The sequence below is a fragment of the Misgurnus anguillicaudatus genome, chromosome 2 (assembly GCF_027580225.2).
Source record: "Misgurnus anguillicaudatus chromosome 2, ASM2758022v2, whole genome shotgun sequence".
Classification (NCBI taxonomy): Eukaryota; Metazoa; Chordata; class Actinopteri; order Cypriniformes; family Cobitidae; genus Misgurnus; species Misgurnus anguillicaudatus.
Genome location: NC_073338.2, coordinates 13,308,280 through 13,452,458, shown reverse-complemented (window position 1 = coordinate 13,452,458; position 144,179 = coordinate 13,308,280). Strand labels below are relative to the sequence as shown.

General features: G+C 38.9%; 3 protein-coding genes and 3 long non-coding RNA genes across 12 annotated transcripts; 4 read left to right on the top strand and 2 right to left on the bottom strand.

Moving 5' to 3' along the window:
* Positions 1-5,491: 5,491 nt before the first annotated feature.
* LOC129441771 (protein FAM43A-like) lies at positions 5,492-6,877 on the top strand. The gene has a single exon (XM_055201450.2). The coding sequence runs from the start codon at positions 5,605-5,607 to the stop codon at positions 6,607-6,609; it is 1,005 nt and encodes a 334-aa protein (XP_055057425.2). The 5' UTR covers positions 5,492-5,604; the 3' UTR covers positions 6,610-6,877.
* Positions 6,878-19,243: 12,366 nt separating this feature from the next.
* mul3 (mitochondrial E3 ubiquitin protein ligase 3) lies at positions 19,244-24,056 on the top strand. 2 transcript variants are annotated; one of them, XM_073872923.1, is made up of 6 exons: positions 19,244-19,362; positions 19,491-19,576; positions 20,128-20,246; positions 22,901-22,988; positions 23,076-23,196; positions 23,307-24,056. In XM_073872923.1, exons 3-6 carry the CDS (start codon positions 20,130-20,132, stop codon positions 23,788-23,790), a joined length of 810 nt encoding a protein of 269 aa, XP_073729024.1. In that variant the 5' UTR covers positions 19,244-19,362; positions 19,491-19,576; positions 20,128-20,129; the 3' UTR covers positions 23,791-24,056. The 2 variants fall into 2 exon arrangements, with proteins under 2 accessions (XP_073729024.1, XP_055057457.2); XM_055201482.2 differs by having other exon boundaries at positions 20,123-20,246.
* A 1,183-nt stretch (positions 24,057-25,239) lies between these two features.
* On the bottom strand, positions 25,240-34,408 carry LOC129441788 (translation initiation factor eIF2B subunit epsilon). Its single transcript, XM_073872914.1, has 16 exons — positions 34,162-34,408; positions 33,595-33,719; positions 33,330-33,515; positions 33,076-33,253; positions 32,863-32,943; positions 32,699-32,776; positions 32,297-32,609; positions 31,917-32,062; positions 29,624-29,766; positions 29,398-29,501; positions 28,552-28,656; positions 28,362-28,452; positions 26,638-26,761; positions 26,429-26,554; positions 26,193-26,303; positions 25,240-25,489 (listed from the first exon to the last, which is right to left on the bottom strand). The coding sequence occupies exons 1-16, from the start codon at positions 34,300-34,302 to the stop codon at positions 25,430-25,432; spliced, it is 2,112 nt and encodes a 703-aa protein (XP_073729015.1). The 5' UTR covers positions 34,303-34,408; the 3' UTR covers positions 25,240-25,429.
* Positions 34,409-38,279: 3,871 nt separating this feature from the next.
* Positions 38,280-46,945, bottom strand: LOC141368772 (uncharacterized). Of its 2 annotated transcripts, XR_012372027.1 has the most exons (5): positions 45,934-46,945; positions 45,434-45,470; positions 45,306-45,345; positions 45,140-45,204; positions 38,280-39,376 (listed from the first exon to the last, which is right to left on the bottom strand). It is a non-coding gene; the product is annotated as an uncharacterized lncRNA (long non-coding RNA). The 2 variants fall into 2 exon arrangements; XR_012372026.1 differs by lacking the exon at positions 45,934-46,945 and having other exon boundaries at positions 45,434-45,910.
* Positions 46,946-49,970: 3,025 nt separating this feature from the next.
* Positions 49,971-134,901, top strand: LOC141349269 (uncharacterized). 2 transcript variants are annotated; one of them, XR_012371070.1, is made up of 5 exons: positions 49,971-50,075; positions 50,223-50,297; positions 133,259-133,326; positions 133,443-133,637; positions 134,774-134,901. It is a non-coding gene; the product is annotated as an uncharacterized lncRNA (long non-coding RNA). The 2 variants fall into 2 exon arrangements; XR_012371073.1 differs by lacking the exons at positions 49,971-50,075; positions 50,223-50,297 and adding an exon at positions 129,026-129,530.
* Positions 60,393-76,932, top strand: LOC141366082 (uncharacterized). 4 transcript variants are annotated; one of them, XR_012371067.1, is made up of 5 exons: positions 60,394-61,196; positions 74,949-75,148; positions 75,303-75,386; positions 76,114-76,352; positions 76,719-76,931. It is a non-coding gene; the product is annotated as an uncharacterized lncRNA (long non-coding RNA). The 4 variants fall into 4 exon arrangements; XR_012371065.1 differs by having other exon boundaries at positions 60,393-61,196; positions 74,949-75,386; positions 76,719-76,932; XR_012371068.1 differs by lacking the exon at positions 76,114-76,352 and having other exon boundaries at positions 60,396-61,196; positions 76,719-76,930.
* Positions 134,902-144,179: the final 9,278 nt, after the last annotated feature.

Genomic DNA, 144,179 nt, shown 5'->3' with positions numbered 1-144,179 from the left:
CAGTGTATTGGATCCGGACTTTGGTCTTAAAGGGGAAGTTACCTAATTTTGCTCCTGTCTGTCACTCGTGTTAATCAAACAGCATTGATAGAAAATCTCTCACTGCTCCTGATTAAATCACTTTTCTACCTTAAATAAAAATATATATATAAGCCTACACATATATGCATAATTATTTATTATCATTCTTATTTCATTGACTGTTTATCTTCAGAGAGCTTAAGTTTTGTTTGTTTTTATCTTCTTTTTATGCTTGTATATGTTTTTGTGAGAATTATGAACATTTCTATGGTATTAAAGATTTAACCTTATTAAAACATAAAAAAACTCTACCGTGATACATATCGTTATCATGATATAAAATTAATCCTATCGTGATAGAAGATTTTGGTCATATCGCCCACCCCTAATCCAATCAAATGATATCTTTTAAACAGGTAAAACCTCTGTCTTTAGTTCACTTGTCCTAAATGTATCCATGACTCCCATGATGCATAGGAGTTTTTAACATTATTAGGGCCCGAGCACCGAGGAGCAGGCCAGAATGGCCTGCACCGAAAGGTGCGAAGCCCTATTGTTTTTGCTCGAATTTATTATTTTTTTTTTTTTTATTTTTTTCAACACTTGTGCTAATTTGGGAGCCTTAACATACTCGAAAAGTCTTGAAATTTGGCACACACGTCAGAGTCGCGTGCCACTAGGCTCATGCAAAGGCTGGAATACGGGCGTGGCAAGGGAGCTCTGTAGCGCCCCCTGTAATTCAAAAACAAACATTGGGGCACAGATTGGTCAAAAATGTACGCACATGTACGAGAGTTGGTACACATATAGATCTCATCGACCCGAACAACTTTCGCCCTCTAACATTTAAGCTCCGCCCAACAGGAAGTCGGCTATTTCGGATTGTTTAAAAAATGCATGCGGTGAACTTTTGAATACTCCTTCTAGGGGATTCATGGGATTGACACCAAACGTGGTGATCATGATGTCGAGACATTGTTCTTGCTAAATTGCGAAGGGATTTTTGATATCTCGAACGGTTCTGCCATGGCGAAGCGACAAAGTCATGGCGAAATCAGAGAAACAGGAAGTGTCTAATATCTAAGGCAAAAAAGGTCTTATTGTGATGACACGCGGGGCGTTTGTTCGTCTGAAGTTTCCGATCGCATTGATGTGCCTATTGTGAGTCTCGGGTATAGCGCCACCACCAGGCGCCAGGAAGTGTGTCAGTCACAAAGGTGGATTTTTTTGACAGTTCCATCCGATGTTCTTTTAAATACTCCTTCTAGGATATTCATTCGATTGACACCAAAAGTGGTCAACATGATGCTGAGACATTGTAGATGATAAATTGCGAAGGGATTTTTGATATCTCGAATGCTGTTCCCATGGCAATGTGTCAAACTTTACTTTCATTTTAAAGGCATATTGAAGCCTTTCAGTTCCATGCAGTGAACTTTTAAATACTCCTTCTAGAATATTCATTCGATTGACACCAAAAGTGGTCAACATGATGCTGAGACATTGTAGATGATAAATTGCGAAGGGATTTTTGATATCTCGAACGCTGTTCCCATGGCAACGCGTCAAACTTTACTTTTATTTAAGACTTTTTTAAGGCTCTTGGCGTGTTTGGATTAACTTTAAATTTGGCACACACATCAGAGTTGTTGGCAGTTAAGTGTTGACAAAAAGGTCAGATAAAGGCGTGTCTATTTAGTGGCTGACTAGACCCCCCCCTCCCCCCCGTTTGTCTAAAATGTGGGGTTTCTTTTACCTACAGTCCCCAAATGGGTCAGTAACAACATTAAATAGCCCACTGATATTTACCCACTTGAGGCCCTTGCCCACCGTGCATCGTTTTCTCGGACGCACCGTGTAGCGGAAAAATAACGTGCGAGGGCCCGCCATCGCTGCTTGCAGCTATATTTTCAATGGTTTCTATCTGCTCTCTTGCTATCTGGCGTCAGACTGGTTTGTAATAAGTGAAGGGGTTTGTATAAGTGAGTTTTTTTTTTATTTCTGCTCTGGTGATTTCTTGAGAGTTTTAATCTGTTTATCTGTTTGCAGTTGATTTCAGGCTTTGTGGTTGTTTTCTAAGAGAGCAAACATGAAGTTGATGCAACATCATATTATCAATTTACATTCCATTATTGTTGATTTTTTTATTGAAATTTCAAAAAATGTTCAACATTAATTGCGTGCACAAAATTTAGACATAGCCTATGGGGAGTCTTTTATGCATACTTTTCACCTGTCCAACAAATCTTAATGTTGTTTAGATGTTGCAAGTTGACATTCAACAAGTTTGTGCTGCGAGGGAATCTTAGTTGTCTCTCAGTCAACCCTGTTAGTAATTATCAATGCCATCAACTTCACACTAGATGAATAAACGAAAATAATATAGCATGCTTTCAGGTGTTAGACAGAGTTAAGTTATGAAGTGGATAAATTCATTCTCATAAAAGCCAAGTCCTTTGTCTACAAATACAGTCATTTTTAAAAACTAGCATCTTCAACATGTTTCGTCCCTTATCTAAAGAAACAGAGAATAATATGTGAGATTCCTAAATTATCCACTTGATGGCACCTTATCACTGAGAACAGTACACTGTGAGTAATCTAACTTGCAAATGTTTTCTGAAACAAACCTAAGGGGTGGGTTGCACCAACAGGGATTGGGCTTAAATTTGGTTTCGATGCTTATTTAATAATTCTGTTGCAGCTAAGTTTAAATTGTGTTTAAAAATAATCATGGTTACATTTCAGCTCATTTTGATCCAGGTTAAAATTTTATCTTTAATCTTGTTGCTCCATTACTTTACACTCTGATTTAAATCTCAGTTAGGGATTAAACTTGCAAGGGTAGTGATTTATAAAACAAAATTATGTTACCTTTGACCGTATAAACTGTTTATTTCCTTTTTAAATGACAATGTCAACATTGTTGGCTGTTTAATTACACTGACAAAATCATCATGGCGGACAAATTAAATTGCAGATAATGATTTCAATACAGGTTAAAGGTTTAATATAAGATTTGTTCATCAGTGTTTACATTTAAGTGGTGCAACCCAGGGGCAGTTTCCCAGACAGGGTTTAGATTCATCCAGGACTATGTTTTAGTTATATTAGGACATTTAAGTAGTTTTTACAAACAAAAACATTACGGATGCACCTTGAGACAAACAATATGTTAAGATATGTACTGATATATGTTAAGATACATCAGTGCAAGTTGTTTTTAAATTAAAACTGGCATTTTAGTCTTGGGACTAGGATAAGCCCTGTCCAGCAAACCGTCCTATAATCAACTAACTTCAACAGCTGTATACAGAATCAAATGAGCCCTGAACATTCAGAAAATTCATGAGCTGAAACAAAGAGCAGAGAGTCAAACTGTCCGACTAAATGAAACATTGATCACCACAATAGTGACTAAACATTTTTAGTCATCAGCATCTAAACCTCTTTTAAAGGGCACCTATGGTCCGATTCACACTTTTACATTTCCTTTGGGGTTTGTACCTTTTGCATATTATTTAACATGTACTAATACGCACCTACACACCAAAGTTAACAATTACACGAGTTATCATCTCCAACGTAAATCTCTTTTCTTGGACTACAACAAACACACAGATTGTAGGCAACAGTTTACTTCCTGGGATTGGTGATGTAGACAAGACCGACATTATCATAATTCCTCCAGCTTCAGACTCACAGCCTGTATAGCCCTTTTCACACACAAATTGCATAAGATACACGGGACAGGAATCCAGGAATTTTCCGGGACCGTTTGATATTTTATTCGTTCACACTGACATGATTACCGGGTCCCGGAAAGACACATGACCTGTTGAAAGTCCCGCCCTCTCTATTCTATTCTGGTGAATGATCTCAGCTTCAGAGTGGATATTTTGACGAGCTCCCTGATTTCTGCTTTGATACAGTTTTCAGACATTTCTCATCGTGATTGTTTATATGCATTTAAAACCCGCATTTTGATGAGCTGAATGATATATCTTGTTGGGATGACGTGTGGGTATTTTCGTTTATTATAACTTAAATGAGCACGTGACGCGAAATTCTTTTATGCAGCTGAATGATCTCTGTTTCAACGCAGTAAGTAACGAGCTAATTTACCTTATATCTGCTTCAGTCCAGTTTGCTGCCATTTCTCGTAGTGAATGTTGTAAATCCCTCATTTTAAAGAGTTGAACCAACTTTATGTTGCCATGACACGCGCGTCCTTACTACAGCATGTGCGTCATTGTTTATGCGTCTCATATATCATTTCCTGATAACTGCTTCAATCTAGTTTGCAACATTTCTCGTGGTGAATGTTTATATGCATGTTATCTCTCGTTGTAAGTAGCTGAACCATAACTTGTGTTGTGATGATGGCGCGCGTCCTCACTTCGACACGCCCATTACGGCATTCTTGCGGCTTCTTGTTCACACAGAGGGTTACCCGCGTATCTTACTAGGTCCTCTTTCCGGCAACGATCCCAGAAGATTAACGGAACGAGTTTTTGTTCACACAGACGCTTGTCTGACAATTTTACGGGTATTTTCTGGGACCAGAGGTCTGTGTGAATGGGGTTTAAGTTAACTCCTGTTAGCAACCAAATCTTTCAAACATGGTAAGGAGCGTCACATTTCCAGCTGACGCCAGAGGTATTCAGGCCAACCACAACATACAGATTAGCTGGCCAATCAGGGACACAGAGCTTTTCAAATCCGTTGCGTTTCAGGAAAAGAGGGAAATCTAGAGCTACAAAAATTTACGGTATGTGGAAAATAATTATAATAAACCACTCAATCACATTCTTCTATTATACCTAAAAGACAAAATAACGTTGTTGTTAGCAATGAAATAGGTGCACATTCTCAAAAAGTAGACAAATGACAGAAATAAAATTAGTCTGGTTTGTAATAAGAGAGATTAGGTGGTTTCCCAGACCAGGCTTAAGTAAGTAGCTTGCTCTTACGTTAACATATATCAGTGCCATTGTTTTGTCTCAAGATGTTTTTTAAAGGGAAGTTTGTAAAAACTACTAGCTAATCTAAACCCTGACTTTTCAGTTTTTCTAAGCCATTGGTTGGAAGTCAGTTGTTGTTTATCTTTCCTATATATTCTGCTCATTATCATCAGGTGTCTTCAAAAATCAAATAATCATCACTCAGTTAATCTCTTAAATATCCAATGAACTGTAACACCGCTTGTGTTACTTTTAACACCCTGTTGGTGCTTATCATATATGAACACCGAGCGCTGTAAACTTTAATGTGGCATTAAAAAAAGTAGGATTTTAACTGCCAGATAAACCATCTTAACCAGCTGGAATTATATCAATAAACAACAATAATGTGATCCAACATCAAAACCAATGACAGTTTGGTCTTTTCTATATGTTGACACATGGATCAACCCATAACCTGTAATGGTTCAGTCCACACCCAGCACATAAAAGCGACTGCAGCGCTGTGCTCAGTATCAGAGTGTCTGCAGCTCAACACTGAACAAGAGTTGAGGAAGTTTAACAAGAAAAACTCTCACAATCTTCAAGATTCAACTCAGTGCAGCATTTTGCTGTCACAATGTTGCAGCTAAAGGCGAATGAAGATGAGCTCATCATGGACAAAGACAAATATTCAAAGTTTTCTCTTGCTTCAGCTCTGTCTTCATTTACTAAATCATACCCGGATAGCGCTCTGAACCGGATCTTTAAATCCAGAAAGAAAAAGTTTAACATCACCTCAGACGATCCCACCTACACGGTATTGTATTTGGGAAATTCCACCACCATTCAGTCGAAAGGAGAGGGGTGTACGGACGTGGCCATCGGGAAGATTTGGAATAAAAGTGAGATGGGCAAAAACGGCACCAAAATGCGCCTGACCATCAGCGCCGAGGGAATACGCATGGTCCACTCCGACGAAAAGTCCAAAAAACCCGGCCATATGTATTTACTTCACCGAATCACGTACTGCGTGGCCGACCCGATGCTTCCCAAAATCTTTGCGTGGATTTACAGACACGAGATCAAGCACAAAGCGGTGATGTTGAGATGTCACGCGGTCCTCGTCTCCAAACCTGAGAAGGCGAAAGCGATGGCACTTCTGCTGTATCAGACCTCGAGCGCAGCTCTGAGCGAGTTTCAGAGACTCAAACGACGAGAAGACGCCAAACATCAGCAACAGATCCTCATAGGAGAGCAAACGGTTCCTCTCGTGCCCAAGAGGAAGATGACGACGAGCGCGTACAAACCTCCGGTGGAGCGCAGCAGAAGCGCTCCCAAACTTCACTCCATCACTGAAGATCTGATCGGAGAGAAAGAAGAGGAGAGAGCCACGATGTATGATGAGTTTCTAGATGATGACTGTTTCAGCAAAGAGGAGTTATGTGTCATGATCAATGAACTTGGAGAGCTGTGTATTGGAAATGATGTGAAGTCTTTGAAGTCTGACATGCAGGTGACTCGTCTGTTGTGTGGTGAGAGCACAGGCAGTGAATCGTCTATAGACAGTAATATAGAGTTGAGCTCTGGAACCGATTCTGATGAGTTCACGGATGATAAACATGCAGAAACGACATACAGCTGATTAAACGTCACACATTTCCTTTAAACTAAACATTCACACTGTGTGTAAAATGTTAAACGGCTTGTGCTTAAACCTTGAACTGTAAAAGTGACCTCTTTTGAAGCATTGGACTGATCTTAATGTTTTAAATGCACTGTAAAATATATCTTTGCTATGCAAACGTTTAAAATCCTTAAATATTTTCTTTCAATGTATAGATGCTGTATTATACAGTAGCTTCGTGTTAAATGTAAAGGTGTGATTTGTCAATAAACACAAAGCAAGGTGGCATACTTTTGTATGTTTCTTTCTTTCTTGTTAGAGGGTAATCATTTTTTCCATTCTTATGGCAAACTATTGGGTAAAATATGCATATATTAATATATATATGGTGTCCTTATTTAATAAGCAGTTGTATCAAGCAAAATGCAGCTTTGAGTTACAGTAAAATAACAACACATTTTTACAGGTTCACACTATATAGTTTGACTGCAAAGAAATGAACATTTTCAGAATGATAGAAAAAATCTTCTTATCTTGTGCAAGTGATGCAGTAAATACTGCAATCCTTAATGCACTGCTATATTTAGGACACTGATCTTGTCTCTAAATGTTGTACGCAGATGTGTTTACTAGTAAGGAAATGCCAAGAGCACAGTCAATATCCTGAGCTAAAGGACTGAGACTTCATGTATTTAGAGACTTGTGCTATTCACACTTTACTCTGTTGTGATTTTGATCCATTGTTCTTAATAGATTTGTGCCTGTTGTTGGTGTTATTGAAATATTTCATACTCTACAACATTCAAACATGTTGGTAGTGATCAGCTACAGTGTTTATTTGAACTTGTGGCTTGTGGGACTAGTTTTTGAGACGATGTCCATGGTTTGTATATGCCCTTGCTGACCTACTCTTTATCATTTTCTTCTCACATATCACATCAAAAAGGCATTTATTTTCAATAAATAAAGTGAAAATAATAAGTGTTAGAATGAAAGTGTTAATTGGGTAGGGGTCAGTCTAGAGCTTTTATTCTCCCAATATTCCAGCATCCGTTTTATAATTTTAATAAATATAATAATCATTTACACCTGGGGTCTCCAACCTTTTTGTGAGCAAGCTAACACCTGGAAACTCTTTAGTTTTACTTCTTGATTTTATTTTATTTGTTGATATGTTTTACCATTGTTTAAAATGTTAACATATATAAAACAAGCAGAGCTAATATAAAAATAAAATATTAAATAAATATATATTAAAATTGAGGCTATTAATAGAATGTTCTTTGGCGGGTAACTCACCGTTTTGTCCTGCTAATCTACAAAAATACTGAGGTGCATATATGCATCTATACAAATATTGCAAACGTGATCATTTTATTTATTAAATAAAACTTACTTTCACCCACTGTATAGCATATCACTAAAAAAATACTGTCATTAAGAGAAAGTATCTCTATATTTTTACTTTGTGTTAAAAAGAAGGCAGCGGCTATTTACACTAACACATTTTCTCACAGGATGCAAAGTAAAATGTACAGAAACCACAAAGTCTGTGATGTTAAGCTGTAAACACTTAAGCACCACACATTTTATCAAATGTGCATTTATTGCTTTTGATTCTATTTGCTTTCTCATTCTGACCCAAAATACTTAAGGCAGAATATGACCACCAGACCACCGCACTCTTTAAAGGGGACATGTCACAATAATTTTTTAAAGGGGTCATAGCGTTAAAATTCGATTTTTTTCATGTTTAAGTGCTATAATTGGGTCCCCAGTGCTTCTTTTAACCTAGAAAATGTGATAAAGATCAACCCAGTAACTTAGCTTGAGTAAGCCATTTTCTGCAAGCATGTGAAAAATTAGGTTGTTCAGATTTCGCCTGTTTTGTGAGGTAGGTAGCAAGGCGAATTACAATAATACCGCCCACTCTATCTGGACTGACCAACCACTGCGCTGGGATTTAGTGCAGAGAGAAAGAGGGAGAAAAGAAGGACTTGACAGCACAATTGAGTTTCAATTACAACAAACCACCATCATTGTGATCAGTGCTTGCATTTTATCAGCTCATTTGCATTTTAAAGGACACACCCAAAAACGGCACACTTTTGCTCAGGCCTACAAATTTGCGATTTTATCATGCTATAATAAATTATCTATATGGTATTTTGAGCTAAAACTTCACATACACACTCTGCGGACAGCATTTATTTTATTTACATCTTAAAAATATCTTATAATATGACCCCTTAAAGATGTCAATAAATCTTTGGTGTCCCCAGAGCACATATGTTCAAAATACCATATAGATAATTACAGTGCATGAAAAATGTATGTCTTATGTTTTTAACCGAATGGCGCGGTCAACAAATACGACTTCCGGAAGGCGCACCAAAATCCTGGCCAGGACTCATATGGCGCTTTTCCATTGCATAGTACCCCACGGTTTAGTTTAGTTTGGGTCGGGTCGGCTCACCTCACTTTGGCGTGGTTAGCTTTTCCATTGAGTTTAGTATCACTTCGCAGTGGGAGGAATTATAGGCGTGTCGTTATATTTGCGCTGCATACGGCTGTGACATCATACAAGAGAGAGAGCGTCCTTGTACATTCCCATACATTTATTTATTTATCAGTCCGCCACAAAATTAAAATTGGCCACCACAAATAGATGTTTACTTTGCACATCGCGTTTATAACTACCCATGTCTCACATGACAGTTTCTGTTCAAACACCCGTGGCGTCAGTCGACGGCTCCGCTGAGCCTCAATGAAGTTGCATTAAAGCATAAATAATACTGACGTGCACGTCGCGAATGTGCCGCCACAAAATTAAAATTGGCCACCACAAATAGATGTTTACTTTGCACATCGCGTTTATAACTACCTCTGTCTCACATAACAGTTTCAGTTCAAACACCCGTGGCGTCTGTCGACGGCGCTCCGCTGAGCCTCAATGAAGTTGCATTAAAGCATAAATAATACTGACGTGCACGTCGCGAATGTGCCGCCACAAACTGCAAGTCTGAAAAAAACGTTTATGTGTTCCTGATTCACAACCTGTGGATGTTTTTAATCGCTAAAAGGGTGTTTGGAAACTTAAAACAGAGCACAGATGACAACATGTTTGCTTGAGACAGCGCAAGCTAGCAGCAAGCTTAAGCTAATATTTTACATAATAGGATGACGGCGCCGATGACGATTCTCTCAGACCAATCAGTTAACTACAGTGTTTACGCATCACGTTTGGTATCAGCTCGGGTCGCTTGGAACCCCAACCGAGGTGGTACGAAAAAAAGTATCGGGTACTACGAAGTGATCCCAATGGAAAAGCTCCCAAAAGTAAGCTGACCCGACCCAAACTAAACCAAACCGTGGGGTACTATGCAATGGAAAAGCGCCATTAGGAAGAATGGCACGTATGGTCCCCCTAATCATGCTAGCTTCATGTTTTTTTTGTTTTTTTTTTGTTTTTATGCTAGCTTCATGTTAGCCTAATGTTAAATCATGCTAGCTTCATGCTAAATCCTGCTAACATCATGTTAGCTTCATGCTAAATCATGTTACCATCATGTTAAACCATGCTAACATCATGTTAAATCATGCTAGCTTCATATTACATCATGTTAACTTTAAATCATGCTAGCTTCAAACTAAAACATGTTAACAAAACTAACTTTCTTTTACATTTCTGTCAATCAATTTTTATTAAACTTTTTTGGCATTTTCATGCACTGGTAAATCCTTGGGAATTGCATATCTGGTTTATTATAACATGTTAAAATTGACACTTTGTAAGTGTGATGGAAAATGTGCCGTTTTGGGTGTGTCCTTTAAAATGCAAATGAGCGGATGAAGTGCAAACACTGATCACAATAATGGTGGTTTGATGCAATTCAAACTCAATTGTGCTGTCAATTATTTTCTCTCTTTCTCTCTGCACTAAATGGCAGTGCCGTGGTTGGATAGTGCAGATTAAGGGGCGGTATTATTATTATAAGATCCCCTTATGGCATCATAAGGAGAGCCAAATTTCAATGACCTATTTTTTCACGTGCTTGCAGAGAATGGTTTACCAAAACTAAGTTACTGGGTTGATCTTTTTTACATTTTCTAGGTTGATAGAAGCACTGGGAACCCAATTACTTAAACATGAAAAGTCAGATTTTCTTGATATGTCCCCTTTAATCACTAGCAGGTCACTTCAGTCCATTTAGGCTATGCAGATTAATTGTAGTGTTTCTGAAAAGTTAAACAGTCTATTAAACCGACTGTGTGAGTTGTGTAAAACATCTTCCAGAGCAGCAGATGACAGGGAAGGAATTTTGTTTTTCTGATGTGTGGACATCATTTCCTGTCTGTCTGGGGCTTTGTTTCAACTTCCTCATGACAAGTGCAGCTGTGTTATTCAGTCATCAAACACACTCGCAGACATGCAAACATGTTGTCCATCTCTATTCCTGTGTGGATCTGCACACGCATATAGTGCACAAAATATATCAACCAACCCTGAAACAGGAGTTATTAAACATCGGCCTGTTTGAAGCCTCAACCGTCTTTATCTATTAAATTACATCCATAATCAATATTACACCAAAACATCATCTACGGTTTAATGAGTACATGCTGTTTTGGCACATCACATTGTGTACCATAGACATGACGTGAGACGCGCTTTTACAAAAGGAAATTCATGTTCCTTTTATATCAGTACGGTAAGATGGGAACAATATTGATTGATTGTCATGAGGAATGCACACGTTTTATAAACGTGCTAGCTGACCATTGATCTCTTCATTACGTCTGATCTGTGCTTTGTGAAGCCGATTGATCGTAAACCGCTGAGAAACAAGAATGAGTGTCTGTCATTACGGGCAGTGACACAGGTGTAAACCTGTGAGTAAATGAGCCAATAAACAATTTGTAAAAATAGATTTGCTGCACATGTAGCCATAAAAAAGTCACTGACGCAGATAAACAGAGATAGACAACATGTTCAGAGGCTTAACTGTTAAATGTTTAGTTTTCTATTCTTGATGAAATGCATTTTGCTTCAGCTGTATTTCTACTGACAGTGCAGGCACAAATCAACAGATCAATGGGTATTAGCAAAACAACATTACTTACCTATACGCTCTAAAGAAATAATGCATTTCCTAGCGACAGTTGTCACTTTTCTATTTTTCTTAAGCTCAAGTGAACTTTATATTAACTTTATATTGCTTGTGATTTTGTTATTTCTCACCTTTCTAGTCTCAGGTTCACAGAGGTGTTGGTGTGTGTTTACATGCATAAGTACTTCACGTGTCTCTCTTACTGCATCCTCACGCATCTTACATCACCACACCTTCTGTTTCCATTGACTCCCTGTAAGAACACGAGATGTGTGGCACGACCAAGCAATGAGCTTATATAAGAGCTTATGCGGATGGATGATCATGTTGCCAAAATGTCCCAAATTAAAGATGAGAGTTGTTATCCAAGGGACACTAGGCTCTTGGACTCGATGATAGTTTGATAATGTATACGGTTTCTACATATGCAGTTGTAGGCTATGCAATAGATCTTTTTTTCTCAAAAGGATCAAAGTGTGAGATGGAGATTAAAGACATGGGTTAGTGATATAAAGTAAAATCTGATTATTATTATTATTGTTTTTTTTTTCGGGTGGATTAGTTTTGCCTATTGCATTAGCAACAGAGAACACCACAAGATAAAGAGGCTTAATTATTGTACAACAGGAGTTTTCAAACTGTGGGTTGGGACTGGTTGAAGTTGTTTAACATAATTGTTTAAGTTAAAATAGCATAAAAACACATGTTGATAAGAATTGTATTATTAATTTTACATTGCCAGAACAAATGTGTTTTATAAACATAGAGTTAAAACAACCAGAGAAAAGCTAGCAAGCAAAAAGTCAAGGGTCAAGACTCCAACTAAAACAAACACTGATCACAATAATGGTTACTTAAAATGAAACAAAACATCAACAACTAAACTTAATACGTAAATTGTGTTTTCTACAGCAATATTTTTTACTGAACAAAAATAAATAATGTTTTATAACAGTTTTAAAAAAATAAAGTGCAATGTTTCTCTATATCATTTACATAACAAGCAAACAAGTCAAAATAAAAAACAGTTGTTGATTTTAACCATAAACATTTGAAAATGGTAGAATGTAACATTCCTCTAACGTTCAGACAACACAGAAATGTTCTTAAAAAGTTTCCAGTTTTCTTGACGTTCTATGTTGGCGGAACGTTTTTGGGAATTTGGGAACTTTCGGGGAGCGTTCTTGGAGCTTTTTTCTGTAAGCTGGGTCGTGCAAAGTTGCTTTGCTGTTGTGGTGAATGACACAAAAACTATTTAGTCCAATTTATAACTAGCAATGAAAATTATTTTATTGTAACATACCATAAACCTTTTGATATATCTATAAAAACCTGCATTTCAATAAAAACAAAATTATAAAAGAGATTAAATGTGTATTTTTCTTAGTTTCCATTTAAAAATATGTCTGTGGGTCCCAGGATAGATTATACTTACATTTTTATATATTTTTATGAAATCTTCACAACATTTCAGTAAAATGTGTATTCATGCTGGTCATGTGCAGTTTATGCTGATTCTGTGTTTTTGTAAATGTATTACCGTAAACGTATACTTCACTTGTCACTTTCTTGTTCAGGGAAATGTTGAGTAAATTATTGCTTAAGCTTATGGCACTTCTCGTGAACTGTTTATGAAACAAAGTCTAACACTCTAAAAATGTCTAATGTATACTAAGTCTTTTTTATTTTGCGACCAAATAAAAGTTGGATCTACTTAAAAAAGTTACCTAAATTAAAAATGTTAAATTTTATCAACTTAAGATATTCTCATTTTCTATGAAAAACGTAAAAAATGACTTAAATTGGTAACATGTAAAACATTTAATGCTTTATCAACTTAAATTATTCCCTTAAAGTGTTTAGGTGTTACCAACTGAATTAATTTTTAGGTTTATCCAACTTTCACTTTTTACAGTAAACTAACTGGATTTTCAGTGTTTATTATTTGTTTTATGAATTAAATAGCCTACATGATAACCATGTTTGTGTTTGTATGTGAACAAAGGACTTCCTTATGGCAGCTCTTCTGTAGTACATGCCCGACCAAATGCGTCATAGATTGTAATTTGATTGAATGTAATTAAATAAATGAGCTTTTGGGAAACTGGTTAATACACCGTGGTCATGCGTGTGTTGGGGAAGACATATACGTCACATCCATCAACTTCCAGAGAGGTGATGACAAAATGATTACAATGGGGCATTTGTCTGCTCAGTCACCTGGATAAAATAACCTTATGGGTTCACCAGACATTGGAGTATCATCAGATTGAGAATTGTTTGTCGTTTTCATGAGTATATTGCTCATAGGTTAGGGGCTTCAACAGACCCCCATGTCTACGTATTAAACTGTGAAGTTACCTGTCTAACATTGTGTCACTGACCAGTCAAACTGTCTGGCTGTTTCAGAAGAGGTTTGCTATCACTTTCTAATTGATCAGATATTCAGCTGACAGATAATGAAATGGGCAAAAAATATATTTGGACACTGTAGCTCTGTTTTTGTAAAACTGGGAACATATCATGAAAATCTGACTTTTCCATGTTTAGTGCTATAATTGTGTCCCCAGTGCTTCTGTCAACCTAGAAAATGTGAAAAAGATCAACCCAGTAACTTATGTGAAAATATACGTAATTGTAATTTGCCTCCTATTGTGATGTCAGAATAGGACAATACAGCCCCTTTTATCTGCACTATCCAACCACGGCACAGCCATTTAGTACAGAGAGAAAGAGAAAATAATTCACAGCACAATTGAGTTTCAATTGCAACAAACCACCATCATAGTGATCAGTGTTTGCACTTCATCGGCTCATTTGCATTTTACCCAAAACACCCCAAAACAGCACACTTTTGCTCAGGCCTACAAAGTGGCAATTTAATCATGCTGTTATTAATTATCTGTGTGGTATTTTGGGCTAGAACTTCTGGGGACACCAAAGATTTATTTTACATCTTAAAAAAATCTCATAATGTGTCCCCTTTAAGTCACTAATGAGTTTTTCATTGACTGAGCACTTGTAACAGGTGGATGAGCAAAGAGGAAACAGGTCACGTTTGTTGCTCATACTTATTGCTTTGTGTCCCAAGGGAATATCAGATCTTTCCAAGAACCCTGAGCTTTCAGCGCGTTGGGTTTTATTTTGTCTATCCGGCTCTGCTATTTGATTGTGTTGACTTGACATGTGACCCTTGACCACAAAACCAGTCTTAAGTCACAGGTATATTTGTAGCCAACAATACATTGTATGGGTCAAAATTATTGATTTTTTTATGCAAAAAATCATTAAGATATTAAGTAAAGATCAGTTTCATGAAGATATTTTGTAAATTTTATACCGTAAATATATAAAAAAATTATTTATGATTAGTAATGTGTGTCGCTAAGGACTTTATTTGGACAACTTTAAAGTTGATTTTCTCAATATTTTTACTTATTTTTTCCAGATTTTATCTTGGCCAAATGTTGTCCTATGATACAAACCTTACATCAACGGAAAGCTAATTTATCCAGCTTTTTTAATCTTAACTTATCAGTACATATTTACCCTGGGAATCAAACCCATAGTGGTGTTGCTAGCACCTGCAGTTGAGCTGGAGGTACACTGTGTACTGTAGCTCACCCAGTCGAAAGACACTTCTGTCACTCTTTACTGAATTTCCTGTTTATGACGGAAACAAGTCAAGGCCAGCAGAAATTATTTCAGGCCACCTGGAGTGCTTGCTACAAGAACTGCTTTTAACAAATGGAAACGGTTTACACTTACAGCATTGTTTGTTACCCAAACAAATAAACTAATATAGTGGTTAGTTCCTAGAAAGAAGTTACTAGAAGCATTATTATCTGCATGTCATGGGGGGGTCAAAAAACTTTCATAATGGTGTTAAAGATGACCTTTGTACTTTTAACCTTATCTTCACAAGGACAAGATATCCAAGATGCTCTTCTTAGAAAACCTATATAAAAACGGAAAACTTCTAAGAACTATAGTCCGAAAATAGATTTTATATGTGCAGTTTCCCGGACCGGGTTTAGATAAATCCAGGACTATGCCTTATAGTTATATTAAGACATTTAAATAGTTTTTACAAACAAACCTTATAAAAACAATACTGGTGTGCATCTTGAGACAAAGCAATGTACTGATATATTTTAAGATATATCATACAATGTGTTTCTAAATTAAGGCAGCTCAAACATGCATTTTAGTCGGGGACTGGGATAAGCCCTGTCCGAAAACCACCTCAAAAACAGTCAAAATATGCATAATGCATTCATACAGTCCATGCTGCAAATGTTTGTGTCAAATCTTACTTTCTGTAAAACTTACTTTAGATTTAACTCGAAAATTCCCTAAAAATCAAGTGGAAATGTGAAGCAGTGATCTCCAACATGGTGCCCGTGGTGCTCACAGAGTCTGTTAGGTGCCCGCCAAAGCACATTCTATCAATAGTCTCAGTTGTAATATTTATTGCATATTTTTAAATTAGCTTGGCTTCTTTTATGTATGTAAACATTTTAAACAATGATAAAACATATGAACAAGTAAAATAAAATAGACTTAACAAGTAAAATATCAAAAAGTAGCCCTCCAGATTGTTTTATCCATTGTGGTAGCCCTTGCTCACAAAAGATTGGAGCCCACTGATCTAAAGTTATTCTGAGAAGTTGTGATGGAGGAAAAAAACTGTTTTATGATAAAAATAGTGCTTCAGGTAAACATTTAAGATTTATATTACTGCCAGTCATTTTAAGAGTTTCTTTTTTCTTGTAAGACCACACCTTCTGTCTGAACTTAGAAAGAATTTACAAGCGCCTCTTCTCAGAAGATGTTTGTAAAAATCTTATGAGTTTGTCAGATTCTATGAATCATTAATTTTTTCTTTGAATCCTGTTCTGCTTAAGAATGTAAAACATTCCTGTCTTTACATATTCCCTCACTGAAAAAAATGATTTATTCAATTTACTCAATTTTTTAAGGTAAGTGGTTGCAATCAATTTATTTAAGCTACATTTAAACAAAAGTTTTTTATTTTTCTTTACTAATCTTTTTTGTTTAATGTAGCTTAAATGAAATGATTGCAACCACTTACCTTAAAAAAATTAGTAAATTGAATGAATCATTTTTTTTAATGCTGATAAGGAACATTCATTGAAATGACTCTGAGGGTGCAAAGTTCAGTTCAAAGTCTAGAAGGAACTGGTCAATACCAGTCAAATTTCGTTCTTCATAAAAGAATGTCATGCATGTCTCTTTTTATCTCTGATCTGACACGTTGCTTGTGGTTGCGAATATATCATAATCCTAATGAGAGTACATGACGGTAAAAAAGGTCTGTGACCATATCTTTGATGATTGTGCAACATATATTTTACAGCCCTGTTGTCATGACCATTACAATAAAAGTAAAAAGAATGACCCAGATTAAATAAATAAATAAACAACAGCATGCGCACATAAATCTATTTGTTTTGTAAAGTCACGTTGTATTTTGATCCCAAATAAACTCAAGGGGAACATTTTAAAATTGATAACATTTCTGTAGCTTGCATTTAGTCTAGAGGCCAGCGAGTACATTTGAGAAACATGGGGGTAAATAAATGCATTGTTTTGTTGGGAGCCAGATAGGCAAAGAATAGCTCATGGCATCCTGTTGTGGACGAACAGAGACCTTCAGGATGTGACCTCACCATAAGAGGAGTTTCCTGTGAGAGCTCTTATGTAAAGACTCAATGAACATGCCATAGAGACAGGCAGGAATACACATAGACCTGGCAACCAAATAAGGCAGAGTTGTAGACTGTGCCTACTGTCTGTAAATAAAGACAGACATGTACTTTTTGACATCATGCCCTAATTACAATTCAATTCAAATTGATTTCTATAGTGCTTTCACGGTAAATACATATTAGTACATGCATAGGCTTATGATTTACAGTATATAAAATGCATGTTACTATAACAAAATACATGTATGAGGGTCGTTCAAGTCAAACTGAAACTGGAAAAAAATAGATTTCTTCAAACTTCATAACGTTTTTTAGATTTAAATATTCAATGGTGTAAAAGATAAATATATAATAAAAAAATTAATCATTCGAAAAATAACTCCCACACTTGCTGGGTCAAAGTCAATCGTTTTCGAAAATGTATTTTTTGTAACCATGATTTTTTTGGTGTATTGATATCATTGGCAAAAACATGGTTTTACTACAGTAACTAGTAGCAAACCCATGGTTTATTTTCGTAAGGGAAGTACTGTAAGTGAACTCGGCTGCAAGTTTGCCAAACTCAAAGCACAGCTAGTGGGCCAGAGCCACCAGCCAGTCTATAAACTTTATATGTAATTCTGATTAAACAAATACTTGTTTACTTAGCATCGCTTTGTGTGTGGAAACATAATGAACTCTTTAGTCTTATGTCATCTCCTTTGGCAAAACAATCAAACCAAGTGTCATCAGCAAACAAAAGATGTTTTTCCACACTTAACTTTGTCTATGTCTGAAAGCTTTGGCAGCTGACTTGCTGCCTCGATTCCTCATGAGGCAATGACTTTGAAGGCATGAAAGCAGCTCAGAGAAACGCATTTGGACACACTTCATAGGCAGCGTAATGGAATACTGTTAAAAAAATAAAATAAACAGAGAGTGCCTTTCTGGTAACTATTCCTATATTTGAAAACACCAATACTAATTTCTCGCTAGAAATGCAATTTAAAGGTGCAAAAAGTTAAAATATAACTTTATTTACAAAAAATTTGTGCTCCGGGTCTGCACATTTTTTTTTAACTCGACCGACTCGACCAGTCACATAAGATAAAGGTATCGCAGGAAGAAGAAATTCAGACGTGCCTTGCCCTTGATGCTTGGAATGCTGCCTCAGATGGCACCGTTATAGAGCTTTAGGTTTTGCAACCTTTAGGCCTTTCTCAATCCGCATTTGTAGGCTACAACCTTCGGAGGTCGCATTTGTAAGCTGCATACGTCATCAAGACCGTCTTATTTCAGAATATTAACAATTATAAAGTTGACTATTATTCTTAGTTAATGGTAAATTGTTGTAATATGTTTATGACTTGCAATTGTATTGCTCAGTTAACTTGAATAAACCAGGCTTAAAGACAGCCTGCATATGCGACCTCCGGAGGCTGCAGCCTTCGAATTGAGGAACGGCCTTAATCAGCTGGGCGCCGCTAGGGGGGTTAGGACGATTCTAAACGTCCCCACGACCTGAGATCATTTTTATTAGTAATAACAGTACTGTAAAGAAATTATAAATGTATCTACCAAAAAGTTATAAATAAAACAAAGTTACGGTTTGTTTCTACGTTTCCAGCAGCCCCCACCCCTTTTCAATGCATGGTTTCGTCCTGTCTTATGTATCATACATGTGTGTGTACTATATATCATTTCCACTTAACATTCGATTTTTCGCCTATATTTTGTGTGCTTTTGTATTCCTTCTTTAAAAAGTGACTTTTATTTACAATTTTTATTAACATATTTTACATAATGTACAGTGTACACTGTATACTCAATGGAAGTTTCACGTGCATCTTTTCTTTATCAACAGCGCCCTCTGGCGGACATCAATTTAAACTGCCATACAAATGATGGCGGACTGAATAACAAAACAAAACAAACGAATATCGCGACAGGTGAGAATTAAACTAAAGTACTAAAGTGTTCAAATTTGCACTAAGCCCGTGTTGAAATCATGTAGTCTGCACATTATATGTAATAGGATCACACTATTGATAATAGTCTTCTGTTTATAATAATGCAGTATTGGGTTTCCTGATCCTGATCGAAACTCAAGCTGTTTTACTTTCGCTAAGTCCTACACGCTGCCCTTACCTGTCGTCTTACCTGGTAAGTTAACATTATTCATGTATCTTTTGTAAAGACATTAAGCCATTAGATACATCGTGGTTTTTAAGATGCTTTTGTTGCAAAAGCAATCACGTTGTTCAAAGCTGATATCTGTTCACGTGAATGAAAACGAAACAAGGTTGAACAGACTTTAACCAGCATTTACTTCCTTGTTTATATATAATATATATATAATATATATATATATATATATATATATATATATATATATATATATATATATATATATATATATATATATATATATATATATTAATAGTTTGTATGATATTATTTGTAGTTAAACTTTATACTAGTAATCAATCCACCAAACCATATATAGGCTACTTTTATTAAAACCATGGTTCATTGTCATGCGATGGGTTTGCTTGCCTTATATGTCCACTTTTTGAATTAATTAAAACCTAATGAATGAATTCTAGATAGTTCAAAGATTGTGATTAATACTGATCAGCCAAATATCATTAACTCCTATTGCTTGTTATTGATCAAGTTAAACAAAACCTGTTTGTTTCTTTACTCCAGAACAGATATGAGTGATATATTCCTCAGCCCGTTGACCGTCATATGTGCCGGATCCAGCTTTGCCTTCTCTGCACTGTTTTATAAGCTTTACTCAGAGAAAAAACAAGAAATACAGAGGTTGAAGGTACACAAAAACACCCAAATAAATAAATGTTGGTATTAGCCAGTAGTTACAGATCTGGTATCTGAAAGATTTTAGGATTAAGCCCATAAGGGTTAATTCACAAATTATGACCACTGGGCCTTTAAGAAACTTAAAGGTATTGCGGAGGACCTTCTGTTTCCGGGTGGATCATCAAGACTATTGATCCTCCTAGTTGTCAATCATTAGTGTTGTGCAATTGCATTTTTTAAAAAAGTGGATAAGGCGGTTCTTTTCTGAAATTCGAGAAAATCCTCCGCTATACCTTTAACCTCAAGTTATTTAAGGAAGACTAAACTTGACTAAAGCTATGGCTGCGTCCGAAACCGCCTACTTCCATACTTTATAGTATGCGAAAAGCAGTAGGCGAGGCGAGTAGTATGTCCAAATACATAGTATTCAAAAAACAGTATGCGAAAAGTACCCGGATGACCTGCTACTTTCGGTTAGATTTTGCAGTGTGCATACATGTACACTTCACTATCCCATGATGCCCGCGAGAGGAGTTATCCAACGAAAAAGAAGAGGCATGCGGCTGTTGGCGCACATACGCATTCTTTTAAAAATCGATAATGACAATAAATCAAGACAACAAAAGCATTGATCAGTTTTGTTTAGACGGACAATGAGGTAGGTTTATTACCACTAGGTGGCTCTGGACTATAAAGCTCTAAAATTGTGTAAACTTTATTGGAGAAGCATTAAAGGGGTCATAGTGAAAATCGGACTTTTTTCATGTTTAAGTGCTATAATTGGGTCCCCAGTGCTTCTATCAATATAGAAAATGTAAAAAAGATCAACACAGTAACTTAGTTTTGGTAAACCATTCTTTGAAAGCATGTGAAAAATTAGGTCGTGAAAAATTTAGCCTGTTTTGTGATGTAGGTAGCAAGGCCAATTACAATAAGACCACCTTTAATCTGCAATATCCCACCACGACACTGCCATTTAGTGCAGAAAGAAAGATAAAGAGAAAAAATAATCGACAGCACAATTGAGTTTCAATTGCAACAAACCACCTTCATTGTGATCAGTGTTTGAATTTCATCTGCTCATTTGCATGTTAAAGGACACACCCAAAAGCGGCAAATTTTTGCTCACTCCTACAAAGTGGCAATTTTAACGTACTATAATAAATGATCTGTGGTGTATTTTAAAACTTTACATATACACTCTGGTGACACCAAAGATTTATTTTACACTTTAAAAAATCTCATAATATGACCCCTTTAATAACAAACACAGTCCTATAGACCGCCATAGTTGTTTTGGTTATACTCGCGCATGTCTATAGACTGAATTAACGAACCCAGTCTCACGGAGTTGCGTATAAATAGCACGAAGTGTAAAAATCGTGCAATACATACACCAAATTCCACTTTGGCGTGCATATGATACGCCCGTCATTCCCATTCACTTAAACGGCACATCTTTTTTTGTTGTTTTATTTATTGGTTTCTCAATTTTTTTGCTATTTTTTACCATTTTCGCTTGGGTTTAGGGTTAGAACTACTTTTTGTTATATAAAAATGACATCCTTACCCAAACCCCAACTCCAAGCGACCATGGCTTAAATATGGACAAAAACATGGAGAAACCTGTATATTAAATAACCTGCTTAAGCAAATCTGAAATCTAACCCTAAACCCAAGAGAAAATGGTTTAGAAAAACAGAAAAAATTGAGAAACCAATAAATAAAATGTCAAAAAAAGATGCGCCGTTTGGGTGGATGGGAAGGACTGGCGTGTCGTGTGCACGCTAGAGTGGAACTTGGCTTATGTATTGCACGATTTTTGCGCTTCGTGCTATTTGTACGCATCTACATGAGACTGGCTTGGAACCAACACAGTGCATGACATCATCGTTATTACAGGTTTTCATTTACATACACTTCAAAAAATGACTTTCTTACCTAGTATTTTTGTCTTGTTTTCAGTAAAAATATAAAAAGATTCATAAATTAAGATGTATTTTCTTGATGAGCAAAGTGACCTAAGAAAATAATCTAGTTTTATACAAAAAAAAAAAAATATATATATATATATATATAAAATATATATATATATATATATATATATATATATATATATATATATATATATATTAATTAATTATATTAATTTAAATTGTATATATATATATATATATATATATATACAATTTAAATTAATTGTGCTTAAAACAAGCAACAACAAAAAAATTCTGCCAATAAGGTAAGAAATTTCGTTCTTGAATTAAGTGTTTAAAAAAGCAATTTTCATTATTTTTTTATTGCTTGTTTTAAGCACAAATGACAAAAAACTGGACTTATTTTTTAGGTTATTTTGCAAGAAAATACATCTTGATTTAAGAATTTTTTATATTTGTACTGAAAACAAGACAAAAATACTAAGTAAGAAAGTCATTTTTTGCAGTGCAGTCTACAGAGAGACAACAAGGCGTCATTATCCAAAACTTCCACTTTAAAACCCATCATCAAAAGTTTGCATTTTTAGCACCCAAATCTGTCATCCTGTAAACCAACAGCCAAACTGCAAAAATATGTTTGTTTATGGTTGAAATCGATGTTGTGTAAATGAGCCCTAAGTTTATCAAAAGTCACTTTGTGTCTGTTTTCTATAATACATTTTTCTAGGAGATTCCAAAGTTTCAGCCGGATCATCACTTGCTCCAAATTCTGAACGCATCCCCTCAGAAAAGACTTCATTATGTTGCTGTAGATGGTGTGTCAATCGCAGTGAGTTTCGAAATATCTCCATTAACATTAAAGCATCATAATTTAAACATCTTCATTTTTACTTGTGATGCAGGTTTGGTGCAGGCTGATAGAGAGCCCATTTCCAGCCAATATGTCCCACGGTGTCATGGTGTTATACAAAAGATTACTGTGCAAGAGCATTGGAAGTACTGGAACTCAGCGCTGAAGTCATGGTAAAAGTCTATATTGATAATAATTTAGCTTGTTTATATATAAATGTTATGCACAAGTTTTGAGTCTTCAGATTATAGTGTAAAACTGATCTGCCACAATCCTTGAACAGGGTCTCCAAACAGGTGAACAAGAAGGAGACAACCAACACGGTGCCTTTCAGCCTGGTCCAACCTGGATCATACATCAGTGAGATCTCTGTCCATGTGGACTCTCCTCTGGAGGCGTCCGGCGATTACCTGGAGCGGGTTCACAAACGCCTCAGGCAGGCTAAAGAAGGCCTGATAGACACTGTTATCCAGGAGTTCAGCGGGGAGAAGCCCATCGCTTTAGAGGAGTGTGAGGAGCTTCTGCGGGTTGGGGCGTCCATCACGGCGTTTGGAGAGATCGTGCTGGAGCATGACAAAGTCATGAAGTTACGACCACCCAGAGACGGCCGCAGCTACATCCTGATCGCTAGCGATTACAAGAGCTTCATTCAGCGACGCGAAAACAGCGCCAGCATGTGGAAAGGGCTGACGGTGCTGTTCGGCTTCACGGGGGTCTCGCTGGTAGCTGGTTTCATTCATAGTGGTCTTAAAGACAAGAAGAACTAGTTGATCGAGTCGTGTGCTACCTCCAATGACAGATTCAATCAAAGTGGTATATGTGGTTTTTAACATGTCATGGCTCTCCATGCGAGTTTGTTTGTTTACTTAATTTAAATTTCGTAAAACTGTGATTTCAACGCAATGATGATTAAGGATCATGAAATGTATTCAGCATTCACAAAACTGTGATTTCTTTTCTAAGGATTCTTCAGTGGTTTAAGAATTATGAAACACATGCAACTTCAGCAGAATAAAACATTATGGGGCTCAGATTTTTCATTTAATTCCAACCTTTTTATTTGTATCCTTAATTTTTGTGAATCTAAAATTATTTCTGTGCCTCCTCTGTAATGCATACAGTACGTTTCAAACGCCTTCATACAAAAGCCCATTTTGCTTGTGTGACACATTCAATGAAAAAGAGATCAAGGATGGGATATATCTGAATTAAAAACAGACCTTTATGAGTCTCTTGTAGATTTAAGGATTGCTGCCCTCCTAAAATACTGGAGGAGATGGAACAGGATTAAGACAATGCACAGGGTTCCCACACCTTAGTTAACTTCAAATTCAAGGACCTTTCAAGGACTTTCCAGATCCAATTCCCTCAAATTCAAGGACTAAATGTGGGGACTTATTTCAAGTGAGAGCAAGGTTACATAGTGTTTAAGATCAATTGTTACAGTTCCCTTTAAATGGAACTCGCGCTGCATCACTGCGGTGACACTTTGGGAAAGCTTCCAGGTGTAAGTGTGTTTGAATGTGTATATCAAATTCAACCAATGGTGAGGCTTAATGACAAGACAGGGTGACATGAGAGCCAGGAAATATATTGCTATGTGAAATATTGCCAAAGATGGTTTTACAGGGATGCAGGAAGTAAGGCAAGGGAGACGCAGCGTCTAGTTCCCTTCTCAGGGAACAACAGTTACATACGTAACCCGAGACGTTTTCATTTGTCAAACACAACTTTGCAAAAAAGCATTTTGGTATGAATCAACATTCGCATAAAAAAGATACAAGCATTTAAAGCGAACAGTTTAGCATGTGTGATATTTTTGATGATATTCTCCTACAAGACACAGGGAATAATATGGATTATTTCCATAAAACTTCTTGTATAAAATGATTCAAGCACTTTCAATGACCTGTATCTATGCATGTAATACTTTTTTAAAAACTTCCCAGGGCCTTGAATTTTTTCCCCAGATTTACAAACTTTCAAGGATCTCAAGGACTCGTGGGAACCCTGAATGCATTGTTTTTTTGGAAAAGCATGCACTTATTAATTGTGCACAAGAAAATCACAAAAGTGTATTTTTAGTATACTTTAAACACTTCAATTCTACTGAAAGGTTTTCATTATTCAATTTTCAGTTGTTCCCAAAATTGAAGAAATTCAAGAACATAAATCCCATTTCAAAATAAATCTTCTATTCAGGGATAACGACGTAATCTGTTTATAAATTCATAATTTATTTGAGTCTATGCCATTACAATGTTTTTAAATAAGAATGACCACTTGTCTGCAGTTTCTGTGAATTTGTGGTCATTTTTAAGGGCAATCATCCTAAAAAGAAGTGTTGATGTATGTTGTTTAGGTTTGTAAGGTGTCTAAATGACCATCAGATATAAGGTTGGACGTTCATTCATCTCCCTCTGAAGACTCTTCAGCCTCCTCCAGCCACTGAATGAACTTCAGGAGCTAAATAAAGACATAAGTAAGAAGATATAAGAAGCCAAATTTTACACTACAATAATGCTATTAAAACATGAGCTGATCATTTAAATTAGTTCATGTAAATTTACTTCATTTGCGATCACTCATATATCACTCGCATTCAAATCTGGTATGAATGTGTGTAATGAGATTTGAGAGCTTTGGTCAATTTCACACACAGCTTTTTCACACAATTTTTAAAGACAACGTGAAAAGTGATATGATTGTTAACTTAAGTATGTAACGCGTACTCGAAATGTGACCTCTGCATTTAACCTATCCCAGTGAGTAAACCCAGAGCAGTGGCAGATATCCAGCACCATTGACTTCCATATTAGGAAAACAAATAATATGAAAGTATTGTGATAAATAGGGGCGTAACAATACATCAATATGGATCGGTACAACATAAGTGATGAAGAAGATATTTTGATAAATGATGGTACGCACTTAGCACACAGTTGATGGTAGCCATTGAATTCCACCGTATTTTTTTTCTACTATGGAAGTCAATGGTTACTATCGGCTGTGTGCTTACCATAATTTCTCAAAATATCTTCTTTTGTGTTCATCAGAAAAAATAAATTCATACAGATTTAGAACAACATGAGGATGAGAAAATGATGAAAGAATTTTAATTTTTGGGTGAACTATCTCTTTAAATGATGTCACATCCTGTGATACTCACTCCTTGATTCTTGCGGAGTTGTAGGCTCTTGTCCGTGGTGGCGGCCTGAGAGAACCAGCGCATGATGGCGTCCTCCTCCAAGATCTCCAGCTGGTACATGTTCATCAGAACCTCAAATGTGAAAATACATTACGTGACATAAAATCAGTCTGCACTCGACACATACATTAACTTTTTAAAATTGATAACATTGGATGTACAACCAAACTGCAAAAAGTCAACTATCAAAATTTTACTTTGACCAAAGCTGCCCAATGAGTGTCCCGCTCCAGAAAGACTTCCTCCACGGAGGCCAAACAGTCCATGTGGTCTTGAGCTCTCTTCACGTAGTTCTTAAAAACCGGTGCCCACTTCTTCATCAACTGCAGAGAAACATTACGCTCATCATTATCTTACTATAAACATTTAAATGTACACATGCAGGCATTAACAGACAGTCACTCACGGGCAGCAGATGTGAGGAGTATTGTGCTGTGGTTATATGAGCTCCCTGCTGATGAAACGGAAACTCAAGCACCACTCTGGTCAAGATCTGCATGACTTCCTTTAGAGTAATGTTATAGGCATACCTGAAAGAAGCAAATATATATCCCAATTTACATTTATGCATTTGACAGATAATTTTATCCAAAGCGATTTACATGGTATACTTTTTTTATCAGTATGGGTGTTCTCTGGGTTCAATTGAGATTTGAAAGAGAGCTTCTTACTGTGCGTTCACACCGGATGCGGAAGAGGCGAGTAATTTACATGTTAAGTCAATGCAAAGACACGAATAGGCATCCTGCGGTTGAAAAATCGGAACTTCGGTGGATATTCGCACCGCATTAATCAGGAGCTTGCTCTAGTAGTGACGTGATTACAGGAAGCGAGCGGAGTCACAGAAGCCCCTCCCATGACGCAAATTTCCATGTGAATGTTTCGAATGACTAGGGGCCCTATTTTAACGATCTAAGCGCATTGTCTAATGCTGCGTTTACACCAGCCGCGGTAGAGGCGTCAAGCGCGAGTGATATCAATTTTAAATTGACGCATTGGGGCTGGAGGTCTCGCGGCGTGGTAGACGCAATTCCGCCTCGTTCACGCGAATTGCGCAAATTGAGCATCTGGCGCGGTACGCGCTAATGGGGTTTTTTGTGCATTTTGCGTATGACGCAAATTTGCGGCTGACGCCCGAGTTGAAAATTTTTTAACTTTGGTGAATTTTCATGCCGCGTTAACCAATCAGGAGCCTGCTTGCTGCTGTGGCGGCAGCCCGGCTCGGAGTCACTCATTCAACATGAAGGAACGCTTGATATTGTCCCTGAGCAGTCACCCTGAGCTATAGACTGTTTCAGCAGTAACAACATAAACAAGCGGCTGTCGTGGTCGCACGTAACTTCCGGTAAACTCCGCTAAGAATACATAACAACGAAGTTCTTTAAACTTTGTGTTGTTTTTTTGCTTGTTATATAAATAAACTGAGATTACCTAGGAAACCAAAACATTTGTTATTTTCGATGAGGCATTTGTTCAAGAGATCAGTTTAGCAACTACTCAGACCATTAAAAAAACAAAACCAGAAGTAAAGTTCGGATCCAGACGTGTATCGCGTCAGCGCATGTGCGTCCGATGAAACCGTCTATACGACACAAGTTCTTATTTCTATAGAGACAGGAATAAAAATGACATTGGGCAACCTGGTAAGTTGTAAATACACATTTCACTTTTGAGTCACGTGACGTTTATCGACCCGCACCGTTTATTTTCCCCCTATATTAAGGTTACCGAATACAAACTGTTAACTCTCTCGATAAATGCACAATCAACATCAGCCATCTAGCAAACAGACAACCGCATAGCACTTGCCCCTCCCACAAGAAGCGAATTTTGTCTCTGACGCGCGGCAAGTTGCGTCGTGCGACGAATTGCCTAGTGCGCAAATGTACAGACAGTTGAACTCAAAGCCATCAATGGCTTTTCGCGTATTTTGAAGTGACAAATCGTAGCAGCGTAGTTTGGTGTCTAATTGCGTATCTGTTACGCAAAATGGGTAAAGGTTGGCAGGTCTGTATATTGTATGTTATGTTATATTTGATTTACTGCCTGGCAACTTTTTTACAAAAAATGCTGGGCGGGGAAAGAGTTAACGGTGCTTTAAGGAAAGTTAATAGTACATGCTTCACTTACTTGAGCGAGTTAATCTCAAGAACCAAATTATCACAGCCGATGTTTTCATCCAGCCCTCTCTGTAACGTACCATGAACCTCATTCTGAAACACTTTAAGTGAAGAAAATAATAATTGTAATCAAATTTTAACTTTTTGCAGAAGCTTGGAGAGGTAAACAAAAGAAAAAGTGATGATGTAATATTCTTCACCTTTAACATCATCTGGTTCTGGTGATGCCGAGTAAAGCATGTCATCTGCCCCATCACTGACCTCGCTCTCGCTGTCACTCTCAGGGTCAGGATTCAACACCAGACCTGTTCAAATGCAAATATTACAAGTTTCCTCTGCATCATTCTTAAGAGGGTCGAACACAGGACGCGCAGCTCAGCGCCGTGCCGTTTTAAAAAAATTTGAACACATTGCTTTCTATGAGTATACTCACACACCGGCGCAGACAGGTGGCGCCGCCCAGCTACAACTCAGGAAGTTGCTCAAATCCCTGTCGCGCCACAGAGCGCCACTCACACCTAGTTTAACATTAAATAACATCATATTTGTCCCAAATCAATAACAATTAACATTGGCTGCTAATGTATATTTTGCATTTTGAAGTAGACGCTATCTGACGAAGCTTGCGCTATTTAATACCTCAGAGTTGTATTAGACGCGACTCGATGTGGCGTGGCGCTGAGCTGCGCGGCCGGTATGCGATCCCCTTCAGGGTATTAAGGGTTGCCCAAGTTATTAAAATTACGCCAATATCGCAGATGTGCATAACTCAATAATTTAATAATTCCAAAGGTCGTGTATACTTTGCTAAAGTTTTAGCATAGAGACTTGCATATAATTATGATAATGGTAGTGATGGCTTGTGTGTTCTGACGTGTGGAAGAGGATCAATGAGGAAGAATGTGAAGCGTATATTTATTATTTTTAAATATCTGAATAAAGTTCAACTTAATTGTACAACCTTTAAGCAAGTTATTGCATATCACATTTTCCTTCAATACCGTGCAGCCCTTGTGGTATTATTAAAAAGTGACTAGAAGTCTCACCCCAAATGCATTCAACGAGTTCATCTTCCTCCATGTCTTCGACACTGCTGGTTTTCCATCTGTATCCTCTACCCTCTGAGCCCACCTCTGCTGGGTTAAACACTGACAACACATGCGCAGCAGAGGACATGACGCTCAAGTGGATCACACATCATAAACAAAACATTTATTAAACTTAAATGCAAAATGTGATTGACGTTTAAGGGAATAAAAGGAAATAAACACTTTCTGTTTGATTTTGTCTTTATTGGAGCCAACATCGTTGTCATCGCTCATGAACTCATCATCATCCTCTTCATCTTCCTCGTCTGGATGATGCATGGAGAGAACTGTTCCACCTGGAAGCGTGATGTCTGGACCCACTACCACCTGCAAAAAAACAAGAGTGACCAGCTAATCGTTTTGATCTCATGGCGGACATTTACAACAAAATAATCAAGGATCGAGGTCTTATTACAGAAAACACGCGCTATTCATCTCAAAAGCATCTTCGCCCAGGTTGAAAATATTGAACTCGAGCAAAAAATTTGCATGACACTAGGGCTGTCAAATTTTAATTCGAATTTCGAATATTCGTCGAATGTAAAAAAAATATGCATATTCGAACGTAAAACTTTGCATTCGAATTTTACCTGTGTCAGGAATCTCACGCAACGTTATGATGACGTAACTGACGCGGATTGTTATACAGAGCGTTAGCGGCTCAGCCAACTATGCGGAGCAAGCCAGCGTTATTCATTTGAAAAATAGCAAGAAAAGACAGTGGGGATTACGAGTCGGACAGAATACGTATTAAAAGGGCTGTGTGATGCTTCTTTGGTTTTTGGAGCATCAACTGGAATTCAACCGCAAAGTGAAACTAGCTGAGATGACAGAATTAGTGTCGTCTGGTTCTAAATGCAGTTTTAAAGTTTAAAATAACTGATCAACACGAAAGTGCCATAATACAGCTGCTTGTTTAGCAACATTAAAACCATATGTGCATCTACAGAGTCCACAACGCATATGAGAGAGTTGCAATGTAGCGCCACGGTGGCTTTATTTTTATGACTGACTGGAAACTTGACTTTCACCTGGACATTTGATATGCAAGTTTTTCATCAACATTATCTGCGTGAAATATAAACATGATGATCATCTGCCAACTCGACTGTTTCAGTACGTTTCTATTAATTACGGAGAGTTTGCTTTATTAACGGCTTCGCTCTGCACGTAAGTTAAACATTTCTGTTCTGTACTTTATTACTCGCTTATATTTCTACATATTTTCAACCAAGGAACACACAAAATATAATATAAGTTGTTGTGAATCGCGTTTAAGCTTGACAAAATTTAAATGACTAATAATCTTTCCCACTTATTTTGGCTTAAATAAAGATTCATTCGTTTTCATACTTTATTAGAAACACGTACATTTATCTACTTATATATTATATAAAATGCCCTATATTAATATGCATTGTCTATGTATGGCATTCGTTTTGTACATTTACAGGTGCACAAATATACTGGTTAATTTTGATTTCATTAAGACACTGTTGTGTTCTGTATTAACTGAGGCTCTGTAAATTTTTTTTTTAATTTAATTAATGTACGGTACATAAAATAATTTGTAAATGTATACATGGATAGTTTCTTGACTATGTTTGTGTTAATATCCTACACACGCTGGCTGTTGAGGCATTTTGCACTTCCAGATATCTATGTGCACTTTTGTTCCTTTGCATATGAATTTAAGAAATTATCTTTAATTTATTAGTGTTTATAACATTCGTTTAAACCAAAAATATGCTGTGCATGATTTGTTTATATTATTGGGGCTTTGTGCTGCGCCCTCTTGTGGGCTTTTAGGAGTATTTTCTCCAAGATAAAGTAGCTCTTTATAATTCGAATATAATTCGAATTTTATTATTTTTCAAGGACGAATTTCGAATGTACTTGTTCAGCCATTTTGACAGCCCTACATGACACGAAGTTAAATCCCGCAAGTGATCTAGAGCGAGTAACGCGATGCCCCGCGTTTGGTGTGTACGTAGCATTAGGTCAAAGCAAAGACGCGATAAGGCATCCTGTTGCGCGGATGGCACGTGAATTGAGCATTGCTGCGGGAAACATGCGAGTTGAAAATCGGAACTTCGGCGGATTTCCGTGACGTGTTAACCAATAAGGACCTTGCTGTAGTAGTGACGTGATTACAGGAAGTGAGCGGAGTCTCAGTGGAGTCACAGAAGCCCCTCCCATGACACAAATTTCCACGTGAATGTCTCAAAAGACTAGAATTTCATGGGTAGCTTTCACGCACGAATGAAACAAGGAAACTCAAATGTTTGCGCGTCCAACTACGCACGAATAGCGCGTTTTTTGCCGCCTCTACCGCGGCTGGTGTGAATGCACCATTAGTCTCCCAATAATATTCATAGACCGACTTAATCTTTACATTTATGTCTTAAATTTATACATTTAAACTCAAATAAAAGAGTTTAGGTACTGTTCATTTAAATTATGTCATATTTTCTTACGTTGTATGCGAGCACACACTGTTCATTGAGAGTGACTCCATGCTTCACATCCACACCATCACAGATAACTGACTGCTGGACCTTTACATCCTTTGCAATATGGACTCTGTTCCATATATAAGCTCTGTCCAGAACCACATTGTCCCCTAAGTAGACAGAGCAGACGTGTCAAACAAATACGTGTCACAATCACATTTGTTATATATTTATACTTTTTATATATACTATATGAAAATAGTATACACTATATATTTATATATAATATTTTCTCAACTAATTGAGTTAAATTAGCATAATACATTTGCTTAGCATTGCAAATAAAATCACTGCCACATCATAATATCAAAACACAGAGTAAACGAATTAAGTTAAGACCGTACCGATGACACAATTTGCACCAATCACAGTATTTGATATGGTGCAGTTTGCTCCGATCACTGTATTTCGGCCGATGAGCACGTTCTCCTCCATCTGGCTGCCGTGACCCAGACTGACTCCCGGCTCTCTGTAAACGTTATGTCTGGAGTGAGTACAGCTCTGGCCTTCCTGGTCCTCAAAGTTGGCGTCGGGTGTGATGGGGTAGATCCAGCGCCGGATCATGTCAGAGGAGACAGAGTCATACATGAGAAGATTTGACACCCGGGCCCCGTATCCATCTTTAGTGACGTGCATGTGAATCTGGTTTCCTAAGATCTATAAGAGAAAGAAAGCTTTTATTAAATAAGACAGATGTGTATGAAGTCTTTATAAAGCATTATGAAGTCACTTCTTGTGTTCTTGACCTCCTCATTGACTAAAATCCCACGAACAAAGTCGTTTCTCGTCTGGTAGTCGAAGTTGTCTGTGAAAAGTTCAGCAACCTAAGACACATAATCTTCACTTAACATCTGGGTTCAAGATCTAGCAATATATGTATTATGTAACATAAATGTAAATACACACTGACCTGTGGAGAGCAAATGCTGATATGACAATCCAAAAGATCATACCGAATTTCAAACTCATCACTCCCGCTATGGAAAATGTTCTGTAGGAAAGACAAGGAACGAAATCATTTAGTGTCATTTATAAAAAATACCAAAAAAATCAAGTGTTTTGATGGGGTGAACTATGACCCTGTCTTAAAACGTATTGTAAGATTCATCATTAAATATCACACCATAGGGAACTGAAGTTTCTTTAAGCTTTGAGCTCTCTGATAATGAAGAACCCGCTTGCTCTTGCTGTCCATGGCTACTATGATGTCATCTTCCTCACAGCGAGTCTTGTGGCCGGGCGAGGACTCTTTGAAGATCATGGTCATCACAGAAATATTCTTCTCCATTTTGCGCCGCACCCTGTGATACAAAACACCACATACTGGTATAAATATCAACATCAAGTTTACTGACAGGACTCGACCATGACACTTACCTGTGCTCTTGTAACGCCTGCGAAACATCAATGTTGGACACCACGTCCCCATACACCAGCAGAAAGTCTGAGCGGACCAGCGCCTTGGCGTCCACGTCCCTCAAAACATCCCCGAGGGACCGGTACAGGTCAGAGGTGATGATGTGCACTGTGTTTGGAGATGTGGGGCGACACCATTTCGACTTCCTTTAAAATAAGATACAAGACATTAAGCCATAAGGATCGCGATCGATTATCATACAATAACAAAGTCAAAGTGTCTCACTGTAAATGTTCTTTGATTTTGTTGGACATCCAGCAGCAAAAGACAAATGTCTCTTGGACTCCAGTAGAGGTCAGAAACTCCAATGTGTAGTCAATCATGGAGACATTAGCCAGCGGCAGAAGGGCCTGACGTGAAAAAGCAAGTGAGAAATAAAAAATCTGAATCGAAGTAATGCTAACTCTTAAAACAATAACTTACCTTACATTAACAGACATGCCATTGTACCTTGATATATACTGTGGGTCCGATTGAATGATCACCATATTTAAATACTATGGTATTAATTTTATACATAATATTAGCATAAACCAGTGTTCAAAATACCATAGTATGCTAACTTACATGTCCAAAACAACAGTGCACTACCTAAGCATTTGATCTTATGATTATGCATTTAGACACATGTAGTACTGAATGATTAACATTTTGTATGCCGTGGTACAAAACAGATTTGGCATTGTAGTCCCAAAGTGATATGACAAAGAATAGTATGATACTAGGATGATCAGTATGGTGTATGGATCCAGACAGCAGCATGTGCTCGCAGTGTGGTTAGTTGACTCTCACCCGCGGCTGGTCTTTGGTGATGGGAAAGAATCGGCGGTTAAAACTGTCCGCGATGAGAACAGCCTGCAGCGGATGCTCCTCTTCATCCTGATCCGCTCCTGTCTTCCGAGTGCGGTTCTGCTTCCCTGCTTTGGCTGCCATGTTTGTCACTCATAAAGTGTAACGCAAAAAAGTAAATACTCGAGGAGAATCGCAATGAGCATGACACTGTGGTTACGAGAAGGGCGGGGTTTATCTGCACGGAAGTCGCTACCTCGGTTACATCGGCTAGAGGGGATACAGCTACTGACAAATCTCGCGAGATGTTGGGTTTAGGGTTAGGTTTGTGGTAGGATTCGGATAACAACAGTGTTCGAGATTTCACGTAGCTGTATCCCTTATAGCACCAATCAATGAAATAATTTTCCTGTTTTTAAACTCTTCGTTATTTTTATTTGACCAGAGTCATTTTAGTTGTGAAGACAGTGAAGTTTTGTCCACACCGCTGTTCAATCACATTTACATTAAATGGCTCATTCACTAACCAATTGTTACAGTCAACCACCATTTATTCTTGACACATCTTATATTTCGACATGCAGTTTCAATATGCTATTTACAGGGTAGAGAGACAATTACGAACATAAATATGCTCACACAAAGACGGGGCGTACCAAAAAGGGGGGGGGGCATAACTTTAAGCAAGAGGCGTAACTTGTCGTCCAAATCACACAGCGAGATGTCAAAACGAGATGTTGTTCACAATCCGCTCGCATATGCCGAGTTCAGACTGCACGATTTTAGCCCTGATTTTGACTCGCCGACAGGTTTTGAGAAATCGCCGACAAATGGCCGAAATCACAGGCAAATCGATGCTCGTGCACGCGAGTGACAATCACACAGTGTGAATTATAAAAGACGCGTTCTGAGAGGATCGCCGACGAGTCGCCGACACCCGCGAGATATTTGGCATGCTAAATATCTGGACCGGTCGGCGATTCAAAATCATGCCGTGTGAAATGTGTTTTGACTGACAATAACATCGGCGATGACCTACATCCAATGAGAGAGCAACATACAGGACAGCTGGAAGTTCGGGGAGGAGTCTCTCCAAACATTTCCTCATTCATAATTTTTATTTCTTCTTCTTTCTGTTGCAAATGAGCGCACATGCAATTTGTATGGTAAACTTCTTGCGGGTGACCATTATTAATAATAATCCCAGTCTCACGTGAGAACTCCGGTCTTGCACGCGTGACCTCGCGCTGTTTCCTTCGCGTCACTTCTCGCGTGCATTTGGTTGTGAGACGTAGTTTGCAGCCCGGGAAAAAGTTATCGGCGATTCTTCTTACGGTAAAGTCATGCAGTATGAAAATCCCTGTCGCCAATCCATCATGCAGTCTGAAACAGCAGCGACTGAACGCTTCCCCAGATAATCACGCAGTGTGAAACCACAGGTGACCCGACTAGTTTGAAAATCATACAGTCTGAACTCGGCAATACGCACAACCGGCGCAACGTCATAGAATAGGTGCGTTCCATTCGACAGGGTCCCTGAGGTGTGTTCACTGCTCCCTACTCCCTGAGCACGGTATCAGTTGAAGTGGACTTCACGGACAATAACCGCTCATTTGGAACGGCCTGCAAACGTCAAAAAAAGTCAACGACGGGGTCGCGCAGATTGATATATAACATCAATTTATATAGGACTACATTCATATTTTAATTTATATTTACCATCACATTTAAAAAATGTACAATATACAATAAAAAAAAACATTGAGTACTACGTAATGAAAAACGTATGTTTGTTATACACTTTAATTGACTATAGACGGTTTCAGCAGTAACAACATAAACAAGCGGCTGTCGCGATCCGCACGTAACTTCCGGTAAACTCCGCTAAGAATAAATAACAGCAAAGTACTTTAAACGTAGTTTATTTATATAACAAGCACAAAAAACAACACATAGATTACCTAGAAAAAAACATTTGTTATTTTCGACGAGGCATTTGTTCAAGAGATCAGTTTAGCAACTAGTCAGACCATTAAAAAAAGGAAACCGGAAGTAAGGTTCGGATCCAGACGTGTATCACGTGTGTCCGATGAAACCGTCTATGGCCTTGTCCCAAATGGCACACTCCGGACTTGTGGTCCTCCTCAGAGTCCACACTTTGATGACATCACGTAGTCCAGACTTTAGGGACCCTTGATGCGAGTTCACGTGGGTGCACCGGAGTCGTATTTTGGGACAGACTCGAGCATCACACCGGAAATAGGTAGAGAAGTTTTTTTTTTTTTTAATAGGTAGAGAAGTTGCCCGTCAGTGTGAACTCCTCCCTTCCGTCGTCTGATTGGTCTGATTGCCCTTTCGCAAGGACTTCTGGGTTGGTAAAGTGCGCAAAGCCTGGGCTGCATTCAGCCACGACAAAATGTTGCACAACGTTTATTAAACTGAAACGGTGATGCATTGAACACCCTGTTGTGATGACGCAAGAGTTGCAACTACGGTAACTGAGAGGCCATTCTTTGTGTTCTTTTTTAAATGTTTCTGAAGCCTGATGAAATAGTTATAAATGTGTGTTTAATACTGTAAAATACCCTCGATGTTACAGTCACTGACCTTGTCGTCCAGAATGAAAGACAACATTCCAACTTGAACCCATTGAGCGAGCTGTCTCTTTACTATCGCATGGTTTTACACATCTTGCCACTGATTGGGCTGACATTTCTGACACACCCACCAAACAAGAGAAAACGCTTCTAAAACCTGTTGCATTCCGTTGCACACCGTTTCAAGGAAACATGTCGTTCAACCCGGAAACCGTAGCAAAACGTTGCGCAACGGTGTGAGATTGAACGTGCCCCTGCTGCAGTGCGGGCTTCGCTGAAGACCGCATCAAGGGGGCAAAAGGAGGCGCTGATGAGCACACTTCAAAGCGTAAAAATGACAGATGGGACACCCCACGGACTCGTAGACTAAGCGAGAACGCGCAATTTAAGGCCACGAGACCGAAAGTCCACATGAAGTGCGCCATTTGGGACAGGGCCTATAGACAAGTTTCCCGGGCACTTCCTGTTTACTTCCTGATTCTGCCAAGAACTTCCTGCGCAGGCTGAGTAGTGGTGTAAAAATGGCTTTTAAATGGCAACATTCGACCGAAAATCTTGTTAAAAATTGTGTTTTGACCATTCTGCATCCAAGTAAGATCATGGGCTGACAACATCCAAGATCTTTTCTTATTTTATTGATTCCATGGCGGTGGATGGGAATGCAATTAATAACATGAAAAGCTCAGAGGCGTTTCAGTCCCTCCATTCCGACAAAGTGGGCTGTGTACTTTTACACAATATGGGCAGTTTAATTTAGCCAATCTTTTGCTTGTATTAAGATGTTTGTATGTATCCGTGTGTTAATCCGTGTGCAAAGTTTCTTAAACTTCTTAATGCCAAACTGGTGTGAAAGCGCTGGATCTCATTTACATTATCGACAGAAAATAAACTTTTGATTAGTAAATTAATTAGGTGATGATCTTTACAATTAAACCAACCACCACAGAATTACACTATTAACTTTACCTGTTCATAACAAATGTGGTGTATTAACACAAAGTTAACACAACCAGGGAAAAAACTAGCAAACAAAAAGTCAAGGGTCAAGAGTCCAACTAAAACAAACACCAATCACAATAATGGTGACTTAAAATGAAACAAAACATCAACATCTAAACCTAATAAGTGAATTGTGTTTTCTACAGCAATATATTTACTGAACATTAAGATAATGTTTTATAACAGTTTTAAAATAATAAAATGCAATGTTTCTCTATCATTTACATAACAATTAAACAAGTCAATATAATAAACAGTTGTTGTTTTAAACATTGTGTGAACATTAAAACATGACATTGACATAACGTTTAAAAATGGTAAAATGTAACATTCCTCAAACATTCAGACAACCCAGAAACGTTCTTAGAACGTTAAGAAAACTAGACACTTGTAACACCATCCATAGTTTACTTTTTCTGCACGCTAACCAAAGACAGTAAAAGATGCTAACTCGCTAACCGGAAGTGCTTGGCAGACACAACAGGAAGTCGTTGGCAGAGTGAAAGGCTAATGGCAGCCCACCTATCCCAGATAGCAGACAAACAGTGAATCAACATTGAAATGATGTTAATCCATCAACCAAATTATCATTGAATCAACATTGAAATTTTACATTGATTTTTCATCAGGTTTGCACCCTGGAATAATGTTATTTCAATGATGCAAAATCAATCTAAATGGTTACAAAACCAATCTTAATTCAACATAAATTCAATCACTTAAGGTAGCAGACCAACAGTGAATCAACATAGAATTGATGTTGATGCTATTAACCAAATTATCATTGAAACAACGTTGCCATTTTTCATTGATTTTTTCATCAGGTTTGCAGCCTAGAATAATGTTATTTCAATGATGGAAAATCAATCAAGATGGATATAAGATCAATGTTTATTGAACATCATTTCAATAGTGTAATTAACAATATAGCAACATTGAAGCAATATAAAAAAACAAGCTTTATGTACTGCAGGATTCAATGTTACTAAATCAAGTCTGTTTTGACTAGTTTTTAAATCAGAGACCATGTAGGGCTACAATTAACATACTTTAAACCAAAAAGTCACTAACTTGCAATACACCCACACAGTTTACACAGGATACATCACACTCAAGAAATTAAATACCACGAGCAAATAAACGTATATATATATATATCGTAAAATACAATTGTATGAATCAAATTTTTTTGCCATAAAATACAAAAGTAAAAATTAAAATTATAAATATTATTGCCACTAGAGGACTCTGGAAAATTAAGACAACATCATAAACATACATCAGCAAAATGAATTTGGAAAAGCAATTTAATTTCAATTCAATTCAATTTTTAATGACTAGATACAGGTACCATACAAAACTCAAAGACACAACTGTACTTCTTGAAACATTTAGAAATTGAAACATTACCACAGTTCATTGTTTAGGACTATTCAGTAACTGAAGCTCCTCCTCTGATGCAAATGTGATGGATTTACTTCACATTAAACAGAGACACTGTTGAACACTGCAGGCCCTTTTATACACCAATCCGTTCACGGGCATAACATAGCTGTTTTTGCACAGTCACAGCAAGGACATACTCTGAGGTCTCCTAAATTTCATTGGTTCTTGTGAGACATCTAAAGAATTAAAAACAAGCAGGAAGTTAGAACTGCATACTGTGGCTACATGGGGAAAATATTTCCTAGACAACATAGTATTGTGTATGGAAGAGTGTGGTTCAAAATGAGATATATCACAGTATATATGTGTTTCAGCTTTATGTTTATATTGTTTTTGGAATATACAAATTTGCCACTTACTAATTAGATTTTAACTAAATGCTCACCACAGTTTTAAAAATATAAGTTAAAGTTAGTGTTAAAGGGAAAATGCAAACAATAAATAAAAGATAAGTCTTAATAGACAGAATCTTGTTTTTGAATCAGTTATTTTTTGTAGGCTATTAAAGATATACTAAGCATTGGAGATGCACCAAAAGTAAAATTCTTGTCCAAAGCTGACAATTTAAAAAAAACATATTTTTCTAATTATTTTGCCAATTTTCTCAACATGATTGCACAATTAAAATTTTCAAAATGTCCTTTTTTACTATATTTAGTTTACATTATTTAAAACATTTTTTTACATTACAGCAGTCATTAAATGTCCTTTTTACACCTGGTCACTTCTCTGATCAGATTCATTTGGTCACATAAATGAGTTAATGTTAAAGAGTTAATCCGATCTACTATTCTGCACAAATGGTAAATAACATTTTCACTTAGGAAACATTGTACTGTATGTTGAGCAGCGAACGCCGCTTGAGCGATGTAGTTTGACGATCCATTTGCTAACAGGACAACAACTTTTATCAGAATGACAAAAAAAGAGACTGAACAAAGAAAGTAAAAAGCGACAAGATCACTTCGAAACAGACTCCATGATCATTACCTCATAGCACCTTCATATTTATAATCTCCATATTTAAAGATCTCATATACAGGTATTTTCCTTGTCTGGTTTGTGCATATTCATACTTGTTTGTATGCCTATTTCTAATGTTATGTATGCATAAATATAAAATACAATGCATACTATATCTTCAATAGCCTAGAAAATAAATAACTGATTTTAAAACAAGATTCTGTCTATCAACCCTTAATTTTTTGTTATCTTTAGTGCATTTTCACGTTAACACTACCTTGAACTTAATACATTTGAAAAACTGTGATGGGCATTTAATTTAAAGCTAATTAGTGAGGGGCAAATTTGTATATTCCAAAAACAATATAAACATAAATCTTAAACATATATACCGCTACCATGAAATAAAATGACAAATTGTGTGGGATGGATTTTGTCATACCGCCCGCATTCACGGCATTTCTGCAACTTAAATCAGGCTCGGCAGAGTGTGTCGACTGCCACGGGTGTTTGTACAAAAACTATTATGCGAGATAGAGGTAGTGATATAGGGCTGGACAATAACGCCCCATTCAGACAGACAGCAACCAGCAGTTGCAGAGCGACGCGATCTCATTCATTTCAATGGAAACCTGCCGACTTCCGGCGGCACGAGCGAAAGCGACCGTTGGCGACCGTATCGGCATGTTCAGCGATGCAAGAAAGTTAATAAAAGTTTAACTTTATGCAAATGTTGAGCGAATTTCGAGAGAGGCTACCAATGAGAACGAAGCAGTGGAGTTCACGTCATCCTTCTCTCGGCAGTTACTGGAGTGGATGGTACTCATTTGTTTATGATAACCAGATTTAAACACGCCTCATTGAAAGAGACGGGCGACACACAGCGATAACGTCGCTGGCTGTCTGAATGAAGGGTAATTAAATATCGATATATGTTGCGGTATAATTTTTTTCAATGATATGGCTTCTAAACACATTTCCGATATTTCGATATACATTACTGCATCCCGTTGCCGTTCCCATGTCACTTCCCACGTTCAGACAGCCAGCGACGTTATCGCTGTGTGTCACTTCCCACGTTCAGACAGCCAGCGACGTTATCGCTGTGTGTCGCTCGTCTCTTTCAATGAGGCATGTTTAAATCTGGTAGTCATAAACAAATGAGTACTATCCACTCCAATAACTGACAAAAGAAGGATGATGTGAACTTCGCTGCTTCATTCTCATTGGTAGTCGCTCCCAAAATTCTCTCAACATTTGCATAAAGTTTAAATTTTCTTAACTTTCTCGCTACGCTGGACACGCCCAAACAGTCGCCAACGGTTACTTTCGCTCGCGTCGGCGGAAGTCGTCAGATTTCCATTGAAATTAATGAGATTTACTGCTGGTCGCTGGCTGTCTTAATGGGGTGTAAAAACAATTATTAAATGCCGGTCAATGCGCTTCTTTCTTTAGAGCATGTGGCGTCTTTTGCAGCTAAGCAACCATGAGCCGTGCATTCCGGAAAACAATGCCTGATAGAATTTAAACTCTCATCTGTGCCTTGCTTCCAAAGTCACAGCTTCCAATGGTGACACCAGGGAGGGAGAACAGGAGATGTAATGCAACAAAAACTGAACTACGAATGAGAAAAATCAGGTTCACATGTTAAAAAGGGGGAAAGAAACGTGCAATAGATAAAAGTATGTAGGCAGCTATTCTTCTCGTTATGAGTATATGTATAGACGGTTTCATCGGACGCACGTGATACACGTCTGGATCCGAACCTTACTTCCGGTTTCCTTTTTTTGATGGTCTGACTTGTTGCTAAACTGATCTCTTGAACAAATGCCTCGTCGAAAATAACAAATGTTTTTGTTTCCTAGGTAATCTATGTGTTGTTTTTTGTGCTTGTTATATAAATAAACTACGTTTAAAGAACTTTGTTGTTATTTATTCTTAGCGGAGTTTACCGGAAGTTACGTGCGGATCGCAACGGCCGCTTGTTTATGTTATTACTGCTGAAACAGTCTATATGAAGTAGTATGCTAGTGTCCAATATATTATGTAGCTTGCTATGCAATTACAAATAGAGCTTTGATATAAATGTTTCTGTCCAACTATCTTATGTATCATTAAATAGCCTACTACCATTCAAAACAGGGTTCTTGCAGGTTTCAGCAAGTTAAATTTAAGACCTTTTTAAGACCTTTTAAGACCATTATGAGTAAAATTTAAGACCAACACGACACATTACTAGAAGCATTCAAATGATCTCAGAAATTCTTAAAACGTTCTATTTTTATTGATTCAGTTATAGAAAAATATAAAATGAACGCAGTTTTAAAACAGATAATCAAAATACATGGAAATACATTATGCTTAACTCTATTAGACCGCGATTGTTGGCGCCGACAAATTTTACCCATAGCCCTTTAGGAAGAGACTTCTGACAATGGAAGCCCAAAAATGGCTAGTGAGACATTGAAATACATTGAGTTAGAGGCAAAGAGCTGTGATTTTTCTTAATTAATAGTCAAGAAATGCATTGATTTACAATATTTATACATCACACTAATATGTGTAAGTAGTATTTTTATAAAATTCTATCAACAATGTTTTTTGACAAATAAAATTCACTAATATTAGATCAGTTAGTATGGTCAGCTGCTGGTTTGTGCCTAGTTTTACACTGCCTCATACAACTTTAAAGCTTTAAAATGCATCACACTCTGTAGTACGTAAGCTTATAGGGGAGGTTTCCCAGACATGGATAAGAGCTTTCCAAACTTGAAAACAATTTGCACTGACATATCTTAAAATACATCAAAATGCACACAAGTAATGGTTTTAGTAAGGCATGTTTATTAAAACTCATAATTAAACAAAATGTCATAATTAAACTAAGGCCTAGTCCTGGTTTAAGCTAATCCCTGCCCGGGAAACCACCCCATAATGTTTAATGTACAACTGGCTGTGTGCTGTGTATATATCTTGTGCCTGTTTATAAATATACAAAGAACAAAAGATCACTTTCAATTATTATTAATCCCTAAAAGCATTAATATATGCATTTTATTAATACAAGTTTTTAATAAATTAATGTATTGCATTTAATTGAATACAGAATCACAGAGCCAAAAAAACACTCCACCCATTATGTAGGTATGTGACAAAAAATATAAATACTAGAAAATTCATATATAATTATAACCATATGATAGATAATAAAAAGAACTTTAACATGGTTTTTAAATTATTAAAATCGGATAATTATTGAGAAAGTTATGGAATTTTTTAACTCGAAAATTAGGGGGCATTTTTGTACCCAATTAAAACGATAAAACTATCAAAAACTGTGACCTCTTCCGCTTGACCAAACACTTTAAAATATCATAACTTTCTCATTTATTGGTCTATTTGCATAATTCAAACACCACATTGTAGGTAATTTAAAGCCCAACAAGATTAAGATGACATCTTTTTAAAAGATATATAAATAAATGTTATTATTTTTGATTAACCACTAATTAATGAAACCGAGAGCATCAATCCACGCATATCTTTCCATATGAAATCAAAGCCCTCTCAAATAAAAGCTATATTTTTATATATTAAATAAACATTTCATTGTTTCTTTAATATTTCTTAATTGACTAATAATGCTGGCGAGCAATTTAAATGGTCAGATATTATTAATACATTAATTGATGATTATGTTATTTATCATTAATAAATCAATAAATGCATGCATGTTGCATGCATGTATTTATTTATATGTTTGACAAAATTATGCCAATAATGTAATCTAGAGATTTTAATCCTTCGTTCTGTATGATTACTTTGAAAAATAATGCACGGATTGATGAAAACGGAGAAGTTTTGGAAGCCAATGATTGAATGGGCGATTCTGCTTTTGACAACAGCGTCACTCGCGGATCTTAAAAAAGCACATGCGAATGTAACAATCAATCCCAAACTTCACCTAATTCAAGTTAAATGTATATTCTATCAAAAGTATTTGGTTTGAAACAAAAAAATACTCGCCTTCATAGAGGATTTCAATGCCAAACACGAGAGAAATTTTGCTTCGCTTATAACTTTCTTCTTACGACAGCTATCTTGGAAATTCGAACGTGAGAATCAACGTGAGGAAGTAATTTATGTCACTAGTATATGGGCTTTAGAGGTATTCACAAAGCAAAGATATGACAGATTTCCTAAGTCACCAACGCGTCTGGCGCTGAATACCTGCTGGGAACACAGCCGTGGGAACAAAGCGCTCGTGCGTATTACGTCATTTTGTCACATACCTACATTATGCATAAATATGCACTATATACTGCCATCAGGTTTAATAGCCTCTCTAATTACACAATAACGGATGAATCTGCATTAAGAAAATGAAATTTACCATTAAAAGGCTGTTTGATATGTTTTGCTAACGTTATCCACTAAGACCGTTTCTCAATCCGAAGGCTGTAGCCTCCGAAGGGTCGCATTTCTTATTTCAGAAATGGTCTTATTTCAGAATATTAACTTTGCAATTAACTTTAAAATATTGATTATTATTCTTAGTTAATCGTTAATTGTTGTAATATGCTTATGACTTGCGAATGTAATGCTCAGTAAACTTAAATAAACCAGGCGATGCCGTATGCAGCAGCCTGCCTATGCGAAAGGGCTCTGATCTACCGCTGTTCATTTAACCGTAACTCGTGAAGCATTTGCGCAATCAAAAAGTTTGAATTGTTCCTAAAAGACAATTGCACTTTTTTGAAATATATGGCTAATTACGGTACTTTCTTGCTTTCCGTCTGCCAATCGCTGATGTTTGTGCAGAGCTGAAGGGAAAGCACGTTAGGTTCAAGTGCATCGCAGCAAAGAGCAATATTAAGGTCTAAAATATAAAACTGTGTAACACTAAAGTTGACACGCTGTTGGTGGCTCGTGACTCGACGGCCCGACACAACATAAAAACTTAAGATTTACATTACCATAACATCTTCTCTCTGAAGAATCACTCTGAAGATACACTCAGCTTCTTCTAACTTTGGCAAGTCTTTTAGAAAGAGTGATAGAGGTAATATGATAGAGATTAGTAGCTAGCAAATACACTTCAGTTTATACATTTTGTACATTACTTAATTAATTGCCATTTACCTTTCATTATGTACTGTGACTGGATAATCCATTCGCTGACCTTTAATAAAAAAAATACAAAGATAAACTAAGTAATAATTAACAACACCTGTCACATCATCTATCAACTGGCAGAAAGGCACTCTTACCATGTGGGAGAGAACGCAGGAAATCACTCTAATGGGCCTACAAAAAGAGAAATAATGAAAGGGAAAAACACTCCCATTAGGCAAGTTTTGAGCCAAACATTGGTTGTAATTTTGGTGAAGTATTGACTTCAGCCACGTCAAGCTATAAGGAATGTCAAAATACATTAGAACTTTTAAAATATATACTCTTCTTTAAGCAGGCTAAATAAACAATTCATATTATTACTGTTCCTAAAACAACAACAGGCTTTATAAGGTTAGCTATAATAATATAAATAAACTGAACAGTTCTGTGCAATTACATTAAATTAAGACATATTTACAAAAACACTCACGAAAAATTAAGCATTAACAAACCATTGTAAACCGCAAGGTCCTGCTACCACACCATTACTACGACATAAACTTGCAAGCCTCCCCTAACAGTAATTACTAACTAAGCTGTAACAAACAAGACAGCAAGTAACTTATGCAAAACTTAATAAATATTTTAAACTTACCTCTAAAACCCCGCTGGCACTGTCGTTGTCCTTTCGCGCCAAAACTTAACGTTCTAATCTTCTGCGCTTCTAAACTGAGTGGCGGTTGGCAACTGAAGGGTCATTACTGCCACCTACTGGACTGGGTGTAGCGCATTTAATAGTCAGTGGGGGGATTTTTTTATTATATACTGTGTTCTTTGGGCTATTAAATATTAACTGAGCAATAAATGAAAATTAAAGTTAATTTAAATTTCACACGCTTTTTTTCTATAACACTTAACATAATTATATGCAAATTTGCTAGACAAACACTATAAGAGATATAAGAGCAACAAAACTAATGTTAGGTTATTTATTTCATAACTTTACCAATTCCTGCAAAAATAAAATTAAATAATAAAATAAAATAAAAATTATAATGTCATTGATTTGTGATTATTAATAATATGTTTTGACTTATGATTGTTGTTTGTTAATATACACTTAGTTGGCAGTTTTCTGACGATGGTAAACTAAGGCATTTCTGTCTAAGGCATTTAGGTCATTTTTGTTAAACGTATTTAAAATAGCTGTTGATTCCCCAAAATGATCATACATTTGAAATCTTCTTGAACACTCACATATTTAGAGATGATCTGACCAGATAATTTTTACTTGCTGTATAAAAGCAAAAAACTTGTCTGATGGTGGTCCTGGGGGGGAAAGGTCTTTAGGTCATAAAATGAACAGGACTTTATAGGATCGTAAATATTTTCACTTAATTATACAGAAATTCACCCAATTTGATTTGTGTTAAAGTGTGCAGATGAAGCTGACCAAAAATCAACATTGAGTCTATGTTTGGCTTTTCAACATTGAAAAATAAATTTATTATAAACATTGATTCAATGTTTGGATTTTCAACATTGAGAAAGCAATACATTAGCAACATTGATTCAATATTATTTAACATTGAAATTTCAACCTTGACCATAATGATGATTCTGATGGAATTTCAACATTTAATCAATGTCACCTTGCTATCTGGGATTTCACCCAGGAAACTTGTCTATAGGGAATGTGGAGTTGACGTCACGCGGTGTTGCATTATGGGTAATCCGCCATATTTGCAGGATCGCGTCCTGTCCCGCTGTATTAGTGCTGCGTCCGAAAACTCAAGGCAGTGACTCGTTGCCTCGCTGCCTCATAAGGAAATGACTTCGGAGGCATGAAGGTAGCTCAGAGAAAGACTTTCGGACACACTTCTAAGGCAGCGTGTTTGAAATTTTAACAGAGAGCGCCTTTGTGATAACTAATCACATATTTGAAAACTACAATACTAATTTCTCGCTAGAAATGCAATTAAAAGGTGTAAAAAGTGAAAATATACCTTTATTTACACTAAATTGGTGGTCCAGTCGCGTCCTTGGCCGCCATTTTATTTTTTCGAACTCGACCGGACTCGACCAATCACATTCATAATGTACGTCCGCGCATAGGTATCTCAGGAGACAGGAAGTAAACCAAACAATGAATTCGGACATGCCTTGCTGCCTTGGAAAGCTGCCTCAGAAGGCAGCAATTAAGAGTTTTCGGACGCAGCCTAGATTTCATGTGTTGGAGGTTGTTTTTGTATTTTCTGTCGAGATTTTAATAAACTTCGATATGTTTGGTCAGTACTGCCCCAGCGGGAACCTTGACGTCAATTTGACATCAACAAATAGATTTTGACCACCATGTATGACGTGCATGAATATGCATATTTTCATTATATTTTGTAATTATTTCCTTGTGGTTGTAAAGAGGCCCAACAAAGGTATCAAACTGACATGTTTTTTGTGGTCCCTATATCTCAGGTCAATATCATTGACATTAAATTGATGTTGATTTGATGTCAGGAAATAAGATGTCAAATTGATGTTAAATTTATGTCAAAACAATGTCTGAAAAAGTATATTTATCATTCATTGTAAATCAATGCGACTCATTTTTAACATCTTGAAAGTTGTAATGGGGAGAGTTAAAAATGTAATAAACACGTGCAAATAAACTATAATTGTTTTTTATTATTATTATATTTTCATCACAGTGTCTAAAATATAACATTTTAAATATAAATTTGAAGAATACCATTAATAATAAAATAACATCAAGACGTTAATATGTTTCATTCATACAAGTCTGTTTGGAATGTTTGATCCTGACAAAAAAGAAGCGAGGTAATCTCGCGAGATTACACGATACTGGAGAGTTTAACGGCTGTCTGCGTGATCATCGAGAAGTGCATAGAGGTAAGGAAATATCAAGTCAATAAGTCAATGTTTAAAACGCGTAACATAATTTTATTCACACATAAAATGTTGTATGACAAAAAGCACGATGCCAATTAATTGTGTTTTTCTGTAAGTTGTGAACGTATCCGTTATAATGGTTGATTCGCTATTCCACGGGATGTTCCCGCCGAAATTGGACTACGGTTACATTAATAAGATTGTAATATGAATATTAATCAATTAATGTTATATCGGGTGTTATCAACTTAACCACATTGTTGTTTATTGCTTCAGAAAAGCACGTCATAAATGTAAGGGCTTTTTGGACAACTGTTCGGTAGAAAAGCGTTGATATCGTAATTCAGTCAGTTTATCCGAGAGGTCTTACAGGCGCCACTGACACCTCTGTCAGAGTCATTTGTAAAGAGGAGCAGCACGGCAGCTGGATGAGTGCGGTCAGTTAATTAATGCTGCTTGCTTAATTTCGTGTTACTGATTAAGTGTTTATACTTAAAGTTAGATGATATGTTGGTGTTTTATGGCTCGCGGATTTGCAATAACTGCATTTATCAGGCAATCACACGTTACGTCACACGCTTACCCTACAGTCACATTAGCTACAAAAGTGAACACCGAGCGACACGCACCCGCTTGATGGGCGTTCCTTGGCTAGTTTCTAAAAGCGGTATCAAACGTCACTTTAGAGGTATTGTTAAGTTACAAGAAAGATGTTTTTGGATTTAAAAGTATTTATTTCTCGATAAAAGTAACAAAATATTTGAGATAAAATGCCAAACTTATCAGATATATACATAAATGCGCATTTTCCGCCATCTTGAATTATTTTCTCAGACTCGACCACACGTATGCTGCGTCCGAAAACTCAAGGCAGTGACTCGTTGCCTCGCTGCCTCATGAGGAAATGACTTCGGAGGCATGAAGGTAGCTCAGAGAAAGACTTTCGGACACACTTCTAAGGCAGCTTGTTTGAAATTTAAACAGAGAGCGCCTTTGTGATAACTAATCACATATTTGAAAACTACAATACTAATTTCTCGCTAGAAATGCAATTAAAAGGTGTAAAAAGTGAAAATATACCTTTATTTACACTAAATTGGTGGTCCAGTCGCGTCCTTGGCCGCCATTTTATTTTTTCGAACTCAACCGGACTAGACCAATCACATTCTTAATGTACGTCCACGCATAGGTATCTCAGGAGACAGGAAGTAAACCAAACATTGAATTCGGACATGCCTTGATGCCTTGCTGCCTTGGAAAGCTGCCTCAGAAGGCAGCAATTTAGAGTTTTCGGACGCAGCCGTAGATATCTATGCGACCACAGACCTACGTCACGTTGCTCCTTCACTCCGATTGGCAGTCGCTTTGTCGCATCGCTCAGTATTTGCATAAAATAGCCTGCTTGTCTATTTTGGCCCCGCCTTGCTCGCGCAGCGCCGAGCTCGTCGCTTGTCGCTGGCAAACGGCCACTTCCATTGAAAATGAATGGTAGCCTGTCGCTCTGTCTCTGTCGCTTGTAGCTAATGTGACTGGGGGGTTATGCTTGTACCTGCGGTCGCTCGCGCTATATCCATGATTTAAAGCAGAAAATAGACTCTTAACTCCTTTGTAAGAAAAAGTCAAGCAGTCTAAGTTTTTGGCATGTGCTATTTGAATTGAAATGAAGTTTAATGGTGTTATTTTGCTTACTTCTCTTGATGAATAATTAGCACGTTTAATGGATCTTGAAAATATTAGTTATATATAAATGTGCTCTTGTTTTCAGTGTATTTTTATAAATCTTTTGTAATGTCTTTGTTATCAGAGCCCTTCAAATTAAACATAGTGATGGTGATCTTGTCAATGCTGAGATTTTAATGCATCAACAGCCATTACATCTGTCTGGATCAGGTAATGTTGTGACATGTTAACCCTGATATTTTACAGTATATACTTAAATGCATTATGCAAGTGTATGCATTACATTCTGATAAAGGTCATCATTTATAGAATTATCTTTTACTATTGCACTAATTTTACTTTTTTATATGTTGTCAGGATTGAACAAGAAACGGACAGCAAGAGTTGTCAGGTCAGAAACGTGATGACACACAAACATAAGAAACTTCACAGGTGAGCTTTTTAAAAACACCTGGGTCCGTGTACGTTTTATTCATTTGATATCCTATCTGAAATCATGCAAAGAGAAATGGGAAATCGGTTCGTTTTGTCGTTTTTCCGTTTATTTCATAAAATGGAAAATTAGAATACGGCTCGATTTTTCATTTTTCATTTGTGGATTACAAATCAGTAAATAGGTTCTATATTTCATTTACGCCTCTGGTCGGCGCTGAAACGCCCCCTTCATCTGATTGGCCAAACCGCGGCCCGGCTTCCTTGTGTCAGGCAGAATAAGAGTCCTTCAAGTTCGCGATGGAAAGCAGGGGTCACTGATAACTCCGCATGATATTTAATGCAGAAATATATTTCTAAATACATTATTAATGCTGCTGTGAAGCTTTGCCTCTAATGTACAAAACTTGAGAGATCGCAAGCGGCCAGCGGCTCGCCGGAGTTTTGCCCATCGTTTTTCCAGCGGACCACCAGCGGCAGCCGCAGAGGTCCGCGCTGGTTTATACCCATAGATGTGTACATATCTATGGTTTATACCAGTAATGTTTGCTAGCTGCCCACATCGGTGGTTCATAATCATTTAATCACGCTAACCAAATGTCTTTCAACACAATAATAAACTATTTACATCAGCAACTGCAAATTTATTATTGTCAGTAAACAGAATAAATATCCAAAATGCATATAAATTATTTATCAGATGCATTAAAACCAACGTGACTTACAAATAAAAACAACCAGTTTACACTTTTCTGTACCCATGCAAAGTTATCCATGATTTTACATTTGTAGTAAAACATGGTAAATATAAAATCAACCATGGTTTTACAACAATAACAAAGAATAAACATTCTCTTACAACAGCATAGGTTAGAATTACATTTTAGTAACCACAAACTTTACCATGATTTAAAAATGTATGGTTACCATGGTTTCACTCCAGCATTACTACAATACTACTATACTGCCCTACAAAGCCAAAGCACAGTAACTATGCATTTGGTATCAGCATTCATAAACAGGGTATCAGCATTCATAAACACTTTTGTGAGGATATCTTCATTCTTAAAACAAGCTTATTTGCATGCATTTTTGTAAAATTGAAATCAAGTGTTTGCACATCATTTTCTATTGCATTGACTGACCTATATGCATTTGTCTGCTCCTATGCATCTGTTATTTAATTGTTCCGCAGTAATTAAAGGAATACAATTTCATGAAAATGGACTACATAAAAACAACTGTGAACATTCCAATAAAAACACAATTTATTTAATATTTTTAATGTGTTAATACAGATTTTAAAGACACTCTCTCTTTTAAATCCGGCACTGTACAAAATGATTCAGTGGATTTGTAAATATCACTAAAATAAATGATTTAATTATCTTACAATGTCACTTAGGTGTTTTTTTTTTAGTTGGACAAACCAAAATAAATGATTTCAATTTTTTGTGTTTAAAATGTACATACCAAAAAAGTGTATACATCAAATAAAAGAAGTATTTAAATATTTAAACATATTATTTTTAATGAATAACATATCCTTAATATTTCTTGTACATCTTAATCAATATATTTGTAAATGTCACACTTATATAAGATTTTAAAACTGTAGCCTATTGCTAATTTCAAATTAATTAGGGCCCGAGCACCGAGGAGCAGGCCAGAATGGCCTGCACCGAAAGGTGCGAAGCCCTATTGTTTTTGCTCGGATTATTATTTTTATTATTATTATTATTATTATTATTTTTTTTTTTATTTTTTTTTTACGTTTTGGGGCAATTTGGGGGCCTTAACATACTCAAAAACTCTTGAAATTTTGCACAGACATCAGAGTCGTCGGCCATCAGGTCCGGGCAAAGGCCGGACCACGGGCGTGGCAAGGGAGCTCTGTAGCGCCCCCTGTAATTAAAAAACAAACATTGGGGCACAGATCGGGCAAAAATGTACGCACATGTACGAGAGTTGGTACACATATAGAACTCATCGACCCGAACAACTTTCGCCCTTAAACCTATTAGCTCCGCCCAACAGGAAGTCGGCCATTTTTGATTGTTTCAAAAATGCATGTGATGAACTTTTAAATACTCCTCCTAGGGGATTTATGCGATTGACACCAAACCCGGTGAACATGATGTCGAGACATTGTACTTGCTAAATTGCGAAGGGATTTTTGATATCTCGAACGGTTCTGCCATGGCGAAGCGACAAAGTCATGGCGAAATCAGAGAAACAGGAAGTGTCTAATATCTAAGGCAAAAAATGTCTTATTTTAATGATACGCAGGACGTTTGTTCGTCTGAAGATTCCGAACGCATCGATGTGCCTATTGTGAGTCTCGGGTATAGCGCCACCACCAGGTGCCAGGAAGTGTGTCAGTCACAAAGGTGGATTTTTTTGACTTTTCCATCCAATGTTCTTTTAAATACTCCTTCTAGGATTTTCATGCGATTGACACCAAAAGTGGTCAACATGATGCCGAGGCATAGTAGATGATAAATTGCGAAGGGATTTTTGATATCTCCAACGCTGTTCCCATGGCAAGGCGTCAAATTTTACTTTAATTTTAGGCATATTTAAGGCTCTTGGCGTGCTTATATTAACCTAAAACTTGGCACACACATCAGAGTTGTCGACTGTTAAGTGTGCACAAAAAGGTCAGACATAGGCGTGTCTCTTAAGTGGCTCACCAGCGCCCCCGTTTGTCTAAAATGTGGGGTTTCTTTTACCTACAGTCCCCAAATGGGTCAATAACAACATGAAAAAGCCCACTGATATTTACCCACTTGATGCACTTGCTCACCGTGCATCGCTTTCTCGGAGGCATCGTATAGCGGTAAAATAACGTGCAAGCGGCCCGCCATCGCTGCTTGCAGCTATATTTTTTATTATTATTAGGGCCCGAGCACCGAGGAGCAGGCCAGAATGGCCTGCACCGAAAGGTGCGAAGCCCTATTGTTTTTGCTCGGATTTATTATTTTTATTATTATTTTTTTTTAACATTTTTGGGCATTTTGGGTGCCTAAACATACTCGAAAACTCTTGAAATTTGGCACAGACGTCAGAGTCGTCGGCCATTAGGACTGGGCAAAGGCTGGAACACGGGCGTGGCAAGGGAGCTCTGTAGCGCCCCCTGTAATGCAAAAACAAACATTGGGGCACAGATTCTGCAAAAATGTACGCACATGTACGAGAGTTGATACGCATATAGATCTCATCGACCCGAACAACTTTCGCCCTCTAAAATTTAAGCTCCGCCCAACAGGAAGTCAGCCATTTTGGATTGTTTAAAAAATGCATGCGGTGAACTTTTAAATACTCCTCCTAGTGGATTAATGGGATTGACACCAAACGTGGTGATCATGATGTCAAGACATTGGACTTGCTAAATTGCGAAGGGATTTTTGATATCTCGAACGGTGTTGCCATGGCAATGTGGCAAAGTCATGGCGAAATCAGAGAAACAGGAAGTGTCTAATATCCAGAGGTGTCAAGTAACGAAGTACAAATACTTCGTTACAATACTTAAGTAGATATTTTGGGTATCTATACTTTACTTGAGTAATTATTTTTCAGACGACTTTTTACTTCTACTCCTTACATTTTCACGCAATTATCTGTACTTTCTACTCCTTACATTTTAAAAATTGCCTCGTTACTTCTTTTAATTTCGGCTTGTTTTCTTTTTTTACATTCCGGCTTGTCATCGTTAAAAAAACCCAAAACCTATCTTGATAAATTGCATCATCCGGATGAATGCGAATGTGGTTGGATGAGAAGTATAAACATACACCATTCCGACACCCTATTGGTTTGTACGCAATCCCCGCCGTACGCAATCCCCGCCCCCCCAGCTGACTGCAGATGATCAGAAGTTTGTTCGATAGCGCTGCAAAGATAAACTTAAAAGAACCGCGAGAGCGATTAGAAAGCATGCGAAGCAGTTGGAGCAGTTTGCTCTCGCGATGCTTTGATATCATCCGCCATCCGTTTGTACAGTAACATAACGCGGCATTCTGCCTTCAAATGGAAAAGGACGAAATAAAACTCGCGGATCAATTTCAGGTCAGATCACATTCACAAGCCTGTGTAAATATATAGCTGGCTGCTGACACCAACGCATCTGTGTGATTTAAATAGTATAACAATGTACCAATTTATATCATGTAACTTCAGTTGTTCAACTTAAATGACATTGTGCTGCGTTGCGTTTTGAAGCATGGCAAAGATATGCTAAAGACATCTGTTGTTTTGTAATAACTGCCCTAAATTTTATTTGCATTAACAAAACCTACTTAGCTAAATGCTTGAGTGTTAAATCAATCAAACACATAACCATACATACCAACTTTTGCTTTTGTTAATAGACATCAGCTGTTTCCTTAAACCTGACTTTTAATTTACTTACAAGAAAGACAGTCTTCAAAATTACTTGGATTTACATTGACATGTAAGATCAGCTTTGTCACATTAGATTAAGCTGAAGTCCATTAGCTACACTGGTACAGATGCAGAAATATAGGCTTTAATATATAATTGCATATGTGTGTAATTGTAGATTGTGTTGCTGTCAAAATACAATTATAAATGATAACAATAGCATATTTCTATGCTCACACATACTATAGTTTGTTGTTTTTTAACTAGAGAGGGCACCACTGTAAAAGTTTGGCCAGCAGCGGCCCTGCTCTGAATTTTGACTTTTTGCACCATTATAATATTTGAATATTTATATATAATGCTCAGTAGTACACATATAAGGTTCTTTAATGCAGTGGTTATGAAACCATTTTTTTTGCGGCCTCCCTTGTGTACAGTGGATTCCTTCACAGCCCCCCCCCAAAAAATTTATGACATAAATCATTCTAAAACATAAATTTTGAATTAAACAAAACATGTTAAATTATACAAATGTATTGCTTTTGTTTAGTATCCTTATTGTTCTGAGGTTTAATCACACAGAATTTATAATAAAGTAATGTATTTCATGAAATATTATAAAACTGGGGCCCCTGGCACCATCTCGCGGCCCCTAGTTTGAGAACCACTGCTTTAATGTACTTGTTTGCATTGTACTAAAATGCGTTCATTTTTAATGGGCATATACCGTATGCAGTTGTGCAGGGGTAGGCAACATGGAGTTCCGATGTCCTGCAGAGTTTAGCTCCAGGTCTAATCAAAAGCCCCTGAAAAAGTCACCTGAAACTACAGGTAGCCAAGGTTTTGTAAGGGTTGGAGCTAAAATTTGCAGGACATCGGCACTCCAGGACTGACATTGCATACCCCTGGCCCTAGTGCATCCCACATTTTTTTAACATTAACATTTTTATTATGACACTATACTGCCCTACAAAGCCAATTGCGCAGTAACTACGCATTTGGTCAAAATTGAGTTAGGGGTTGAAATGGGCGTTGTGAGATCTGTTGTTCAATTTAGTTCAATTTTGTCCCATTTCAGAAAAAACCTGTGTGCCAAAATTGCAGTAACATGTTTGACTGGCTGGTGTAAAAAACTTTAAAGCCATTTTTCTCAGTTTCAGTGTTTGCGTAGATACTGCACTTAGCCTTTGGAGGGCAGTATAGTTATTATGGCCTTAAGAAACATTTTTTAGAGGAGATAGGGTAGTGCACAATAGGCCCCTGTGGTGCGGCCTAGGCTTTTTTCCGTAATGATATTTTTTTCCTTACATTACTTTTACTTTTATACTTTAAGTAGTTTTGAAACCAGTACTTTTTCACTTTTACTTGAGTAAAAAGCTTGAGTTGATACTTCAACTTCTACAAAAGTCTTTTTAAACTCTAGTATCTATACTTTTACTTGAGTAATGAATATGAATACTTTTGACACCACTGCTAATATCTATGGCAAAAAATATCTTATTTTGATGCCATGCGGAGTGTTTGTTCGTCTGAAGATTCCGATCGCATCGATGTGCCTATTGTGAGTCTCGGGTATAGCGCCACCACCAGGCGCCAGGAAGTGTGTCAGTCACAAAGGTGGATTTTTTTGACAGTTCCATCTGATGTTCTTTTAAATACTCCCTCTAGGATTTTCATGTGATTGACACCAAAAGTGGTCACCATGATGCCAAGGCATAGTAGATGATAAATTGCGAAGGGATTTTTGATATCTCGAACGCTGTTCCCATGGCAATGCCCCAACCCTTACTTTTATTTCAGGCATATTTAGGGCTCTTGGCGTGCTTAGATTAACCTAAAAGTTGGCACACACATCAGAGTTGTCGGCTGTTAAGTGTGCACAAAAAGGTCCGACATAGGCGTGTCTCTTAAGTGGCTCACTAGCGCCCCCGTTTGTCTAAAATGTGTGGGTTTTTTTACCTACAGTCCCCAAAAGGGTCAGTACCAAAATATAATAGTCCACCGATATTTGCCCACTTGATGCACTTGCCCACCGTGCATCGTTTTCTCGAAGGCACCGTGTCGCGGTAAAAAAAACGTGCGAGGGCCCGCCATTGCTGCTTGCAGCTATATTTATTTTTTTATTTATTTTTTTCAACACTTTTGGACTTTTTGAGTGCCTTAACATACTCGAAAACTCTTGAAATTTGGCACAGACGTCAGAGTCGTCCGTCATCGCAGAAATCCAAAGGCTGGAACACGGGCGTGGCAAGGGGGCTCTGTAGCGCCCCCTGTAATTCAAAAACAAACATTGGGGCACAGATCGGGCAAAAATGTACGCACATGTACGAGAGTTGGTACGCATATAGATCTCATCGACCCGAACAACTTTCGCCCTCTAACATTTAAGCTCCGCCCAACAGGAAGTCAGTTATTTTGGATTGTTTAAAAAATGCATGCGGTGAACTTTTGAATACTCCTTCTAGGGGATTCATGGGATTGACACCAAACGTGGTGATCATGATGTCGAGACATTGTACTTGCTAAATTGCGAAGGGATTTTTGATATCTCGAACGGTTCTGCCATGGCGAAGCGACAAAGTCATGGCGAAATCAGAGAAACAGGAAGTGTCTAATATCTAAGGCAAAAAATGTCTTATTGTGATGACATGCGGGGTGTTTGTTCGTCTGAAGATTCTGATCGCATCGATGTGCCTATTGTGAGTCTCGGGTATAGCGCCACCACCAGGCGCCAGGAAGTGTGTCAGTCACGAAGCTGGATTTTTTTGACAGTTCCATGCAATGTTCTTTTAAATACTCCTTCTAGGATTTTCATGCGATTGACACGAGAAGTGGTCAACATGATGCAGAGGCATAGTAGATGATAAATTGCGAAGGGATTTTTGATATCTCGAACGCTGTTCCCATGGCAACGCGTCAAACTTTACCTTCATTTTAAAGGCATATTTAAGCCTTACAGTTGCATGCAGTGAACTTTTAAATACTCCTTCTAGAATATTCATGCGATTGACTCCAGAAGTGGTCAACATAATGCTGAGACATTGTAGATGATAAATTGCGAAGGGATTTTTGATATCTCGAACGCTGTTCCCATGGCAATGCTGCAAACTTTACTTTTATTTCAGGCATATTTAGGGCTCTTGGCATGCTTAGATTAACCTAAAAGTTGGCACACACATCAGAGTTGTCGGCTGTTAAGTGTGCACAAAAAGGTCAGATATAGGCGTGTCTTATGAGTGGCTCACTAGTGCCCCGTTTGTCTAAAATGTGGGGTTTCTTTTACCTAAAGTCCCCAAATGGCTCAGTAACAACATCAAATATCCCACTGATATTTACCCACTTGATGCCCTTGCCCACCGTGCATCGTTTTCTCGGACGCACCGTGTAGCGGTAAAAAAACGTGCGAGGGCCCGCCATTGCTGCTTGCAGCTATATTTAAAATATTATTACTGCTGTAAAATAGTTTATTTTGATTATGGTGCCACGATCGCTGAATAATTAGGGCCCGAGCACCGAGGAGCAGGCCAGAATGGCCTGCACCGTAAGGTGCGAAGCCCTATTGGTTTTGCTCGGATTATTAGGGCCCGAGCACCGAGGAGCAGGCCAGAATGGCCTGCACCGAAAGGTGCGAAGCCCTATTGTTTTTGCTCGGATTATTATTTTTATTATTATTTTTTTTATTTTTTTCAACACTTTTGGGCATTTTGGGGGCCTTAACATACTCGAAAACTCTTGAAATTTGGCACAGACGTCAGAGTCGTCCGTCATCGCCGAAAGCCAAAGGCTGGAACACGGGCGTGGCACGGGGGCTCTGTAGCGCCCCCTGTAATTCAAAAACAAACAGTAGTGCACAGATTGGGCAAAAATGTACGCACATGTATGAAAGTTGGTAAACATATAGATCTCATCAACCCGAACAACTTTCGCACTCTAACCTATTAGCTCCGCCCAACAGGAAGTCGGCCATTTTGGATTGTTTAAAAAATGCATGCGGTGAACTTTTGAATACTCCTCCGAGGGGATACATGGGACTGACTCCAAATGTGGTGATCATGATGTCGAGACATTGTACTTGCTAAATTGCGAAGGGATTTTTGATATCTCGAACGGTTCTGCCATGGCGAGCCGACAAAGTTGTGGCGATATCAGAGAAACAGGAAGTGTCTAATATCTAAGGCAAAAAATGTCTTATTGTGATGACACGCGGGGTGTTTGTTCGTCTAAAGATTCCGATCGCATCGATATGCCTATTGTGACTCCCGGTTATAGCGCCACCACCAGGCGCCAGGAAGTGTTGCAGTCACAAAGGTTGATTTTTTTGACAGTTCCATGTGATGTTCTTTTAAATACTCCTCCTAGAATGTTTATGCGATTGACACCAAAAGTGGTCAACATGATGCAAAGACATAGTAGATGATAAATTGCGAAGGGATTTTTGATATTTCGAACGTTGTTCCCATGACAACGAGTCAAACTTTACTTTCATTTTAAAGGCATATTTAAGCCCTTCAGTTGCATGCAGTGAACTTTTCAATACTCCTTCTAGGATATTCATGAGATTGACACCAAACGTGGTCAACATGATGCTGAGACATTGGAGATGATAAAATGCGAAGGGATTTTTGACATCTCGAACGCTGTTGCCATGGCAACGCATCAAAGTTTACTATTATTTCAGGAATATTTAAGCCTCTTGGCATGCTTAGATTTACTTGAAATTTGGCACACACATCAGAGTTGTCAACTGTTAAGTGTTGACAAACAGGTCAGACATAGGTGTGCCTCTTAAGTCGCTCACTAGCGCCCCTGTTTGTCCAAAATGTGGGGTTTCTTTTACCTACAGTCCCCAATTGGGTCAGTAACAACATAAATAGTCCACTGATATTTACCCACTTGACGCACTTGCCCACCGTGCATTGTTTTCTCGGAGGCACCGTGTAGCGGTAAAAAAACGTGCGAGGGCCCGCCATCGCTGCTTGCAGCTATATTTTTATTTGTATTTATCTTAAACTTACAAAAAATGAGTAAGTTTCACGCCTAACTTTAACTATAATTTACTTAACATTTTGGTGAAACATTTTTAAATTACATTTTACATTACATTGAGTAAATGTAGACTTTAGATCAAACATTTAGTAATTTAAAAAACACAGAGCCAACGGGTTTTAATCAGCAGCAGAGGAAACTGCGCCTCTTGCATGATTACACCTCAGAAGTGTTGAATTTATAAATATTTACAGTTATGTCACAACGGACAGCCGCCGTCAGTTGCCATCGGTGTGTGTACATTCATAGAAAATAATGTTTGATTTTTAATGGCGCTTCAGACGCGTTTCAGCCCCACTCCATGCTCACCAACTCTCTCGCCTCTGTGCCAAGTTTTGATCTCACCCGTCTAATTATGACTCTCCACTGACTGCATGCGATTAGTAGCCTATAGGTCAATACAAAATTTAAAATATGTAAATTTAAATAACGCTATCTTTACAGTGTAAGCAGGATGCGGCTGATTATGCTATGATTATGCCGGCGTTTCTTGGTGTTTGGCGCTGCTGGACCACGTTGGTACACCAGTGGCAAACCGCTAGGTTTCTACTGAAACTAAGAATTATAATCTTATGAAAATACATGAAAATAACATGAGACTGCATATAGGGCTTATTTAACGAAATACATACATTTTTTAAATATTTCAGTTTAAAAGAATTTTAAGGATAGAATAACCCTGCTGAAAAAAACAGCATCAAACCAGCATGGGAATTATGCTGGTCTATGCTGGTTAAGCTAGTGGTCACCAGCATACCAGCACCAAAACACAACATATGCTGGTATAACCAGCATGGGATGCTGGTGCTAATGCTGGTTTAGCTGGTGCTAATGCTGGTTTGGTGCTGGTTTAGCTGGTGCTAATGCTGGTGCTGATGCTGGTTTGATGCTGGTTTAGCTGGTGTTCACTAGCAAACCAGCACCAAAACACAACATATGCTGGTCTTGCTGGTATGCTGTTTTTTCAGGGAAAAAATGAGAGATATAGTACCTAGTGTTTAATACAATATAGTCCATGTGCAGGCGTGGTAATGTGGACATATATGAATTAGACAACAAAACGAGTTTGTGATTTCATAATCATTTGAGGAGATTTTAAATTGTTGTAGTGATTATGTCAATGTATGACTTTGCCATGACGCGTGTGCTTTTTAAAACACTAGGCTTGTTCGACTTCATGCGGCGCTGCAAGAACCGACAGCCGGATGACGTCAAAGTACCGCGAGAACGATTCGAGAACTCATAGGAAGTGTAATTTCGTCTCGCTCTCGCGGCACTTTAACGTCATCCGTCTGTCAGTTCTAGCGGGGCCGCAGGAAGTCGAACAGCCTTCTTTTCTCAATCTCAACACCATGAGGCGGGACTGATGTAGTGTAAACTGCCGCAAATCACACAAGAAGAAGAAGAAGAGGCGGGACTGACGACAACAACGAAGCTCCTCTTTTTTACGGGTTTCTTTACTGTTTTCAGGTAAGTTTAGTCCCTCAAAATACACAAATAATACACACAACTATTATTGACACGTAACAGAAACGCGTTTGTTGAATATTTACTTCATAGAAATGTTTTTTGTCTTCTGTTAGCATGTGGACGCTTTTCAAAAGTGATAATGTTAGGGTAACTATAGCTTTTGCATTGTTTATTAGGGCCCGAGCACCGAGGACCAGGCCAGAATGGCCTGCACCGAAAGGTGCGAAGCCCTATTGTTTTTGCTCGGATTATTATTTAGGGCCCGAGCACAGAGGAGCAGGCCAGAATGGCCTGCACCGAAAGGTGCGAAGCCCTATTGTTTTTGCTCGAATTTATTATTAGGGCCCGAGCACCGAGGAGCAGGCCAGAATGGCCTGCACCGAAAGGTGCGAAGCCCTATTGTTTTTGCTCGGATTATTATTAGGGCCCGAGCACCGAGGAGCAGGCCAGAATGGCCTGCACCGAAAGGTGCGAAGCCCTATTGTTTTTGCTCGGATTATTATTAGGGCCCGAGCACCGAGGAGCAGGCCAGAATGGCCTGCACCGAAAGGTGCGAAGCCCTATTGTTTTTGCTCGGATTATTCTTTTTATTTTTATTTAGGGCCCGAGCACCGAGGAGCAGGCCAGAATGGCCTGCACCGAAAGGTGCGAAGCCCTATTGTTTTTGCTCGGATTTATTATTTTTATTATTATTTTTTTTTAACATTTTTGGTCATTTTGGGTGCCTAAACATACTCGAAAACTCTTGAAATTTGGCACAGACGTCAGAGTCGTCGGCCATTAGGACTGGGCAAAGGCTGGAACACGGGCGTGGCAAGGGAGCTCTGTAGCGCCCCCTGTAATGCAAAAACAAACATTGGGGCACAGATTCGGCAAAAATGTACGCACATGTACGAGAGTTGATACGCATATAGATCTCATCGACCCGAACAACTTTCGCCCTCTAAAATTTAAGCTCCGCCCAACAGGAAGTCAGCCATTTTGGATTGTTTAAAAAATGCATGCGGTGAACGTTTAAATACTCCTCCTAGGGGATTCATGCAAATGACACCAAACGTGGTGATCATGAGGTCAACACATTGGACTTGCTAAATTGCGAAGGGATTTTTGATATCTCGAACGGTGTTGCCATGGCGATGCGGCAAAGTCATGGCGAAATCAGAGAAACAGGAAGTGTCTAATATCTATGGCAAAAAATATCTTATTTTGATGCAATGCGGAGTGTTTGTTCGTCTGAATATTCCGATCGCATCGATGTGCCTATTGTGAGTCTCGGGTATAGCGCCACCACCAGGCGCCAGGAAGTGTGTCAGTCACAAAGGTGGATTTTTTTGACTGTTCCATCCGATGTTCTTTTAAATACTCCTTCTAGGATTTTCATGTGATTGACACCAAAAGTGGTCAACATGATGCCAAGGCATAGTAGATGATAAATTGCGAAGGGATTTTTGATATCTCGAACGCTGTTCCCATGGCAATGCCCCAACCTTTACTTTTATTTCAGGCATATTTAGGGCTCTTGGCGTGCTTAGATTAACCTAAAAGTTTTGTCGGCTGTTAAGTGTGCACAAAAAGGTCCGACATAGGCGTGTCTCTTAAGTGGCTCACTAGCGCCCCCGTTTGTCTAAAATGTGTGGGTTTTTTTCCTACAGTCCCCAAAAGGGTCAGTACCAAAATATAATAGTCCACCGATATTTACCCACTTGATGCACTTGCCCACCGTGCATCGTTTTCTTGAAGGCACCGTGTCGCGGTAAAAAAAAACGTGCGAGGGCCCGCCATTGCTGCTTGCAGCTATATTTTTTTTTTTATTTTTTTATTTTTTTTAACACTTTTGGGCATTTTGGGTGCCTTAACATACTCGAAAACTCTTGAAATTTGGCACAGACGTCAGGGTCGTCCGTCATTGCGAACGGGCAAAGGCTGGAACACGGGCGTGGCACGGGGGCTCTGTAGCGCCCCCTGTAATGCAAAATAAAACATTGATGCACAGATCGTGCAAACATGTACGCACATGTACGAGAGTTGGTACGCATATAGATCTCATCGACCCGAACAACTTTCACCCTCTACCATTTAAGCTCCGCCCAACAGGAAGTCAGCTATTTTGGATTGTTTAAAAAATGCATGCGTTGAACTTTTAAATACTCCTCCTAGAGGATGAATGCGATTGACACCAAAAGTGGTGAACATGATGTCGAGACATTGGACTTGCTAAATTGAGAAGGGATTTTTGATATCTCGAACGGTTTCGCCATGGCGAGGCGACGAATTCATGGCGAATTCAAAGGAACAGGAAGTGTCTAATATCTGAGGCAAAAAATATCTTATTGTGATGCCATGCGGGATGTTTGTTCGTCTGAAGATTCCGATCGCATCGATGTGCCTATTGTAAGTCTCGGGTATAGCGCCACCACCAGGCGCCAGGAAGTGTGTCAGTCACAAAGGTGATTTTTTTTCACAGTTCCATGCGATGTTCTTTTAAATACTCCTTCTAGGATTTTCATGCGATTGTTACCAAAAGTGGTCAACATGATGCCGAGACATTGTAGATGATAAATTGCGAAGGGATTTTTGATATCTCAAAAGCTGTTCCCATGGCAACACGTCAAACTTTACTTTCATTTTAAAGGCATATTTAAGCTTTTTAGTTGCATGCAGTTAACTTTTAAATACTCGTCCTAGGATTTTCATGCGTTTGACACGAGAAGTGGTGGACATGATGCCGAGACATTGTAGATGATAAATTGCGAAGGGATTTTTGATATCTCAAATGCTGTTCCCATGGCAACCTGTCAAACTTTACTTTCGTTTTTAAGGCATATTTAAACCTTACATCTGCACGCGGTAAACTTTTAAATACTCCTCCTGAGGAAATAATGTGATTGACTCCAGAAGTGGTCAACATAATCGTGAGACATTGTAGATGATAAATTGCGAAGGGATTTTTGATATCTCAAACGCTGTTTCCATGGCAACGCGTCAAACTTTGCTTTCACTTTCCAGCATATTTAAGGCTGACTGTTACATGCTGTGAACCTTTAAATACTCCTCGTATGGGAATCATGCGATTGACACGAGAAGTGGTCAACATGATGCTGAGACTTTGTAGACGCTAAATTGCGAAGGGATTTTTGATATCTCGAATGCTGTTCCCATGGCAACGTGTCAAACTTTACTTTCACTTTCCAGCATATTTAAGGCTCTTGGCGTGCTTAGTTGAACTTTAAATTTGGCACACACATGAGAGTTTTCGGCTGTTAAGTGTTGACAAAAACGTCAGATACAGGCGTGTCTATTTAGTGGCTGACTAGCACCCCCGTTTGTCTAAAATATGGGGTTTCTTTTACCTACAGTACCTAAATGGGTCAGTAGCAACATGAAATAGTCCACTGATATTTACCCACTTGATGCACATGCCCACCGTGCATCGTTTTCTCGGAGGCACCGTGTAGCGGTTAAAAAAACGTGCGAGGGCCCGCCATTGCTGCTTGCAGCTATATTTTTATTTTTTTTATTTTTTTCAACACTTTTGGACATTTTGGGGGCCTTAACATACTCGAAAACTCTTGAAATTTGGCACAGACATCAGAGTCGTCCGTGATCGCCGAAAGCCAAAGGCTGGAACACGGGCGTGGCACGGGGGCTCTGTAGCGCCCCCTGTAATGCAAAAACAAACAGGAGTGCACAGATCGGGCAAACATGTACGCATATTTACGAAAGTTGGTACGCATATAGATCTCATCGACCCGAACAACTTTCGCCCTCTAACATTTTAGCTCCGCCCAACAGGAAGTCCGCCAATTTGGATTGTTTAAAAAATGCATGCGGTGAACTTTTGAATACTCCTCCTAGGGGATTCATGCAAATGACACCAAATGTGGTGATCATGATGTCAAGACATTGGACTTGCTAAATTGCGAAGGGATTTTTGATATCTCGAACGGTGTTGCCATGGCGAAGCGGCAAAGTCATGGCGAAATCAGAGAAACAGGAAGTGTCTAATATCTAAGGCAAAAAATGTCTTATAGTGATGACACGCGGGGTGTTTGTTCGTCTGAAGATTCCGATCGCATCGATGTGCCTATTGTGAGTCTCGGGTATAGCGCCACCACCAGGCGCCAGGAAGTGTTGCAGTCACAAAGGTTGATTTTTTTGACAGTTCCATGTGATGTTCTTTTAAATACTCGTCCTAGAATGTTTATGCGATTGACACCAAAAGTGGTCAACATGATGCCGAGACATAGTAGATGATAAATTGCGAAGGGATTTTTGATATCTCAAACGTTGTTCCCATGACAACGCGTCAAACTTTACTTTCATTTTAAAGGCATATTTAAGCCCATGCAGTGAACTTTTCAATACTCCTTCTAGGATATTCATGCGATTGACACCAAACGTGGTCAACATGATGCCGAGACATTGGAGATGATAAAAAAGTGAAGGGATTTTTGATATCTCAAACGCTGTTCCCATGGCAACGCGTCAAACTTTTTACTTTCATTTTAAAGGCTTATTTAAGCCTGACAGTCGCATGCAATGTTCTTTTTAATACTCCTTCTAGGGAAATAATGCAATTCACACCAGAAGTTGTCAACATGATGCTGAGACATTGTAGACGCTAAATTGCGAAGGAATTTTTGACATCTCTAACGCTGTTCTCATGGCAACGTGTCAAACTTTACTTTTATTTCAGGCATATTTAAGGCTCTTGGTGTGCTTAGATTAACTTTAAATTTGGCACACACATCAGATTTGTCGGCTGTTAAGTGTTGACAAAAACGTCAGATAAAGGCGTGTCTATTTAGTGGCTCACTAGCACCCCCGTTTGTCTAAAATGTGGGGTTTCTTTTACCTACAGTACCTAAATGGGTCAGTAGCAGCATGATATTTACCCACTTGATGCACTTGCCCACCGTGCATCGTTTTCTCGGAGGCACCGTGTAGCGGTAAACAAACGTGCGAGGGCCCGCCATCGCTGCTTGCAGCTATATTTTTTATTATTATTATTATTTTTTTTTTTATTTTTTTTTTACGTTTCGGGGCAATTTGGGGGCCTTAACATACTCAAAAACTCTTGAAATTTTGCACAGACGTCAGAGTCGTCGGCCATCAGGTCCGGGCAAAGGCTGGACCACGGGCGTGGCAAGGGAGCTCTGTAGCGCCCCCTGTAATTCAAAAACAAACATTGGGGCACAGATCGGGCAAAAATGTACGCACATGTACGAGAGTTGGTACGCATATAGATCTCATCGACCCGAACAACTTTCCCCCTTTAACATTTAAGCTCCGCCCAACAGGAAGTCGGCTATTTTGGATTGTTTAAAAAACGCATGCATTGAACTTTTAAATACTCCTTCTAGGGGATTCATGGGATTGACACCAAACGTGGTGATCATGATGTCGAGACATTGTACTTGCTAAATTGCGAAGGGATTTTTGATATCTCGAACGGTTCTGCCATGGCGAAGCAACAAATTCATGGCGAAATCAGAGAAACAGGAAGTGTCTAATATCTAAGGCAAAAAATGTCTTATTGTGATGACATGCGGGGTGTTTGTTCATCTGAAGATTCCGATCGCATCGATGTGCCTATTGTGACTCCCGGTTATAGCGCCACCAGCAGGCGCCAGGAAGTGTGTCAGTCACAAAGGTTGATTTTTTTGACAGTTCCACCCAATGTTCTTTTAAATACTCCTTCTAGGATATTCATGCGATTGACAGCAAAAGTGGTCAACATGATGCTGAGACATTGTAGATGATAAATTGCGAAGGGATTTTTGATATCTTGAAGGCTGTTCCCATGGCAACGCGTCAAACTTTACTTTCATTTTTACACATATTTAAAGACTGACAGTTACATGCTGTGACTTTTTAAATACTACTCCTATAGGATTCATGCGATTGACACCAGAAGTGGTCAACATGATGCTGAGACATTGTAGACGCTAAATTGCGAAGGAATTTTTGACATCTCGAACGCTGTTCCCATGGCAACGCGTCAAACTTTACTTTTATTTCAGGCATATTTAAGGCTCTTGGCGTGCTTAGATTGATTTTAAATTTGGCACACACATCAGAGTTGTCAGCTGTTAAGTGTTGAAAAAAACGTCAGATAAAGGCGTGTCTATTTCGTGGCTCACTAGCGCCCTGTTTGTCTAAAATGTGGGGTTTCTTTTACCTACAGTACCTAAATGGATCAGCAGCAACATGAAATAGTCCACTGATATTTACCCACTTGATGCACATGCCCACCGTGCATCGTTTTCTCAAAGGCACCGTGTAGCGGTAAAATAACGTGCGAGGGCCCGCCATCGCTGCTTGCAGCTATATATTTTTTTTTTATTTTTTTTAACACTTTTGGGCATTTTGGGTGCCTTAACATACTCGAAAACTCTTGAAATTTGGCACAGCCGTCAGAGTCGTCCGTCATTGCGAACGGGCAAAGGCTGGAACACGGGCGTGGCACAGGGGCTCTGTAGCGCCCCCTGTAATGCAAGAAAAAACATTGGTGCACAGATCGTGCAAACATGTACGCACATGTACAAGAGTTGGTACGCATATAGATCTCATCGATCCGAACAACTTTCGCCCTCTAACATTTTAGCTCCGCCCAACAGGAAGTCCGCCATTTTGGATTGTCTAAAAAATGCATGCAGTGAACTTTTAAATACTCCTTCTAGGGGATTCATGGGATTGACACCAAACGTGGTGATCATGATGTCAAGACATTGGACTTGCTAAATTGCGAAGGGATTTTTGATATCTCGAACGGTTCTGCCATGGCGAGGCGACAAAGTCATGGCGAATTCAGAAAAACAGGAAGTGTCTAATATCTAAGGCAAAAAAAGTCTTATTGTGATGCCATGCGGAGTGTTTGTTCTTCTGAAGATTCCGATCGCATTGATGTGCCTATTGTGACTCCCGGGTATAGCGCCACCACCAGGCGCCAGGAAGTGTGTCAGTCATGAACTTTTAAATACTTCTCCTAGGGAATTCATACGATTGACACCAAACGTGGTGAAGATGATGCTGAGACATTGGACTTGCTAAATTGCGAAGGGATTTTTGATATCTCGAACGGTGTTGCCATGGCGAGGCGACAAATTTATGGCGAATTCAGAGAAACAGGAAGTGTCTAATATCTAAAGCAAAAAATGTCTTATTGGGATGAAACGCAGTGTGTATGTTCGGCCAAGGATTCCGATCGCATCGATGTGCATATTGTGAGTTTTGGGTATAGCGCCACCAACAGGCACCAGGAAGTGTGGCAGTCACAAAAGGTGGATTTTTGACAGTTCCATGCGATGTTCTTTTAAATACTCCTCCTAGGATTTTCATGCGATTGACACCAAAAGTGGTCAACATGATGCTGAGTCATTGTAGATGATAAATTGCGAAGGGATTTTTGATATCTCGAATGCTGCTCCCATGGCAACACGTAAAATTTTACTTTCATTTTCAGGCATATTTAAGCACTTGGCATGCACTTTGGGTGCCTTAACATGTTCGAAAACACCGGGAATTTTGCACAGACCTCAAAGTCATTGGCCATTAGGACCGGGCAAATGCTGGAACACGGGCGTGGCGGTAGTGCTCTGTAGCGCCCCCTATAATGCAAAAAAATTATTGGTGCACAAATCGGGCAAACATGTAAGCACATGTACGAGAGTTGGTACGTATATAGATCCCATCGACCGAACAGCTTTCACTATCAAACCTATTAGCTCCGCCCAACAGGAAGTCGGCCATTTTAGATGGTTTCAAAAATGCATACGGTGAACTTTTGAATACTCCTTCTAGGGGATTCATGGGATTGACACCAAACGTGGTGAACATGATGCCGAGACATTGTTCTTGCTAATTTGCGAAGGGATTTTTGATATCTCGAACGGTTCTGTCATGGCGAGGCGACAAATTCATTGCGAAATCAGAGAAACAAGAAGTGTCTAATATCTAAGGTAAAAAATGTCTTATTGTGATGACACACGTGGTGTTTGTTCGTCTGAAGATTCTGATCGCATCGATGTGCCTATTGTGAGTCTCGGGTATAGCGCCACCACCAGAAGCCAGGAAGTGTTGCAGACACAAATGTTGATTTTTTTGACAGTTCCATGTGATGTTCTTTTAAATACTCCTCCTAGAATGTTTATGCGATTGACACTAAAAGTGGTCAACATGATGCTGAGACATTGTAGATGCTAAATTGCGAAGGATTTTTTGACATCTCGAACGCTGTTGCCATGGCAACGCTTCAAACTTTACTTTAATTTTAGGCATATTTAAGGCTCATGGCGTGCTTAGATTAACTTTAAATTTGGCACACACATCAGAGTTGTCGGCTGTTAAGTGTTGACAAAAAGGTCAGATTAAGGCGTGTCTATTAAGTGGCTCACTAGTGCCCCCGTTTGTCTAAAATGTGGGGTTTCTTTTACCTACAGTACCCAAATTGGTCAGTAGCAACATGAAATAGTCCACTGATATTTACCCACTTGATGCACGTGCCCACCGTGCATCGTTTTCTCGGAGGCACCGTGTAGCGTTAAAAAAACGTGCGAGGGCCCGCCATCGCTGCTTGCAGCTATATTTTTTATTATTTTTTTTATTTATTTTTTTTTTACGTTTCGGGGCACTTTGGGGGCCTTAACATACTCAAAAACTCTTGAAATTTTGCACAGACGTCAGAGTCGTCGGCCATCAGGTCCGGGCAAAGGACGGACCACGGGCGTGGCAAGGGAGCTCTGTAGCGCCCCCTGTAATTCAAAAACAAACATTGGGGCACAGATCGGGCAAACATGTACACACGTGTACGAAAGTTGGTACACATATAGAACTCATCAACCCGAACAACTTTCGCACTCAAACCTAATAGCTCCGCCCAACAGGAAGTCCGCCATTTTGGATTGTTTAAAAAATGCATGCTGTGAACTTTTGAATACTCCTGCTAGGGGATTCATGCAAATGACACCAAACGTGGTGATCATGATGTCAAGACATTGGACTTGCTAAATTGCGAAGGGATTTTTGATATCTCGAACGGTGTTGCCATGGCGAAGCGGCAAAGTCATGGCGAAATCAGGTAAACAGGAAGTGTCTAATATCTAAGGCAAAAAATGTCTTATAGTGAGGACACGCGGGGTGTTTGTTCGTCTGAAGATTCCGATCGCATCGATGTGCCTATTGTGAGTCTCGGGTATAGCGCCACCACCAGGCGCCAGGAAGTGTTGCAATCACAAAGGTTGATTTTTTTGACAGTTCCATGTGATGTTCTTTTAAATACTTCTCCTAGAATTTTCATGCGATTGACACCAAAAGTGGTCAACGTGATGGCAAGACATAGTAGATGATAAATTGCGAAGGGATTTTTGATATCTCGAACGTTGTTCCCATAACAACGCGTCAAATTTTACTTTCATTTTAAAAGCATATTTAAGCCCTTCAGTTGCATGCAGTGAACTTTTCAATTCTCCTTCTAGGATATTCATGCGATTGACACCAAACGTGGTCAACATGATGCTGAGACATTGGAGATGATAAAATGCGAAGGGATTTTTGACATCTCGAACGCTGTTGCCATGGCAATGCATCAAAGTTTACTATTATTTCAGGAATATTTAAGCCTCTTGGCATGCTCAGATTAACTTCAAATTTGGCACACACATCAGAGTTGTCAACTGTTAAGTGTTGACAAACAGGTCAGACATAGTTGTGCCACTTAAGTCGCTCACTAGCGCCCCCGTTTGTCTACAATGTGGGGTTTCTTTTACCTACAGTCCCCAATTGGGTCAGTAACAACATAAATAGTCCACCGATATTTACCCACTTGATGCACTTGCCCACCGTGCATCGTTTTCTCTGAGGCACCGTGTAGCGGTAAAAATACGTGCGAGGGCCCGCCATCGCTGCTTGCAGCTATATTTATTTTTTATTTTATTTTATTTATTTTTTTTTAACACTTTTGGGCATTTTGGGTGCCTTAACATACTCGAAAACTCTTGAAATTTGGCACAGACGTCAGAGTCGTCCGTCATTGCAGAAAACCAAAGGCTGGACAACGGGCGTGGCACAGGGGCTCTGTAGCGCCCCCTGTAATGCAGAAGAAACCATTGATGCACAGATCGGGCAAAAATGTACGCACATGTACGAGAATTGGTACGCTTATAGATCTAATCAACCCGAACAACTTTCGCCCTCTAACATTTAAGCTCCGCCCAACAGGAAGTCGGCTATTTTGCATTGTTTAAAAAATGCATGTGGTGAACTTTTAAATACTCCTCCTAGGGGATTCATGCAAATGACACCAAACGTGGTGATCATGATGTCGAGATATTGTACTTGCTAAATTGCGAAGGGATTTTTGATATCTCGAACGGTTCTGCCATGGCGAGGCGACAAAGTTGTGGCGAAATCAGAGAAACAGGAAGTGTCTAATATCTAAGGCAAAAAAATTCGTATTGTTATGCCAAGCGGGGCGTTTGTTCGTCTGAAGATTCCGATCGCATCGATGTGCCTATTGTGAGTCTCAGGTATAGCGCCACCACCAGGCGCCAGGAAGTGTGTCAGTCATGAACTTTTAAATACTTCTCCTAGGGAATTCATAGGATTGACACCAAACGTGGTGAACATGATGCTGAGACATTGGACTTGCTAAATTGCGAAGGGATTTTTGATATCTCGAACGGTGTTGCCATGGCGAGGTGACAAATTTATGGCGAATTCAGAGAAACAGGAAGTGTCTAATATCTTAAGCAAAAAATGTCTTATAGGGATGAAACGCAGTGTGTATGTTCGGCCAAGGATTCCGATCGCATCGATGTGCCTATTGTGAGTCTCGGGTATAGCGCCACCAACAGGCACCAGGAAGTGTGGCAGTCACAAAAGGTGGATTTTTGACAGTTGCATGTGATGAACTTTTAAATACTCCTCCTAGGATTTTCATGCGATTGACACCAAAAGTGGTCAACATGATGCTGAGACATTGTAGATGATAAATTGCGAAGGGATTTTTGATATCTCGAACGCTGTTTCCATGGCAACACGTCAAACTTTACTTTCATTTTCAGGAATATTTATGCTCTTGGCATGCACTTTGGGTGCCTTAACATACTCGAAAACTCTTGAAATTTGGCACAGACATCAGAGTCGTCGGTCATCACAGAAAACCAAAGGCTGGAACACGGGCGTGGCATGGGGGCTCTGTAGCGCCCCCTGTAATGCAACAAAAAACATTGATGCACAGATTGGGCAAAAATTTACGCACATGTACGAGAATTGGTACGCTTGTAGATCTCATCGACCCGAACAACTTTCGCCCTCTAACATTTAAGCTCCGCCCAACAGGAAGTCGGCTATTTTGGATTGTTTAAAAAATGCATGCGGTGAACTTTTAAATACTCCTCCTAGAGGATTCATGTGAATGTCACCAAACGTGGTGATCATGATGTCGAGACATTGGACTTGCTAAATTGCGAAGGGATTTTTGATATCTCGAACGGTTCTGCCATGGCATGGCGACAAAGTTGTGGCGAAATCAGAGAAACAGGAAGTGTCTAATATCTAAGGCAAAAAATGTCTTATTGTAATGACACGCGGGGTGTTTGTTCGTCTGAAGATTCCGATCGCATCGATGTGCCTATTGTGACTCCCGGGTATAGCGCCACCAGCAGGCGCCAAGAAGTGTGTCAGTCACAAAGCTGGATTTTTTTGAAAGTTCCATGCAATGTTCTTTTAAATACTCTTCCTAGGATTTTCATGCGATTGACACCAAAAGTGGTCAACATGATGCTGAGACATTGTAGATGCTAAATTGCGAAGGGATTTTTGATATCTCGAACGCTGTTCCCATGGCAACGCCCCAAACTTTACTTTTATTTTAGGCATGTTTAAGGCTCTTGGCGTGCTTAGATTAACCTAAAAGTTGGCACACACATGAGAGTTGTCGGCTGTTAAGTGTGGACAAAAAGGTCAGACATAGGCGTGTCTCTTAAGTGGCTCACTAGCGCCCCCGTTTGTCTAAAATGTGGGGTTTTTTTACCTACAGTCCCCAAATTGGTCAGTAACAACATAAAATAGTCCACTGATATTTACCCACTTGATGCACTTCCCCACCGTGCATCGTTTTCTCGGAGGCACCGTGTAGCAGTAAATAAACGTGCGAGGGCCCGCCATTGCTGCTTGCAGCTATATTTTTTTTATTATTATTATTATTTTTTTTTAACATTTTTGGGCACTTTGGGTGCCTAAACATACTCGAAAACTCTTGAAATTTGGCACAGACGTCAGAGTCGTCGGCCATCAGGTCTGGACAAAGGCTGAAACACGGGCGTGGCACTGGGGCTCTGTAGCGCCCCCTGTAATGCAAAAACAAACATTGGGGCACAGATCGGGCAAACATGTACGCACATGTACGAAAGTTGGTACGCATATAGATCTCATCGACCCGAACAACTTTCGCACTCTAACATTTAAGCTCCGCCCAACAGGAAGTCGCCCATTTTAGATTGTTTCAAAAATGCATGCGGTGAACTTTTAAATACTCCTCCTAGAGGATGCATGCGATTGACACCAAACGTGGTAAACGTGATGCCGAGACATTGTACTTGCTAAAATGCGAAGGGATTTTTGATATCTTGAACGGTTCTGCCATGGCGAGGCGACAAAGTTGTGGCGAAATCAGAGAAACAGGAAGTGTCTAATATCTTATGCAAAAAATGTCTTATTGTAATGACACGCGGGGTGTTTGTTCATCTCAAGATTCTGATCGCATTGATGTGCCTATTGTTAGTCTCGGGTATAGCGCCTCCACCAGGTGCCAGGAAGTGTGTCAGTCACAAAGGTGGATTTTTTGATAGTTCCATGCGATGTTCTTTTAAATACTCCTTCTAGGATTTTCATGCGATTGACAGGAGAAGTGGTCAACATGATGCCGAGACATTGTAGATGATAAATTGCGAAGGGATTTTTGATATCTTGAACGCTGTTCCCATGGCAACGTGTCAAACTTTACTTTCATTTTAAAGGCATATTGAAGCCTTTCAGTTGCATGCAGTGAACCTTTAAATACTCCTTTTAGGGAAATAATGTGATTGACACCAGAAGTGGTCAACATGATGCCGAGACATTGTAGATGCTAAATTGTGAAGGAATTTTTGACATCTCGAACGCTGTTCCCATGGCAATGCGTCAAACTTTACTTTTATTTCAGGCATATTTAAGGCTCTTGGCCTGCTTAGATTAACTTTAAATTTCGCACACACACCAGAGTTGTCGGCTGTTAAGTTTTGGCGAAAACGTCAGATAAAGGCGGGTCTATTTAGTGGCTCACTAGTGCCCCCGTTTGTCTAAAATGTGGGGTTTCTTTTACCTACAGTACCTAAATGGGTTAGTAGCAACATGAAATAGTCCACAGATATTTACCCACTTGATGCACTTGCCCACCGTGCATCGTTTTCTTGGAGGCACTGTGTAGCGGTAAAAAAACGTGCGAGGGCCCGCCATCGCTGCTTGCAGCTATATTTAAGTGTTGGCTTTTTAAAAAGCAACTTCGTGTGTTGATGAGATGATGTGATAGCTTTGTTCAGGTTGTTAATGCTGGAAGTAGGCTAATTTGTTTAGGCTAAAATATGCAATGTACTGCACAGTTAAACAGTGAAAATAACTTTCATATAGCGTGAATATTTGGTGAAACTAGTACAAACAAACACATGTTTTATCGTAAACATATATAGACAAAAAGGTGTTCTTTTATTTTAGGAGTGACAAAATAACCTCTAATAGAAGAAAAGCTGAAGATTTCAACATTTTCTGAAGGGAGCCACAGACAGAGATGTAAACTCAGGCAAGTTGAGAGCGTATTAACTCACTATGTACTTTTTTCACAACATATTACCATGCATCTTGTCATTTTTTCTGCGTTTATAGCAGTTATTCCAGGAAGGTTTTAACATCCAAACGTGAGTGGCACCATATGAGCAATATTAAATGAACAAGTAAACCTATAAACATAGATTCTGTTATTTTTTGTATACTATAATTTTCTTTTCAGTGTTTCACATCCTTTTAATCAATATTGATTGCTTTGTGACAAATTGCATGTTATGTTTGTAGATTTTCCATGCTGATATCCGTGCAAGCAGAGTTGAAGCAGACCTGTCAGAAAACATCTCTAAGGTGCTATGAATCTCATAACTAGTAAGTACAACCTCAAACTAATACATTGCTGTTCACAGTAGGGATCGACCGATATGGATTTTTCAGTGCCGATGCCGATACCGATTTCTGTTTCATCAGCCTTAGCCGATGACCGATACAGGCTGCCGGTTTTCTTGAGCCGATATTTGGAGCCGATACTGGTTTTGCTCACTCAATTTACATCATAAAAATTATGTAAAAAAATGGCATGTTGTTTAAAAGAGATGTTATTAGTTTGCACAGTTCTTACATTTATTGTAGTCTAGGACTAGTCTAATCCCTGTCCAGGAAACCGCCCCATAAAGATGAAAAACCCCCACTTTGTTCAGCTATGATCAGCTGTTCAGCCGAGCTTTCAATGTTGTCGTGAAAAGGTTGGTTGTTTTTAGTCACATGACCTGCAATCGCTTGCGGGTTCCAGCACTCTGTCTGTAAATTATGCCGGAAAAATCGGCAAACACGGCAGCCATGTATCGGCCGATGCCGATACGCATAAAACTCGCAAATATCGGCCCGATATATCGGCCGGCCGATATATCGGTCTATCACTAGTTGACAGGTTTAAGGTTGTGGTTTATTTATTTAAAGTGCATCCAATTTCATTGCTAAAAACGTTATTTTGTGTATCTGTACAATACAATGTGTTTGTGTGGTTTATGGTTAAAAACACATACATTTTTATAGCTTTGGATTTCCTCCCTTCCTCAAACGCATTGATTTTGTACAGAACTCATCGATCTGAAATGCACTGTGTCCCTGATTGGCCAGCTAATCTGTACGTTGTGATTGGCCTGAATGCTTCTGATGTCAGCCGGAAATGTGACGCTCCTGTTTGAAAGATTCGGTCACAATGCAATGCTGACAGCAGTTAATGTGTAGGCTGTGAGTAAAAGCGGGAGGAATTTAAGAGACAACGCATTATTTGAAAACCACACCCACCGGGGGAAAACAATCCAACCGTCTCCGGTAAGCGTGGTTTTCAGATTATGAAGTGTTGCGCTCTGTCTTTATGATAATGTCGGTCTTGTCTACATAAACAAGCCCAGACAGTAAACTGTTGCTTACTTAATTGCAACCATAATTGCTCTTTAACAAAAATACAATAAAAAGGCAGGGCTTTTTCACATTTTAAACTCTCCCAGTCTAAGTAAAAAAAAAAAAAAAAAAAAAAACACTTCTTCTAAGACAAGCATTCACATACACTAAAACATCTTTTGACCTTGTTCTCCAGTAATGAAATAATAAAAAGTGCAAAAAAGCTTTTGCTTGAAATAATATGAACAGCAGCAATCCTAATTCTTCTCATTTTGCTTTTCTGTTTTTGTCCATCAGGATACACATCATAAGATAACTAGAGCTTACGTCTCAGTTTGGATCCAGCTCTTACTTGTGAAGACTTCAGATGACGTAAACACTCACAAAGACATTAGGCCTATATGATGGCCTCTATAGATGGACATACACAACTGGCAAATGTAATATATTGTAATTACTGCACCAAAGCGCAACCCTACAGAATTTCAACCCACTTAATATTGTTACAAATACAATACATGTTTATATTTGAAAAACATTTTTTACTCTTTATTCTTTAGCTAATTTTAATGATTTATTTCCATTTATTTGTCATCAATACTAACCAAAATTATGTTTTGCATCATCCAAATATTGTTAATTTACATATTACAGACATTGTAAACAACACAAAGTGGGTTGAAATCCTGCTAACTTACCCTATAATAATAACTGTCTGTTAACTAAACATGGCTTTAACACTTGTATTGTATTGTATTAGAGCTGTTGTGATATGAATATTGATTTGTTGTCTGTTAACTAAACATGGCTTTAACACTTGTCTTGTATTGTACTAGAGCTGTTGTGATATGAATATTGATTTGTTTCCAGAATAAGCTCCTCAGTGTGTCACATTTACTTCGGGCTGATTAAGGGATCTTTTGTAACCTTGACACATGCATTTTCTTAAAATGGCATGTATTGTGAAGCACAATATACCATATCATGGTTTTACTTTGGTGAAACTGCAGATCAATTTTTAAACTAAGGTTTTGTTGCCGTGGTTCTACTATACTGCTCTACAAAGGTTAAGTTCAGTAACTACGCAAACACTGAAACTGAGAAAAATGCCCTTAAAGTTTTTTACTGCAATTTTGCAAAAACACATTTCTCTGACGAGACAAATTACACCAGGAGACTTTGTCACAAGACACATCAGATCTCACAAAGCCCATTTCAACCTTTAAAGGAATAGTCTACTCATTTTCAATATTAAAATATGTTATTACCTTAACTAAGAACTGTTGAATCATCCCTCTGTCATCTGTGTGTGTGCACGTAAGCACTGGAGCGCGCTGCTACGCTACGATAGCATTTAGCTTAGCCCCATTCATTCAATGGTACCATTTAGAGATAAAGTTAGAAGTGACCAAACACATCAACGTTTTTCCTATTTAAGACGAGTAGTTATACGAGCAAGTTTGGTGGTACAAAATAAAACACAGCGCTTTTCTAAGCGGATTTAAAAGAGTAACTATATTTTATGGCGTAATAGCACTTTTGGGAGTACTTCGACTCGCCTGAAAAGTCTGTTCCCCTTCTCACTCTCATAATGGGAGAGGGAGGGTGTTACTGCGCCGAGTCGAAGTACTCCCAAAAGTGCTATTACGCCATACAATATAGTTACTCTTTTAAATCCGCTTAGAAAAGCGCTGTTTTATTTTGTACCACCAAACTTGCTCGTATAACTACTCGTCTTAAATAGGAAAAACGTTGATGTGTTTGGTCACTTCTAACTTTATCTCTAAATGGTACCATTGAATGAATGGGGCTAAGCTAAATGCTATCGTAGCGTAGCAGCGCGCTCCAGTGCTTACGTGCACACACACAGATGACAGAGGGATGATTCAACAGTTCTTGGTTAAGGTGGTAACATATTTTGATGTTGAAAATGAGTAGACTATTCCTTTAACTCAATTTTGACCAAATCCATAGTTACTGTGCTTTGGCTTTGTAGGGCAGTATAGTAGTATTATAGTAATGCTGGAGTGAAACCATGGTAACCATACATTTTTAAACCATGGTAAAGTTTGTGGTTACTAAAATGTAATTCTAACCTATGCTGTTGTAAGAGAATGTTTATTCTTTGTTATTGTTGTAAAACCATGGTCGATTTTATATTTACCATGTTTTACTGCAAATGTAAAATCATGGATAACTTTGCATGGGTAACGTTACAGAAAAGTGTAAACTGGTTGTTTTTATTTGTAAGTCACGTTGGTTTTAATGCATCTGATAAATTTTGTATATGCATTTGGATATTTATTCTGTTTACTGACAATAATACATTTGCAGTTGCTGATGTAAATAGTTTATTATTGTGTTGAAAGACATTTGGTTAGCGTGATTAAATGATTATGAACCACCGACCGTGGGCAGCTAGCAAACATTACTGGTATAAACCATAGATATGTACACATCTATGGGTATAAACCAGCGCGGACCTCTGCGGCTGCCGCTGGTGGTCTGCTAAAAACGATGGGCAAAACTCCACTGCAGTCAAGCCAGCCGCCACTCCTAAAAAGACGGTCAAACCAGCCCCCCGTTTTTTTTCTGTGTGCACGTGAATTGGACATTGCGGTGGGCGCACGGGAGGAATGATTTCAGGGTGGAGGTTTCTCACTTGATCTGTTGATGTTTCTGTTGCGTTGTGTGTCTGTTTTGGGTCATTGCTGGGGTGTTGTGGGTGGTTGCTGGGCTGTTTCTCTTGCGTTCTGTTTGGTTGCTAGGGTTCTATAAGTGGTTGCTAGGCTGTTTCTGTTGCATTATGTGTCTGTTTTAGGTCATTGCTAGGGTATTATGGGTGGTTGCTAGGCTGTTTCTCTTGCATTCTGTTTGGTTGCTAGGGTTATATAAGTGGTTGCTAGGCTGTTTCTGTTGCATTCTGTTTGGTTGCTAGGCTGTTTCTGTTGCATTATGTGTCTGTTTTAAGTCTTTGCTCGGGTATTATGGGTGGTTGCTAGGCTGTTTCTCTTCCATTCTGTGTGGTTGCTAGGGTTATATAAGTGGTTGCTAGGCTGTTTCTGTTGCATTCTGTTTGGTTGCTAGGCTGTTTCTGTTGCATTCTGTGTCTGTTTTAAGTCATTGCTAGGGTATTATGGGTGGTTGCTAGGCTGTTTCTCTTGCATTCTGTGTGGTTGCTATGGTTCTATAAGTGGTTGCTAGGCTGTTTCTGTTCCATTCTGTTTGGTTGCTAGGCTGTTTCTGTTGCATTATATGTCTGTTTTAAGTCATTGCTAGGGTATTTTGGGTGGTTGCTAGGCTGTTTCTCTTGCATTCTGTGTGGTTGCTAGGCTGTTGCTAGGGTTCTTTAAGTTGTTGCTAGGGTATTATGGGTGGTTGCTAGGTGGTTTCTCTTGCATTCTGTGTGGTTGCTAGGCTGTTACTAGGGTTTTATGCATGGTTGCTAGGTTGTTTGTGTTGCATTCTGGTTGCTTGCTATGCTATTGCTAAGGCTTTTTAAGTGGTTGCTAGGGTATAGCTTTGGTTTTCTATGTGATTGCTAGACTGTTGCTAGGGTATTATGGGTGGTTGCTAGGCTGTTTCTATTGCATTCTGCGTGGTTGCTAGGCTGTTTCTATTGCATTCTGGGTCTGTTTTAATTCATTGCTAGGGTATTATGGGTAGTTGCTATGATGTTTCTGTTGCATTCTGTGTCTGTTTTAAATTGTTGCTAGGGTATTGTGGGTGGTTGCTAGGCTATTTCTATTGCATTCTAAGTCGTTGCTAGGGTATTGTGGGTGGTTGCTAGGCTGTTTCTCCTGCATTCTTTGTGGTTGCTAGGGTTATATAAGTGGTTGCTAGGCTGTCTCTGTTGCACTCTATTTGGTTGCCAGGCTGTTCCCGTTGCATTCTGTGTCTGTTTTAAGTCATTGCTAGGGTATTATGGGTGGTTGCTAGGCTGTTTCTCTTGCATTCTGTATGGTTGCTAGGGTTCTATAAGTGGTTGCTAGGCTGTTTCTGTTGCATTCTGTTTGGTTGCTAGGCTGTTTCTGTTGCATTATGTGTCTGTTTTAAGTCATTGCTAGGGTATTATGGGTGGTTGCTAGGCTGTTTCTCTTGCATTCTGTGTGGTTGCTAGGCTGTTGCTAGGGTTCTTTAAGTTGTTGCTAGGGTATTATGAGTGGTTGCTAGGTGGTTTCTCTTGCATTCTGTGTGGTTGCTAGGCTGTTACTAGGGTTTTATGCATGGTTGCTAGGTTGTTTGTGTTGCATTCTGGTTGCTTGCTGTGCTATTGCTAGTGGTTGCTAGGGTATAGCTTTGGTTTTCTATTTGATTGCTAGACTGTTGCTGGGGTATCAGGGTTCCCGCGGGGTCTTAAAACGTCTTAAAAAGTCTAAAATTCAGAATGTTAAATTTAAGGCCTTAAAAAGTCTTAAAAACACCCAGATTTTTATCCCAGGTCTTAAATTTAATTTACCCAAGTCTTAAATTTCTTACCTCTTTTCATTCCCAAAAAGCGTTGTCCGCAGAATATAAAATAGTAATTTAAAACGCTGAAGAACTAACTTAATCAGTGGCGGAGGCAGAAAGTGTATGATGGTGGGTCTCTAAAAAGAAACGTTCCGCCCTTTGTCATAATCCACGCAAATCGTGCCATAAGCTATATTTCAGGTGTTGTGATCTGACTGTTTACTGTGGGTTTGGCGAGAAACAATCCTTAAACTTAGTTCTGTATAAGCAAAAATCTTTTTCGGGGTAATTTATAAGCCCGTGGCTTACCTGAGCATTTGCCAGGTTCTGAAACATAGAGGACACAGAAGCGAACAAAAATCAATGCTGCTTTATTGAAAATCAACTTAAAGGATTAGTCCATTTTCTTAAAATAAAAATCCAGATAATTTACTCACCACCATGTCATCCAAAATGTTGATGTCTTTCTTTGTTCAGTCGAGAAGAAATTATGTTTTTTGAAGAAAACATTGCAGAATTTTTCTAATTTTAATGGACTTTAATAGAACCCAACATTTAATACTTAACTCAACACTTAACAGTTTTTTTCAACGGAGTTTCAAAGGACTATAAACGATCCCAAACGAGGCATAAGGGTCTTATCTAGCGAAACGATTGTCATTTTTGACAAGAAAAATAAAAAATATATACTTTTAAACCACAACTTTTCGTCAAGGTCCAGTCCAGCACGATCTAACGTAAATGCGTAATGACGTAGGGAGGTCACGTGTTACATATCTAAAACGCACATTTGCGGACCATTTTAAACAATTAACTGCCACAAAGACATTAATTAGTATCAGTTTACATACAACAACGTAGAAACGGTCCTCTTTCTCAACACATGTAAACACTGGGGCGGAGATTCGCGTTCGTCCACTGTGACCTCTTGACGTGATGACGTATTGCGGTGACGTAGTGGGGTCAGCTGGCGCATCACGACCGGATCTACACGACGAGAAGTTGTGCTTTAAAAGTGTATATTTGTTACCTTTCTTGTCAAAAATGACAATCGTTTCGCCAGACAAGACCCTTATGCCTCGTTTGGGATTGTTTATAGTCCTTTGAAACTCCGTTGAAAAAAACTGTTAAGTGTTGAATTAAGTATTAAATGTTGGGTTCTATTAAAGTCCATTAAAATGAGAAAAATTCTGCAATGTTTTCTTCAAAAAACATAATTTCTTCTCGACTGAACAAAGAAAGACATCAATATTTTGGATGACATGGTGGTGAGTAAATTATCTGGATTTTTCTTTTAAGAAAATGGAATATTCCTTTAAACAGTCGGGCCGTCGAGTCACGAGCCACCAACAGCGTGTCAACTTTAGTGTTACACAGTTTTATATTTTTAGACTTTAATATTGCTCTTTGCTGCGATGCACTTGAACCTAACACGCTTTCCCTTCAGCTCTGCACAAACATCAGCGATTGACAGACGGAAAGCAAGAAAGTACCGTAATAAACCATATATTTCAAAAAAGTGCAATTGTCTTTTAGGAACAATTCAAACGTTTAGATTGCGCAAATGCTTCAGGAGTTACGGTTAAATGAACAGCGGTACATCAGAGCCCTTTCGCATAGGCAGGCTGCTGCATACGGCATCGCCTGGTTTATTTAAGTTAACTGAGCATTACATTCGCAAGTCATAAGCATATTACAACAATTAACGATTAACTAAGAATAATAATCAATATTTTAAAGTTAATTTCAAAGTTAATATTCTGAAATAAGACCATTTCTGAAATAAGAAATGCGACCCTTCGGAGGCTACAGCCTTCGGATTGAGAAACGGTCTTAGTGGATAACGTTAGCAGCACATATCAAACAGCCTTTTAATGGTAAATTTCATTTTCTTAATGCAGATTCATTCGTTATTGTGTAATTAGAGAGGCAATTAAACCTGATGGCAGTATATATTGCATATTTATGCATAAAACGTATGGGTGGAGTGGTTTTTTTGGCTCTGTGATTCTGTATTCAATTAAATGCAATACATTAATTTATTAAAAACTTGTATTAATAAAATGCATATATTAATGCTTTTAGGGATTAATAATAATTGAAAGTGATCTTTTGTTCTTTGTATATTTATAAACAGGCACAAGATATACACAGCACACAGTCAGTTGTACATTAAACATTATGGGGTGGTTTCCCGGGCAGGGATTAGCTTAAACCAGGACTAGGGATGTCACGGTACCAAAAATCTAGTAGTCGGTACCAATACCACAAAAAGTACACGGTACTCGGTACCTAAGTCGGTACCATAGTGTGTAAAAAAAAAAGAACAATTATACTTAAACATTATTTTTTTTATTAAAACATTTCAACATTATAGAAAACTTTTAAGAGCTTCTGTTTAGGTTGTCTGTGTTAATGTTTGTTGACTTTTCTCCTGACTCTCTTGGTGTTCATCCTCCTCTGGCTGATACTGTTAAAAAGAGAGAGAATAAGAAATACATTTTATTTATTTAACATACTGTCTGACAATGACTAATAAATCAGCTAAAGCTACAGGTGCTAAGGTGCACTTATAAACACACGCACGTGCACATACACATACTCTGAATGCAACCATTAGTTTAATATCACTCACATTGTTGCAGGATGAAAATAGTTATTAAAAACCCTTAACATTTTAATACTTCATCCAGTGACATTAGGCTACTTTTTGCTGACAGGATGACTAAATGGCGATGCATGGTCGCCCATTTATAAATAGTTTTTAAATTTGCAAATGCAGCGTCATTAACAAATAACTGACTTACACAATACATTAACATCTAGCATAAAGTTAGCTGGTTACACGGCATTAATGCCAGCTGCCTCAAACAAACATAATATAGGGTCTGGGTTTCAGTATAAAATTAAAGTTTTACAGTTTGTATATAATGTTAATGTGAATTAAAACTTACCTCGAATTCTTTAAAGAGATTGGGGTGTCTGTCTTTCAAGAGCTTTGCCAAATTCTATGTTTGATAGCGACAAACAACTTTAGAAAGATTCCCGTGTGCTCGTAAGAGGCGTTCTTCCTCTTCTTTAACTCTTGTGGAGCGTCAAATACACACGCGCGTATATGCTGCCCCCATCAGTCCCGGAAGAGTATTGCAGCCTCGGTACCTCCGGTACCAGAGAAAGCAGGTACCGTCATGTTTAAAAAAATGTTGGTATCGACTTGGTACCGAAGTATCGGTTCTCGTGACATCCCTAACCAGGACTAGGTCTTAGTTTAATTATGACATATATAACTAGTTTGAATAAACATGCCTTACTAAAACCATTACTTGTGTGCATTTTGATGTATTTTAAGATATGTCAGTGCAAATTGTTTTCAAGTTTGGAAAGCTCTTATCCCTGTCTGGGAAACCTCCCCTATAAGCTTACGTACTACAGAGTGTGATGCATTTTAAAGCTTTAAAGTTGTATGAGGCAGATTAAAACTAGGCACAAACCAGCAGCTGACCATACTAACTGATCTAATATTAGTGAATTTTATTTGTCAAAAAACATTGTTGATAGAATTTTATAAAAATACTACTTACACATTTTAGTGTGATGTATAAATATTGTAAATCAATGCATTTCTTGACTATTAATTAAGAAAAATCACAGCTCTTTGCCTCTAACTCAATGTATATCAATGGCTCACTATGAGCCATTTTTGGGCTTCCATTGTCAGAAGTCTCTTCCTAAAGGGCTATGGGTAAAATTTGTCGGCGCCAACACTCGCGGTCTAATAGAGTTAAGCATAATGTATTTCCATGTATTTTGATTATCTGTTTTAAAACTGCGTTCATTTTATATTTTTCTATAACTGAATCAATAAAAATAGAACGTTTTAAGAATTTCTGAGATCATTTGAATGCTTCTAGTAATGTGTCGTGTTGGTCTTAAATTTTACTCATAATGGTCTTAAAAGGTCTTAAAAAGGTCTTAAATTTAACTTGCTGAAACCTGCAAGAACCCTGGGTATTATGGGTGGTTGCTAGGCTGTTTCTATTGCATTCTGCATGGTTGCTAGGCTGTTTCTATTGCATTCTGTGTCTGTTTTAATTCATTGCTAGGGTATTGTGGGTGGTTGCTAGGCTATTTCTATTGCATTCAAAGTCATTGCTAGGGTATTGTGGGTGGTTGCTAGGCTGTTTCTATTGCATTCTGTATCAGTTTAAAGTCATTGCTAGGGTATTGTGGGTGGTTGCTAGGCTGTTTCTATTGCATTCTGTGTCTGTTTTAAATCGTAGCTAGGGATTTATGGGTGGTTGCTAGGCTGTTTCTATTGCATTCTGTGTCTGTTTTAAATCATTGCTAGGGTATTGTGATTCTTTGCTAGGCTATTTCTATTGCATTATGTGTGGTTGCTAGGCTGTTGCTGTGACATTCTCTGTGATTGCTGGGCTGTTGCTAGGCTATGGTATTTAAATTGGTTGCTAGGATATTGTTATGTTTTCTTGGTGATTGCGACGTTGAGGCTGTGGCTTTCTAAATGATTGATAGGCATTTTCAAGGGTATTACAGGTGGTTTATAAAATTGCTGGGCTGTCAGGGTAGTTAACACAGAACTGTTATGTGTATAATGGGGAGTCAGTGAGTGTATGATAGGTAGTTGCTACAGCATTATGGGTGGCTGTTAGTGTTACTAGTTTCTAGGTTGTTCAGGGGATTGACAAAGCATTGCTATATAGTTGATAGGGTATTTAAATGAGAAGGCTCTAAAATATCCAACACATGCTGTATTTTGTATATATTTAGTTAGATGTTAAAGGGAAACTACATGTTTCCAAAGAATCATTTCATCTATGGAGTTTGTAAATTACAGCTCTCCAAAATATCATAACTACTTGATTGTTTCTATAAGATCAAATAGGTTCTCAAAGGAAACTACCTGTCTGCACAGAATGATTTTACCTCAGAGTGACAGTATACCATCTGAGAGTGTCACTTACACCATATCAGGCCAATCTGGTATGGAGATTGTAAAATACAGCTCTCCAAAATAACCCAAATACACGTCCATTCCCACAAAATCAAATAGATGGTTAAAGGAAACTACCTGTTTGCACAAAACAATTCCACCTCAGAGTGACAGTATACCACCTCAAGGGGTCACTCACACCGTATCAGGCCAATCTGATATGGAGTTTGTGAAATATAGCTCTCCAAAATAACCTAAATACACGTTTATTCCTATAAAATCAAATAGATGGTTAAAGGAAACTACCTGTTCGCACAAAATAATTTCACCTCAGATTGACAGTATACCACCTCAAGGTGTCACTCACACAATATCTAGTTAATCTGATATGGAGTTTGTAAAATACAGCTCTCCAAAATATCATAAATACTTGATTGTTTCTATAAGATCAAATAGGTGTTTAAAGGAAACTACCTGTTTGCACATAATGATTTCTCCTCAGAGTGACAGTATATCATCTGAGGGTGTCACTTACACCATATCAGGCCAATCTGATATGGAGATTGTAAAATATAGCTCTCCAAAATAACCCAAATACACGTTTATTTCTATAAACTGAAATACCACAAAACTTCAAATAATAGCCGAGTCCCAAATAGACGGCTGTCTCTTTTAGACGCCTGGTGTGACGACAGGTTTGGGTAAATAAACGCCTGTCTCAAATAAAGGCCTGGTCTGTTTTTTATGGCGCTTTTCCATTGCATAGTACCCCACGGTTTGGTTTAGTTTGGGTCGGGTCAGCTTACTTTTGGGAGCTTTTCCATTGGGATCACTTCGTAGTACCCGATACTTTTTTTCGTACCACCTCGGTTGGGGTTCCAAGCGACCCGAGCTGATACCAAACGTGACGCGTAAACACTGTAGTTCACTGATTGGTCTGAGAGAATCGTCATCGGCGCCGTCATCCTATTATGTAAAATATTAGCTTTAGCTTAAGCTTACTGCTAGCTTGCGCTGTCTCGAGCAAACATGTTGTCATCTGTGCTCTGTTTTAAGTTTCCAAACACCCTTTTAGCGATTAAAAACATCCACAGGTTGTGAATCAGGAACACATAAAAGTTTTTTCCAGACTTGCAGTTTGTGGCGGCACATTCGCGACGTGCAGGTCAGTATTATTTATGCTTTAATAACTTCATTGAGGCTCCGCGGAGCGCCGTCGACTGACGCCACGGGTGTTTGTACAGAAACTGTCATGTGAGACAGAGGTAGTTATAAACGCGATGTGCAAACATCTATTTGTGGTGGCCAATTTTAATTTTGTGGCGGACTGATAAATAAATAAATGTATGGGAATGTACAAGGACGCTCTCTCTTGTATGATGTCACAGCCGTATGCAGCCAAATATAACGACACGCCTATAATTCCTCCCACTGCGAAGTGATACTAAACTCGATGGAAAAGCTAACCACGCCAAAGTGAGGTGAGCTGACCCGACCCAAACTAAACTAAACCATGGGGTACTATGCAATGGAAAAGCGCCATTAGTTTCGGGTTGTGTTTAATCTTCTAAAACCCGTCAGATAGTCTGTTTAAGACAGTTGTATGGTGCAGATTGAACACGCTAAAGTTTTTTTTGCTTACCGGTAGATGTCACGTGACAGACGCAGTCGTTCCGTTACTCATCACTATGACAACACAACAAGCTTCGTCGCCAGGATTGAGGTGATGATGACAATAGCGAAGTGACAATCAGGAGAGTCGGGACTTTTCCCCGTGGGCCGGTAGTGTTTTGAGGCCGCTGATAATAGCCGGGCTTTCAGTCTTTTGCCATGCATTCACTCCTGCCACACAGTGTATTTCTCACGCGGAAACACTATTTATCATACCGGTATTTAATATGCTACAGTGCCCAAAATGTATCTGGCCGCACTGCTCTCTCTCTCTATCAAGCCTGTCTTCCCTAGAGTTCTAGTCGAGCGAGCCAATACAAAAAAAGAAAGAGGCTACACAATAGCCAATCAGAAAATAGCACTGTTGTATCTGGGTAAGATTTCACGCAACAACCAATAAAAAAATATATCCTTGTTTGCTTTATTTATCCTGCCAATAATTTAAGACTATTGTTATTACACGAACTAATTTGTTAAACACATTCAAATTAAAAATAAAACGTAATATGTGGTAACCTCCTGCTGTCATACTGGAACAATTAAATTAAAAGCCTGTCTCTTTTAGACGCCTGAGTAGTTGTTATCCGGGGGTATATGTCAAAATTTGATTGATTTATGACCCCCTTTGACAGGGGGCGGGACTATCAATCAAAAGCTGTACAATCTGTCTAGGTTTGAGAATCGTATATCAAGGGGTTTAGACAGCGAGTATCCTGCGTGTGTTTTACGATGTGTCAATCAGCTCGTTGTTATTTCTGTGTGTGTGTGTGTGTGTGTGTTTTATGTCAAGCCTATGCTGTCATGTTTATTGCTGTCAAAAATAAGTTTATTGTTTTAGACTGTCCAGTTTCTGGCAGGTTTTATGACCGGAGTTTCTCCGTCCTGTGTGCGCTCCTCTCCCGGGCGCGCTTCTCGACCCCCACTGCGTGTCTCACAGCGGTGTCGGTGTTCAGCGGACCTGTGTGGTTCTTTAGACGAAAACCTGTTTATTATAAACTAAATAAAAATTTAACCGTGAGTCTTTTCATCACCCGCTCTCTATGTTCACGCGCATTAAAACTCGCTCACCGGTGCACGCGCCGGGTGTATGGGCATATCTGCAGTTTTAAAATAAACTTAATAAATGTAATGCTGGCCACTCTGACAAAAAGTAAAGGTTTATTTTAGAATTAGGGATTTCTTTAATCAAGTCTCTGATTAAAACATGTGAATGCGCGCACCGACGGCGATCTTACGCTGACGCGCACTTATCTGACCTTAATAAACTTTTAAATGTTTTAAGACGTTTTCATCCCATCTTCAGGGTTTTTTATTATTGACTTCTTAAAACCATGTATGTATATTATTATACAACGAATCTTATCATGTATGCTCTGACAAAAGTATGATTGTAGATTTTAGGTGGAGCGGTGTCATGTTTATTGCTGTCAAAAATAAGTTTATTGTTTTAGACTGTCCAGTTTCTGGCAGGTTTTATGACCGGAGTTTCTCCGTCCTCTGTGCGCTCCTCTCCCGGGCGTGCTTCTCGACCCCCACTGCGTGTCTCACAGCGGGGTCGGTGTTCAGCGGACCTGTGTGGTTCTTTAGACGAAAACCTGTTTATTATAAACTAAATAAAAATTTAACCGTGAGTCTTTTCATCACCCGCTCTCTATGTTCACGCGCATTAAAACTCGCTCACCGGTGCACGCGCCGGGTGTATGGGCATATCTGCAGTTTTAAAATAAACTTAATAAATGTAATGCTGGCCACTCTGACAAAAAGTAAATGTTTATTTTAGATTTAGGGATTTCTTTAATCAAGTCTCTGATTAAAACATGTCAATGCGCGCACCGACGGCGACCTTACGCTGACGCGCACTTATATCTGACCTTAATAAACTTTTAAATGTTTTAAGATGTTTTCATCCCATCTTCAGGGTTTTTTATTATTGACTTCTTAAAACCATGTATGTATATTATTATACAACGAATCTTATCATGTATGCTCTGACAAAAGTATGATTTTAGATTTTAGGTGGAGCGGACACACATTTATGCCAAATACTGTTGAATATAAACGTTTGTTTTGCCAAAAGTTTCTTTAAAGTCAATAAGTAATCAAACATTTTAGATGTATCTGGTTAAAGTTAAATCTGATATTTTCTATCGATCTATTTCTTTAGTTTTCTGATCAGTCAACGTTCACAAGCTGCTCTCATGACCGTGTGTGTGTGTCCGTGAGATAATTCACAGCAGGGGTGGATTGTAAAGTAGTTAGAGTCTTTTAAAACCATGGTGGTAATAATGTAATACTGTCACTCTGACAAAAAGTAAAAGATTTATTTTAGATTTTATAGCAAACACTGCAGGATCTAAAAGTTTGTAACATCACAAATTTATTTAATGAAATATTCAGTACATGTATAGCAATGAATTGTACCAAAACCACCAGAGGCCGACAATTCTTTAGACCAAAGTCTATTTATTTTAAACTAAATAAAAGTTTAATCGAGATCCGTGTATCTGTTCATGTACAGCAGGGGTGTCAAACTCAAGGCCCGCGGGCCAAATCCGGCCCGCCCCCTCATTTCATCTGGCCCGCGAGAGTTTACAAATTATGTTAATTATGTGGCCCGCGAGAGTTTACAGATTATTTAATTGTTATTATAAGTTTTATGTTTTGCAGGTTATTTCCTACATTGATTTTTTTTTAGCAGCCACCGAAACTAATTTTTGTCCGGCCAAAGTCTTTTTGTAATATAATTACAGTGATAATGTTGATGATTGCATGAGAAAGAACGAGCTGTGCCCCGCACGCGCCCACTACTAGAGTGGCCGTGTCTTAATGCGAAGGCTGCAGCGTCCGGAGGTCGCATTTCCAGGCTGCATACGTCATCAAGACTGTCTTGTTTCAATACATTAACAATTATAAAGTTAAATATTGTTCTTCGTTTATAGTAAATAGTTGTAATATGCGTATGACGTGCGATTGTAATGGTTAGTTAACTTAAATAAACCAGGCTTGATGACGCTGCATATCCGACCTCCTCAGGCTGCAGCCTTTGGATATAGAAACAGAGTATCTGCTCGTTCTTTCTCTCCCTCTCTCGCGCACGCTCACGCGCATCCAGCGAGAAAATGTTTTCCGTCTCGTTTCCAGAAATGTTTGCGATGTCCAGCTGGGATTAGTTTACAACGCATCTATTACCGCTAAATACGCGAACTAATGACTCATCTGAACTGATTACTTTTAATAAACAATTGAAACTATTGATCTGTAGCCTACAACACCGAACTCATGAGACGTCAGTCAATCAGACACTCAAAGGCAGGTAAAAAATCACAACTTTTTTGTAAAGAGGGCAAGAAATGACAAGTGAGAGTATATGTGTCTAATAAATGCATATTGTGGTGGAGATTGTAAAACAGATTAGTATCTTAAAATTCCCCTAATTTTCTTACCTGCACAATGTAGGATAACAGAAAATGTTGAGTCTACTCACATACAACATGTGTTTTGTCACCACAATTATTTTTAGAATAATCTGTAGAATAGTTGTACTCTATACACTTTGTCATTATTTGCCTGGGCTTCTACTTTCAAAGGTATTAATTGAGTTATTAACAAAACCAATAGTAAGCAAATGCAGAGAAAATTATGCAATGTACAGTAATTAAAGAGTTGATACATTCATACAGTCGTTCAAATACAAACGGCCCTTTGAGATGAACCATAATGCTGATGTGGCCCGGGATGAAATTGAGTTTGACACCCCTGATGTACAGCATACTGTTAATGCATTAAAGATCAAGTCCCTGGTGGGTACAACAGAGAACACCCGTGGATGCGCGTTCATATCTACCGTTTAAAATAAACTTAATAAATATAATTCTGTCCGCTCTGACAAAATAAGGTTTTATTTTAGATTTAGGGGTTTCTTTAAACAAGTCTGTGATTAATACATGTTCAGCAATGCGCGCACCGACGGCGACAGAGAACTTACGCTGATGCGCTCTTATATCTGTCGTTAAGAAACTTTTAAACGTTTTAAGACATTTAAGCCCCTCTTGTGGTTTGAATTCATTAATGTCACCTAACATCCGAGTGTGTACATGTGTATTTACGATAAATGTAACACGATATGCATTGTCAAAATAAAAGGTTTCCTGAACATGGTATTCCAGTGCGTGTTTTTTGTCTCGCGAGTGCTCGTCATATTTATTGATGTGAAAAAAGTTTGATGTCTAAGACGTTCAGTTTCTGGACGGTTGTTTTTTACCAGCGGGCTCTCATTCTCACCACCCGTTATCACACACCCAGTAGCCCCCAGTGTGTCTGAACAGCGGTGGTGTTCAGCGGCCCGTATTGTTCCTAAAACTCCGTGTTGGTAAAATAAGTGTAATACAGCCATTGACAAAAAGTAAAAGGTTTATTTTAGATTTAAGGTGGTCCACCAGCGCCTTTATGGCAAACACTTCAGGTTCTAAAAGTTTGTAACACCAAGAATTTGTTTAATGAAATATACAGTACATGTATAAGCAATCCCCCGAGTCCATAATCTCCGGACGGGATCGCCAATACTCTTTTCTTTAGACTAAAGGGTATTTATTTTAACATAAATAAAAGTTTATTTGCATCACGAACGCCGAGAAACTGTTCATGTACCGCAATCTATTGTTGTGTGTGTGTGTGTGTGTGTGTGTGTGTGGTGTGTGTGTGTGTGTGTGGTTATCACGTGGTGGGGGTCCCAAATGATCAATGGCAGGATTTTTATGTGACGGACAGGCCCTAGGTCAGCCTGTGGGGTTAGATACAACTTAGGTTAACATCTATCAACGCATAATAAGCAAACATGAAATTATATTATACCTATGCATTGTTACTGATGTTCCTAGTTTTGTGTATTTTTCTTTAACAAACTTTGCCTTTTCAAACTTAGTCAGTCTTCAGACATTTGTCTTTTCATACATTTGTTCATAGTTTTTCTTCGCTAGCGTCAATTCGTGTTTGAGATTTTTTTGTAAACTCATCAGATGTACATACTTGCGTATTTTTCTTAAACTTTTGCTTTTCAAACTTAGTCAGTCTTCAGACTTTTGTCTCTTCACACATTTTTTCAAAGTTTTTCTTCGCGAGTGTCAACCCGTGTCTGAGATTTTGTAAACTCATGTACACGCGTGTGTATTTTTCTTAAACAAACTTTTGCTTTTCAAACTTAGTCAGTCTTCAGACTTATGCATACATATGTTCAAAGTTTTTTTTCCTCGCTAGTGTCAAATCCTGTTTGAGATTTTTTTTTTGTAGGCTCGTGTACATACGTGTGTATTTTTCTTGGACTTTTTCTTTGCAAACTTAGTCAGTCTTCATACTTTTGCATACATTTGTTCAAAGTTTTTCTTCGCTAGTGTCAACCCGTGTCTTAGATTTTGTAAACTCATCAGATGTACACACTTGCGTATTTTTCTTAAACTTTTGCTTTTCAAACTTAGTCAGTCTTCATACTTTTGCATGCATTTGTTCAAAGTTTTTCTTCGCTAGTGTCAAATCCTGTTTGAGATTTTTTGTAAACTCATGTACACACTTGTGTATTTTTCTTAAACTTTTGCTTTTCAAACTTGGTCGGTCTTCATGCTTTTGTCTCTTCGCACATCTGTTCAAAGTTTTTTCTCCGCTAGGGCCAAATCCTGTTTGAGATTTTTTTGTAAACTCATGTACACACTTACGTATTTTTCTTAAACAAACTTTTGCTTTTCAAACTTAGTCAGTCTTCATCAGACTTTTGTCTCTTCATACATTTGTTCAAAGTTTTCTTTGCTAGTGTCAAATTGTGTTTGAGATTTTTTTTGTAAACTCATCAGATGCACATACTTGTGTATTTTTCTTAAACTTATGCTTTTCAAACTTGGGCAGTCTTCAGACTTGTTCTTAGTTCTATCTGCTCAGACAATATTTTGCATTCATCAAACGTCTTGTTTTTTTTGTAAGCGACATCATATATCTGTGATTGTTTTTGTGAATACAGATTGTTTCATTTCTATAGTTTATGCAACATTTTGGCAAACTCTTTAAATTAGTGCTAGATGATTAAAACAACAACGCAAAGTATGTTTTAGATTTACTTACTAAATCTTTCACGACGAAACAGCGATGATAGCATTATGTCTGAATCTGTAAACTTGTAACACCACCAATAGCTCGATGTACATAACGAAGACTGCAAAATAATAAAGAGTGATTAAATTAAGATGCAAACATCTACAAATTGGCAATGTTTGAAATCTATTGGTACCATTTTAAGGCTACATGTCCAAACTATTTCAAACATTGCCAAATTGTAGATGTTTGCATCTTAATTTAATCACTCTTTATTATTTGGCAGTCTTCGTTATGTACATCGAGCTATTGGTGGTGTTACAAGTTTACAGATTCAGACATAATGCTATCATCGCTGTTTCGTCGTGAAAGATTTAGTAAGTAAATCTAAAACATACTTTGCGTTGTTGTTTTAATCATCTAGCACTAATTTAAAGAGTTTGCCAAAATGTTGCATAAACTATAGAAATGAAACAATCTGTATTCACAAAAACAATCACAGATATATGATGTCGCTTACAAAAAAACCAAGAGGGTTGATGAATGCAAAATATTGTCTGAGCAGATAGAACTAAGAACAAGTCTGAAGACTGCCCAAGTTTGAAAAGCATAAGTTTAAGAAAAATACACAAGTATGTGCATCTGATGAGTTTACAAAAAAAAATCTCAAACACAATTTGACACTAGCAAAGAAAACTTTGAACAAATGTATGAAGAGACAAAAGTCTGATGAAGACTGACTAAGTTTGAAAAGCAAAAGTTTGTTTAAGAAAAATACGTAAGTGTGTACATGAGTTTACAAAAAAATCTCAAACAGGATTTGGCCCTAGCGGAGAAAAAACTTTGAACAGATGTGTGAAGAGACAAAAGTATGAAGACTGACTAAGTTTGAAAAGCAAAAGTTTAAAAAAAATACACAAGTGTGTACATGAGTTTACAAAAAATCTCAAACAGGATTTGACACTAGCGAAGAAAAACTTTGAACAAATGTATGCAAAAGTATGAAGACTGACTAAGTTTGAAAAGCAAAAGTTTAAGAAAAATACGCAAGTGTGCACATCCGACGAGTCCACAAAATCCCAGACACGGGCCGACACCAGCGAAGAAAAAAACCCCGAACAAATGTATGCAAAAGCACGAAGACTGACCAAGTCTGCAAAGAAAAAGTCCAAGAAAAACACACACGTATGTACATGAGTCCACAAAAAAAAAATCCCAAACAGGACCCGACCCAAGCAAGGAAAAACCCCGAACAAATGTATGCAAAAGTCCGAAGACTGACCAAGTTTGCAAAGCAAAAGTTTAAGAAAAATACACAAGTGTGTACATGAGTTTACAAAAAAAAAAATGTCAAACAGGATTTGGCCCTAGCGAAGAAAAAAAACTTTGAACAGATGTGTGAAGAGACAAAAGTCTGAAGACTGACTAAGTTTGAAAAGCAAAAGTTTAAGAAAAATACACACGTATGTACATGAGTTTACAAAAAAATCTCAAACAGGATTTGGCCCTAGCGAAGAAAAAACTTTGAACAGATGTGTGAAGAGACAAAAGTCTGAAGACTGACTAAGTTTGAAAAGCAAAAGTTTAAGAAAAATACACACGTATGTACATGAGTTTACAAAAAATCTCAAACAGGATTTGACACTAGCGAAGAAAAAACTTTGAACAAATGTATGCAAAGGTCTGAGGAGTGTCTGGGTTTGCAGGGCAGAGGTTTGGGAAGAATGCACGGGTATGTGCGTGAGTTTACAAAAAAGAATCTCAAACAGGATTTGACCCAAGCGAGGAAAAAATTTTGAACAAATGTATGCAAAAGTCTGAAGACTGACTAAGTTTGAAAAGCAAAAGTTTAAGAAAAATACACAAGTATGTACATGAGTTTACAAAATCTCAGACACGGGTTGACTCTGGCGAGGAAAAACTTTGAACAAATGTATGAAGAGACAAAAGTCTGAAGACTGACTAAGTTTGAAAAGCAAAAGTTTGTTTAAGAAAAATATGCAAGTGTGTACATGAGTTTACAAAAAAATCTCAAACAGGATATGACACTAGCGAAGAAAAACTTTGAACAAATGTGTGAAGAGACAAAAGTCTGAAGACTGACTAAGTTTGAAAAGCAAAAGTTTGTTTAAGAAAAATATGCAAGTATGTACATGAGTTTACAAAATCTCAGACAGGATTTGACACTAGCGAAGAAAAACTTTGAACAAATGTATGAAGAGACAAAAGTATGAAGACTGTCTAAGTTTGAAAAGCAAAAGTTTAAGAAAAATACACAAGCGTGTGCATGAGTTTACAAAAAAATCTCAAACAGGATTTGGCCCTAGCGAAGAAAAACTTTGAACAAATGTGTGAAGAGACAAAAGTCTGAAGACTGACTAAGTTTGAAAAGCAAAAGTTTAAGAAAAATACGCAAGTATGTACATCTGATGAGTTTACAAAAAAATCTCAAACACGAATTGACGCTAGCGAAGAAAAACTATGAACAAATGTATGAAAAGACAAATGTCTGAAGACTGACTAAGTTTGAAAAGGCAAAGTTTGTTTAAGAAAAATACACAAAACTAGGAACATCAGTAACAATGCATAGGTATAATATAATTTCATGTTTGCTTATTATGCGTTGATAGATGTTAACCTAAGTTGTATCTAACCCCACAGGCTGACCTAGGGCCTGTCCGTCACATAAAAATCCTGCCATTGATCATTTGGGACCCCCACCACGTGATAACCACACACACACACACACACCACACACACACACACACACACACACACACACACACAACAATAGATTGCGGTACATGAACAGTTTCTCGGCGTTCGTGATGCAAATAAACTTTTATTTATGTTAAAATAAATACCCTTTAGTCTAAAGAAAAGAGTATTGGCGATCCCGTCCGGAGATTATGGACTCGGGGGATTGCTTATACATGTACTGTATATTTCATTAAACAAATTCTTGGTGTTACAAACTTTTAGAACCTGAAGTGTTTGCCATAAAGGCGCTGGTGGACCACCTTAAATCTAAAATAAACCTTTTACTTTTTGTCAACGGCTGTATTACACTTATTTTACCAACACGGAGTTTTAGGAACAATACGGGCCGCTGAACACCACCGCTGTTCAGACACACTGGGGTCTACTGGGTGGGTGATAACGGGTGGTGAGAATGAGAGCCCGCTGGTAAAAACCAACCGTCCAGAAACTGAACGTCTTAGACATCAAACTTTTTTCACATCAATAAATATGACGAGCACTCGCGAGACAAAAAACACGCACTGGAATACCATGTTCAGGAAACCTTTTATTTTGACAATGCGTATCGTGTTACATTTATCGTAAATACACATGTACACACTCGAATGTTAGGTGACATTAATGAATTCAAACCACAAGAGGGGCTTAAATGTCTTAAAACGTTTAAAAGTTTCTTAACGACAGATATAAGAGCGCATCAGCGTAAGTTCTCTGTCGCCGTCGGTGCGCGCATTGCTGAACATGTATTAATCACAGACTTGTTTAAAGAAACCCCTAAATCTAAAATAAAACCTTATTTTGTCAGAGCGGACAGAATTATATTTATTAAGTTTATTTTAAACGGTAGATATGAACGCGCATCCACGGGTGTTCTCTGTTGTACCCACCGGGGACTCGATCTTTAATGCATTAACAGTATGCTGTACATGAACAGATACACGGATCTCGATTAAACTTTTATTTAGTTTAAAATAAATAGACTTTGGTCTAAAGAATTGTCGGCCTCTGGTGGTTTTGGTACAATTCATTGCTATACATGTACTGAATATTTCATTAAATAAATTTGTGATGTTACAAACTTTTAGATCCTGCAGTGTTTGCTATAAAATCTAAAATAAATATTTTACTTTTTGTCAGAGTGACAGTATTACATTATTACCACCATGGTTTTAAAAGACTCTAACTACTCTACAATCCACCCCTGCTGTGAATTATCTCACGGACACACACACACGGCCACGAGAGCAGCCCGCGAACGTCGACTGATCAGAAAACCAAAGAAACAGATCGACAGAAAATATCAGATTTAACTTTAACCAGATACATCTAAAATGTTTGATTACTTATTGACTTTAAAGAAACTTTTGGCAAAACAAACGTTTATATTCAACAGTATTTGGCATAAATGTGTGTCCGCTCCACCTAAAATCTAAAATCATACTTTTGTCAGAGCATACATGATAAGATTCGTTGTATAATAATATACATACATGGTTTTAAGAAGTCAATAACAAAAAACCCCGAAGATGGGATGAAAACGTCTTAAAACATTTAAAAGTTTATTAAGGTCAGATATAAGTGCGCGTCAGCGTAAGGTCGCCGTCGGTGCGCGCATTGACATGTTTTAATCAGAGACTAGGGTTGTGCCGATAGACGATATCATCGTCCATCGTGATGGTTGACTGACATCACGATGGAGAGACACCATCGTGATGCCACGCCCCCTCCCCACTCCGCTGCGAGTCGACATACACTTACTCTCTTCTATATAGACTATAGTTAACCTAATATCTTTGCGTGAATTGCTCTATAAATTAAATAGAAAATATAACTAATGCATATATGCTATTTTAAATACTGTAGTCTATGCCTGAGACGTGACGTGTGTTAGTCTGTGAAAATATCTTGTCAGGCATTTGATCTTGACTAGGGATGGGCACGGATATTCGAATATTCGAATGGCAATAATAATTCGAATTTAAAAAATGCTATTCGAATGTTTGTTTGTTTTTAATGTGCCACCAAAGGGTAACAACTTATTTAATGCTTTTTCACTTCATATACTGTCTTTTACAGACTTAAATGTAAAATATACATGAACATTAATTTGTATGTATTTCTGATTGTTTGGCAATGCAGATTGCAGACGAATTTAAGTTTTTCCTTTTATCTCCGGGTTTGTCCGCGCCGCGCCGTATTTGGCCAGGCTCAGTGAGGGCTCACGTGTTATTAAACGTGCTTCTCCGCCGCCCGAATCAACACATCATGAGAGATTTGTAAGCTTTCTGTTATAAAGTCTGCTTTATTTTGTTAATAACGAGACAGACACGGAGAACGAAATGAAACGGAGAACATTTATTATATGCGGTGCTCTTTTGAAAATTAACCGGATAACTGCACATGGCAGTTTAAAGCAAAGCACCGTCTTTGTGAAATGTTGTTAAATTAAGCTAACGTTAGTAACTTTGTACAGTCAACAATAAGGTACCGAGCCGCTTACGTTATTTGTAAAATAATGTTAAATACAGATATTCAATCTTGTTCAATCCGTCTGTTGTTTTTAACCATCATCAGGAAGAGTTTTCTCCGCAGCACCGGCATTATTGTATCTAGTCAGAAGAACGGGCTTTCACCGAAGCAGGTTGGATAAATACGGTTTTCTTTATTCACAAATACATGTCAAACTAAACTGAGAAGATATTTATATGTTGACTGAGCAGTCGGTTATGTAGATGTGTTTTTTCGTTTGCTCCGGGCTCTTGGTGTTTTGAGTCTGTTTAAATGATGATAGCCTACTTTGTCAAGTCCTCAAACTTTAAACTTCGCAAGTCCTCAAACTTCGCTTAGATTTGGGGTTAGTGTATAATATTTGGTATAATATAATGTATGTAAGATCAAACAGTAATGAATTAATACTAACAACCGACTTGAAACTAAGGATTTGACTAGACTTCGCTCCGCATGAAGTTTTAACGCATTTTTTTATGTAGGATATTTTTTAAGAAGAATTAATAAATATATATATATATATATATATATATATATATTACAATGTTTGTTTTCAACTTAAAAATACATACATATATATATACATACAGAATATAAGTTTAGCTTGTTGTGGATATTTCCTAATTATAAGCCTTCTGTGAAATTATGACAAAATGAAAAATACAAAACACGCATGTCTTAATTAACATAATTTAAATAAACGAATATTCGTTCTTTAAGAGCTTAAATATTCGAAAAATTAAATATTAAAAGTAATAGTAAATTACTGGTAATAGTAAGTTACTGGAAAATGCCCATCCCTAATCTTAACATTGCTAGAATCTTGTCTTTTTACATGTTGTACATTTATCTTAAAATAATTAATTTTGTACAAGAAAACAGCCCATATTAATCATTTATTAGTAGCCTATTGTAGTGTATCGGGAGATCGTGCTCATTGTTACATTGAGGCTATACTGCACTGAAGCGGCAGATTAGGATATAAGCCCAGAATTCAGCGAACGTCAAGAACAAGAAAACGGGAACAACACTCCGACCGAAACGCGGGATTTACATACACAGACCATGTTTAAATTTCGATGTGTCTGGCCCTGTTCACTTTGTCTAGCTTTAATAAGCTGCGGATTGAAGTGCTGGCTGCTCCCCGCGGTGCTGAAGACCCGCTCTCTGACGGAGTACTGTGGCACATATGCACAGATATTTACGTGCAAAATTTGGAAAGCGCGGAGGAGTCGTTGGGTTAGTAAAATAACGAAATTATAGCTTTTAAATAGAAAAAAATATTTATGTAAAGAGATTAAAAAGTGCTTAAAAGTGCACAACTCTTCTTCAGTGGATTAAAGCTACTTTTTCCCCTTATGTGCAACCTATAGGAAAGAGACATTAGTTGGGATAGTAAAATAACAAAATTATAGATTTTAAGTACAGAATAGTATTTATGTAAAATATATATTAAAATAAAAAGTGCACAACTCTTCTTAAGTGGAAGTAATAAAGTAAAATAACGAATAATAATTATATAATAACGAATAATAACGAAAAATTAAAATACCCCCCCACCTAACGATATCATCGTCCATCGCGATGGTTTACGTAACCATCGTCAACTGCCAATTTATGGGGACATCGCCCAACCCTATCAGAGACTTGATTAAAGAAATCCCTAAATCTAAAATAAACATTTACTTTTTGTCAGAGTGGCCAGCATTACATTTATTAAGTTTATTTTAAAACTGCAGATATGCCCATACACCCGGCGCGTGCACCGGTGAGCGAGTTTTAATGCACGTGAACATAGAGAGCGGGTGATGAAAAGACTCACGGTTAAATTTTTATTTAGTTTATAATAAACAGGTTTTCGTCTAAAGAACCACACAGGTCCGCTGAACACCGACCCCGCTGTGAGACACGCAGTGGGGGTCGAGAAGCGCGCCCGGGAGAGGAGCGCACAGAGGACGGAGAAACTCCGGTCATAAAACCTGCCAGAAACTGGACAGTCTAAAACAATAAACTTATTTTTGACAGCAATAAACATGACACCGCTCCACCTAAAATCTACAATCATACTTTTGTCAGAGCATACATGATAAGATTCGTTGTATAATAATATACATACATGGTTTTAAGAAGTCAATAATAAAAAACCCTGAAGATGGGATGAAAACGTCTTAAAACATTTAAAAGTTTATTAAGGTCAGATAAGTGCGCGTCAGCGTAAGATCGCCGTCGGTGCGCGCATTCACATGTTTTAATCAGAGACTTGATTAAAGAAATCCCTAAATCTAAAATAAACCTTTACTTTTTGTCAGAGTGGCCAGCATTACATTTATTAAGTTTATTTTAAAACTGCAGATATGCCCATACACCCGGCGCGTGCACCGGTGAGCGAGTTTTAATGCGCGTGAACATAGAGAGCGGGTGATGAAAAGACTCACGGTTAAATTTTTATTTAGTTTATAATAAACAGGTTTTCGTCTAAACAACCACACAGGTCCGCTGAACACCGACACCGCTGTGAGACACGCAGTGGGGGTCGAGAAGCGCGCCCGGGAGAGGAGCGCACACAGGACGGAGAAACTCCGGTCATAAAACCTGCCAGAAACTGGACAGTCTAAAACAATAAACTTATTTTTGACAGCAATAAACATGACAGCATAGGCTTGACATAAAACACACACACACACACAGAAATAACAACGAGCTGATTGACACATCGTAAAACACACGCAGGATACTCGCTGTCTAAACCCCTTGATATACGATTCTCAAACCTAGACAGATTGTACAGCTTTTGATTGATAGTCCCGCCCCCTGTCAAAGGGGGTCATAAATCAATCAAATTTTGACATATACCCCCGGATAACAACTACTCGCCTGGTGTGATGATAGGTTTGGGAAAATAACAGCATAAAAGCCCGGGCTATTATTTGAAGTTTTACGGTAGATGTTTAAAGGAAACTACTTGTTTGCACAGAATAATTTCACCTCAGATTGACAGTATACCACCTCAAGGTGTCACTCACACAATATCAAGTCAATCTGATATGGAGTTTTTAAAAAAGAGCTCTCCAAAATATCATAAATACTTGATTGTTTCTATAAGATCAAATAGATGTTTAAAGGAAACTACGTGTTTGCACAGAATAAATTCACCTCACATTGACAATATACCACCTCAAGGGGTCACTCACACCGTATCAGGCCAGTCTGATGTGGAGTTTGTGGAATGCAGCTCTCCAGAATAGCTTGAATGCATGTTTATTTCTATAAACTCAAATAGATGTTTAAAGGAAACTACCTGTTGGCACAGAATAATTTCACCTCAGATTGACAGTATACCACCTCAAGGTGTCACTCACACAATATCAGGCCAATCTGATATGGAGTTTGTAAAATACAGCTATTTTGGAGAGCTGTATTTTACAAACTCCATATCCGATTGATTTGATATTGTGTGAGTGACACCTTGAGGTGGTATACTGTCAATCTGAGGTGAAATTATTCTGTGCAAACAGGTAGTTTTCTTTAAATGCCTGTGAACTTATAGAAATAAACATGTATTTAGGTTATTTTGGAGAGCTATATTTTACAAACTCCATATCAGATTGGCCTGATTAGGCTTGGGCGGTATCCAAATTTTGATACCATCAAACCGCCTCCCTATTTTACCCCGGTATATGGTATTACCGTGAATAATTATAAAATTATGACGTTATCAGACAGCGTCACTATAATGTTGGCTAAACCCTTCAGAAACTGAATACCAAACACTAATACTGAAATAACAAAATAACATGCACAACAATATTAACAACTTTTATTAGCAACAACTAGCAGTTTATAAAAAAGATAAATACAAAAGGTCAAACAGAATTAGTTGTCGGTTAAAAAAATTATCTCTAAATTAGGCTATTACAGACAGTGGACTAAACGCGACTACAGTTAGCCATCTCATTCCAATTTCCAGGATATTTTTGTTTGAAGTGAACAAATCCCTCACACTCAATATTACGTAACTCGCCTGTTTGTACTTATAAACCAATAAAAACATTTGGCGCAAGGTCACGGCATTTGGGTTCTGGCGCGAGGTCACGGCGTTTGGTTTTGTGCACTCACATTGCATCAAGCTAAAATTTAATCAAAGCAACAGTCTCAGACTTGAAGAAAATCGCTGAACATTTAAACCTATTTTCTGCACATTCCGCCATATTTTAATGAAATAAAGAAAGTCCTCCTACTGTTAACTTATATTTCTGCATATTCCCGCATATAAAATAAAAATATTTTTTGTAAAATCCAGCAATTAAATAATTAAACCGAAAGTCTTTCCTGATTGTATTCCAAATTATTAACATTCACGTCTTTTAACAGTAAAGTGCAGATTGAGTTTTGTTTTTGTAAATCATTAGACATTTTTACCACTTAATTAGGTTTTGCTTTGTAGAAAGCCTTTCTTTAAAGTGAATTTCGTTTTGTATAAATTGTGTCTTAATTTTAATAAATGTTTTATCAACCAATTGCATGTATTTAATAAATTAAAAGCAAATATAGACAATATAATAACCGTGACATGGAGGCGCCGGCACGGCGCGTTCGCTTGCATTGCATTGTTAACTAGAACGCACGGACCTCATCATAAATGAATGAAACTCATACATTAGCATTAAATATCTTTGCTGCATTCTTTCTAAAACAGACAAGGGCTTTCTCGCGGCTCGCATCAGCAGAGCATTGCATCGTCCATCCATGTTTCACTTAACAGAAGTTGACACTTGTCTTTTTGAAAAATGAAAAAGTAATAATAATTATACAAAAGAGTTGTTCTAGTCGTTACTAGAAGGTACAGAGTGAGTTAGACCTGCCTTGGCAGTGCGTCTTTTATGCATTCTAAAGGGGCCTGTCTTATCGTGTTGCCGTCTATTAGTCAACATTCCGCACAAGTTGGGTTTAGATTTGGAAATACATTACATCTACATTTCAGTGCTAACTGATAAGGTGATGATGATCATCATCTTTCTTTATTATTTTTAGCACTACCTCAAACTTAAGCGGCGTCTGTCATTTTCTTAAATAAGCTGCGGCAATGTTTCAAATGTGCTTATAATAAGACAAACGCCTTTATTTTCCACGCGATCACCTTACCAAAACCATTTGGAAACTAAGGAGTCATTTGTCCTCCGATTACATACAAGCAGCATACAAGCTCCGCGGCGACGCGTTTGCGGGAATGATGTTTCGGATGAGCCGGAGGCAGAGCAGCAGAGAGATGCGACAGAGTTGCGAAATTGCAGGCACAGCTCGAAATGGCTGTTATTTCAAACTGCGTAACTTGTTTTAAACTAATCAGTTAATGGCTCGGTGGTCGGTGAAGAAAAGGATTAGTTTTTTCGCCATCCCTAATTTAATATTTAATCCTTGTCTGCTATATAAGTTCATTGTTTTTTTTTTAAATGCCGGTATGGCGGTATAGAAACTGATACCTTTGCTAGTTTTAGATCCCGCGGTATACCATATTACCGTATTACCGCCCAAGCCTAGGCCTGATACAGTGTGAGTGACACCCTCAGATGGTATACTATAAGGGTGTCACGATTTCGATTTTAAATCGAAATCGATTGAAATTAAGTCACAGCTTCGAACTTCGAATTAAAAAATGGGATCGTCGATGCTGCCACGCCCCCATTTCACGTCCGGTCGGCTTGCCAAGCGAGGAAAAAAACTCTCAGAGATGCCTTTAAAAACATCTGTCCAGCGGAACGCGATCATATTTTAAACACGAGGGATGCTACAACTCCTTGAAATGCATATCATAAACAGGATTACCAGTGATCTGACTTTGGACAGAGTGCAGCTTTCTGCACGTGCGCGATAGTGAGGGAGGCGCAAATGCAGCGGGTTATATTTTAAACAAAGGGATAGTTTGCCTCATCTTGCATGAAACGCATAAAACTGAACAAATACATAAGGATTACTACTTTAGTTTATGCTCAGACTTCGGACAGATGCGAGCACGTGCACGTGAGACAGAGAGAAGCGCAGCTGCTTATTATGCTGGATTTATTTCAGATGCTATGAGTCCAAGACACGCGCATTAAGTCCATGTGCATTAAGTCCATGTTAGAGATGCGCGGATGGACTATTATTTCATCCGCAACCGCATAACAAATCTCATCATCCGCCCACCATCCATGCGCACCAACGTTTCTGACGAGTTTTCAAAACTGCACCCGCCCGCCATCCGCTGACTGGGCGATGCAAGACGCTGCTGATGACAGCCGCGAGACTAGAAAGCTCTAGAATATCAGCAGTGAACTCCGTCTTCGATCGGCGCACAGGGACAAAAATAAATAAATAAATAGCCTAAATTAAACGCACGAATTACATAGCCTGCACTGGTGTCATCCTGATTTACCACGTTGTAAAATTTATTCCAGGCAACCCTTTCTGACATTCTATTTCCTTTGTTTTTAATTCTCATTTTTTGAGTTTGCCACGTTCCTCCTTGGCCAGCGTTGATAAGAGCTGTGTCAAAATGCGTCCTCATTTCTCCGCGCTGTTAATGACAGAACGAATGTATCCTTAACAGCCGAGGATATCCCAAACAATTAAAAGCTTTATTAAATAAAAGTGTGTATTTATTAGAAAACTTTTTCTTGTCACTGTTTTAGTATTATAAGTTATGTTTTGTGTTAATATTATTCTGTTTATGTTGCGTATATTTCTAGGTTGATTATTTGATATGCTGTTGAATAGATTAATCTACATCAATGTGTCATATGTTCTAAAATAAATTAATATTTTTCTGATTACATATTTATTTTAATAAGTCAGAAATGTCTCCGCTGTTTTCTGGTGACAGGCGCGGTGGGTGCTACTGGGGGCGTGTGCAGCAGGTGACGCAAATTTTGGGTCCTCAGAAGGCTAGACCCGTCTCATTTCAGTTCTTTTCTTGAACTTCTGAGGCTGCCACTATGAAAGACAGAGATGTCGCATGCTTAGAAGGACAGAGCTAATAACTAGCAGTCGATCCGGCACCCGCCCGAATTTAATTAAAATATTATTTTTCGTCACGTCATCCGCCCGATCCATGTAACTGCCAAACGCGCATAGTCCATGTGCGTGCAAGAAGGAATCCTCTCTACAAGCTCTCGCGTTAAGTGAAGCCCACAAACCCCCATGCGAGTTGTGCAATGTGCATGTTAATGTTAAAGTATTATAATGATAATAATAAATAATGGCATATCATTTTTGTCTAAATTATATGCCATATAAAAAATATATAAAAATCGGAAATCGGATCGAATCGTGACCTTAGAATCGAAAATATAATCGAATCGAGGATTTGGAGAATCGTGACACCCCTAGTATACTATCAATCTGAGGTAAAATCATTCTGTGCAAACAGGTAGTTTTCTTTAACCATCTATTTGATTTTATAGGAATAAACGTGTATTTAGGTTATTTTGGAAAGCTATATTTTACAAACTCCATATCAGATTGGCCTGATATGGTGTGAGTGACACCCTCAGATGGTATATTGTCACTCTGAGGTAAAATCATTCTGTGCAAACAGGTAGTTTCCTTTAAACACCTATTTGATCTTATAAAAATAAACATGTATTTATGATATTTTGGAGAGCTGTATTTTACAAACTCCATATCAGATTGGCCTGATACAATGTTAGTGACACATTGAGCTGGTACACTATCAGTCTGAAGTAAAATCATTCTGTGCAAACAGGTAGTTTCCTTTGGGCACCTGTTTGATCTTATAGAAACAATCAAGTATTTATGATATTTTGGAGAGCTGTAATTTACAATCTACATATCAGATTGGCATGATACGGTGTGAGTGACACATTGAGGTGGTATACTGTCACTCTGGGGTAAAATCATTCTGTGCAAACAGGTAGTTCCCTTTAATCACCTATTTGATCTTATAGAAATAAGCGTGTATTTAGGATATTTTGGAGAGCTGTATTTTACAAACTTCATATCAGATTGGCCTGATATGGTGTAAGTGACACCTTGAGGTGGTATACTGTCACTCTGAGGTGAAATTATTCTGTGCAAACAGGTAGTTTCCTTTAAGTGCCTATGTGATCTTATAGAAATAAACATGTATTTAGGTTATGTTGGAGAGCTGTATTTCACAAACTCCATATCAGATTGGCCTGATACGGTGTGAGTGACCCCTTCAGGTGGTATACTGTCACACTGAAGTGAAATTATTTTGTGCAAACAGGTAGTTTCCTTTAACCATCTATTTGATTTTATAGAAATAATTTAGTATTTATGCTATTTTGGAGAACTGTAATTTACAAACCCCATATCAGGTTGGCCTGATATGTTGTGAGTGACACCTCGAGGTGGTATACTGTCACTCTGAGGTAAAATCATTCTGTGCAAACAGGTAGTTTCCATTAACCACCTATTTGATTTTATAGGAATAAACGTGTATTTAGGTTATTTTGGAAAGCTGTATTTTACAAACTCCATATCAGATTGGCCTGATATGGTGTGAGTGACACCCTCAGATGGTATATTGTCACTCTGAGGTAAAATCATTCTGTGCAAACAGGTAGTTTCCTTTAAACACCTATTTGATCTTATAGAAATAAACTTGTATTTATGATATTATGGAGAGCTGTATTTTACAAACTCCATATCAGATTGACCTGATACAATGTTAGTGACACATTGAGCTGGTATACTATCAGTCTGAAGTAAAATCATTTTGTGCAAACAGGTAGTTTCCTATAAGCACCTATTTGATCTTATAGAAATATACATGTATTTAGGTTATTTTGGAGAGCTGTATTTCACAAACTCCATACCAGATTGGCCGGATACGGTGTGAGTGACCCCTTAAGGTGGTATACTTTCACGCTGAAGTGAAATTATTTTGTGCAAACAGGTAGTTTCCTTTAAACATCTATTTGATGTTATAGAAATAATTTAGTATTTATGCTATTTTGGAGAACTGTAATTTACAAACCCCATATCAGATTGGCCTGATATGTTGTGAGTGACACCTCGAGGTGGTATACTGTCACTCTGAGGTAAAATCATTATGTGCAAACAGGTAGTTTCCTTTAAACACCTATTTGACCTTATAGAAATAAACATGTATTTATGATATTTTGGAGAGCTGTATTTTACAAACTCCATATCAGATTGGCCTGATACAATGTTAGTGACACATTGAGGTGGTATACTGTCACTCTGAAGTAAAATCATTCGGTGCAAACAGGTAGTTTCCTTTAAGCACCTATTTGATCTTATAGAAACACTCAAGTATTTATGATATTTTGGCAAGCTGTATTTTACAAACTTCATATCAGATTGGCTTGATATGGTGTAAGTGACACCTTGAGGTGGTATACTGTCACTCTGAGGTAAAATTATTCTGTGCAAACAGGTAGTTTCCTTTAAGTGCCTATGTGATCTTATAGAAATAAACATGTATTTAGGTTATTTTGGAGAGCTGTATTTCACAAACTCCATATCAGATTGGCCTGATACGGTGTGAGTGACCCCTTAAGATGGTATACTGTCACACTGAAGTGAAATTATTTTGTGCAAACGGGTAGTTTCCTTTAACCATCTATTTGATTTTATAGAAATAATTTAGTATTTATGCTATTTTGGAGAACTGTAATTTACAAACCCCATATCAGATTGGCCTGATATGTTGTGAGTGACACCTCGAGGTGGTATACTGTCACTCTGAGGTAAAATCATTCTGTGCAAACAGGTAGTTTCCTTTAAACACATATTTGATCTTATAGAAATAAACATGTATTTATGATATTTTGGAGAGCTGTATTTTACAAACTCCATATCAGATTGGCCTGATATGTTGTGAGTGACACCTTGAGGTGGTATACTGTCAATCTGAGGTGAAATTATTTTGTGCGAACAGGTAGTTTCCTTTAACCATCTATTTGATTTTATAGGAATAAACGTGTATTTAGGTTATTTTGGAGAGCTATATTTTGCAAACTCCATATCAGATTGGCCTGATATGGTGTAAGTGACACCCTCAGATGGTATACTGTTACTCTAAAGTGAAATCATTCTGTGCAAACAGGTAGTTTCCTTTTTTTTTTTTTTTTTTTTTTTTTTATTCATGCTTAAGCAGATACAGGCTTTAACAGTTCATGTACCGAGAGCCCATCATGATCTGCAGCTACTCAGGACTGAATATTTAGGATAAGTGACGTAATGCATCAGGAAATTACAGTTTTTATTCTAAGGAGGTGTTTATTTAGTCTCTTCTTAAAGGCCTGAACGTTCCTTGAAGTGATTTCCCCTACTACAGTACAGGGGAGGCAGTTCCAAGTTGTTACAGCCGAATGAAGAAAGCTCCTCCCCAGGCATTTGGTGTTGGACTTGGGGAGTTTTAGAGCGTGACTTGGTCGTGCTCTTCGAGTGGTTCGGCAGCGGAGATCAGGAGGAGGTAGCAATGCTTTGAGATCCTCTGGGCAGTTTTCCGTGTGCATTTTAAAAAGCACAGTTATTGCTGCCACAGTTCTACGATGGCTGAGCTGGCTGATTGCATATTTCCTTAGGGCGGAGTCCTCATCTTCCCCAATGATTTTCAGAGCCTTTTTCTGGACGTTATCAAGCTGCCCAAGGGTGGTCTGTGATGCGTTCATCCAGGCAAGGCATGAGTACTCCATGGTACTTCTGACTTGTGCTTTGTAGACATTGGCCCTACCTTTGACATCCAGCTTATTGGCCAACCTGCGCAGAGCTCCAAGACGCTGCCCAGCACGCTTGCAGATGTTTGACAGGTGATTAGTCCATAGCAACTTCTTGTCGATACATAGACCCAGAATATTCAACTGCTCAACAAGGTCAATTCTGGTTGCCCCAAAGAAAAGGTCCGGGCAGGATGGAGGCCTCTTTCTCGACAAAACCATAGCTTTGCATTTGCTAGGCTCGAATGTGACCTTCCAGGTATCAGCCCACCTCCGAATGTTCTCCAAGTCTTTATTTAGAGATGCTGCCACATTGGGACCATTAGCTGTCGTTACTGGTGCGTAGATGGTGGAATCATCTGCATAAAGAAAAATGCTATTGTTGCACTGTTCCACAACATCATCTATGAAGATGGAGAATAGTAGCGGGCCAAGAATAGATCCCTGGGGCACCAAGGCGTTGATTTGTTGAGGTGATGAGGACTGACCAGAGAGCACGACCTGGATGGACCTTCTTTCCAGGTAATTCTGTAGCCATGAATGTAATGGCCCAGTTATGCCTTTAGCAGAAAGCTTATCCAGAAGGCCGTAGTGCCAAACTTGGTCGAACGCTCCTTTAATGTCTAGTACAACAATGTACACCTCCCCTCCTTTGTCTAAGATGTTATTCCACGTCTGTGACAGAACTGTAAGAAGATCTGCTGTGCAGTGGTTCGGTTTAAATCCATACTGCTTATCAGAAATTAATTTATGACGGAAAAGGTAGCCCTGGAGCTGTTTGTGAACTGAAGATTCCATCACTTTGCTAAGGACTGAAAGGAGGGATATGGGACGATAATTTGTTGGATCTGATTTGGAGTCTCTTTTATGTACTGGTATCACTCTGGCATTTTTCCATGGTTTGGGGAACACACCATGTGAGAAGAGAATTTGAAAGAGACGACTGAGGGGACTGGCCAATTCTGCTGCACATTCTCTAAGAACTTTTGTTGGGATTTCATCGGGTCCTGTTGCCTTTGTTGTATCAAGGTGGCAAAGAATATTCCTAATGTCTTTGGGTTTGAAGTGCACATAGGCAAAGGAAGATGTTGGTTGCTGGTGCTGAGGCATCGATTGCACAGATACATTAAGCAGAGTACACTTCTCTGCAAATGTTTGGCAGAAGATGTTAGCCTTTGCACTGGCACTGATGTGGGTGGTACCCCGGTGTTCTATGACAGGGATGTCTGTGAAACCACTTCTGCCTGAAAGTGAATTTACTATGCCCCACCATTTTTTTGAGCTTATTGAGTTATCTGCAAGATCATTCCTCAATTTAGTGTAATACTCCCTTTTTGCCCTCTTTTCAGCTTGATTGAATGCTGCTCTTGCCTTGAGGAACTTCTGTTTCATAGCCGGGTCATCGGAGGTCCGTATGTTGTGGTAAAGCTTACGTTTTCTCAAGGCTAATCTTCTGCACTCTGCGTTGAACCAGGCTTTGTCCCCAGGCTTTTTGGTGATGGTCTTATTGGGAATATATAATGCCATGGCATCTCGCAGTATGGAGGTAAAGTTTGTGCAGATGATTTCAGGATCTTCATCCTTGAGAATACTTGGCCAGTTAATGTTAGTAAGGTAGCCTCTCATTTCCCAGAAGTGAGCCTTATCGTAACTCCATACTGTTCTCTTATATGGCTTATCTCTGAAGACTGGGATTTGCAGCTGTATTAGAACAGGGTTATGGTCAGAGGATCCGATTTGTGCTAAGGTGGTAGTGGTTGCTGGTATGTCTGAGAGAACTAGATCTAGAATATTTTCTCCTCTAGTTGGTTCCATGACCATCTGTTCTAGTCCCAGACAGTTGGCGAGTTGTAAAAAGTGTCTGTCTTATTACTTTTTTTACCCAGCCACTTGTGGTGGTGTACATTAAAGTCACATATGAGCATTACAGACTGTGCTCTATATTTGTCCATCACTGAGAATGTGCTCTTGTCAAGGTAATCCAAGATATCACAGGAGGCACTTGGGGGGCGGTATATCGCACCTATCAGGAGTGTCATAGTTTTCAGAGTAACAGTGAACCACATGAGCTCAAAGTCATCCGGGTCTCTAGCTGGATTGTGATAGATGGATATTCCTTCCAGACAGTAAACTGCTATACCACCACCGTATTTTTCAGTGCGGTCTCTGCGACAATTGAGTGAGTAGCCAGGAATCTGGATGGAGTCGGCCCCGTCTGGAGTGGTGGAGTCAAGAAAGGTCTCCACTATGATGACTATGGAGGGTTTCTTCACTGAGCAATAGTTGGCAAGATCCCCAATATTGGACCGTAGTCCTCTGCTGTTCACTTCAAGGATAGTCAGTTTGCATTCGCTTATTCATAGTCATGATCCGTGCAGTAGTCGACGTTGGGTAGTCTGATTGTTTCAAGGCTTTCTTTCTAGTTTTGTAGCAGAGGTTTAATGGCACAGGGGGAGCTAACCCCTGAGCCCATAGTACACACCTGAGTGGTGCGGCAGGAATCAGTGCATACAAGACCTGATCCGAAAGCATCATGCCTAAGCAGAGGACTCATAACGGATCGGGCCCCTTTGAAGGAGCCACTTGGCCAGGGACGGGGTGATCGCCTTATTAGTGATTCCATACTACCCCATTAAGCACCTATTTCCTCTTATAGAAATAAACATTTATTTATGATATTTTGGAGAGCTGTATTTTACAAACTCCATATCAGATTGGCCTGATATTGTGTGAGTGACACCTTGAGGTGGTATGCTGTCACTCTGAAGTGAAATCATTCTGTGCAAACAGGTAGTTTCCTTTAAACAGGTATTTGATCTAATAAAAATAAACGTGTATTTAAGGTTATTTTTGAGAGCTGTATTTTACAAGCTCCATATCAGATTGGTCTGATAAGGTGTGAGTGACAACCTGAGGTTGTATACTGTCAATCTGAGGTGAAATTATTCTGTGCAAACAAGTAGTTTCCTTTAAGCACCTATTTAATCTTATAGAAACAATCAAGAATTTATGATATTTTGGAGAGCTGTAATTTACAAACTTCATAGATGGAATGATTCTTTGGAAACATGTAGTTTCCCTTTAACATCTAACTAAATTAATACAAAATACAGCATGTGTTGGATATTTTAGAGCCTTCTCATTTAAATACCCTATCAACTATATAGCAATGCTCTGTCAATCCCCTGAACAACCTAGCAACTAGTAACACTAACAGCCACCCATAATGCTGTAGCAACTACCTATCATTCACTCACTAACTACCTATTATACATGTAGACTTGGAATTAAGCCTTTTCCCCTTTATTATTTGATTCACGGAGCCGGACACCAATTGTCTTGCCAAGAAAAAATCTTTAATATATATATGTCAGGAGAGAAACCAGTAAAGATGTTCTATTTATGACAGCCTATACATTTCTTTAATTCTCCTTCCTTTCACCCCGTCATCCCTCAGTTTCTCTGGGGTGGTACAGTAAGGTTTGAGCTTTTATACATCACAGAAAGACTTCCTTGTAAGGTAGAAAAACATGTTGCTTAAGCATCTCAAATATAGAACATATATGTCATGCTAACACATGGCACAGTCCACTCCTATATTAAGATACTATTCTTAGTGTATAGTTCTATGGTGCTTTGCAAACTGTAGACATCTGACATGTCATATCAATGAAGTGTATTACCCTCTTTCAATCCCCTGACATGTGATCCATACTATCCATAATCTCGTGCATTCAAACTAGGGGTGTCACGATTCTCCAAATCCTCGATTCGATTACATTTTCGATTCTAAGGTCACGATTCGATCCGATTCTCGATTTTTACATATTTTTTATATGGCATATAATTTAGAAAAAAATGATATGCCATTATTTATTATTATTATTATAATACTTTAACATTAACATGCACATTGCACAACTCGCATGGGGGTTTGTGGGCTTCACTTAACGCGAGAGCTTGTAGAGAGAGGATTTTTTTCTTGCACACACATGAGGTTGGCAGTTACATGGATCGGGCGGATGACGTGACGAAAAATAATATTTTTAAATTCGGTCGACTGCTTGTTATTAGCTGTGTCCTTCTAAGCATGCGACCTCTCTGCTTTTCATAGTGGCAGCCATTTATACATATCTATGGTGGCAGCCACAGAATTTCAAGAAGATAACTGAAATGAGACGGTCTAGCCTTCGGAGGACCCACAATTTGCGTCACCTGCTGCACACGCCCCCAGTAGCGCCCACCGCGCCTGTCAGCAGAAAACAGCGGAGACATTTCTGACTTATTCAAATAAATATGTAATCAGAAAAATGTTAATTTATTTTAGAACCTATGACACATTGATGTAGATTAATCTATTCAACAGCATATCAAATAATCAACCTAGAAATATACGCAACATAAACAGAATAATATTAACACAAAACATAACTTATAATACTAAAACAGTGACAAGAAAAAGTTTTCTAATAAATACACACTTTTATTTAATAAAGCTTTTAATTGTTTGGGATATCCTCAGCTTTTAAGGATCCATTAGTTCTATCATTAACAGCGCGGAGAAATGAGGATGCATTTTGACACAGCTCTTATCAACGCCGGCGAAGGGTACGTGACAAACTCAAAAAATGAGAATTAAAAACAAAGGAAATAGAAGGTCAGAAAAGGGTTGCCTGGAATAAGTTTTACAAAGTGGTAAATCAGGAGTGCAGGCTATGAAATTTGTGCGTTTCATTTAGGCTATTTATTTATTTATTTTTGTCCCTGTGCGTAAATCGGAGACGGAGTTCACTGCTGATATTCTAGAGCTTTCTAGTCTCGCGGCTGTCATCAGCAGCGTCTTGCATCGCCCAGTCAGCGGATGGCGGGCGGGTGCGGTTTTGAAAACTGGTCGGATGGATGGTGGACGGATGATGAGTTTTGTTATGCGGTTGCGAATGAAATAATAGTCCATCCGCGCATCTCTAACATGGACTTAATGCACACATGGACTTAATGCGTGTGTCTTGGACTCATAGCATCTGAAATAAATCCAGCATATAAGCAGCTGCGCTTCTCTCTGTCTCACGTACACACGCTCTCGCATCTGTCCGAAGTCTGAACATAAACTAAAGTAGTAATCCTTATGTATTTGTTCAGTTTTATGCGTTTCATGCAAGCTGAGGGAAACTATTCTTTTGTTTAAAATATAACCCGCTGCATCTTTCCGCCTCCCTCACTATCGCGCACGTGCAGTGAGCTGCGCTCTGTCCAAAGTCAGATCACTGGTAATCCTGTTTATGATATGCATTTCAAGGATTTGTAGCAATACATCCCTCGTGTTTAAAATATGATCGCTTTCTGCTGGACAGATGTTTTTAAAGGCATCTCTGAGAGTTTTTTTCCTCGCTTGGCAAGCCGACCAGACAGACGTGAAATGGGGGCGTGGCAGCATCGACGATCCCATTTTTTAATTCGCAGTTCGAAGCTTTGACTTAATTTCGATCGATTTCGATTTAAAATCGAAATCGTGACACCCTTAATTCAAACACATGCATTTAACACTCCATAAGATAACACAACTGATTATGAATATAAAGAATAATAATACAGATACATAATATATAATAATAAAATCATATTAAAATAATACATTTTAATAAAAGAATAAATTTAATAATAAAAGACTAAATTTTAAGTCTTCATCTCCCTCCACTGGAACTACGGCCGTCAGTTCCACACCATTACTCTCAGGTGGCCAACCTATTAAAGTTATAGTGAGGAGAAGAAATTGCAGACCAAGAGATAGTCAGACAGGACAGAAGAATAGAAAAGAAAGGAAAGGAAAACAAAACAAATAACAAAGAACCCCAACCCATGGTACGTCCCCGTATACTATGTGTCAATTAATGACTATGTGTAAGCATTAAAAATGAACCCCAATCATCCTATTCCTTAGGGTTGAAAATCAGTAAGCAAGTGTGCATTGTTAGGTAGTTGTGTAGTATGTGTAAATCTCCTATTTCCAACCATCTCTAATCAATGTAAATGGAATTGATTCCTGAAATGTAAATAGAGAAATAATTAAACATCAATTCTTTGTTCCCATTCTTTAAAGCTAATGGACGAACATTGCTCAATCTCAGGCCATAAGACATTATCATCATTTTGTTCATTCACTAAGCAAGGTTTAACTTGTGACCAATGATACCATCTATCTGTCCCTACACCCTTCCCTTTGAGGCAAACACTTGTATCAGTTGTTAAGAGTATCTCATATGGTCCCTCCCATCTAGGCTCTAAACCTTTCCTAGCCATGCGTTTGACCATAACAAAACTGCCTAACTCGGGAATATGCGGAATATCAGTAGTGGTGTGTTTTGCGTCCCATTGCTGTTGAGCTTCTCGCACTTTCTTATTATTGTCTTTAATAGCTTTGTCCAGCATTGCGAGATAGCGTCGTAACTTTTCTTGGAACAAAGTAGAATCTCCTCCTGTTCCCGCAGGTGGTGGAGCATCAGGAGGCAGAACCATTGCTCTTCCAGTCATTAATTCAAAAGGTGTTAATCCTGTAACTCTGTTTGGAGTTGCTCTCAAATTCCACAAAATAGCAGGTAATAGTTTATGCCAACCTTGGCCAGTTTGGTTAGAGATGTTTTCAGTGATCGGTTCATTCGTTCTACCATTCCTGAACTTTGTGGATGATATGGAATGTGGAATTTCTGTTTAATCCCCATCAACTTCATTGCTTCCTTCATCAGTTTTCCAGTGAAGTGAGTTCCATTGTCAGAATCAAGTTCATATGGAAGACCCCAGCGGGGAAAGACTTCCTCCACCATTACTCGTGCTGCTGCTTCAGCCGTGCAAGTTTTCGTAGGGAATGCTTCTACCCACCTAGTAAACCTGTCCAAAATTACTAGAATATAGTGGTACCCTCCACTGGGTGATAAAGGTCCTGTGAAATCGATTTGCAGATGTGTCCATGGACCTGTAGGTCTAGGTGCATGTGACATTCGCACCTTTACAGATTTTCCCACATTTGCTTTTATGCAGATCAAGCATCTTCTACAGTAATCATCAATGTCTCTCATCATTCGTGGCCACCACCAAGTCTCACTGATTTGAGCTTTCATTGCTTTTGCTCCAGCGTGCACTTTTCCATGATACAGCTGCATTAGTTCTCTTCTTGTTCCGATAGGCATTACCACTTGTCCTGTTGGAATTCTCCAGATACCTTGATCATCTTCTTTTGCTCCTGCTTTTATCCAGTGTTCTTTCTCTTCATCTGTCTCCATTTGATATGACAGAAGGTGGAGCTCAAGATTATCTTTGCTGTTTTCCTTTACCAAGGTAACAGGAGTAAGAGGAAGTAGAGCTGCTTCTCTAGCTGCTGCATCTGCTGCCGTGTTACCCTGACTTTCTTTGGACTTGTCAGATTGATGTGATTTTACTTTGATCACGGCTGCTTCTCTGGGTAAGTGACAAGCTGCAATCAAGCGACGAATTATGTAAGCATGTTGTATTTCGCTTCCACTGCTAGTGATAAGTCCACGTCTTTTCCACAGGGCTAGATAGTCGTGGACCACGCCTAAGGCATAGCGGCTATCCGTGTAGATATTGACTCGATCTCCTTCTGATAGTTCAAAGGCTTCCGTAAGTGCTACAAGCTCAGCTACTTGTGCTGAAAACTGTCCAGAAAGAGATCCTTTCTTTACAACAGTTCCATCAGCTTCTACTACAGCCCATCCAGTATGTCGTTTTCCATCGACATAATAACTAGATCCATCGACCCATAACTCTTTGTCTGGGTTTTCAAGAGGGATTGGATTAACTGGACCAAGACTATCTTCTTCTACTTGTTTTTCACACTCATGTGGTATTCCCTCATGTGGTTCCAGCATCATTGTTGCAGGGTTAAGAGAAGAGTCCTTGATGATTTCCACTCTCAAATCCTTGTTTAAGAAAGTTGCTTCCCATTTTGCTCTTCTTGCGTCAGTTATGGTCTTGATGTTTGTGTTGTTCAACAGTGTCACTATGCTGTGCGGGGTGTGCAATATGATAGTTTGTGCTCCTATCAGATTTTCAACTGCATCCATTGCCCATGTGGCACCATCGAGGGCTTGTATACATCGTGGTTGACCAATCATAGTGACAGGTATTTTTGTGGAAAAGTATCCAACTGGTTTGTATCGATCACCTGGTTTTTGACACAGTACTGCTGAATACGTCTCATCTCCCACCCTGGTCCACAAACAGGGTTTCCGCGGGGTTGTAAAAGGTAGTAAAAGGTAGTAAATTAAATTATGCCAAATTAAGGCCAGTAAAAAGTAGTAAAAAGTAGTAAGCGTCATCTGACGAGGTAGTAAATTTTCGATTGCCTTTTGTAATGTTATGATGCCTGGAAATTAGTTCAAATCACCCGCATATCTGGGCAAATAATCAAAGATCTTTCGTCTCTGGGATGTGATCAAAGCCTGGAGTGGAGCCAAATCACGTTCCTCTCTCCGCAGTAAGCCAGGGTTTCCGCGGGGTTGTAAAAAATAGTAAAAGGTAGTAAATTAAATTATGCCAAATTAAGGCCAGTAAAAAGTAGTAAAAAGTAGTAAGCGTCATCTGACGAGGTAGTAAATTTTCGATTGCCTTTTGTAATGTTATGATGCCTGGAAATTAGTTCAAATCGCCTGCATATCTGGGCAAATAATCAAAGATCTTTCGTCTCTGGGATGTGATCAAAGCCTGGAGTGGAGCCAAATCACGTTCCTCTCTCCGCTGTAAGCGTTCTGTAATCACTACGGACCGGATCCACTCCGGGTTTTCTGACTGTATCACGTTAAGCTGAGGTAAAACTTTTTCAGCTAGCATGGACAAACTTATAATGCAGGAAGGCTCCGATGTTTTGAAGATCGATAAAGGTGTAAAAGACGATTGACTTGGCTTAGCGAAATAATGAAGATTGGCAAGCCTTTCAGTTTGTGGGATAAGACAACCAAACAGGTAATTGCGTGTCTTTGCACAGTATGACTAACGTAAGGGGTCCTGTATTTTGGGGGTAAATGATTTCTCACGTTACTGATCATCCGCGGCACGCTTTTTAATGCTGTGCTGATATAGCCAGTGGCTGGTACAACGGGTTTGTTTAACTCGTGGGTAAACTTCATGTGGATCCACAAGAACCAAGAGGCAGATGACATCCAAATCCTGTTAGAGCGATTGACGAGGATAAGATGAGACTGCTTCCGAAATGCTCTCGCGGGACTTTGATGTCATCCACCTGTCGGTTCTTGCAGTTGCATTTGCTGTGGTCACAAAAACGTAACATTTGTACATATATTTAAGCACAGCAGTTTAAAAACAGGTGATTTTAAACCATTCAAACACAAACAACAGTGCGTCCGCTGTTTCTGTGTCAGAGGAGCACGCTAGCCGCGCATTCGATTCTCATTGAGCTTGTGTTGTACGTATTTTTGCCGCTTTATTGGCCTTAAATAACACATATGCCTCAAAAATCCCGTCTTTGCAAATATCCTCATATAAACACGACCATTTAGGTCTTAAGAGAAAGTAAACAGCAGAAACATTCCGCACAAACTAGCACATCAGCGCTGCCTCTATTGTAACATAATAATTTGTTGATAAAGGTACAGTCATTCAATTAACAACTGTCACTATGGTAACAGACATCCTGTGCGAATTCTACACGAGTTTGACTCGAGTTACTCGTTCAGGGTTTATATTCATACGTTACTGTATTAGAGCTGTGACTGTAAACTGTTGTGTGAACAGAACAGACCCTGGATTATTCGTTTATGGGTACTGAATAATATGATATTAAAAAGTTGTATTTGTTCACATTAGTAAATGCATTATATAACATGAACAAACAATGAAAAATATAGAGTATATAATCATTAATTAATTCTTGTTTATGTCATTACAGTAATTGACGGTGGTTCATGGTGCATTCACTAATGTTAACAGTTTCAACTTTGATTAAAAAATGATTAGTAAATGCTAAAATAAATACATTTACAATTAATAAATAAATAATAAAAGATTCATTAAAGGTGGTGATATTCATGTTTTCTTTTTATACAGTATAGTGAGTTATTTAGCTGTTTCGCCTTAATCTGAAATGCCCTGCAAACTACAGCTACCTATATGCCACATGAGACTTCAATATGGAATTTATTAAAATCTCCCCTTAAAATGCTATTGGTCTCGCCTACATAGTGTTAGGTAAAGGAATATGACTTGCCCTGAAAAATATTTCAGTCAGAAGAATTTTTTCACTTTAATTCTTTTTTTTGTATGTTATATATGTCAAAATCTGTGTAAATAATAGAAAGGTCGCTGAATTAACACTTGCAATTCAGTGTCGTGATGGTTTTAAAAAATATTCTGAAGGTAGTAAAAAAGGTAGTAAAAAGTAGTAAATTTAACTTAAGGATTTCTGTATAAACCCTGACAAATGAAATGGCAACCGTCCATCAGGAAGTCCCAAAGCTGGGGCTGAAGTCAGTTTTTCTTTCATAGAAGTAAACGCTTCCTCAGCTTCTGGTGTCCAGTTTATCTTTTCCACTCCAGGCTTTCCTCCCTTGTACAGGTCGATAAGGGGGCTAGTGATGCTGGCAAAATCAGGTATATACTGACGACAGTAGTTGAAAAGTCCCATCACCTTCCGCATTCCTGTAACTGTTAGAGGTTTTGGAAGTTGTCGTAATGCTTCTACACGCTCGGTTGTCATTCTCCTCCCCTTGACAGATATTTCTTGGCCCAAGTAGATCACCTTGGATTTGGCCAGCTGTGCTTTGTCGGGGTTGACCTTGAATCCTCCTTTCCTAAGGGCTTGTAGGACAACATTCAGAGCAAATAGATGGCTGTTTTCATCTGGGCTTGCAATCAACAAGTCGTCAACATACTGGAGGCAAACACTTCCTGAACTCTCAATTTCAGCTTTTTGCTCTGTTAAGAACTGGTCCAAAGCTCTATGAAATACAACAGGAGACAAATTAAGACCTTGTGGGAGTCTGTTCCAGACATACTGTTTTGTGCCCACTGTGAAGGCCAATTTCTCTTGAGATCTTTCATCAATAGGTATAGACCAGAAAGCTGACAGTACATCTAGTACCGTAAAAATTCTTGCATTTCCTGGAATATCATTCAGAATGGTGGCAGGATTGGCTACAATAGGATGCGGTTTTGGTGTTACACTGTTAAGTCTTGTGTAATCGATGGTTAATCGCCATGAGTTGTCTGATTTCTTGACAGGCCATACAGGACTATTAGTGGTTGATGAAGCCTGTCTGATAATTCCTTCAGCTTCCAAGTCTGCCACTATCTCTTCCACGGCTTGTCTTGCTTCAGGTCGGATGGGGTACTGTTTATGAGGGGCATGTATTGGTCCTTTAATAACAATGGGGTCAATGTTGGCTTTGCCACAATCCAATTTGTGTTTAGCCCAAACATCTGGATATAAACTGCACAGAAGACCCCACACACCGTCTTTTCCCCAGTCTCTAATAATTGGCTTTGCTGTACCAACAGACCATAGATTACAAGTACGATCTTCATGTGGTATTATCCCAGCTGCTGTAGTGATTTGACGGCTGTCAGTGAATATGATCATGTTTAACAATTGAAGGATGTCCATGCCAATAAGGCTTCCTTGTGAATTCGGTCCCACCCAGAAAGATGTCCATAAGACTTCATCTTCATGTATTTGCAGAGGAACTTGTATACTTTTGCGAAATTTTGTGATACCACCTCCAACTCCTTCAACTTCCATAGTTTCATTTGTTGTAGGTAGTTTCAGATCTGTTATTGAAATTGCTGCTCCTGTGTCAACTAAAATGTCACATGGGTGGCCCCCTATTAATGCATTGATGAAAAGGCGATTATCTCTTTTCTTATTAATACAGGGGGCCACTGATTCCTATTGCGGATGCATAATTCCCTCAATGAGCTGACGAACTTGTGCTTCAGTCCATGTCTTCCCTTGAGAGTTTTCATCATAATTTTTCGCACTGACCTGTTTAAATGATGGACCTTGACCTTCTGATCCACCTCCTTTAGCCCAGCAATCTTTTCTAACGTGGCCAGGCTTTCCACAATTGAGACAAACAATCAGCTGCTTCTTTGTGTCCATGTTGTATTGAGCTGTCGCCACTCCTCTTCGATATGACTTGTTTCCTTCTTCCTTGTTTGATCTCATAGCCATCTCTAGGCGGCCAGCCCATTGCATAATTTGGTCAAATGTCTCGCCTGGGTTGACTCCAAGTGACAAGGCTTGTTGGTATTTTGCGCTTAGTCCATCCACAAGTGTGTCGGTAAACTGTACATCATCTCTGTCAGGTTGTTTCTTAGCACAAAGTGCCCATCTCTCATAAGCATTCCACTTACGCAGAGCATATTCATCTGGAGATTCATCATCCTTTTGCTTAATCAATGTCACTGACGTGAAAGGAATTTTACCGCTTCCTAAGATTTCTTGGATTTCTTTTCGGAACCCATCTAATGCTTGCCAAAGACCCAGGGGTCGTCCCTGGCCATCAACCCACAAATCCATCCATTGGGCTGTTGTTATCGAAGCTGGCAAGCGTTCCCATCTGTCTCTTGGAATTTTAGCTTTAACAATAGTGTGTATATCTCTTAATGTCATTTGATGTGCTTCAACCAGAGAGTCTAATTCTCTCCAAAACTCTGTGTTTGGATCTTGTCTCTTTAAAGGAGGCAGGGCTGTAAGAATGGCTTGACGTTCTCCTGGTGTGAATGGTCTCTCTTCTGTCATCATTTCAGATTCTTCTCTTTTAATTGCAGGTGAAGAACTTTCAGGACCGATTTTATCAATTGTGATCATGTCATCATCTCTTGTCTCATCACCCCAGTCAGATCCATTATCACGAGCTGGTGTACATCGTAGCATGTCTCTATTTGGCTGGGCTGATTTGGATCTCATTATTATTGGAGCTGCTTGTGCAGATGCAATATACATTTTGTCAACTGGACCTTCATTTAATCTTGAAGCTTGAGGCTGTTTCAGAGGTTTAGAAGAACTTCTATATTGTTCAGGCAAAGTTGGATAAGTTGGGTTGTAAGGAGGAGGTGTTACAGTTATTGTGGATTTTTCTGGTGTTTGTGAATATTTCCTTTCAGCTTCAGTTATTATATTTGTCCAATCTGGATCAAATGAATCATCACTGGTTGTATCTTCTTTAACTGAACATTTAATAGACATGATTTTATTCAACTTGTTATATGCTTCAACTTGAGGCTTCATTGCTTCAACAAGTGAAACTGGACACCCATTAATGCCACAACAAATTCCTCCTTGTTTCACAATCCAATTAGCAGCCAGTATTGGGAATACTTTTGTCTTGATAGAGTCTTTTTGGGACTCGAACCAGCTTAACTGTACATCCATAGATGCATTGATATCCAGTCCTTTTTTAAAAAACTTAGTTTGCTTCTTCTTTTTATCCAAATACCAAACAGATATCATTTTGCTGTTACAGGCACTTGCCATCTTGCAAATTATTTGTCTCTCAGTCTCTTGTATTTTCAAAACAGCAGGACTATTTTGTGTGTGTGTGTGTGAATTCCAAGGGAGGCCCCAACAGCAGCAAGGCTATTTATATGTGTGTGTGCGTGTGTGAATTCCAGGGGAGCCCCTCAGCTTCTCTCTGCTTCTCTTCTCTCTAACCTGCTCTAGTTTACTCGAGGAACAAAGAAGGGGGGAAATTAAAAAAAACTAAATAAAATTATTAACTAATTATTTATAAGTAACTTAATCAATTTATATTTCCTTTTTCTTCTATTTTTTCCTTATTTTATTTTATTTAATTTTTTCAAGTTGCTCTCAGATCAGTCTCCTCCTTAAACACCGAACAGCTTCATTGTCAAAATTGAAATGCACGCGATTCTAGCTCCTTTTTATTGATTCCCTTCCTCTAAGGGTTCAATTCCCAGCGTATTTAAACGTTTTAGGGTTTCTTCGTATCTTCTATACTGCACTGCACTAACTCGGAGCACAGACCCGCCACTTTAAATCGCAATAAATCACCACTGTCACACTATCCTCGTTTCCTTCTGAAACGATTCTTCGGTGTGTTGGAAATATTTTAGAGATTACTCTCGCCATATTCCAACCACCTCCCAGTCATGACAGCTGATTGCTAAATCGCCTTACAGCTATCCCAATATATTGACTAAATGGTCTTCTTTCTAAAAAAGATCCACTTTTTTAAAAGTCTTTTCAAACATAGAAAAGACTACCCCAGCTTCATTCAATATTTTTAGAGGTCTACTGATCAGAGCAACTCAAATAAGCCACATCAAATTTATATTATTTAAATTATTTTTCTATTACTGACATATATATTCATTGGCAACACAACTGATGTTTAAATGACACAGTTCTTTTAAGCAGTTTCAGTCAAAGTCCAATCATCAGGCAGACTTATAATTATTTTGAAATAAAATAAAGTCTTACCTGAAATGATTGAGACAAATGCCTGAAGATGCAATCCTTGTTCGTGACGCCAAATTGTAGACTTGGAATTAAGCCTTTTCCCCTTTATTATTTGATTCACGGATCCGGACACCAATTGTCTTGCCAAGAAAAAATCTTTAATATATATATGTCAGGAGAGAAACCAGTAAAGATGTTCTATTTATGACAGCCTATACATTTCTTTAATTCTCCTTCCTTTCACCCCGTCATCCCTCAGTTTCTCTGGGGTGGTACAGTAAGGTTTGAGCTTTTATACATCACAGAAAGACTTCCTTGTAAGCAGTGATGCCGGTAACGCGTTACTTAGTAACGCGTTACTCTAATTTTACCACTTTTTTTAGTAACGAGTAATCTAACGCGTTAATATTTCCAAACCAGTAATCAGATTAAAGTTACTTATCCAAGTCACTGTGCGTTACTATTTTTGAAATTTTCCTTAGTAAAATATATATTTTCTTGTATATTTCTTCTTGCGTCTCGGGAAGTGAAGTCAGGTGTGCGACAAGTCACGTTTTCAGCACGAGGACAATTCAGGTCATGTGTAAGCGACACAAACGTAAACAACGTACAATGGAGAGAGAAGAGAGATGCAGCTACAAAAACACTACGTCAAAAAAAAAAAAAAAACAACTTTTGGAGTCGCGGCACGGCGCAGACAGTGAAACTAAGAGCAAGTCCCACCCGGTGATGCGAAGCAGTGAGCAGGAGTTCATCCACTACCCAAACAACAAAAGCTAGACTTCAGTGCAAAACCAGTAAGTGTGGGAGAGTTGAAGAACGAAAGTAACAAAGCTATTTTCTCCGAGCCCTGATAACATCTAAATCTCACTATGACAGCATATTAGCACATAACCTCTGAAAGAGTTGACAAATATCGCGTTATTTACTCACCGATTTCCACGTGTAGATCCAGAACTGTGTTTTCAACCATGATAAGTACATTCCAAAAGCGGTCTTTTTTCTTACAACGCGTTGTGTTTCTCGTTTCATGTGTTACAATACTGATTAATCTCTACAAGGTATATAACATCCTGAAGACTTCTCAGTTTTTCAAAATAAAAGTAAGTCGAGTTTATAGAGTAAGTAGATCCTGTCGGGTCAAAAGTAACACTTGTTAGTTTTGTCCCGCTGCTAATACTGTGTATAATATGGTAAAAATTTATATTATTCTAATTTGATTTAATTTAATTTTCATAGTGTTCAAACTAGTCTCAGCAATTTAAGTTTGAACTGTTGGTTGCTTTTGAAACATTTGATAAAACTGAAATTAAAATAAAAATGTAATTTAATTATTTTTTACAAAGATAAATGACAAAATAAGTTTGCAGTTACATATTAAATAGGTCATAGTAATATATATTTAATAAAAACAAGTGTAACACAAAAATCTATCATGTTTTGTTGTGTTACTTTTGACCCACCTGTGTGTTACTTTCGTCCCTGCTGTCAAGGTCAAAAGTAACAATTCACTACTCTTGTTTAAAGTGAAATTATACAGAAGTCGTTTTACATTTGTTCAAAATTCCAGCTGGTTTTGATAGACCACACTTGTGAGTTATTGACCACAGCAAAAATATATCTCTGTCTAAAACATTAGTTTTTAAAATTAAGTTTTTCTGAAAATGGCCCCTGCTCACCCCTATTTATGTTAAGTGAAGTCAAGAAAGACTCATATATATATATATTTTAGTTTTTTAAAACACAACAGTTCAACTTAAATTGTCAGGAGATACATTGTTGACGTTACTGTTAAAAATGCACTTCCAATAAAGTGAGTGTTGGCAAAACCGGTTGTCATTTTTAATGTTGAGGCAGTGGGGGTGTTGGCAGCTACTGGAATGTAACTAACAAAGTAACTTGTAATCTAACTTAGTTACTTTTAAAATCAAGTAATCTGTAAAGTAACTTAGTTACTTTTTAAAGGAGTAATCAGTAATCAGTAATCAGATTACTTTTTCAAAGTAACTGTGGCATCACTGCTTGTAAGGTAGAAAAACATGTTGCTTAAGCATCTCAAATATAGAACATATATGTCATGCTAACACATGGCACAGTCCACTCCTATATTAAGATACTATTCTTAGTGTATAGTTCTATGGTGCTTTGCAAACTGTAGACATCTGACATGTCATATCAATGAAGTGTATTACCCTCTTTCAATCCCCTGACATGTGATCCATACTATCCATAATCTCGTGCATTCAAACACATGCATTTAACACTCCATAAGATAACACAACTGATTATGAATATAAAGAATAATAACACAGATACATAATATATAATAATAAAATCATATTAAAATAATACATTTTAATAAAAGAATAAATTTAATAATAAAAGACTAAATTTTAAGTCTTCAATACACATAACAGTTCTGTGTTAACTACCCTGAACAGCCTAGCAATTTTATAAACCACCTAAAATACCCTAGCAAATGCCTATCAATCATTTAGAAAGCCACAGCCTCAACGTCACAATCACCAAGAAAACATAACAATATCCTGGCAACCAATTTGAATATTGTAGCCTAGCAACAGCCCAGCAATCACAGAGAATGTCACAGCAACAGCCTAACAACCACCCTTAATATGCTAGCAACTTCATAGTAATCCACCATAATATCTCAACAACAGCCTAGCAATAACAAATAAAACCCTATCAACAATCTAGCAATCACCCAGAAAACAAGAGCAATAGCATAGCAACCAACCAGAATTCCACAACAACAACCTAGCAACCACGCAGAACCCCAGAACAACAGCCTAGCAACCGCCATAACTCCCTAGCAACCACAAAGAATGCCAGAACAACAGCCTAGCAACCACCCATATAGCCTAGCAACAGTCTAGCAATCGCAGAGAAAACCAAAGCTATACCCTAGCTACCATTTAAAAAAACCTTAATAACAGCCTAGCAACCACACATAATGCAATAGAAATAGCCTAGCAAACAATCACAATACCCTAGCAATGATTTAAAACAGACACAGAATGCAACACAAACAGCCTAGCAACCACCCATACATCCCTTGCTACGATTTAAAACAGACACAGAATGCAATAGAAACAGCCTAGCAACCACCCATAACACCCTAGCAATGACTTTAAACTGACACAGAATGCAATAGAAACAGCCTAGCAACCACCCACAATACCCTAGCAACGACTTAGAATGCAATAGAAATAGCCTAGCAACCACCCACAATACCCTAGCAACAACTTAGAATGCAACAGAAACATCATAGCAACCACCCATAATACCCTAGCAATGAATTAAAACAGACCCAGAATGGAATAGAAACAGAATAGAAACAGCCTAGCAACCACGCAAAGTGCAATAGAAACAGCCTAGCAACCACCCATAATACCCTAGCAACAGTCTAGCAAGCACATAGAAAACTAAAGCTATACCCTAGCAAACATTTAAAAAACCCTAGCAATAGCATAGCAAGCAACCAGAATGCAACACAAACAACCTAGCAACCACGCATAAAACCATAGTAACAGCCTAGCAACCACACATAATGCAAGAGAAACCACATAGCAACCACCCATAATACCCTAGCAACAACTTAAAGAACCCTAGCAACAGCCTAGCAACCACACAGAATGCAAGAGAAACAGCCTAGCAACCACCCATAATACCCTAGCAATGACTTAAAACAGACAGATAATGTAGCAGAAACAGCCTAGCAACCAAACAGAATGCAACAGAAACAGCCTAGCAACCACTTATAGAACCCTAGCAACCACACAGAATGCAAGAGAAACAGCCTAGCAACCACCCATAATACTCTAACAATGACTTAAAACAGACAGATAATGTAGCAGAAACAGCCTAGCAACCAAACAGAATGCAACAGAAACAGCCTAGCAACCACTTATAGAACCCTAGCAACCACACAGAATGCAAGAGAAACAGCCTAGCAACCACCCATAATACTCTAACAATGACTTAAAACAGACACAGAATGCAACAGAAACAGCCTAGCAACCAAACAGAATGCAACAGAAACAGCCTAGCAACCACTTATAAAACCCTAGCAACCACACAGAATGCAAGAGAAACAGCCTAGCAACCAAACAGAATGCAACAGAAACAGCCTAGCAACCACTTATAGAACCCTAGCAACCACACATAATGCAACAGAAACAGCCTGGCAACCACACAGAATGCAAGAGAAACAGCCTAGCAACCACTTATAGAACCCTAGCAACCACACAGAATGCAAGAGAAACAGCCTAGCAACCACCCATAATACCCTAGCAATGACCTAAAACAGACACATAATGCAACAGAAATATCAACAGATTAAGTGAGAAACTCTTATTTTGAAATCATTCCTCTCGTGCGTTTACCGTAATGTCTAATTTATGTGCACAAAGAAAAAAAACGGGGGGCTAGTTTGACCGTCTTTTTTGGAGTGGCGGCTGGCTTGACCGCAGTAAAACTCCGGCGAGCCGCTGGCCGCTTGCGATCTCTCAAGTTTTGTACATTAGAGGCAAAGCTTCACAGCAGCATTAATAATGTGTTTAGAAATATATTTCTGCATCAAATTTCATGCGGATTTATCAGTGAGCCCTGCTTTCCGTCGTGAACTCGAAGGACTCTTATTCTGCCTGACACAAGGAAGCCGGGCCGCGGTTTGGCCAATCAGATGAAGGGGGCGTTTCAGCGCCGACCAGAGGCGTAAATGAAATATAGAACCTATTTACTGATTTGTAATCCACAAATGAAAAATGAAAAATCGAGCCGTAATCTAATTTTCCATTTTATGAAATAAACGGAAAAACGAAAAAACGAACCGATTTCCCATTTCTCTTTACATGATTTCAGATAGGATATTAAATGAATAAAACGTTCACGGACCCACGTGCTACTTGTTTCTCAGTACTGTTATCATTGTCATTAGGAAAATATAAGAAAATAATACAGTATGCAATGGTCACTGTTCAGCACAGCACTTTATTTCTTCTGTATGTCACTATTCCCTCTATAGTACATGTTTCAGACCCTTCGTTTTCAATAGACAGACACAGAAGTTAATTCATAGTTCAGAGTGGATGTTGATGCAAGTTTTAAAGAGGCTTCATATTGACAGACAAAATGGATCTTTGTGGTTGTGTACATAACAGCATTTCTTTCTGTCTTATCTTTATTATGGCTGTGACAGTATTTTACCACCACCATGGTAATGCACCAATTCACCACTGTGGTGCGGTGGTTTATATAATGTGTTTGTGTGAGGGGGGAGGTATATATCTTTTTTATATATATATTGAAAATAAAAAATGTAAACAAAGATCATATATGATGTTTCTTAACAAACGTGTGTGTTCATAGGCGGCAATTTCTTTTTCCACCGGTGGGTGCTCATCACAACCTCCAGCTTTACTGGACGCCAGGTGCTCTGGAGCGCTCAAAAGCTTTGAAGAGGTGGAAAGCAGTGCAGTCATGTTTTCGTGTGATTTTACATGCGAATTGTAAAGTTAAAGGTCATGTTTTTTCTGTGTTTTTGATTGTGTTCATGTTTTGTGTGTAAAAAACAATATTTTTCACACAATTTACTGTATAGCGCTGTTTTCACTGTCCTCAAAACGGGCTGATGCCTTTCTTGTTCTATGAAGTCCCTCCTTCAGAATTATGTAACGAGTTCTGCTTGTGTAGTTTGTTTAGTGTGTTTCGACAGCAGCTTAGCTTAGCCAGAGCTAGGGCTGCACGATTAATGGCACATGATTGTCACGCGCATCTCGTCAGTAAAGCTGGTTTCTTGATAAGTAATAAATCGCCATCAGCTGCTTTCAGATGGAGCGCCATTTACTACACAGAGCCATAGTTCACTGACAAAAGGGGAAATAAATATCGCATTCATAATCGGCAATGATTTCCCCTTTTGTCAGTAAACTACGGGTCTGTGTAGTAAATGGCGCTTCATATGAAAGTAGCTGATGGTGATTTATTACTTATCAAGGAACTGGCTTTACTGACGAAATGCGCGTGACAATCGTGTGTAATTAATTGTGCAGCCAGAGCCATTTGAGCTTAGCTGACGCCTGACATGTTCCTGTGGGCAGAGGTTAGTCAAAGCTCATCATTCAACTTGGAAGTAGAGGGCTGTAGTACAAACTGGCCGTTCGCTGTAGGATTTTGTCACAGGTGGGAGCGGAGCGGACCGCCCCTGTCGTGGGTCATGCTCCTCCTTCTGTTTCCACCCCGAGGACGTCCCAAAATGCCCCAATGACCAAACAGACAAGAGGAATAAAATGTAACAGTCTTTATTTAATTAAAAACAGGGAAAAGGGGAAGGGTTCTAAAAATGGTGAGCTTTCTGGAACTGAGGGAACAGTGATCCGAGTCACTTCTGACTCTTCACGTGGACTGCAGGTAAGTCTTCCTGACTTTTCCTCTCTCTTTGTCTCCACGTGAACTACAGGTAAGTCTTCCCGGCTTCCTCTCTTTGCGTCTCATAGGTGAACTACAAGTGAACGTTTCTAGCCTCTTTTCCTGAGCTCAGAAGGATAGATACAGGTAAGTACACTGGTAAGTAAGCAGGTAAGTACACTGGGCTTGCAGCTTCGGGCGTACAGGGAGGTATACAGGTGAGTACACTGGTAAGTGGCTTTCGGCGTACAGGGAGGTATGCAGGTGAGTACACTGGTAAGTAGCTTTGGGCGTATAGGGAGTTATGCAGGTGAGTACACTGGTAAGTAGCTTCGGGCGTACAAGGAGGTCTACAGGTGAGTACACTGGTGAGTAGCTCTAGGCGTAGAGGGAGGTATACAGGTGCGTACACTGGTGAGTAGCTTTGGGCATGCAAGGAGGTATACAGGTAAGTACACTGTTAGGTAGCTTTGGGCGTACACAGGGGAGTATACAGGTAAGTACACTGGGCTTTAGGCGTACAGGGAGGTATACGGGTGGGTACACTGGTAAGTAGCTTTGGGCGTACACAGGGGAGTATACAGGTAAGTACACTGGGCTTTTAGCTTTTAGGCATACAGGGAGGTATACAGGTGGGTACACTGGTATGTAACTTTGCAACTTGAACTTACTGGCAAGGGAATGGGCGGATGTACAAGGCTTATCCTTCTTGACACTCTGGTGGTTGGAGCAGACGTATAGGCACACAACGACTTCTAGTCTTCCTCTCTCGAACAGACTTACGACGACCACTTAGGCGCCGACTTCAGGGCATAGGATAACACAATCCCACGACGACACAGAGCCCTTGGCTCAGACCTGCAGCCGGCAGCAAAGACACACAATCTCTTCGACAATAACAATACTTCAAGGAACATGCAAGGAGGATTACACCACCTCTTAGCTTCAGGCAGGAAAGGGGCAGATGGAGGCACCGGGTGAGGCGGCTTTGTTGTTTAGACAAACGCACCCACTAGATGGGGTCACAGAGGTAGGTAGATGGAGGTGGGGGGTCGTACGGTACAGTGGGCTACAAGAGCGGGGCCAGCCACTTCACCTCAACTTTCTTTCAGACAACCAGGCAGAAGATATGGACATAGATTGACATCTGGAAACACTCGACACGTGTATAGTTATACACAACAACAGTAAGTACACTTTTTCCCCACCACAAATAGATAGATACAAGCTCTCCCTCTGCAGATGTCGAACACAATGTTCACAGCCCAGCCTTACTTGCTACAGTCGAGGCGCCACCACAGGCGGGGGGGAGTTGAATCGGTTTCCAGTCGTATAGGAATAAAAGACAGATGTCCAGTGCCACCACTCTGCTCTTCGGAAACAGGTCTCTTTCTTCAGCCTCCAGATGCTCGTCTTTACTCTTCGTTTCGTTTTTCCGGCTTGCCCTCGCCCGCCCCCTTTCACAAAAATCCAGCGGGCTCCCAAAGCGAACTCGTGGAACAACTGCTCTCCTTCAGTTTCTTTCACGCCCTTTTTATGGGTTTCCTCTCCTCTTCAAAGCCCAATCATCGATCGCCACACTTGCTTAACACACCTGATCCTTCTAATCTTCGATTTGTTTGCCCGGAGTTGGCCGGAACCGACCTGGTGTTTCATTAAAATTCATGCGGGCGGAAGGATCTTCGCCCTTTTCGTTCCGCCGATAAAAGTCACTCCATGACAGTTTGAAAGGGGAATATATTGCTTGGCAGTGAACTTAAGAGCATAAATAATACCTTAGCTCAAACAGCAAGATTACACACTAACTAACGTTGCGATCAGGGAAAACCGTACCTTTAATGTGAATAAACTGAGCATATGTGCTTTGCCATTTTGCTGGGTGCTAGAGCCGAGCTTCTGAGCACCCACGGGATTGGCGCATATGTGTGTGTTTATTGTAGCACTTCAAACCATGAAACAAAAAGTGAGAAACCTTATTGGGGTTATAATGTTTCCAGCAGCACTAAAAACATGTTCTGATGGTGTACGGGTAACGCAGATTGATACTTTTTCACAACCTTGAGTGACCAAGAAAGAATATTTTGCCTTTGTTCTGCTCAAAAGCTAGCGGGTCATCACTGATATCAGTTGCAAATAGCGCTCTAACTCTTTATCTGCTGGCTGTTGGGTTCACACAAACTTGAAGATATCTCGCTGGGGGAGATTGTACTTTATATTTTTTCATAGTTTGTGACGTGCACGCAACCGCAGGGCTCTCCTGATTTTGCCAAGTGGTTGATGTCCTCAGGGCAACATTATGTTGACCTTGGGACAACATTTCAATCAACCAATCAGATTTCAGAAATAAGTTTAAAGTTTATTTTAAGTTTAAGCTTACAACCAGGATTAGCTGTTTCTAGATCATTGTTTTTCACTTATCATGTCCATCTGATTTTAGGGTCTGGTTAGGGTTGGGGTTTGAGGTGGGTTTAGGTTTTATTTAGAAAATTGTTGTCCTTGGGTCAACACAATATGTTGCCCTGAGGACATCAACCACTTGGCAAAATCAGTTCAAGCCAACCGCAGGCCGCACTTTACCATATGTATTAAGGCTCTAATCATCACTTTTAAAATGATGGCTATGTCCATGAGTTATAAAATTAAAGTTACCACCAACCATTGTAATCCACCACCAAGCTACCATGTTGTAATGGAACCTTACAATATATTTTGTACTTGTTTTGGATTGTATTCAGATCAAATTCTAGTTATCCTAATAATTAAGATGCAGTGTTTTGTATTTCACAATTTATGTTAAAAGGGGCTATGACTTGTTTTTTATTTATTATGTGTTTTATTGTAGGCAGATCACCGTGCAACTTGGTGAAGTCATGTGTCTTTCCAGATGCCAAAATCTGTACCCCTCAAAAAGTAAGTAAATAATAATGGTGTCCCGTGACAAAAAATGGAAACATTCTTTATTTTAATAGTTGTACTTGGGCCAGTTTTTTGTATGTTTCTGTACTAATGAAATATGTTTTTTTAAGGACTTTATTAAATGCCATGATAGCCAAGATGAGCCTGAAGAGGAGATTTGGGAAGATGCTGTTTCATAAGTCTTTGCTTTGCCAGATTATCTGTGGTAGGGGTGTCTGCCAACGTGATGCCTTGCTGGTCTGGTTTGAGTTTGAAGTCTCTCACAGACAGTCCAGAAGGTCTGGAGTCCATCTTAGCTTTCATTGGTAAGTGACTGCATGACTGCACAAGAGGCTGTTTGACCCACACATAAGGCAAACAGTCAATGTTTGCTTTGTTTAGCATCTAAATTTGGGGGGGTAAAAATATAAAGTCAATATCACCCAAGTATTCAGACCCTTTACTCTGTACTTAGTTAACGCACCTTTTGTAGCAGCAGTTAGAGCCTCAGGTCTTTTTGGGTAGGATGCAGCAAACTTTGCAACACCTGGATTTGTTTGTAACCAAACCGTTCAGAAGCACCATTCACTTCCATAGTATTCTTTTATCCTGCTATGGAAGTCAATGGTGCTTCTGGTCAGTTTGGTTACAGACATTCCTCAAAATATCTTTGTGTTCATCAGAACCCTTCAAGGTGTAGAAACATCAAGACCAATAGGAGACACCTGAGCTAAATTCCAGGTATTGTTGCAAAGGGTCTGAATATGTATAATGTAAAAATGATATTTCAGTTTTTCTTTTTTCATACATTTGCAAACGTTTTAAAAATCAATTTTATGAGAACAAAATGTAAACAATTGAAGTATCATGCAACAACATAACAACATTGAAAATTGAAGGGGGTGTTCATACTTTCTGAATGCACTGTAGATTATCTTAATTAAAGCTCATTGTCACATTTGTAAACACAACAACTTTCTTCCTTCATCAGACAGTTATGCTATGTTTTTAGTCAGACCATTAAAGAACACACATTGGTAACACTTTAAAATAATGTTCATTAGTTAATATTAGTTAACTACATTAGTTAACATGAATTAATGATGAACTGCAATCATACAGCATTTATTAATCTTTATTAATGTTAATTTCAACAATTACTAATACTTTATTAAAATTTGGTTAACGTTAGTTAATGCACTGTGAACTAACATGAACAAACAATGAACAGCTTTATTTCTATTAACTAACATTAACAAAGATTAATAAATACTGTAACAAATGTATTGCTCATGGTTTGTTGATGTTAGTTAATACCAGAACTAATGTTAACTAATGAACATTATAATAAAGTGTTACCCACACATCTTGCCTTAATGTGCAATAAAAAAATGTATACATGGGCTAAAAAACATAGCATTTTTGACAATGGAATAACATGTGGTTTGTTTTTCCTCTTTAGATGCTGTCATCATATTTTAAGTGCATAAGCCAGAATGGATGGGTGGTGGTGACCATAAAAAGACTGTCAACTAAACCAACAACAAAATTCATATTTGCAGTAATAAATAAAATGACTTTTAAACATGATTTTGTTTTCTTATTTTATGATTTTACTTTATATTTGGAATATTCCACTTTTGCACTACTAACTGGAAACTGTTTGAAAGAATGTGTTTTTATCTATAAAAGATAAAATTCAATGGTGAATCAACGTTAAAATGCCAGCTGAAATATCAAAATAGCATTAAAATGACATCCATATCATAACATCCTGATGTCAAATAGATGTAGAATTGACATCAAAATGACATCAGCAGACGACACTTTGACGTCAAAATGACTTTCATTTTTGACCTATTCTGTGACGTAATTTTGACGTCAATGTTTGATGTCAAATTGATGTTAAATTGACATCAAATGCCCGCTGCTCGATCAAGCAGGTCACGCGATCGTTCAGGGAGGAAACTGGACAACGGAATACGTTTTTTCAGCTTTTATTCGTGGAAAAAACAAGGGAAGCCGGTGCAGGAGCTGACGAAAAGACGCCAGATCGCGTGGTTTGCCTGCTGCAATCAGGAGAAAAACGTCTACTTTCAAAAAAATCCCTGCATCAGCGAGAGTGTGTTCGCTGCATTTTCAGTCATTCAGTAATTTGTGATTAATAAAAGCAGAACCACTTAAATTGTCTTGTTTTTATGCTAACACTGTCAAACTAACTTGTAAATGTAAGTTATTGATAGATTGATTCATTCATTTCTGATCACCCTAACCACATGAGTTATAAAAATAAATATTTAGACAATTTTGACGATTGCAACAAATATTTTTTATTAAATGCAACTGCTCAAACCCACTGCTTGTGACTCTTTAAACAACATAACGTTAGCTAAATATTTAACATTTTGTTTGTTTTAATAACTTGGCCAAAACAGAAGTGCTCCGCTGATTACACTCCACCTGTCACTCATTATCCTGCCTATATACCTGGGACACACACAAGCGCTCTTTGCGAAGTCTTGTTTTGCCCCGTGCAGCACTACTGAGCGTTATTTCCCTGTTTTCCCTGTGTTTGTTTCCCTGGTGATTACTTTTGGACTGCCTTTTGGATTATTGATGTTTAGCTGCCAGCCTCGACCTTGGACTGTTTACCCGTTTACGAATGATCTCTGCCTGCACAGGGAAAAAGTTTATTGGGTTCACCTTGCCTTTGTGATAGTATAGCGCCAATGCCTGAGTTGGATGCATCCACTTCCACAATGAACGGACAATCAGGATCAGGATGATGCAAGATGGGAGCTGACGTGAACATGAATTTAAGGTCTTCGAATGCTCTTTTTGCATCGGGACACCACGACAACTTGTGATTGGTTTTCCGTACCAGGGAAGTTAAAGGGGCTGCGATGGAACTGAAATTTCTGATAAAGCGTCTGTAGAAGTTTGCGAAGCCCAGGAAACGCTGGAGGTCTTTTACTGATTGGGGTTGCGGCCAGTTTAATACTGCATGTACCTTTCGTTCATCCATAGCTACCCCTTCGGGACTAATGACATACCCCAGAAATGAAATGGATGTGGAATGGAACTCACATTTCTCTGCCTTGGCGTAAAGTTGGTGTTGTATGAGTCGCTGTAGTACAGTTCTGACGTGTTGGATGTGTTGTTCTCTGGAATCGGAATAAATCAGTATGTCATCGATGTACACAATGACAAACTGGTTGAGCATGTCTCTGAACACGTCGTTTATGAAAGACTGGAACACGGAGGGACTGCTAGATAGGCCGAAGGGCATGACCAAATATTCATTGTGACCATTCGCCGTAGAGAATGCGGTCTTCCACTCATCACCTTCGCGGATGCGAATGAGGTTGTAAGCGTTGCGCAGGTCGAGCTTACTGTAAATCTTGGCGTTGCGAAGCTGTTCTAGGGCTGCAGGGACTAAAGGAAGCGGGTATCTGAATTTAACTGTGATTTCGTTGAGTCCGCGGTAGTCAATACATGGACGTAAACCCCCATCCTTCTTCTCCACGAAAAAAAATCCTGCTGAAGCGGGTGATGTGGATTTACGAATAAACCCCTTGGATAGTTCTTCGTCTATGTACCTTTTCATGGCTTGGGTCTCGGGCTCTGACAGGGGAAAGATGCGGCCCTTAGGAAGTTGTGAGTTGGGAAGCAGCTCGATAGCGCAGTCGCAGGATCGATGGGCTGGAAGCTGTGTTGCTTTGGTCTTGCTAAATGCCGTTGCCAGGTCATGATATTCCTTAGGTACATTGTCAGGAAGAGGAGTCATGGTACCTACTGGTGACAGAAGTGGAGGTAATTCAGGTTTTCTGGGAATACACTTTAACTGGCAAGAGGGGCTCCAGTGCACTATTTCCTTGTTGCTCCAGGAAATTAAAGGGTCATGTTCGTGTAGCCAGGGGAAGCCAAGGATGATGGGATTATGAGGTGACGGCATGGCGTAGAAGATAATGTTCTCAGAGTGATTGGTGGAGATGTTCAGGGTTATTGTTTCTGTGATATGCGTGACGCGACCTGAGCCGAGGGGTCGTCCATCTAACGCTGAGACAGAGAGAGGTGAGCAAGGGGTTAATTTAATATTGTGAGTTTTAACTAGATCAATGTCAATGAAGTTACCGGCAGCCCCAGAATCTAGCAAGGCTTTAGTAGTTACAGTGTGACCATGAAATTTCAATGTAACACGAATTTCGAGACAATCAAAAGTTCCCGTGGAGGAAAGAGCACTCACCCGGCCCAAACGGGACTGGGCAGGTCGGACAGGGCAGGAAGCTATGACATGTCCGGGCTCGCCGCAATATAGACATAATCTCTCTCTGAATCGGCGATCTCTCTCCTCCACAGTTAATCGTGCACGACCCACTTGCATGGGTTCACATTCCTCGGTTGACGTAACAGGGGAGGTACTCACATAACGGGTGGGTCTTCGTGTCCGGACGAGATTGTCAATGCGAATGGCCAGATCCACAAACTCAGTAAAACTCTTCCCTTCGTCTCTGCAGGCCAATTCAGATTGAAGCTCACCACTTAATCCTTGCCTAAACATCGTCTTGAGGGTGGTTTCAAGCCAGTCTGTTTGTGCTGCTAACGTGCAAAATTCCAACGCGAATTCAGCCGCGGTGCGGCGACCTTGACGCAGCGCCAGCAGACGCTCACCCGGATCGCGTCCTCCAGCTGGGTGCTCGAACACCGCCTTCATGGTTTGTTGGAATTCGTCGTATGTGCTGTGATCAAAACCTCCCGAAGTCCATAATGCTGTCGCCCATTCTAAAGCCTTACCGGTGAGTAGCGTACAGACTAGCGAGATCTTGTCGATCTCGGTGGGGTAAACATGGGGTTGCTGAGCGATGAATAATGAGCACTGCATAAGAAATCCACGGCATCTTTCAGGTGTACCATCGAATTTCTCGGGGAAAGCCAGTCGTGGTGTAGTAGGAGCGACAGGATGTGGCTGTGGAGCTGGTGGAGGTGGCTGTGCAGTGGCTGCCGCGGAGGAAGCAGCGGCTGACGCGGCCGCGAGCCCGTGTAGGCTCTGAACAGAGCGCACGAGCTCCTCCGTCAGTGATGTTAGCCTCGCTAGCTGTTGTTGGTGAGCCATGAGGACGCCGGCTTGCGACGAGAGCTCTCCGGTGATCTGGGAAAGAGTTGTTGGATTCGTGGGTGGCGAAGTCTTCTGTGACGCGTCAGACAAGGTTGGATCCATTTGCAAATCTTTATTAGTATCACACAGCAGTTTAGACAAAGGCAATGCAATGTAGCGGTAAAACTGGAATGTAAACACAGATACGGCTTGGGGCAGGCAGATAGTAATCGTAATCGTTAACACAGTCCAGAATCGGGGCAGGCGGAAAGCAATCGTAAATGTAAACACAGTCCAATATCGGGGCAGGCAGAGATCATTCGTAAACGGGTAAACAGTCCAAGGTCGAGGCTGGCAGCTAAACATCAATAATCCAAAAGGCAGTCCAAAAGTAATCACCAGGGAAACAAACACAGGGAAAACAGGGAAATAACGCTCAGTAGTGCTGCACGGGGCAAAACAAGACTTCGCAAAGAGCGCTTGTGTGTGTCCCAGGTATATAGGCAGGATAATGAGTGACAGGTGGAGTGTAATCAGCGGAGCGTGGGGCATAGTGGGAAATGTAGTTCCAGTTAGAAGTCAGGTGAAGGTGATGTTTGAACACCGGGGACGTTAGCGCTGACATCCGTAACACATTTAGTTTCTTTCGATAAGGTCCCTTCTCTTTTTCTTTCAACTTCTCGATTTCTTCCGTTCTTCTTCAATTTTACCTAGTTTTAGATTAACACACGCACAATTAAATGGCATAGCGGTCGGCGGTGCCTCTAAACATGGCGCCCACGTGGTAACAATACTTTTTGTGTATATAATACTTTGTGTACACTGAAAAAAATGACTCATTCAATTTACTAATTTTTTTAAGGTAAGTGGTTGCAATCAATTTATTTAAGCTACATTTAAACAAAATTTATTTTATTTAAATTTTTTTCTTTAAATGTAGCTTAAATAAATTGATTGTAACCACTTACCTTAAAAATATTGAGTAAATTGAATGACTCATTTTTTTTCAGTGGGAAAAAATAACATAATTACAGATTAGTGGTTCTCAAGGTTATAGCATAATACAAGGTAAAAGCAGTTTAAAAAATATTGCTGCAATGACCTATTTTTTCACGTGCTTGCAGAGAATGGTTTACCAAAACTAAATTACTGGGATGATCTTTATCACATTGTCTAGGTCAGGGGTCTCCAACCTTTTTTCATTGGAGAGCTACTTTCTAAAAAATAAAAGTCGAGAGCTACTTGTGTCACGTTATTCCTAAATTTGTGAATCAATAGACCCCTTCAAGGTTTGTAAACATTGAATGACGATCGGGTGCGCGCGCAGCACGGGGTCAAACAGTTTATACCATTTAGGCTTTATAATGTAATCTAACAGGACTGAAAAATGATGACTTACCTCAAATGAAGTGAGCACTACAAACACAAGCCTCTTTGATATTTGCATTGTCTCAGTCTGCACGTTAATTGCTTGGAGACGCAGGTGTTGTATTTTTTTGTTTTTGAGATTCTGCATGAATCGCGAAAACTTAACGGAAGACCCCGTGCGATTTTCACAGCCCACAACGTAAATAGGCATTTTTGACGATACCGAAAAATACGCAACTCAATCTGCTGTAATGGCTTTTCTGACCCCGACATGCGCAGTGGGAACCGCCTGTGACGTCAACCGTGAAGGGGTCTATAGACACCGGTCTATTAACTCACTGTGATTTGAACTCTTTCCTGCCAGCATTTTTTTTTTTTAAGTTGCCAGCCAGTGCAAGCATTTTTTTATTGTTCACAAAATTGTAATACCTTCAAGAAAATGCTTTTCTTTAAACATAAATTACGATACATCAAATGAAAGAACACATCCTACAACAACAAAAAAAACTTTCATGTTGTCTTTATACTTTTGTATCACCTCTTGTAGGATTCGTCCAAAAATACCACATTTTGAATAAAAAAAATCAATTATTAAAGATCAGATTTAGAAAGATGATCCAAACATAGAGTATTTACTGCTTTTTTTAATTCATAATAGGGATGTGCATGTATGTCACGTATGGCTCTCTGGTATTTCTTGACATTTGATGTTTAAATATGAGATGATAACCCATTGAACCTTTGACGACGACTGTATTTTCGTTTTATCAAAAATAAATCCGAAAATGACGGCATCCATTTTAACCATATTGCCTCGACTCGAGATGTGCGCGGATTGTCCGGTTTCCATGGCGCGAGCTTCACAGAGTTGCGCGGATCGTCCGGTTGCCACGGCGCGGGCTTCACAGCGTTGCGCGGATCGTCCAGTTGCCGCGGCGCGTGCTTCACAGCGTTGCGCGGATCGTCCGGTTGTCGCGGCGCGGGCTTCACCGCGTTGCGCGGATCGTCCGGCGCGGGTGCGCGGACTTATCTGTTTGTTATTGAATCAAACATGTTAAATTACTGATGTCATATGATACGCCGGTCTACACAGCTCAACGCGACGTCAAACACGTAGGGGAGAGCGGGGTAAAGTGAGACATCGGGTAATGTGAGACACCCCCTGTATCTAGGCAACGGAACACATTTGTGGTCATGTGACCATTATGTTTTTAAGCCCCTCAAATATCCCCTTGGCCATGAAGGACAGGACGTCATGCTGCTTTGGTTAGCATGTTTTTTTCACAAAAATGTATTTTTTGCTTGTAAAAGTAAATTTTCTTGCTGTCAACTTAATCAACTGTTGTGCTAAAGCAAATTGATTCAGGTAGAAAAACTTATTTCACACATGTTTATGAACTACCAACATATAAAACCTTGTGATGATGCTAGCTGAAGATTAGCCTGAATTTCCAAGAGAGATAGTTTTTTTCTAAAATGTGGCGGTGGGGTAAAGTGAGACAAATGCTGCGGGGTAAAGTGAGACATGAGGCACAAGTTCAGTTTAGTCTAAAACATATTTTAATGTAATATTACATAACATATGTTTTATTTTTAATGTTATAAACATTGCAGAAAAACCATTATGCCTAGTCAATACACAAGGAAGACAGCCTGGGGAAAAACACCCCTTGAGAAGATGGAGAGTGCAGCTGCTTAGGTCAAGGAAGGAAAGAAGTCTCTAATGCTACTTACACACCAAACACGAGGCATCATGGTACTGTGGGTTCACACCAGACACAAGTTCAACAATTTGCGCAAGTAGATTACATACACAGTCAATGCAAAGACGTGATCAGACACATCCTCGCTTGTGGCGATGCGAATGACGTGATATGGGTGGCGCGTTTGCCACGAAAACACGCGCTATTCGCCTCAAACGCGTCTTCGCCGAAAAAACTCGAGCGAAAAATTCGCATGACACAATGTTAAATCCTGCGAGTAATCTAGATCGAGTAACGCGATGCCCTGCATTTGGTGTGTACGTAGCATAACACACTCTAGATTACTCGCGGGATTTAACATTGTGTCATGCAAATTTTTCGCTCGAGATAAATATTTTCAACTTGGGCGAAGACATGTTTGAGGCGAATAGCGCGTGTTTTTGCGGCAAATGCTCCGCTCATATGGCGTCATTCGCATCGCCCCAGGCGAGGACGCATCTGGTCGTCTCTTTGCATTAACTTTGAATGTAATCTAGTTGCACAAATCGTTAAACTCACGTCTGGTGTGAACCCACAGTAAGAGCAGCTGCAAGGGATAGAAATATTGATAGATGGTTCTGATTGTCTTTTGCGCTGACCCCCAGACACTAGCTGGCTCTAAGGGTCCTTTGTTCTGACCCCCAGACTGCGTTCTAATCTAACTGGTTCTATCTGTTATTTGAATGTTAATTAAAAAATTTTAAATTGTCGGAGCCAATGGTGTAGTGGGCAGCGCTCTGACATGTGGTGCTTTCACACTTTCTGCGACCCGAGTTCGATTCCCGGCTCGTGGTCATTTGCCAATCCAATACCCTTCTCTCCTCCCTGTACTTTCCTGTCCTCTCCAAAACTCACTGGTAAATAAAGGCAAAAACTGGCAAAAAAATAAAACTTTTGAATTATATTATGTTGTATTTGATTTTGGTTCAGAGTTAATGTACTTTCAAGTGTTTAGAAAAATAATGTTCTTAATTGACCAATCCCCTTGATTCTGTTACCATTCCAACATTATTTCTTTAATGTGTGGTTGTCAAGCTAGCTGTCAGGATTTTATCTGTTACAATATGTGCTGTTGTGTGCTGTTATGGTAGTTTCAGAGTGGAAAAAGTAAGTGGATCAGTTAACCCCGAGCTGGTTCACTTTACCCCCTTGATTTTTCTGGTCTGTCTCAGTTTACCCCTAAGCTGGGGTAAAGTGAGACACAAGACCACTTTTTTTAAACAATCATATTTTCACTGCTCTTCGTCCTGAATACATTCTGGTAATTTCCATAGCTAGGAAACATCCTGAATTAATGGTAAATGTGTAAATTTGACTGATATATAATTTTAGCTCGCGTAGAGGGGAGCAAATGTAAAAAAATGTCTCACCTAACCCCACTCTCCCCTACCCAGTTTTTACTACCACAGGGGCTTGTAACACTAACCAGTAGGGGTGGAACGGTACATGTATTCGTTTCGAACCGAATCGGTACGGGGGTCACGGTTCGGTGCATGAATTTAAACGGAGAATACACGGTATGAAAATAAAAAAAACTTGCGTGCAAAATAATTAATGTAATGCGGAACTACTGTTAGATACGCGGGTTCTTTATGGACAGCTAATCTGTTGCCCTGCTTTAGCTCTGAAGCTCTGATTGGCGCCGATGCAGCCGAGCTCCGCCTGTGTATGCGCTCTATCAGAGCCCGTCTACACCATAGATATGTATAAAGGCTAGATGGCTCGACCGCGCTGCTGGCCAATTGAGTGCAACGTCCGCATTTTGGCGGCCATCTTACGACAGGGCGCTTGCTCACTTGTAGCATTGAGTTTTAATGATGCAGGTACTTTTAAATGACCATAACTTGCTTAATTTTTTACCGATTTTCAAACGGTTTGGTTTGTTATAAACGTCAAAGATGTACCTATGACACTGCATACCTATACTAAAAAAAAAAAATAAATTCATGAAACATGTTAAAGCATCCAGAATTATAGCCACGTTAATAACGTTTGTAAAAACCCAAACCGTTTGAAAATCGGTAGAAAATTGAGCAAGTTATGGTCATTTAAAAGTACCTGCACCATTAACCTCAATGCTACGAGTGAGCGAGCGCCCTGTCGTGAGATGGCCGCCAGGTGATGCCGTTAGGGACTCCGCCTTGAGCCATCTAGCCTTTATACATATCTATGGTCTACACATTCTGGCACTCTGCAGTTTTTTGTAAGGTCGACGCCGGCAGTGTTGCCAACTCGGCGACTTTGTCGCTAGATTTAGCGATTTTTCAGACCCCTTCAGCGACTTAGTTTTTAAAAAGCGACTAGCGACAAATCTAGCGACTTTTTCTGGCGTTGTTGGAGACTTTTGGAGACTTTCATGCCTTGAAAGCACGTATCATTCACTCTTCTCAACGAGCAGCTACCGCTGCTTCCGTGGGCCCCATCCCAAAGCACTCACAGGTGGCTTAGTCTCTCCCAGGTGCAGTCAGGGGAGGAGGTTCATCTCTCCGCGTCCCGACGGCATAATCGTGCATGCGGGAAGCCGGAGCTGCCTGATCACGCGATGGCTTACATTTATGGCGGGATGTAAATAAATGGTCTTTTAGTAAAATAAATCACTGTACAAAAATAAATGTATTTGAGTAAGCTGAGCATCAGCACATTCAGAACAGACAAAGTGAATG

What these genes read in the sequence shown, in the direction of transcription:
- LOC129441771 (XM_055201450.2), top strand. Translation starts at nt 5,605, where the DNA reads ATGTTGCAGCTAAAGGCGAATGAAGATGAGCTCATCATGGACAAAGAC.
- mul3 (XM_073872923.1), top strand. Translation starts at nt 20,130, where the DNA reads ATGAGTGATATATTCCTCAGCCCGTTGACCGTCATATGTGCCGGATCC. An exon ending in AAGAAATACAGAGGTTGAAG is followed by an intron (nt 20,247 to 22,900) that starts GTACACAAAAAC and finishes ACATTTTTCTAG; the next exon opens with GAGATTCCAAAGTTTCAGCC. An exon ending in TCATTATGTTGCTGTAGATG is followed by an intron (nt 22,989 to 23,075) that starts GTGTGTCAATCG and finishes CTTGTGATGCAG; the next exon opens with GTTTGGTGCAGGCTGATAGA.
- LOC129441788 (XM_073872914.1), bottom strand. Translation starts at nt 34,302, where the DNA reads ATGGCAGCCAAAGCAGGGAAGCAGAACCGCACTCGGAAGACAGGAGCG. An exon ending in AGAAACTTCAGTTCCCTATG is followed by an intron (nt 32,944 to 33,075) that starts GTGTGATATTTA and finishes TCTTTCCTACAG; the next exon opens with AACATTTTCCATAGCGGGAG. An exon ending in ACTCGTTGAATGCATTTGGG is followed by an intron (nt 28,657 to 29,397) that starts GTGAGACTTCTA and finishes GCATTTGAACAG; the next exon opens with GTCTGGTGTTGAATCCTGAC.